Genomic DNA, 127,093 nt, shown 5'->3' on the forward strand with positions numbered 1-127,093 from the left:
TTACTCCAATTACTTACATGTATTGATAGGATTAGTGGATCTGCAGGTGTAAAACAGTTTACGTTAGTAGACGGTCTAGGTCGCCGATGGCTGTTTGGGTCTTTATGGGTTAAAAATCAGACAGTTTCAATGAATCCTAATCTTTCTCTGTTTAATAAAAATACCCTCAAAATCCACTTGTGCAATAACCTTCAAGTGCTGTATTAATCCAATCTCTATCTATCTATCTATCTATCTATCTATCTATCTATCTATCTATCTATCTATCTATCTATCTATCTATCTATCTGTTGTAAGTTGTAAATCCAGAAAATTGATCAAACAATCAATCAGGCAATTAATTAATTAATTAATTAATTGCCTGATTGATCAATCAAAAACTTTCATTAAATGTGTAATTTTTCTTCATTCTGGGGATTTTTTTTTTTTTTTTTTTGGTTATTTTTGTTATTTCTGCAAATATTTTCTTCATGTAAAGTTCCCAGACTTTTTTAGTTTGAGGCCCAAAAAATAAATCTGGAATTCCCAAAATTCAAACATAGAAATAATACAGCTCACTATTCAATATTTCATTTTAAAAGGCCATCACAACAGTAAATATACTCAGAGTGTGATAATGATTTTCTTTTCAGCTCATGGTGAACTTTTTGACTCACCAGTCAAATGGGTCGACAGATACTAAGAAAACTCACTGGGGACATTTTCACTGGCCAAAAAGTGAGACTATTGAGTATAAGATGAGGATAAATCCTAAGCTTCTCTTGTGTCTGTTGTGTTTTAAGATGGACAGTGAAGTGTTGACATGGAGTTGGAGGACGGTAAGTTGTCCTAGTTTTAGCTGTGACGCAGATGATGTGTTAGAGAAATACGTAGTGTAACCCAAAAATAAACCGCATGGACTGTTAGAGTGATAATTGACACATTGATTATCTTAGTCCTGCTTCTTTGAGGGTATTGTAATAAGGTCTGTCTGCACTTGTAACACAACAATACTTTCTCCACTCTATCTCCGTCCTGTCTACAATTCTTCACTACTGGGAGACATTTTCATGGAAATTTGCAAAAGCAAGTATTGCTCAGAAAAAAGAAGAGAAAAATTACACACATGCTTCATAACAACATCTATCAACACAAATCAATTTCTTGCTGATCCATAACTGAGAGCGTTTTCATTTTCTTTTAGAAATCTGTCATATTATATGGGTATTGCTGATGTCACTGTTCACCATAGTAACTGAAGACTTGTTTTTCTACATGTATCATTTCTTTATTTTTCATATTAGACTTGTTCATACCCAACAGAGGTGTCAAGTAACCTTGTTAGCTTTTGTCCTACTGGCATTTTTTTCTCCTTACATTTAGTTTTTTTACCTTAAAGGAGTGATATTTTGCTCTTTTAAATGGAATCATGCATTTCCAAACATTTCCCTGTGGTCTCCATAAACTGTAAATGCTCTGCTTGGCTCTGAATTCTTCATTCATTCAACTCCACAGGTTCATCTTCAAACCTATTTCTGACTAATGACACCAGAAAAGTAGTTTTGAGCGCTGGCCCTTTAAATGCAAATGAACCACTTCAGGCCCTGCCCCCTCCACGCTGTTGGCCGTGTGCTCTGTCCTGTTCAGCCACTTGTGTTCATTAATACAACCAACACTGTAGTTAATCGGCTTGAAGTTTGGACATATTTTCAGTTTTTACTCCAACCGCTGCTGCTGACAAACAATTATGTCGTACTCAGAGAAATGTTCGTCTGAAGTCTGGACCTGATATGTGCAAATGTCGTGATGTAACTACTTATAAAACATAACAAATTAAGAAGGAATTGAAACGGGTTGTAGAAATCCACTCAATTTTTGCCAGAATGATTATAAAGATAGCTTTGCAGCAGCTGGAGGGTTCAAATTCAAACTGTATTATCTATTAAGGTCCAAATACACAAAGAAATGAAGCACAGACTAAGAAAAGTGGGATTAGCAAAATATGACCCCTTTAAGTAGTTTTGAAACCAGTACTTTTACACTTTTACTGGAGTAAAAAGCATGAGTTGATATGTCAACTTCTCCAAAAGTCTTTTTAAACCCTCGTATCTATGCTTCTACCTGAGTAATGAATGTGAACACTTTTGACACCTCTGATACTCAGTCTAATATTATAAGACAGACGATACTGATACTTGAATGGCATCCACTCCACCAAAAATAATGTAAAATATCTGATGATAGAAACATGAATCCACATCTCTAGAGAATATTTTAAAGGTCTCTCAGTGTGTTCAGTTTAGTGGTTATTCAGTGTGTTTTTTCAGCTAAGGAGTCTAGGATCTGTCTCGTTTCTGAACCTCCTCTTTTCATTACTGGCCTCACCTCACAAGTCTTCATTATTAATCTACATTCATTATTAACTCAGCTTTTCAGCACAATTACCAAGGCCACCATCAGCCTCCACTGTCATCACCTTCATCATCATCATGTTCTGTAGAACCACTGACATTCATGCAAGTGTTTCTCTCTCTCTTTAGTACCCTTTCTTTTGTACCTCTCAAAAACCACATATGAGCTAACTGTGCAGACAGTGTCATATAATACATTCCCTCTCTGTAAACTGGTGTTCATTAACATCCATAAAACATGCATTTCTTTTTAAAGCTGCTGTAGTATTTCTACTTTCAAATATTTTTTAAAAAATTACCAAAATTTTCAGTAGTGAAACCTAACCGAACCAAACCTAACCTAACCTAACCTAACCCTATCGAATCGAAACAAATCGAATCGAATTTAACCTAATATAATTTAATCTAATCTAATCTAATATAATCTGATCTAACCTAACCTAATCTGATCTAACCTAACCTAACCTTACCTAATCCTATCCAATCCAATCCATTCCATTCCAATCTAATCTAATCTAATCTAATCTAATCTAATCTAATCTAATCTAATCTAATCTAATCTAATCTAATCTAATCTAATTTAACCTCATCTAATCTAATTTAATTTAATCAAATTGAATTTAACCTAATATAATATAATTTAACCTAATCTAATCTAACCTAATCTAATCTAATCTAATCTAAACTTTCATGTGATTATACTTATCATGTTCTTTGGGCGACAGTAGGTCTTCTGAAAGCATTGCTAAACTATATGTTTCTCCAGAACCTCTTCCATGACCCTTTGGCATTGACTCCTAAAGTCTGTGAACTCTACTAGAAGGTTCAACTCTATTCTAACTAAGGATATTCCTACGTCTGATTTGATGCTGGTGTTGGTGCTAAATCTCCCAGTAGGGTTTAGATCTGGAGCCTGAGGAGGTGAAGCCATATGGTTCCCATTATTTCCATCCTTTTAAAGCTTTCATTAACCCCTGGTGCCCTGTGGACGGCTGCATTGTCATCCTGGAACAGACCACTTCTGTAAGGCATATACCTTCTGTATTTCTTCACCTTCGATTTAATTATTACTATGATTCCCTTTCCTGTTGTATTCATCATTATTATAAAAGCTACTATATCATTATTTTCACCTTCTCAGTTTACTTCATCTTTTATGTCACCTTTGTTACTTTCATCATCCCTTTCTTCCCATCATCACCTCACATAATGATAACATTCATTGTTTCCATCTTCTTTGTCTCCAGAATCATCATTATCATCAGTGCTAAATGTAACCCATCCAACCTATCAGCTCAGTAAACTGCTGTTAAAATGCTGCTAAAATTGGATCAAACATCAGAGAGGACAGTGTTGTAAAGTACCAGTTATTGCAGAATGCTTCACATGGCACACTGTTGTTGCTTATTAACACTTTACCGTTACAACTCCGAAAACAAACTTCACTTTATAGTCTGGGAATTCTCTCCTGGGGTAATTATTGCAGCAGACTAATAAAAGGGCATTTATTAATGTGTAAGAGACCTGAAGAATGTGTTGAGGTAGGTGTCTGTCAAAGAGCCAGTCGGTGTTAGTCACCGCTTTTCTACAACAACGGCAGAGCCAGGCTAACGAGGTTTACTAGGACCAGGGCCAAGTCGACATGTTTAGGACACAGGGTTGAAAGCTCTATTTGTTTATATGAAACTGGAACCCAACAGAGGAGTCATCTCAGTTGGCAACGGTATGTAGAAGGAATCACCTAGGTTTTGATTTAGTGGAAATGGAGTCGTATAAATATTTAGTAAGTACTGGCAGGACACTTTTTGGCCCCGTGGTGAAAGCCAAGCCTCTCCATTTCCCCTCATATAGCAATGCATGCATACTTTAGGTTAGAATAATAGTCTGTACTATACACAAATGAGCAACTAATTAAAACTAAAACTGATGGGAGGGGTTTCTCCTCAGTGACAGTATCTGGTAACTGGTATGTATGAAAGTAATGTGAATAAAACCTGCACAATATGAGGGAAATCTGTAATAACATCATAAGTTTCAATGTTGTTGTCATGGCTTTACCTTTAGCTACTGCTCTGGTGTGGAGGGGTGCATGTGCATGTGCATGTGCATGTGCATGAATGAATGTCCGGCTGGTTGTCTTTGTCTTTGGATATGCCAATCCATTTATTCACTGATATGAAGTCCAAGTATTCATTATAGGTCACAGTCCTTGTTCCATACTTTCTATAAATAAACAAAATAGGCTCCTTAACATAAAAATCGGACCAATGGTCCTGTATCTTAGCGGCCAAATTCAAAGCTTTGGGAAATGTATCCAGATCCATTTATTCTGCCCCAGTTCTGTGTATTTATTCTATTACAGAAATAGTCCATGTTTTGCTCATATTCAATCAGATCTGTAAAAAATTCAAATTCACACTTGATATCATTGATACTGATTTATTGGATCAATCCACTTCCTGTTATAATGGGAACATTTTTCAAAGTGGCACCAAATCCAGAATCAGATCCAGATCCAAATAATTTCACTAACTTTTGTTGACATCATCATAAAGAAGCTGTAGACCAAGTGTGAAGTCAATCGGAATTGTAGTTTCGGAGAAGAAGACGATTGAAAGTTTTGTAAAGGACGACAGACAACAATGCCGGATGCCACATGATGACAACATTAGTTTACAGCCTGTCGCCCGGTAAGCTAAAAAACACTGAAAACGCCGACCAACTTAATGTACACTGTGGCTCACAGTCAGAAAATGGTTCTGGGCTGTCCTCACACACCCTGCCCACCTCACACAGCAGGTATATGGAACCTTCAACACCCATGATGAATTGAAATGTGGTGATCATCACAGCCACACCCACTAAACAATTATTAAATTAATATCAAAACAAAAAAGAGGAATAAACAAACAAAAATGTATTTTGGCTCCAACAGTTGTGATGATAACATGAGGTATGGACAATAACCAAACTAATGCCACTATTTTGACACCATGTAATCCAGTGGTTTCCAACCTTTTGGGGCTGTGACCCCACTTTAACATCACAAACTTTTGGCAACCCCAGACTTTTTTTTTTTTTTTTTTTTTTGCTTAAATTAATTTGTTTTTTGATCATGTAATAGTTTGCTCTACGATGTTTCAAATAAACATGAATGTTAGAGGACATTTAGTCTGTATAATGTCTATTATTGTGGACATTTAGTCTATATAATGTCTATTATTGTGGACATTTAGTCTGTATAATGTCTATTATTGTGGACATTTAGTCTGTATAATGTCTATTATTGTGGACATTTAGTCTGTATAATGTGTATTATTGTGGACATTTAGTCTATATAATGTCTATTATTGTGGACATTTAGTCTATATAATGTCTATTATTGTGGACATTTAGTCTGTATAATGTGTATTATTGTGGACATTTAGTCTGTATAATGTGTATTATTGTGGACATTTAGTCTGTATAATGTCTATTATTGTGGACATTTAGTCTGTATAATGTCTATTATTGTGGACATTTAGTCTGTATAATGTGTATTATTGTGGACATTTAGTCTGTATAATGTCTATTATTGTGGACATTTAGTCTATATAATGTCTATTATTGTGGACATTTAGTCTGTATAATGTCTATTATTGTGGACATTTAGTCTGTATAATGTCTATTATTGTGGACATTTAGTCTGTATAATGTCTATTATTGTGGACATTTAGTCTGTATAATGTCTATTATTGTGGACATTTAGTCTATATAATGTCTATTATTGTGGACATTTAGTCTGTATAATGTCTATTATTGTGGACATTTAGTCTGTATAATGTCTGTTATTGTGGACATTTAGTCTATATAATGTCTATTATTGTGGACATTTAGTCTGTATAATGTCTGTTATTGTGGACATTTAGTCTATATAATGTCTATTATTGTGGACATTTAGTCTGTATAATGTCTATTATTGTGGACAGAGGCAGTAAATCCAGGTGTAGATTACTGCACAAAGGTTCAGGATCTGTCCAGTCAGTCCAGCTGGGATTTACAAGGAGGACAATTAATACTGAACAAACAAGAACTGAAACTATGAATGATGAAAGAGCTGCAGCATCTGAAACTGACCACAGTGAACATGTGACACAAACAGAACCACAGTGCCGCAGTTTCACACTCAGTTTGTCTGTTATGGATTGTCTTTGTCAACTCACCATATATTTTTTATTAGTAAGTTTTTGTTTTGTTTTGTTTTTTAATCAGTTACTAGAAATTTCAGGTGACCCCATCTGAATTCCAGGCGACCCCGAGGTTGAAAAACACTGATGTAATCTGATGGCATGTGTTTGACCAAATGATGTGAACTCTGTCTAATAGGTCAAATACTCTCACCCTCAACATGCAGACACAATTATTTTTCTCATCCATTTTGATTCAGTTACAGTTTTGCCAAGAATTTCTGCTGATGTTCATTTTGTGATGATGATGAAAATGCTGTTTATCGTCCAGAACTAATGTGACTCATATGCTGGCTGACTAGATCTCACTTTTGGACCAACACTCTTCACCACTATTGTCAAAAATGACTTTACACATTACTTTGTTTATTTAATGGGACAACACACTTTGCTGTTTTGCTGGAGTAAATATAGAACAGATACAGTAAATGTAGTACAAATACAGTAAATATAGAACAAATACAGTAAATGTAGTACAAATACAGTAAATGTAGTACAAATACAGTAAATATAGAACAAATACAGTAAATGTAGTACAAATACAGTAAATGTAGTACAAATACAGTAAATATAGAACAAATACAGTAAATGTAGTACAAATACAGTAAATATAGAACAAATACAGTAAATGTAGTACAAATACAGTAAATGTAGTACAAATACAGTAAATATAGAATAAATACAGTAAATGTAGTACAAATACAGTAAATATAGAACAAATACAGTAAATGTAGAACAAATACAGTAAATGTAGTACAAATACAGTAAATGTAGTACAAATACAGTAAATATAGAACAAATACAGTAAATGTAGTACAAATACAGTAAATATAGAACAAATACAGTAAATGTAGTACAAATACAGTAAATATAGAACAAATACAGTAAATGTAGTACAAATACAGTAAATATAGAACAAATACAGTAAATGTAGTACAAATACAGTAAATATAGAACAAATACAGTAAATGTAGTACAAATACAGTAAATATAGAACAAATACAGTAAATATAGAACAAATACAGTAAATGTAGTACAAATACAGTAAATATAGAACAAATACAGTAAATGTAGTACAAATACAGTAAATATAGAACAAATACAGTAAATGTAGTACAAATACAGTAAATGTAGTACAAATACAGTAAATATAGAACAAATACAGTAAATGTAGTACAAATACAGTAAATGTAGTACAAATACAGTAAATATAGAACAAATACAGTAAATGTAGTACAAATACAGTAAATATAGAACAAATACAGTAAATGTAGTACAAATACAGTAAATATAGAACAAATACAGTAAATATAGAACAAATACAGTAAATGTAGTACAAATACAGTAAATATAGAACAAATACAGTAAATGTAGTACAAATACAGTAAATGTAGTACAAATACAGTAAATATAGAACAAATACAGTAAATATAGAACAAATACAGTAAATATAGAACAAATACAGTAAATGTAGTACAAATACAGTAAATGTAGTACAAATACAGTAAATATAGAACAAATACAGTAAATGTAGTACAAATACAGTAAATGTAGTACAAATACAGTAAATATAGAACAAATACAGTAAATATAGAACAAATACAGTAAATGTAGTACAAATACAGTAAATGTAGTACAAATACAGTAAATATAGAACAAATACAGTAAATGTAGTACAAATACAGTAAATATAGAACAAATACAGTAAATGTAGTACAAATACAGTAAATGTAGTACAAATACAGTAAATATAGAACAAATACAGTAAATGTAGTACAAATACAGTAAATATAGAACAAATACAGTAAATGTAGTACAAATACAGTAAATATAGAACAAATACAGTAAATGTAGTACAAATACAGTAAATGTAGTACAAATACAGTAAATATAGAACAAATACAGTAAATGTAGTACAAATACAGTAAATATAGAACAAATACAGTAAATATAGAATAAATACAGTAAATGTAGTACAAATACAGTAAATATAGAACAAATACAGTAAATGTAGAACAAATACAGTAAATGTAGTACAAATACAGTAAATGTAGTACAAATACAGTAAATATAGAACAAATACAGTAAATGTAGTACAAATACAGTAAATGTAGTACAAATACAGTAAATATAGAACAAATACAGTAAATGTAGTACAAATACAGTAAATATAGAACAAATACAGTAAATGTAGTACAAATACAGTAAATATAGAACAAATACAGTAAATGTAGTACAAATACAGTAAATATAGAACAAATACAGTAAATATAGAACAATACAGTAAATGTAGTACAAATACAGTAAATATAGAACAAATACAGTAAATGTAGTACAATACAGTAAATATAGAACAAATACAGTAAATGTAGTACAAATACAGTAAATGTAGTACAAATACAGTAAATATAGAACAATACAGTAAATGTAGTACAAATACAGTAAATATAGAACAAATACAGTAAATGTAGTACAAATACAGTAAATGTAGTACAAATACAGTAAATATAGAACAAATACAGTAAATGTAGTACAAATACAGTAAATGTAGTACAAATACAGTAAATATAGAACAAATACAGTAAATGTAGTACAAATACAGTAAATATAGAACAAATACAGTAAATATAGAACAAATACAGTAAATGTAGTACAAATACAGTAAATATAGAACAAATACAGTAAATGTAGTACAAATACAGTAAATATAGAACAAATACAGTAAATGTAGTACAAATACAGTAAATGTAGTACAAATACAGTAAATATAGAACAAATACAGTAAATGTAGTACAAATACAGTAAATGTAGTACAAATACAGTAAATATAGAACAAATACAGTAAATATAGAACAAATACAGTAAATGTCGTACAAATACAGTAAATATAGAACAAATACAGTAAATGTAGTACAAATACAGTAAATGTAGTACAAATACAGTAAATATAGAACAAATACAGTAAATGTAGTACAAATACAGTAAATGTAGTACAAATACAGTAAATATAGAACAAATACAGTAAATATAGAACAAATACAGTAAATGTAGTACAAATACAGTAAATGTAGTACAAATACAGTAAATATAGAACAAATACAGTAAATGTAGTACAAATACAGTAAATATAGAACAAATACAGTAAATGTAGTACAAATACAGTAAATGTAGTACAAATACAGTAAATATAGAACAAATACAGTAAATGTAGTACAAATACAGTAAATGTAGTACAAATACAGTAAATATAGAACAAATACAGTAAATGTAGTACAAATACAGTAAATATAGAACAAATACAGTAAATGTAGTACAAATACAGTAAATATAGAACAAATACAGTAAATGTAGTACAAATACAGTAAATATAGAACAAATACAGTAAATGTAGTACAAATACAGTAAATATAGAACAAATACAGTAAATGTAGTACAAATACAGTAAATGTAGTACAAATACAGTAAATATAGAACAAATACAGTAAATGTAGTACAAATACAGTAAATGTAGTACAAATACAGTAAATGTAGTACAAATACAGTAAATATAGAACAAATACAGTAAATGTAGTACAAATACAGTAAATGTAGTACAAATACAGTAAATATAGAACAAATACAGTAAATGTAGTACAAATACAGTAAATGTAGTACAAATACAGTAAATATAGAACAAATACAGTAAATGTAGTACAAATACAGTAAATGTAGTACAAATACAGTAAATATAGAACAAATACAGTAAATGTAGTACAAATACAGTAAATGTAGTACAAATACAGTAAATATAGAACAAATACAGTAAATGTAGTACAAATACAGTAAATGTAGTACAAATACAGTAAATATAGAACAAATACAGTAAATGTAGTACAATACAGTAAATGTAGTACAAATACAGTAAATATAGAACAAATACAGTAAATGTAGTACAAATACAGTAAATGTAGTACAAATACAGTAAATATAGAACAAATACAGTAAATGTAGTACAAATACAGTAAATGTAGTAAGCTTACATCTTATCATATACAGTGTACAGTGTCTTTTATGCCATGCAACTATAATACAATGTCACATTAAATCAGGCATGTCCAAAGTCCGGCCCGGGGGCCAATCACGGCCCGCAGTCAGATTTTATACGGCCCACAGCTTGGGTTTTATATTCTATTATTTATGGCCCGCTTGGACCGTTGATCCGAGTACATGAATCATAAAAGGTTCCAAATGCAGTTTCTCCTTTCACCTCATGGTGGCAGCACCACTCTAACTCTATCTGACTGTGACCTTACCGTGAACCCTTTTCGCTAATTTCTAACCATGGCGCCTGTAAATAAAAAAACAAAAGTTGACAGTGAGGGCCGCCGCTTCCAGGAGAGATGGGAATTACAATTTTTTTTTCACTGAAAATCGAGGCGATTGTGTTTGCCTAATTTGTCAAGAGACTGTTGCCTTGTTTAAGGAATTCAATGTAAAGAGACACGAGCAGACAAAACATGCTAACGCATACAACACGCTAGCAGGGAGTGAGAGTGGGGAGGGAGTGAGCGAAAAAGTGAAGCAAATTCCAGCTGCTTTAAACTCACAACAGTGACTCTTCATGTGAACCTGAGTTCAGTGAACTCACCACCAGGGCAGGATACCAAGTTGCCAGGTTAGTTGCCTCTAACTGCTGGTGTTGTGTACTTGTAGATGTGACACAAATATTACTTTCTGAATGATTTTGTGAAAGACAAGAGTAAGAGTCATATGTTTTCATCTTAAACGTTAACAGACTTTACATTACTGAGTAATATATGAGTAATGATTACTCATATAAGTCATGTTTAAAATGAATGTGGGGTTAAGATTTTTATCAGCTTGGAAGTTTAAGATACTCCATACAGTTTGTTCTATGTTATCTGACTCCAGATGTGAAAGGAAGGCAGAATTTTTTTATTTTTTTATTATTATTTTTTTTTTAATTTGTTCACACCTGAGTGGCTTAGATTTGGTTACATTGCCATTTAAAAAAATGATATTGTGACAATGAAAATAAAATTGTTGTAGAACAGCGTATTTATATGTAATTTTTACTGTTTAAAAAATGTCTGAAGGGACCACTGGCCCCTGGCAATGTCCACATTATCAGATCTGGCCCTCTTGAAAAAAAGTTTGGACACCCCTGCATTAAATTGTTCTAACATTTATTTCCGTCTATAGCTGCATTAGTTTTTCACCTAAATCTTGTAATGATGGGAACATCTGAGCAATGCATTATTTTTTTTTTCCATCTCATCCCAAAGATTCTTTGTGGAGTTTAGGTCTGGACTCTGGTGTGTCAAATCCATGTGTGAAAATGAGGTGTCATAATCCGATCCTGATGAATCCTGGTATTGTCATTTTGGAATATGTCTGAAGAACAAATCCTGGTCAGTCCTGGTCATGTAGTGTATTCAGGTTCTGACCTCATTTATTTGGACTCATCATGTTGAACCTGGACCTCAGCAACTGACTCAAGCCCAGACCATAACACTGCCCCCATATGCTTGTACTGTTGGCACTAGGCATGATGGGTAATCGCTTCATCCACCTCTCTTCTCCTCCTGATGTGCCCATCACTCTGGAACAGAGTCAGACTGGACTCATCAGACCACATGATCTATTTCCATTGAAACGCAGTTCAACACGTGGTTCCAGGCCCAACAAACCCCGCCCCTCACATGTGTTGTAGCTTATTTTAGCATCGATCCACTCTTTCATCCATATTCAATATTTGTTAAATATAAAAAGTATATATGTGCCAAGTTTCAAGTAAACTGAAATAAAAACTGGTGTTTTTATAGATGTTTGAAATTTTGCCCATTATAAGTGAATGGGAAAAGAAATAAAATTTAATAAAAAAATTCAAAAACAAGCTATCACTTAGATGTTTTGCAGAGTGATGTCTAAAATTAATCTCTATATCTCAGCAACATTTGAAGTAAATTGAGTTAAAATTGATGTTTTTACAGCAATTTGAAATTTGGCCCATTACACTGGTCTACAAGGAAAATGCTTCCAGAATAAAAGTAATGAAATTTTACTACATGAGAGTCACTGATAAAGAAAAATCCAGTCAAAAATGCTGGTTGGCTGAACTTTCCAAGATACAGCCTTGGGTCAAAATGTGAAATTCAAGAATTAACGAGAGAATGGGTTTGACTCCAAAGGAATATTTGTCTCAGAGCTACAAGATCTACTTCAAAACACTGTCTGCACATTAGAATATATTCACTTTACAGCTTCTATTTAGTGGAAGATTTATAAAACTATTACATAAATGTACATAAACCAATATATATGTGGAATAACACTTAATCATATACCTTGAAAACATCAGCAAACCGGCACTTTTGTCATTTATTTTCCAATTAATCTTATTAAAATACGTAACATTTAGCACATTTAATGTCTGAAGCAAATCATTTCTAAAAAACTGTAGACCAGTGGTATAAGTAAATGGGGGAAAAATATTTTTAAAATTCATTAAAAATTTGAACTTTGACCTACCTTTCCCAAAATATAAAGACATCTATTCTGGGTCACTACCAATCTATAAACTCAGTTTGGTATGAACTGAACAAATAGTTTTGCTGCTAAAGTGTTAACAATCAAACAAACCGACTGAACCAAAAACAATACCCCTTTCCTTCCTCTTTGGGGGCGGGGCTATAATTAGGCTCTCTGTCAAACTGATGGGTGTTTAAAACATGAGAAATGAGACGCTACTCACTGCATCAGTTATCGCAGTAATTATCCAGTGGAAGAATCTGAACTATTTGCTGAGTTAAATCCAGGTGGGGCCTTTTATTTTTTATTTTGACAGTGTGTAAAATGCAAACCTGTAGATTTTTACACATTCAGAGACAGTATACAGATGCCAATAAATGATAAACAAGTAGGAGCTGCAAATATACAGTGTATAAGTAGAGAAGCACAAAATACACTGTGGAACACACCAGGGTAAAGGTGGTTCAGATCTGGTTCACTTTAGGGAAGGTATTTGGGTGAACGATGTTCATTACACCAACCATGTTAGTGTTTCCTTTCATTTGTGTCTGTGTCTATTTGCTCATTAAAAGTTATTGTCCTGCTAAGATCGTTTTATTAGATGACCTTTCAAATAAACATGTTTTGTTTTTTTTGTGGTTTAAAATAAAAGCTTCTTGAATTTCCCCACCGTGGATGAATAAAGTCTTATCTTATCTTATCTTATCTTATCTTAATAAATAAGTTTAGGTCAGTGTCTCATTTTAAGAAATTTCTACAAATGCACATATAGACTCACATTTACATAATTACTATATCATGTTTTTTACTGTAGTTCTTCTCTTTGTTCCGTCTTTGTTCTTCTGATGCATTTGATGTTGTTTTAAATGCTTCTGCTTTGCTGTTTTTATATTATGTAGTTTTTTTTTTACTTCATATAGCAGCTCACCTTGTACCTGTTTTTTAAAGGTGCTATATACGTAAAATGTATTATTATTCTCATTTCACACGTGGAAAATAGGTGTTTCCTTTTAAATAACTTGCAAGTAACCAAATCTAGTTTGTATTTTGGGGCTTTTAGGGGGGGCATCGAGAGCCCAAGGCTGGGATTAGACAGGACTTGACTGTAATACAACTTAATAAAAGCTACAAGATAAAATATTGTAGACGGAAGTAGAAGCTGAATAAGTGATCAGCCTTGAAGCCAGGCTGTGTGTATCCATCATCATGTTCACTTTTAGTCTGAGTGTTTGCCCGTGCATAGCTGACCTCAGACGACCTTGGCTGTTCTTAAATCAAAAAGCATAAAATTGATTTGAACACATGCCCGCTCTCTTTAACCCGACACACATATGCGCACACACAGTAGTGGCCCATTATCGAAACGACTGAAAGAATATTTTCAGATTTTCATAAAACACCCTGCTCAGGTTTCTGAGTAAACCATTAGCGGAGTAAAGACCCTCCCCAACACGTACTCAAACATCACTCACCCAGACATGTGTGTGCACTCACCTAGGCGTACCAGAAGCACTGACTGTCCGTCCAAATCTGCCTGTTGATCGAAGCCAAATGTGTGTGAATGGCCTGGACAGAGAGAGACAGGGGACACAGAGACAGGCAGAGGCACACAGATGTTTGGCTGAACAAATGGGCCAGAATTTGGAGCTCTTAAGCTGCGTCAGTCAGTAGAAATCAGGCACGATCTGAGTGAATCACACAATCTCTTGAGGAATACTTCAGTCCTAAAATGTTATTAGAATCAAAGCTGCTACAACAAAACTCCCATGACAAACTCTGACAGTTTTCAGCCTCATTTTTATTGCGTTCTGAGGCCAGACCTCAAACATCCATTCGCTTATCAGGCTTTTTTCAGCCGTTATAATAGAATAATGAAGTAAAAACAACATTGCAATTCACTTTATCGGCCTCAATCTTCTGGTGAGGCGAGACGTGTTTGAATGAGTGTGTGTGTGGGCAGCGGTTTTACTGTCTGGTCTGATTCACCAAGAATGACATAAGGACAGATTTCAATTTGTGTAATGACTGTTTTTCTTTCATGTTCAGAGCAAAGATTGAGTTTCATGAAGTTGGTTCACAACAAGAAGCCCTCTGATGATGTAATGTTATGAAGCGGTCTGTTGGAGATCTGACATCTGCACCTTCATCCCAACTTACAGCAGTTTTATCACAACTAAAGCCTGCAGAATGAGCCACGTCTATGATGTGCAAAACAGAGAAGCCGTTTTATGTTTTAAATGTGATCGTTATGGATTTAACATGTCACTGATCTAATCCAAACTGTGTCATCTGTTCAATCCCAGTGGGTTTGGACTGTTTAGGCCACAGTCCCTATCTGTTATCGTCATTCTTGTCCAAGATTATTGAAGTGGTCTGACATGATTTCCTACAGCTGGAACAACTCACAGCTCATCTGTAAGTCGTAATGTCTGTCACCTCCAAAGCCTTCAACAGCAGTGTTTCTCCAGGCTTGATTCGAGGACCAGGAGGTGGCGTTTGACATTCATGTATGGCACCAGTAAAACCTGCCTGAATGGAGCTGTAGTGTCACTATGTGGAAAATACAAGGAAGTGCAATTTCAGTATTTCCCTTTTGTACTGCAGAGATGAACAGAAGTGGTGGAAGAAGAATTCAGTCAATCAGTCAATCAATCAAATCCGATTCATACAGCACCAGATCATAACAAAAGCTGTCTCGTTACATTACTTCACATATATATCAGTGTTTTTCAACCTTGGGGTCAGGACTCCATGTGGGGTCGCCTGAAATTTCTAGTAATTGAAAAAAAAAAAAAAAAAAAAAAAAAGAAAAACCTTACTAATAAAAAATATGTGTTGAGTTGACAGAGACAATCACAATCCATGAAACACAAACTGAGTGTGAAACTGCAGCACTGTGGTTCTGTTTGTGTCAAATGTTCATTGTGGTCAGTTTCAGATGCTGCAGCTTCTTCATAATTCCTAGTTTCAGTTCTTGTTTGTTCAGTATTAATTGTCCTCCTTGTAAATCCCAGCTGGACTGACTGGACAGATCCTGAGCCTTTGTGCAGTAATCTACACCTGGATTTACTGCCTCTGTCCACAATAATAGACATTATATAGACTAAATGTCCACAATAATAGACATTATATAGACTAAATGTCCACAATAATAGACATTATATAGACTAAATGTCCACAATAATAGACATTATATAGACTAAATGTCCACAATAATAGACATTATATAGACTAAATGTCCACAATAATAGACATTATATAGACTAAATGTCCTCTAACATTAATGTTTATTTGAAACATAGTATAGCAAATTATTACATGATCAAAAAACAAATTAATTGAAGCAAAAAAAAAAAAAAGTCTCCATTTTGAATGTCTGGGGTCGCCAGAAATTTATGATGTTAAAATGGGCTCAGGAGACAAAAAAGGCTGGAAACCACTGATATAGAGCCAATCCAAACCAGACTCTAACCCAGTTTACAGAAACCAACAGAATCCTCCAGAACAAACACTAGTGACTGGTGACAGTGGAAGGAAAAAGTACCTGGAACGGCAGAAACCTGGAGCAGAACCAGACTGAGGAGGATGGACGTCTGACAGGACCAGCTGGGGTTCAGAGCCTTTATTTGAGGAGACTGATTTCATGAAATCGTGTTGTATGTCATGCCACTTCTTATAGCATTTGGTGTGGTATACGTACACATTTTCATCCTTTCACGTGTTTGATCATGCATCAGTTCACACCAAGATCTGCGGTTCACATAACCCTAACCCTAACCCTAACCCCCACGCTTGTTTTCTTCAGTTTCTTGTTCATTTTAATGCCTGGTCCAACTAAAGGTCCATTTGTTTGGACAAATATAATAATAACAACAAAAGTAGCTCATGAGAGTTGTTTTAGGAGCTGATATCTGGTCATTTTACATGTTTTTTTTTTTTTGATAATAACCAAAATCCCTTAAACTCTTACATCAGTATCTGTGTCATTGTACTGACAAAAACAGTGCTTTTATTCATTCCATGTTTTCTTTTCTGTCTGTTTTAGTCACATGACACTCACAGGAGGTAGGACTGGATTGCAGAACCATTGTTTTTGATGACTTTTGATGGTTTAATAATTTTTTCCATGACTGTAAATACAGATCATCAGGCTTTTGTTTCAGTATAACAGTATAAAACAGCTGTTAATGTTGCTGTTAATGTTGGGAGATTTTCCCGATGATTTGACGGTGAATGACAGGTACCTCCTGAAGATTTTTGGAGCTGCAGCAAAAAAAGCAATCACCCCAAGATGGCCTCAGCCTGAGCACCGGTACTGGAGGAATGAACATAGTGGATGAAATACAAGCAGAGCTCTACAGGACAAGGTGGAATAAATGGACCGGTTTTTTTGGGGGGACAGTTGATGTGGGATTTATCAAGAGGAGAAAGTTGTTGCTCAGATTAGATTTGTATAGTTTGGGTGATGCTGCATGCCAGTGCCAACTTCTGGTCTTGTTTTAGAACAGTAACAAGTGTTTATTGCCAATTGTTGTTTGTTTTGTTCTGTTTTGTTTGTGTTTGGTGGGGAAAAAAAAGGGATAAAACGACTAATAAAAAACAAGTGTCAAAAAAACCCAGCTGTTAAATCTGTAGTGAGTCAGGCTCAGTATTTTTCTATTTGATTGTTACTCTTGTACAGTTGAACTGTAATTGTTATGGAAAAATAATCCTGTACTAATTCATCTTCAAAAAAGAAGGGTCAGTTCAAGCATTCAGTGTCAAAGAAATCACTTTATTTGGAGCTCCATAGAAAGAGATATCACTCAGACTAAAGACTGAGACGCTCTGACCCCAAAAATACAAATCACACTGTAGTCTTCTGTCTCCCATGAGAAAATTATAATATGTGGAAAGTGTTTGGGTTAGTGTCAGGAACTGAGAGATAAGACCACTGTGAGAAATGTGGGTTTGGCCTTCTACTGTGGACACAACACAAAAGAGGTCCAAACTGCTCTGGAATACACAGTGACATGAATATATCTGAAATAGAGTTAGAGGCCTGTATGATATATGAAATATATGAAAATATATATGAATATGGATATAAGGAATTTTGCCATTATAGTAATAAATGTGTCATCATGCTTTAAACCAAAGTTCAGTCTTAGTGTGAGCTTTTTCTGTCCCACGCTGGACTTTGGTCCCACTGTTTGTCTGTTTTGTCTGCACATTTCAAGTCAAGGTGATCTGCCACAGCTCCACACTCCAGCCCCTCTGGCCTCGGAGGGCCTCCTCCCACATGAAGAACAGTTACAGCATCTCATTTGGTTTCTTTTCTTTTTTTTTTTTTGTCAGTCTTAGTTTAAAGGTTGGAAGGCTGTGGTTGTCTTCTACCGAGGAGTCAGTGAAACCAGTGGAAGAGAACCCTTTTACTGGGGCTTCTTTGACCTCCTACTGTTAGCAGTATTCCTCCAGTGCAGGTGGTGGCAGTAATGTACGAACAACAATAATATCTGACGTAGAAGAAGAAGAAGAACCGGAAGAGCGCATGTTTTGGTGTCGGCACCAGAGGAGTCCTCAATTTTAGGTACTGTTTAGTTATTCTTCCATTTACACTTAGTCTCAATTTATGACATCCAGTTTATGTTGTAGAGGAGAATTTCAAGATAATACATTTATTTTCGTGATTAGCAAACAGACGATCAAATGTAGCTTAAATTTAGCCTTTGTTTGTACATATTTGTGACGAAAAACGTTGGATATTTTTGAACTAATGCATCTGAACAGTCGGTTGTTGATTTCTACAAAATGTCTGAGGTATTTATAAGTGTGTCATTACACAGGAGACCCCTCACACACAGGAGAGTTTTGGATTGAACAGCAGGAGCTAACCTAGCTACATCTGTAAGTAGATTAAAATTATGCTAACTCTGGTTGTACCTGGGCATGATGAAGAATACAATTTTTTTTTAAGTAATTTTCAATTCCTATTAGGGCCACATAAGAAAAAAACCGCTTGTCACTACGAGAATAAAGTCGTAGTTTTAAAAAAACTCATTATTTAACGAGAATAAAGTCGTACTTTTATGAGATTAAACTCGTAATATTTTGAAAATTCAACAGTTTCTGGTTTTACAGTGAAGGACACAACTGAAGCAGATCCTTTCCTTCTGTTGGACTGATAAACTCACAGTAGAATCCACAGTTTGTTCAGAAACTCAAACCCTGTGTGTTTAGTTCTGCTGTTTCCACTGATAGTCCTACAGATGAACACTGCAGCAGTTTGTCTGAAACAGAAGAGGGAATCTGCTACTAATCAGTTCAGTTCTGACAACAAACCCAAATGTGTGTGAACTGTCTTCAAAGTCCTTAAACTAATGTGTGGATGGAGGACAGACTCAGTATTTGGCCTTTGTGTCTAAACCACAAATGAAAGAAGAACTGCATCAAATGTTCACAGTTCTACATCGATGAGTAGGTACAACTGCTCATTGTTATATTCTGACTTTATTCTCATAGTGACAAGCTGGTTTTTTTTCTTATGTGGACCTAATACGCCGTCGTACAATCCTGTACTGCACTGTGCAAATGTTTTAGACTACCAGTAGGTTTTTTGTTTTAACAAGAGCATAACAACGGTAATATAGAGCAGCATTCAAATAAAAATTTCAGGAAAAAACAGACTGAAGTATCCAGTTTTTAGTATGAGCTTCCATTGCTCTTAACATGCCTCTGAACTCTTTTCTTTTCTGAACTAATCCTCCAGTGTTTTACAGCAGGTTTTACTGAACACGTGTCAGATGTTTCTTATTGTTTTGGTTAACTTTTGTCATGGGAACAGAGATCACACTGATTGTGTCCTGTAGAAGCCACATATTTTAGAGTTTTTAATGCTGTACATAATATTTCCCTAAATTTTTTCTTTGTTGTTTTTTAATAGAGATTAAAAAATAGCTATTATGCTCATTACAACTGTAAATATAATATTAGCTAAAGCTGGCCTAAGACTTCTGCACAGTACCTTATGTTCTGAGTTCTTCAGTAAGGAACTACTGGCAGATATCTGCAGAACCAACCAGTAATCAGCATGGTGGTGGTGTTGTTCAGACTGATTATTCCCTTAGGTCATTCATTAACCAAACCTGCTTTTCTAAATTACCTTCACAGGAAAATGTCTAAAAAGTCAAAAAAGAAGAGGCGCAAGAAGTCCGATTCATCTTCAAGTGATGAAGATGAGAAGGTGAAGGTGAGTTAGAGGCATTTGTGTGTACCTGGCACTGTTATTGTCAGTCCAGGTTCAACTGTGCGTTCAGCTGTTCAAAAAAAGATTTAATACTTATTTCACATGTTTTTAGACATCCAAACATCATCACAAGAGCAAGACGAAAAAAGATGCTGCCAGTGAGGCGAGGTGAGAAATGTCCCCAATAAGAGCACTTTACAAAGATATTAAGAAGAATGAAAAATAAGGCACTATTATGTTTTACTTTGAACATCATTTGCTAACACAGGGCTTCAGATTAACATTTGCACTAGTATTACCAGTGTGTCTTCTTGATAATATTAGAAGCAACAGCACAAAATGCAGATGTACAACTTAATTTGATATGCAAGTTATCCCATGCCTGTGTTTTCCATTTTAACTGGTACAGATAACTACTCTGATAATAAAATCCACTGTGTTCATACTCATACTATGTACAGTATTGTTCGTGTGTAACCTGATTTAGCGTATTTGTCTGTGCTGTTGAGCTCTACTGTTCTTCATCTTTGCAAAACAGAGATGAACACTAGTTTTTAGTAACTCCAAAATGTAATAACTGTCACTTCAGGCTTATAAAGTTGATTTACCAGGAGGGCGTATTTGCAAGTGACATTTGTGGACCTAGTTATGAAAATTTCTGTTTGTGGTTGAAAAATATGACATGATGGCTGCAGTTTGGAACCATCGTAAATTTTCTTAGATTATTCCTTGATGTGTTATTTCCTTTGTTTTTACACATGTAGACATAGGGACCACCGTGCTTCTGTTAGTGTTAGAGATGACAGCAAAAGCACCCGCCACATCAAAAAGCCTGTCTACAGACTGAATAAAACAGAAGCAACAGGCCACAGATCTGTTCATAAGGACGAGGAACGTACTAAAACAAAACATTTCACCGCACCATTACAAGAAGATAATTCCTGTCGTAAAGGAAAGACTGCTACTGTCAGCGGGAGCAACAGTGTGAAAAAGGGACCTTCACAACCTTTGAAAAATGCTGCAGGTGTGCTTCCTGGGTCTAAAAAGACGACTTCGGAAAGGAGTTTCGATGAAAGGTCTTCCCAGAGGAGCACCATTAGGTTAAAAACACAACTAATGAGGCCCAGTTTGGTTTCTGGTGAGCAGAGGGAACAGAAGCAGAAAGAAAGGAAGAGGAAGCACCAACATGATGAAGCACCAAAGACTGCAGAATACCTCAACCCTATCAAAACCAGGGAGCCGAGTAAGTCCTCGGCAGTCTCCAAAGATTCTTTGAGTGATAAGAGAAAGGAGCTGGTAAAGCAGAAGGAGCAGCAAAGACATCTAGAGAAGGATATGAAGGACAAAAAAATACCTCCCTGCACAGAAAAGTCTGCGATGACAAAGTGTACTACCTCAAAAAGTAGCTCAGTTGTGTCAAACACTTTCACTTCAGTCCCAGGGAACATCACAGTACTGTCACACCAGGCGGCTGAACCGTCATCTACACGACAAAAGATTTCTTTCAGCATCTCGTCCCTGAAATCACACTTTAAGATCCCAAAAATTGCTAAAGTGAGACCTGCAGATATCACAGCAAAGGGCAGTGGGGATGGAGAGAAACATGGGACTGAGCCTTCATATGCTGGGACGTCACAGAAGAGCTTCAAACACGATGCAGTCCAACCTTCTCCCTACCACGTGGATGTGCCGCCTCATTTAAATCCCCCAAATCAAGATAAGACGTCATCTTCAGCAGGCCAGCCCCCTGTCGTGTGTGACCCTGGCCCTTCACCGCAGCACCACCAGGTAATTAATTCAGAAACATTCATCAAATTCTATCAACCAGTGGGGGATTCTATCTTTTCCTTGTACTCTGCAGAACGAAAGTTAAGTTTTAATGGTTCCAGGCAGCCAATAGAATGAGTTTTTGCTTTTAGTTTTTGTTTTTAGTTTTGTAATGCATACAAAGAAAAATAATATATAATTTATCCAAGGATATGGTTACAAAGTTTCTGCGGGTCATTAAAAAGCATTTAAAGTCATTAAATAGATTTTGTGCAAATTAAGGCCTTAGATGGCATTAAAAAGCATTAATTCTATGTCCAGAGGCATTAAAACATTAAATACACTTAATGGAAAAAAGCATTGTTATTCATGATGTATTTTGATTATATAAACATTTAATAATTTTGATCGGAAGTATAGTGTGATGATAGACAGGTGGAACCCTTTAATTGGCTATTATTTATGGCCGATACACAACGTCACAACATCAGATGCTTGGAATGCACCGTGCTGTGAGCGTGCTCATGCTGAGGCAAAAGAGCGGAGGGAATATTAGCAAATGTTGGAAAAATGGGAAATTGCAAGTTTCAGCAGAAGTGATTGGAGGAGAAACTATTGAGAACCTGGTTAAAGCCTGTGGATGGTAAATCATCATAAAACTATATAAATACTCTATCTGCAGTTGAACATGGGCATTAAATTTGTTTAAAATGACATTAAAAAGGGCATTAAAAGCATTAGATTAGATTTGCTGATACCTGCAGAAACCTTGGGTTAACTACATAGTATGGAAGTGTGTTAAAGAAAAGAACTGCTACTGCTTTCGGCTGCTCCCTTTAGGGGTCGACCAGCAAATCATCTGCATCCATCTGACCCTGTCTAATGCTGTTGCCACTGCTCTTTCACACCAACTATCTGCATGTCCTTCAACACATCCATAAGAAAAGCAAAACAGTAATTAACCTTTGTTTCCCCATAGGTATTAAGACATAAATGTTTTTTTCATGTGCACCTTTAAAGTGTCAGAGGAGGCACAGGTTGTACTAACAGTGGTGGAAAAAAAACGTTTTTGGACACCCAATGCATTTGTGATGTACTGCATTAATGCTGCATTCCAGAGTGCTGGGAGACTGGAAGTTTCCGTCGTCCAACTCGGTAAAATGCATTGGAATGTCTGTCCAAGCCGGAGGTCCTTGTTGCAAAGTGGGGCCAGATAGAAGTACCCTGACCTCACCACAAACTACAACGTGACATCAACACAACAATGGCGGCGCACAGGTGCGCAAGTTCACAATGAAAAAAACCCAAAACATCACAATGTATAATTAGCTCATCCGTCATTTCGCCTCTTCCATCTGGTTTGCATATATGAGAACACTGTACTGTCCACAGTCCAAATGCCTCTTCAGTATCAAAGCAAATAGGAGCTTAGATCTGTGCTCTCCATGTTTGTTGTTTAAGTTCAGCATGGATCACCTGGAATACTTTGAGGTGGGATGTAGTTAACTTCAAGTGAGATATGTTCTACCTCCCAGCACTCTGGAATGCAGCAGTAGAACCACATGTGAGTCACTGAACTCTGTATGTATCGTTCCATTCTCCAAACCCACATGCTCCGTTCTGCATGTGCTCTGTTCCATCAAGGTCAAAACCAGATGTTTCAGCAGATAATGAAACACATCCAGGACACGTCATGTTAAAACTGTCAAGAATTCAGCTTTGTTATTTTTTCTTGTTAACAGTAAAGATTTTTCTGCAAACCTTTTATGATAATATTTGAGATTGTGCAAAAAACTTTTTGTGTGGCTGAAAACTTTTTCCACTACTGTGTAAGCGAGAAATTAGATGTAGGGATTCTGACGTTAGTGCAGAAATTAAAGCAAAAACCCTCTTACCCAGATTCATCCACCTTTTGCGTTGAATCTTTGTCCTTGAATGCTTTGAAGTTTGTCTTATTTTTAAGTATATTTGTAATTTCCTCCAAATATAAGCACACAGACATGTCTTTAAGCCACCGTCCTATACTTGGTCCACCCATACATTTCCATGTTAAGGAAATGACTCTTTTGGATTTAACAGACATGTGTCCATAAAGATCTGTCCTCTACATCTTATCCTTTGTCGCTCGGGATAGATACCCAGGACAAATAATTTATGTTACGTCAGCACTAACAGAATTTCCTGCTCTACTAACCCAATTCCCAGCTAAAAGTCTGCAGTTCTTGAACATCTCCAAATACAGTGAATGAATGTCCCTTTCCTCTTCAGATCTGCCACTTATCTGGAATTTTGGGGTTAAATTTACTGGATGTGAGAGAAGCCCTCAACAACTATTTGTACCAGGGGTCACCAATCCTGGTCCTCAAGGGCTGTATCCTGCATGTTTTAGGTGTTTCCCTCATCCAACACACCTGACGGTTGTTATCAGGCTTCTGCAGAGTTTGATGAAAGGCTTATCATTTAAATCAGGTGTGTTGGAAGAGGGATACATCTAAAACCTGCAGGATAGCGACCCTCGAGGACCAGGATTGGTGACCCCCGATTTATATTATCAAAAGCTTTAAATGCATGAGCTATTTTCCCTAGTTTTTGCTTTTTATTTTGTTTTAATTTCAGAAGCAGGTGGTTGAAGAGCTTCACCTGGCCCGCTCTGAGAAAAGGCTGGAGGTGGATGTAATGCAGAGCTATGGGGAGCTCACCAGCATGGACATAGATCCCCCAGAAGAGGGAGCCACAGACACACAATGTGAGTTTTACTGTACCTGTAGAGACTGTAAATTTATGACTCAACATTTTTACTGATATAAATGTCTTTTCTATAAATACAGCCTCAGGTGATACTGCAGTTCTATCACACAATTAAATTATAATAAAACACTGATACTGTATGACTGACTTTTACTAAAGGTCTTACTTGTCACTGTGCATATGGGTGCTTGAGTGAAACTGGTCCTAAAACAGGACAGAGGGGCTAAAATTCCAACCAGATGTAGACTAATGTTATGAAGCAAGTTTGGAAGCACTTTGAGTCTATTTTAAAAATAAATATCTACTGAGATAAAAGAAACTATTTTTCAGATAAAACACATTTTTATATATTTTTTATATTATATTTTTATACAAAAATCCACATGTAACACAATGAAAAGGACATGAAAATTACACACTATCTTTTTTAATATCAGTTTATTCTCTCACAGGTACATTTTGGGAATCAAACTAATTATGCAAGGCAGAGTGTTTCACAAGAATGACTGCTGTTGCAAAATCACTCATGATTTATTTGTGTTTAAATGGGCATGTAACATAAGTGGGTTACACACAAAACCTGGTATGAGACTGACGATTTATGAAAAATCTGCATAGGATCGTTGAATGTAACACAGTGTCTTTATTTATAGTCTTTATAAGACCATTTCAAGCCATGTTTTCCAGATCTAATGCACTGACACCTAGGTAGCTTTTCATGTCCCAATTTTGGTCCTATATTTGGCCCCAATGTTTTATTAAACATTCATTAATTTTGCGATGGCTCAGAGCAAGAGTATAATTTTTTAGCATTTATCTGAGGTCATCATTAGGTCCATCCTGGGGGGAAGTATGTCTAAATTTCTCTTTTATTGTTAGGTCTAAAAAAGCTGGTAAAGTGCCAGATATCAAAATAAACCCAGTTTCATAGAAGCACCCATATACAATTTACTCTGGAACTCATTCAGAAATAACACTATGCAGTCTTGATTGAGGCATTAAGAGCCATTTTAAAAAAACAGTAAATGTTGACAATTTCCTGGAGTCCCACACATTAATAAGCTGTAGATCGGTAGTATCAGGGACCACATACAGCACAATATGATCTCAAGTGGGCCTGACCAGTAAAATAATAAGATAATAGCTTAGAAATAATGATAAATCCATTTTTTTGGTGCAAAATATAAAAATTAAACAATGAATGTGTTTACATTTAAGCACCCAGTTCATGTTTGTCTTTTGTTTTGTTTTTGTTTTACACTTTTGTATGTACAAAATAGGAAATACAAAAAGGGCTCTAATAGATAACACCTGTATGAATGGTAATGTTGGAGATATTTAGTCACCTTTTTCAATGAAAATAAAATGAAAAAAAAAAACAAAAAAGAAAACAAAAACAAAAAAAAAGTGTTTACATTTATAAACTATGCTTTCACAAAAAGTGAATAGCCTGAAATACCTGAACTCTTTAAAGAAAAATAAAGAAAAATGGTACAATTTTAACAATATTATGCCTTAGCTTATCATTTATACATTTGAATTGCAGATCACAATGGATCGACAAAGGCACAAAACATTTAGGCATAACGTTATGACAGTTTTCAAGTTTGGAACTAAAATGAGTTGAACACCTTGTTAATATCTTCAGTGTAATTTTTGCACTTTGCAAATTCATCCCATGTGTGTTTGACATCTGTGCTGGAGAGTAACCTCACATGTCTTCTGATCATTTCCACTAGAGTACAGGTCAGTTTTATTACCTAAAAGGTGGATAGTGTGTACACTGAAATTCACAAGCTCCAAAAATGGAAGATTGAAAATACACATATTCTCACTGTTGTCTTTTTTTTTTCTAACTTTTTTTCTAAGCTCACTGTTTTCTTTTTTTTTCTAATTTTTTTTCTAAGCTCACTGTTTTCATTAAAGTGCTAACCTTTAATTTTCTCTTGAACTGGTTACTGATAAGTACTAAAAACTGTTCACCAACCATAAGCTTTCCTTTTCAGGGAAACAACAACCTCAACAAAACCTCATCCTCGTTTTGGACACTAACATCCTCCTCAGTCACTTGAATTATGTGAAGCAGATCATTTCTCATGGTTGTGGAGGTACTGATGATTGTTTTAATGTGACGTTTTACACAAATGAACTGTGGATGTTTATACAGTGAGGATTCTTACCATTGAAAACAAGTTGTAAATTAAATGCTGAAACGTCACATTATACCGTACCTTTAAGGCATGCTAATGTCTTGTGCTAAGTATAATTTATTGTGTCCTGATTCTATATCCACAGTGAAACCCACATTAACAACAAAATATGAATCTGTCTTTGAACGAACTGTGATAAACTGTGTGTGTGTGTGTGTGTGTGTGTGTGATGGAATGTGGATTATCTGAGTTATCATTTCCTCCTACTTCCTGTACTCGCAGCCCTGGGCTTCCCTGTGGTCCTGATTCCCTGGGTGGTGCTTCAGGAGCTGGATGCCCTGAAAAAGGACAGAGGTCTGTCGGGCTCTGTGGCCCACCTCGCTACCCCTGCCATCGCCTACATTTATAACTCTGTGAGGAACCGAGAGCCACACCTCTGGGGCCAGTCCATGCAGCAGGCAGCACAGAGTAACAGTGAGTGCTGGTTCTCAAAGCTTTTAAAGTAATAGTAGTAGTGTATTCACACCATGAATAAGATAGAGAATGTTTATAAGCCTGTAAGAAGCTTATATGAGATTTATATACAGTAGTGGTCTGCTCAGTTATGTTTTAGTATGTAGAGTATAAACATGTGTGCATTAATATGTAAATGTTAACATGGTTGAAATTGTAGGTCTAGCAATAAAAAATTAAAATGGACTGACTGAAAATTATTATTATTATTATTATTATTATTATTATAAACATCATCATCATCATCATCATTATTATTATTATTATTATTATTATTATTATTATTATTATTGGTCAGTATTGGACGTGTTGACAGACAGTGTGAAGTTGTGTCATAAGTGTGTGTCACTGAATTTGTGCTCATTGAACGACAATGTGATAAATGAGTCAAAGTTTGCGCAGGGGTGCCCAATCCTGGTCTTTGAAAGCTATTATCCTGCATGTTTTTGATGTTTCCCTCTTCCAGCATAACTGACAGTGGTTATCAGGCTTCTGCAGAGCTTGATGACGGGCTTATCATTTGAATCAGGTGTGTTGGAAGAGGGATCCATCTAAAACATGCAGGGTAGTAGTTCTTGAGGACCAGGGTTGGACACTCCTGCTGTAAAGTAATTTCTTTGCCTTCTTGCCACAAATGCAGGAAAAAAAATCACAAAATCAAACTAAAAAACACAGAAAATTATCTTGACTTCCTCATGAGCTATTCTCCAAACTAATATTTTAAATTGTGACATTGGCATTTTCCCAGAATTTCAGAATCCCCTGCACTACGATTTATTTGTGTCCGCTTTCCTACTTTTACTTTTTTATTTGTCAGACCAGTTGTAGAAATTCACATTAACACATCTCAGTCCACATTGAAAAGTAATCACAGTCCTGTTCCTGGTAAATGGATCCTAGATTACTATATCAATATTTAATGGTGCATTTTTTTAGTAATACCCAAAGTTTTGCCAAGCAAACATTGAGTATGATATTTCTAACTTAAAGAATTTTGCTTGACCCTTTGGAGATTCCAGCCTGATGTACCTTTAGTAGGTAAATGTTTGGCTGCTAATCATACAAGCACTAGGGGGCAGTGCCACTAAGCAGGTGGTCCAGACTGTATGTTCATTATCACAGCACACATTCCATGCATCTCAAGGGCAGGGAGCTCATAGCCTGCATAGATTAACCCATTTATGTCACTGGAGGGGTATACGAAATCAATCACACAACATTTTTTCTGTAAGGTTTTTTAATAAAACAGACACTTCAAAGATATTGCTTATTATTTTGAAGCATTTAGGAGCTTTTACAGTTTTTGTGCACTTATGATCAACCTTAAAGCTCTATCTCGTGCTCTTCGTCTACACGTCTTCGCCCTAGTCTTAAAAACAAAAAAAGACAGTGTTCTTTAATGCACTGTGCTACGGCGCTCACAAATTACTTTCAGATTCATAAATTAAACATTTCTCCTCTGCCCTGTCTCGCCGTGTCTCCTTTGTCTCCCTCTCTGATCCCCTTCTTTCTTTGTACCTACTTGTCCTCAGATGGTCTGAGCGCTGAGAATAATGATGACCGAGTGCTGCAGTGTTGCCTGCAATACCGGAGTCTATACCCAGAGTGTGCTCTCATCCTGTGCACGTGAGTTCCCCCTCCCCCTCCGATATTCTGCTGCTGCTGCAGAGTGTGTGTCCTCTGCAAATAATGCACATGCATGTGACTGTGAGTGGGTCCAGCCAGATAGTTCCAGTTGGGATGAGAGAAAGAGAAGGCCAGACTGACTAATTGGGAAAGAATAGATATGCTGAGCAAGGAGTTTTGACTTTGGGGTTTTTTATCTCACAATAGGAGTGGGTTTTGTAACGCTGTCTTCTTCCTTTTGACCTATTTTGTGACTGAAGCTATCTCCAGACACTGATATTGATCATGTAACTAAATTAAAGGAGAAATTGATCAGTAGACATTGGATTTGTCGCGTACAAAGTGTCACAGATTTCTGTTTTGCCTCCAAACCTCTGATTGTTTTTTTGTTTTGGTTTTTTTTTTACTGACAAGCTTGCATGGCCTTAATTTTGTTTGTCTGTGTTATTAATACATTCTGGATTAAAAAAACATTATCTCCCTCTTTCCTGTCTAGTGACGATAAGAACCTGTGCAGTAAGGCTCTCCTGAGTGGGGTCAAGGCCCTCAGGAAGAATGATTTGGAAGCAGAGGTCATGAGATCCAGTCACGGCTTTCCCTCCCTGCAGATCATTCAGATACCCATGATTCCTCACACCAGTGCCATACCCCCCACACCAGCACTGGGCAGGAGTTGTACAACAGTCGAGCCCCTCAGTCAAGAAAAAGCAGGCCTTTCTGCGGGGAAAGGTGAGCCAGGGATTAATGTGTTCTTCATGCAAAACAGGAAATTACTTGGCTTACTCTGTCATGGTGCAGTGCTTAGTAGCGAATACCATTTCAGCACATGTTCCCCCACCTTTTCCTATTTTTTTTCCTTTGCTACGTTCAAGTCCATTAGTATTAAGTGGTAATGGTGACCTTCAATTGATAGAAACATTGGAGTGAGAAAAGCGATAAAATGTTAACCCTTTACTGTCATATAGCTAGTAAGGCAGGTGCCCATACATACATACATGTTCTGTGAACCAAACTCTATACAGTGTTTCTAGAGGGCTGTATGGGCTGTGGTTACAGTTACAGTTGGGAAATGTGATGTTATTTGACAATAAATTGTGTATAATTTTAGCTTGTGGAAAATTAGGCACAAAAGTGGATGATTTGGGGGTCTTGCCAGAAGAATATTTAGCATTTTTATTAAGAAAAAAAAGTTCACGTCACATCATTATTACACCAAAATTTGCCGTCTTGATGGTTGTTGATATATATGTATTTACTCCTGTTTGCACCCGTGCCTTTGTATGTTCTTTAATACGGATGTCAGTTTGTTAATATTTGTATACTGTCATAAAAGAAACAACAAACAAACAAAAAACAACATTATTACTGTATCTGGACGCAAAATATAAAAAAGAAAAAAAAAAAAACTAGAGCTGACAATAAATAAACACTGTAAAAATTTAAGAATATTCCACTGGTGGCCAACTATAACCATTAAAACTGGGAAAAGTCATGTCGTTATGACTGCCACTATATTAGTTTTCCTTTATTTTGTCTTCAGCGGGTCCAAAAGTGTCTTGGATGGTGCACCTAAACCGTGTAATGACCGGGAAAACCCTGGTATTGCTGTCGTTCTCATAGACACACATATACATTGGCTGCTGACATGCACGTGTGTTTTCTTTCTACTTACTTTTACTGTCTTTATGTATTTGTCTGATTGCAGATAACACGCCACTAAGTAGAGTGGAAAATGAAGATGTGAGAAACTGCGACCTCAGCTGTTGTTTTTCTGAACTAGAAAACTGCCTGAAGGCGGCGCTGTCTGATGTGCTGGAGCTGGAGATGAAGGCGGCCTTCGACAACCTCTGGCTAGATGTAAAATCATGTTTCAGTATTTCTTGATACATTTAGAGTAAAATAATGACCTCTTATTACCTCCGCCAAGGTGGAGGTTATGTTTTCATCGGGGTTTGTCTGTTTGTTTGTTTGTTTGTGTGTTTGTCTGTTTGTTTGTCTGTGCGCAAGATATCTCAAAAAAACTTATGGATGGATTTGGATGAAATTTTCAGGAAATGTTGATACTGGCACAAGGAACAAATGATTAAATTTTGGTGGTGAATGGGGGGACGTCTGTTCTGCCTTGATGGAGGTCTGCGCTCTCTGAGTGCTTTTCTAGTTTACTTATTTTATTTGTTTGTTTATTTGATGAGGACAGTGCATATTAATGAACACTCAGAACAAATAAAACCATTAGTTTATGTAAACATGCTGAATTTAGCTGGGAGCTGTTTTCCATCCATAGTCCTCAACTTTTAAAAACAGACTAAACATACAAACAAGATAATATTATATTTGTCACACACATATAATAGGGCTGCACAATATATCGAAAAAATATTGTTATTGCGATAACGGAGTGTGTGATATTCATATTGCAAAGATGTGCAATCATGTCTTTTTTTTCCATTAACTTTCTGTTTTACACACCGTGGGGTACCAGAGTGGTTTACCCTGTCACTCTAACATGCCTTTTTAGTTTTTCTGGCAAAAAAACTGAAGGAATGCTACTGCTGCTGGTTGAATGCAAGTTTACATGTTATTAATGTTGAAAAAATGTGAATATTTTCAGAGCACAGCTTTGGGCATGGCCTGAACACTTATATTTAAAGATTTTATTTTTATATGCAGTATCTACCAAACCAGGCAAGCAATGGAATATTGTTTTGTTAAAGCACTTACATGGAGGCACTCTGGCACTTTCGTTATTATGAAATACATTCATGTCATTTACACATTGTTAAATGGGAATAAAATGACAAAATATTTGGCTGTATTTGTGTCTGAAGGTCTATGGTAGCAGCATCACCAGGTTTTTTGACAGAATTGTGTAATTGATTGTAGTAGTAGAGTATTTTGTCTTAAATTATAAATTGAGTCAGCATACAAACAATTGGCTCATTTTAACATTGTAAAGGAACATTTTTCTTAGTACATAGTAGTAGATTGGTATGTCTTTAGGTGAACGAGAAGTATCGCAATATTATTGTTATCGCAATGTTGTACACCCATATCGCAAGTTTTGCTAATATCGTGCAACCCCAGCGTATAAGTAATTTCACTCCTTTGGTGTTTTCTGTCTTGACAGGTCGTTCACAGAAAACCACCCTGGTCTCTTCTAGACGTCCTGAGGTGTATGAAGAAGCACTGGATCGCTGTTTTTGGACAGATTGTACCACGGAAAAAGGAAAAAACTGTTGAGCATCTCATTGACTTCTTTGACTCAGGTATAGTTGTCAGGTTCACCAGTGTTGCTTTAAGAGGGAAAACAGGAATTTGAAGTGTTGAAGTATTTTTTTCATCTCTACCTCATTCTCAGACATTTCCAAAAGACCGTTTTTTTGTTTGTTTGTTTGTTTTTAATTATTTATACTTCTGAGTAAATTGGACTTTCCTATTATTTTATTTATTTTTTTCATGTTTTCTTTTTATCCCTCCCACAATCCCACCCTACCTGAAAGAAGACAATTCTTGATGTTAATCCAACATTGTCATGTGAACAGTACAGAATACATACTACAAAAATAAGAAGAATATTGAAAATAATAAGTAAATAAAATAACAGAATTTAAAAAATGGGAAAAGAAAAAAAAGATTTTGACTTTCTTATTATTTTTACATGAAACGGTGAGGTCAGAAACCCTTTAGGAACCTTGACCGACCTGGTATTCTGGAACAATACCCCGTCTTCCCTTTTACTTCTGTTACCGGGCAGCGGTGTCGAGTTTCTGAGTCATCCCCCACGTACAGGCCGGAGTCCTCTGGGGTATGACGCCGTCTGCTGTAGTCTGCGCTAGAACCCTACAGAACTACATCCAGAATCAGGTCATCAGCTAAAACGGGCCACTCCAATGTGTGTCAGAAAGATGCTGAGTTTTCCACTGTAGCTCTTCTCACTCAGGATCCTATCAGTGGCTTTAATTACATTATGCTTACAGGGCTAAGCGTGTCTATGTGTCAGTCAGGAGGGGGGGTGGGGGGGTTGCTGCACCAGCGTTAACAATGGTTTTTAATCCATTCAGGAATGTTAATAAACTAAAACAATAGAATTTGTCCTTTGTCTGTGCGTTCTTGGTTTACTGGCATGACTCTGGACTTTTCGGTCCCACACAGTCTGGATCTGTGCCAGGACTGTGAGACTAAGGCGAGGAGGAGGAGGAGGAGGAGGAAAGGAAGGAGGGATAAACTGTATGAGAGCCTAAGAACAAATCGAGGAGTGGAAAAGTACTGCACGCAATTTTCTGGTCGGTCCCAAACAGACTGTGTGTATTCTGTTGTAGCTACACTTGTGAGGACTCGCCGGCCTGTAGAAAACAGTCAGGATTAGAATGTGTTGAAGGTAAACGTGAAGCCTGTTGACTATGGGGCTGTCATAGTAAGACCTGAGGTATTTAGTGTTAGTGCCGTACACCTGTGTGGATGAGTGTGCTTCATGCTTGGGTGTGCATGTGCAGGTTTAATCAGAGTCCTAACGTTGGCAGGATAAGCACTCAGTGACTTTGAGCCGGAGCTTATTTCATCTTCATATTCACAACATTCCCCTCAAGGTTACACAAACAAAGCATGCTCTCTTGAAATAGGCGTTCGCTGTTCAATTACCTCCTCTTCCCTCTTCCTCCAGCCTCACTCACTGATGTGTGTATGTTCCGGTTTATCTACAGTCCCAGATAACGGATGACGTTAACAGTATGGACGATGAAGTATTCAAATTTTTACTTTAGTTGGTATTTTATTACAGACACTATGAGCGGATTTCATGTCTCGCTTGCCTGAATGTCAGGAATAAATGTGTTTTCACCTGACAGCACATGAAATATGATGTTTTTTAGCACATTTCATTTGACAGGAACAACACGTATGGGCATTGTTACATATAAAACAGAATGTACTGTACTGAATATAGGAGCTGAAGCAGTAGTAGATGTAGTTTATTGTCTTGGGCAGTAGTGCAGCATGGTGAATGCAAATTATACAGTTATGACACAATGCTGTAATGTAATGCCAACATAAACAGGCAGTAAAAACTTATCACAGTGTAAAATCATATAAATATACATAATTACCTAAGCCCACACAGTACTGATTGAATGTATACAGTATACAATCACATAAATACCCATAAATATGCATATTATGAACATCATAAAGTGAAAAAAATTGATGAAACACAAATAGGAAGATAAAGTGGAGTAAAAAGTACAATATATATATTATAATATAATACAAAAATGTATAACGATAGCTGTTCAATAGTAATTTTCTTTGTTGAATTTACATACATTGTATGTGAAAAAAATCAAGGAACAATAACAAAAGCAGCACTTGCGAAGGTACTAATGCGCATTATTGTTTTATGACATAAAATACAACGCTGCTGGTGGGCTGTGGCTGGAGAGGCATATTCACTATGAATATGTTACAGCAAATAAACAAATTGTGTGTGGATTATTCTTGTGTTAGAAAAGTGTTTGAGGAAGCACAATTTTTTTATACACTTTTCATGATTATCACAACTCAGTAATTCAATTAATTAAATCAACCTGATTTATTGTCCAGCTTTTGTAGAAGTAAAGTTGTGTAAAATGGAAATAGTACAAGTAATGAGGAATGCAGAGCAGTACTTACTTCTGTTCCACCTTTGTGTTCACTGAACCTTTATGTGTGTGCTGTTATTGGTGTAGTCATCTAATGTCCTCATTTACATATTCTCCAGGTAGAAAACTGGACCGTGACGCTACTGTAAATGCTCTCCAAGAATCCAAGGACCTTCTGAAGGCGTTTGTTAAGAGTTCCAGCCATGTTCCCAGTGCCATCTCTGTAGTGGAAAACCTTTTCCATAAACTACAAACTCAGGTCAGTTCATGCTCTTCATATGTTCTACAGTGGTACCTTGACTTACCAGTTTAATTAGTTTTGTGGCCCAGCTTGTAACTCATTTTGCTCTTATGTCAAATCAATTTTCCCGATTGAAATTAATTGAAAGGCCATTAATCTGGTTCAGCCCCCAAAAAAACCAGCCCACCACCTAACTTATACCAACAAAGCTCAGTGTATTGTCCGTGTTGTAGCTAATAAAAAGACAAATGTTGGAGGACAGCTAGTAAGTATTGTGCTGGTGGATCCTCCATGTGTCTGCTTACCACGGCGTCTTGAGGAGCACTGGGGGGTTCCTCCTGTCAGCCCCTTTTCTAATCCAACAGCCACAGGGTGTCGTTTGTCTGTAAACAATTTTTCAAGAACCTTCTTCTCTGAAACCGTCAGTCAGAATGAGTTGATATTTGTTGTGGAACATCTTTGGGGTAAGGTCTACCAAGTTTATTGAAAGAATTGAGAAATATTGATTTTTGAATTTTTTATGAATTTTCCCAAGTTTTAAAATCCTCATTTGTTTATAATGGGACACATTTCCAAGGGCTATAACTCCATAACAGTTGAAGATGTTGCTATAATTACTATTGGCAATAGATAGGAAGTCACATATGGGCTTTCATTTGGTGCCATGACCTTTGACCTTGAGTGATCTTGAAAGGTCAAACGAATATCTATTCATGTCTTTAAATATGCCGTTGGACAACAGGGCCATTGGTCCTATTTTTATGTATGCTACCAGGCAGGTCTAGAGCCACATGTGGCTCTGTCATCCCTCTGCTGAGGCTCCCTGTGGTTTTGGAAAATTAATGAGTATTTAATTTAAATGCATTTTATTTTAGTTGGTTAGTTTTTTAGATACAATTGTAAATTTGAAGATTATGGCTAGATTAGGTATTACAGGTTTTATCTTCTGCTGCACAACACAGTCCGGTCGCTGTCCAGAGGGGAGGTACTGAAACGCTTTACCACTTTTCTGGAAGAGGTGAAAAGAGGTCGGACCCATGGTTAGGAAAAAGAAATTTGGCAAAATAATGGCACAAAAAGCACAAAACATGAGCACAACACAGCAGAGATGCTTCCATGGTAAAGTAACCACCTGAAGTGAACGAGTGAACGAACCAGGAAGCTGGGCAGATGTTGTGCTGACTAGCGGCGGCATATCTGAAGCTCACTTGTAACTCGGATTTTGACTCGCAACTCAAAGCAAAGAATCGACCTAGCTCGTAACTTGGAAGACTCGTAAGTTGATGCACTTGTAAGTCAAAGTACCACAGTGCATGTGTTGTAGACCAGGTTTATCCTACGCTGTGCATGTGTGTTGTTTGTTGTCTTTGCTGTGTTAAAATTAATTGACCATTTAGAGGGAAAACACTGAGAGTGAGCACCAGAACAACAGTTATCCAGACGGCAGGGTATGTTTCTGTGTTGGACTCAGTCGAGGATTTTACTGAATGTGGTTCAGCCTGTGTAATTGCTGCATCTGTCTGTGTAGGGGGAATCTCCAGCCTCTGATGTTGTCATGAATGATGATGATGAAGACAAACAACCCACGTGCACTCAGGTCTCTCCCCAGGAAGTGTGGGCTCTGTTTGAGACCATCTGGTCTAATGTGTGTCAAATAAGGTGAGTGCTGTGGAGATTTTGATGGATTCCATTGCAAGTATCTACTGCCGAAAACAAGTGAAGATGATTTGTGTTTCACAGATTTCACTGGAGATTACCTAGTTTTTTAAAACACAACAATACACTTTATTTGCCTTATAAGGGGTCTTCCTCGAAGGGCTTCAGAAAATGCTTCTGGCTATAAAAAGGAGAAAAGAAATGGAATAAAAACACAACACAGGCTTAAAAAGTAGTTCAAACAATGATGGATTTTTATATTCTAGCATATCTATCAACGAAAACAAGACTCTGGAGGCTGTCGTTTACTTTGACATTAGATCTCTCAATTCCACTGACCCTAAAGGTCGTTTTTTTCTGTCACGCTCCAGCCTGGAAGTGTTCAAAGCGCTGGGCTTTGACCCTCACAACATGCTGAGCGTCCAGCCCGTCGGAGGTCCTCCCCCGCCGCAGGACGCCATGGCCTGTTTGCAAAAACTGTGTTGCGTGGTCTCGCAGCTGCTTCAAGCCTTCAGCAGGTATCCAAGCCAACGTTTGTTACTGCCTTCAGTCCAAACAGCAGCAGACGTTTGGTTTCACTTCTGTCTGCCTTTTGTCTCTATGGCCTCTTTGTTAGTTTTATCTGCATTTGGTCATTTATATTTTATTATACGCACTTACACTTGTAAGGGCCTCATGCATAGCTACTTGTCTGGGTTATAACCGTAATTCTTCACTAAAACTGTTTGAAATAGTGTCGTATGATGCTATTGGGCTACGTTTATACTGCTGGTCTTAATGCTCAATTCTTTTTTTGCTGAAATCGGATTTTTTTTGCTTGGTTGTTCACATTATAATATAAATGCGATGCAATAAGACTCATGTGTGAACAGTTTATGATCCTGAAGTGACTCACATGCGCAGAAGACGATGCAACGTCGCATGCAACGCACTTTGTTTATGGAAGTAAAGGTGGATCTTGCCGCGTCCCCCCTCCTCCACTGCAGAATTATGACGTCTGTTGCATTTCATTGACATACAAGTCAGACAAATTGCAACATGTCCATTCAGACTGAAGTCACATTGACAAACATCAGATATGTATTGATTTATGACCACATATGAAAGGGATCTGGGTCTGATTTGGAAAAAAATCTGATTTGGGCTTTTCAGACTGTCATAAAAATTCAGATGTGATTCACAAATGGATAAAAACGCCACTTTTAACTGCATTGTGAACATAACATTATTAATACCTGCAGTAGATCTCAGCCTGTACGACACTACTGCAGTACTAGCACATAACATAAGCAATATACTGGAGTGAAACGTGCCTGCAGCAAAAAATGATGCCGTCTAATAAAAGAAATATAAGTTTAACACTTATATTTGGAATTTTGAGAATCAAAAATTAACTTGTACTAGCAATACAGAGGGATTGGGCTCAGCATTTTACCTGAGAGATGTGGTGTCTGTTCCCAAACCTCCAAGCTGCATGATTTATACAGCTCCATCTGACAGGGAACTGCAGGCATCTCTTCCTTAAATACAGTATTTTTGTGCTGCTTCGTCTTCGTCGTGTGTTAAAGGGAGTCTTTTATAGTCAGATCTCTCTCTACACTTTGGTGCCAGTGGTCAGAGGTATGAGTTAGGCCTCCCTCCATCATCACAGAATAGAGGTAAAAGTTTTGAAGCTTCTTTGGCTAGTTCTTTAAAGGCTCATATTTTGCTAATCCCACTTTTCTTAGTCTGTGCTTCATTTCTTTGTGTATTTGGACCCTAATAGTTCATACAGTTTGAATTTAAACCCGCCAGCTGCTGCAGAGTTATCTTTATATTCATTCTGGCAAAAATCGAGTGGATTTCTACAATCTGTTTTAATTCCTGCTTAATTTGTTATGTTTGTAACTACCGTAATCATGACATTTGCACATATCAGGTCCAGACTTCCAACAAACATTTCTCTGAGTTCGACATAATTGTTTACCAGCAGCAGCAGTTGTAGTCCATGCTGAAAATATGTCCAAACTTCGAGCCGATTACCTAAAATGTTCAGTTGTTGGCTGAACAGGACAGAGCAGCACAGCCAATAACCTGGAGGGGGCGGGGCATGAAGTGGCTCATGTGCATTTAAAGGGCCAGCGCTCAAAACCACCTTTCTGGTGTCATTAGTCAGAAACAGGGTTGAAGATGAACCTGTGGAGTTGAATGAATGAAGAATTCAGAGCCAAGCAGAGCATTTACAGTTTATGGAGACCACAGGCAAATGTTTGAAAATGCAGAATTCCATTTAAAAAAGCAAAATATCACTCCTCTAAGTGAATCACACATTTTGGGCTGCACTTTGGACAGGAAACAGTGACAGTGCTTTTGCAAAATAGTGTTTTGGTTTACACATGAGGAATCACGTCCTGGTATTAAAATGACTAGAACCCCTTTGGAGTACAGACGTTATAAAGAGCTCCTTTAAGTGCACACAGACCTATTTAGAATTCATTTACGTTGCTGCCAGATGACTTCCCAATGTGGAACTGAAGCCCAGAAGCCATTAGACTCCCTTGAAGAAACAGTAATTTTACCGTAAAGGACACAGGAGGCGTTGGTCTGCCGCTGTCTCCATCATTTAGTTTGTGTTATTGTCTGACATAAGTGATTAGTTCGGGTCCAAACCAACAAACAGGCAAAGTGAACTAACACATGAACTTTCCTAGAGCTTTCACAGGTGTATTTCACCTTTTACTGACCTTGTCCTTATCTACCCAACTCCTTCTGTGTCCTCATTATATATGTGACTTGGATGTTGTCATGGTGCTGGTGCCCTGTTTGGCATGCGGCGCTGGTCAGGCTTTAATCTGTTTGACCTTCTTGCGTCGCCTTATCACCTTTGGCATGACGTAACAGACAGAGCAACACTGTAGCGCCGTTAAGGTCATCACTGCATCTTCAAGAGTAAAACCAATGCTTCTCTGGGAGGTCTTCAGCTCATCTAGACTTATCTTGTCCCTGTAGTGACATGTGAGAGCGTCTAGACTTATTTACACATCAAAGTGAAATTCACACCCTTATCAGTCGGTGACCAGTTTTGTTTTGTTTTGTTTTGTTTTATTCTTTTTATTGAAAGAATTCAGATTTTTTTCATGCATTGAAAAATCAAACAAATACACAAAATATACACATCCAGAGAGTGGGTGTAAAAAAAACAAACAAACCTAAACTAAAACATTTACAGCAGCTCTGCATGGTCCTGGCATACAGGATCTCAAAGTAAAGAATCAATGTAGAAATAAAGAGAAATAAAAACACATTTGCGTTCATATTCATGCATTCATCTCAGCAAAATCCGATCTCAAAGGCTTCACAGATCTCACCCATCCCTCCCAGTGTTGCACAAAACAATCCATCTTCAAATATACAGTAAAGGTTATTCTTTCCATCCTATAAATTCCCATGGTTATGTCTAGAGGTGTAAGAAAATATCAGTTCTGCAATATATCGTGATATTTCATTTCACAATACTGTATGGATATTTTTAGGTATTTATTCAAATGCAGATATTGTGGAGGTTCATTTTTTGTTTTTCTTTTTTGTTTATATCTTATTTATTATTCTTTAACACTCTTTTATTCAATAATGTCCGTTCCTTTGTTGGGATTAAACTCAAATCCTGTTCTGATGTTAGCTGTGAACTAATAGAATCTGAACATTTGAACAGGATCTGAAACTGATGTCTGTAAAACAGAATTTCAGTTTGAACACAGGAACATTTTATGATAGAACATTAGATCCTGTTGGGATCAAATAAAAATGTGTTTAGTACTTGTGCAGATTTCTGGTGTATTCAATTCTTCAAGGAAATAATCATTTAAAAAGAGAAAGAAACAAAAAATTGCCTTTTTAACAGTATCATGATATATTGTGATATATTGCATCGTGATCCTAGTATTGTGATTTGTATCGTATCACCAGATTCTTGCCGATACACAGCCCTAGTTATGTCTATCCAGTTATTTGTTGTCGGTTCTTCTTGTGTCATCCATCGTTTAGTTCTTGCCTTTTTTCCTGCAGCTGGTAATATGCTGAATAAGTATCTGTTTATATTTTTGACCTCTGGGGGGATGTATCCCAAATACATGGTTTTGAAAGTCTGTGACCAGTTAAAAATGGAAACAAGGAAGCACAAAGTGAGGTTCATCTTTGTTTGAAGGCATTACATAATTTCTTCTGTAAGAATACATGAATACATTTCTTTTTTTTTTTCATTTTAACTTATGTTTTATTGTTTCATTTTTGAAGTTTTACAACACAAACCTATAGAACATAGTGTCAGTTGTCGTCCTGTATATTGTCAATTTTTTCCATCGATCCTCGCACGTCGCTTGCTGTAGTCTTATGATATAAGTAAGTCTGTCCATGTTGTAAATTTCTTCCAATTATTTAAGGTGGGGGGGGGGGTCCTCTTTGCACCATTTTTCATGTGATAGCTTTTTTAGATGCTACCAAGAGGATTTTAATCAAATATTTATCCTAACTTGGTGTGTCTTTTCCTGTTAAATGACCCAGAACATGTCTTTGGTAGTTCGTATCCCAATGTTTTTCCAAATTCTTCACTGATATTAGAATACAGTCTTTATTTTGTCAGTTGTAGTTTTACACACGTAAACATGCACCACACACACTTTAACCCATCACTAGATCATGCATCTCACACACACTGCATGCTAGGAGCAGTGGGCTTGCCATGTCAGGCGCCCAGGGAGCAAATGGGGGGTTAAGGGGTTGCTCAGGGGCACATCAGCCAACAACTCTCTGCCAGTCCAGGGAATTGAACTGGCGACCCTTGAGTCACAAGCCAGTTCTCCAGCCGACCCTCCAGCCATGTAGGCCCCCATATTATTCCAATACTGGGAGTAAGGGTACATCTCTGACCCTGCCGCCTCTCCTTCACACAAATGAAACACCCCCAGCTGCACAGAAACCACAAAAAGATTAAATACACCTTGATGGGAGTCACTCTGACATTTTGCTCCCTTTGAGGGTGACTTAACAGTAAACTCCTGTCATCCTAAAGGGTAAAGTGTCTCACGATGTCCCTGTGTTTTGGGCCGTGCGATACTGAATGGTACTTCTATTTCCAGCTCTGCAGAACCATTGTAGAAAAGACTCCAACAAATGAAAAAGCACATCTCACATTTCTAGGTCATCAAAGGGATGTGAGGCAGAGAAATAAGTGAAATGTGAGTATATTGTCCTCCTTGACTGGAACATTTGAGATGCGCTACCTTTTTTTTTGTCAGGTTTAGCAGTATCAGACGCTCTCCTGAGGATTTCATTGTTGAAGTACATTTCTGACTGTGCTATGAGTGCAGCTTCAGTGGGAAAAAATCCACTTTTTTGGATTAATTGGTCAGTTTTGTCAGGGCAAGTTCTTTTTTTATATACTTTATTTTTATATACAAATTTTACAGTATACAGAACAAACAAATAAACAAAGAACAGACCACAACAGTTAGAGAATCTAGGTTCAACCTTTACACAAATGAAATATAGACAGGTTCAGGACAAATTAAGCAAAAAAGTCAGAATAAGCGCATTTTTCCCAATATTTTTTTTTTTTTACATTTGTCAGTAGTGAGTCTTAATGAGAAGGTCAGCCTTTCCATGTCATACATTTTCCTCCCAACAGTTGTCCAGTCCAGAAGTGTTGCAGTCTTTGCACATCGTCAGGGCAGGTTCAGTTCTAGAAACATTTGTCTTGGCTTTTACTTGCACTTCTCACCTTTCCCACACTGCAGTTGAGTAAGTGAACTGCTCACCGCCTCAGGAATCACAGCTTCCTCCGCGTTGTGGTTTTGCGACTAATCAAAAAAGTACTTGCACTTGTATGTTTCTGGTATTGCTTCATTTCCGGTGCTGTGTGTCTGTTGTGCTCTGGGGAAACTGGATGAACATGTTGCTTCATACCGGAAGTGTTGTAGTTTGGAGAACGTGTGCAGAAGAAAATGCTTAGAAAATAGTGATTACTACAGCCACAAGACAGACAAGGTTTTATGTTTCTTGTTTTTTTTAAGATATTTATGTCTGTAGTGATGAACAGGGCTTTGCTTTTTCATGGTTCATGGAATTTAACCCTTTAAGCTCCAAAGTCGCAATATTGCAACAAACAACGTAACTGAATGAAACAGACCGTAGCTCCAGATAGAGTTGCCAAATCTTGTTAGCACCTCCCACCAATAAATAGTGGATGTGTGCCCATGTTTCTGTTCAAAGTGATGAAAAAGGGAAGTTTGAAAGGTGTGGTCCCAAGCTGGTTTAGTAAGTAAAGTTTATTACCTCCACCAAAGAGGTTCTGTTTTTGCCGGCGTTGGTTTGTCTGTCTGTCTGTGTGCAAGATAACTCAAAAAGTTATGGACGGATTTGGATGAAAATTTCAGGAAATGTTGATTCTGGCACAAGGAACAGATGATTCAATTTTGGTGGTGATCGGGGGGGGGGGGGGGGGGGGGGGGGGGGCACTGATCTGCCTTGGCGGAGGTCTGTGCTCTCCGCTCTGAGTGCTTCTAGTTTAGTTTTAGTTTGGATAGATACTAAAGGATAGATACTTTGGATAGCTACTAAAACCTACTGCATTTTACTTTCTACTAATGTATAAGTTAATTTATTTTAAGGCTAAGATGACAAAAAACCAAAAACACAAAGAAAACTTCCATGTAAATATGTTAAAAGTTCAATTTTACCAAGTTATGCAATCCAATATGGCCGCCACCTTGTGACATCACAATATGCAAATTAGATGAGTAAATTTACTCTCATAAACTTTGGATCATACCCAGTATTTTTCTTATTTACTGCATATCTTTATCTCTAACCACTTCCAAGCTACAGGTTTTTTGTTTTATTTTTTGGATCAATTTTTTAAAATTTATTTTCACTGTGCATCTCTGAAAGTACAATACAAAGAAAAGAAAGAAACTCACATCTTATGATACAAGATTTTGTGACACACAAAGTATACCCCCCCCCCCCCCAAGCTACAGCTTTTTGAATTCTTGATATCAAAACTGAATATTTTTGGAAAAAAACCTCTGGCGCCTAGTATATTTATCGTCCCATTGATCTTCTTAATAGTCTGTTCATCTCCTTTTTTATTGTTTTCACTACTCAGTGTGACTTTATTGATATGTTTTGGATCAATGGACATCACCCATTCAGGCGACATTTACCTGTAAAACTCTGTTCATCCTCCCATGTACAGTGCACCTGTAGCAGCTGTGATGGGCCCCTCTGTGATGCAAATCAACCTGAAAAGCAGGCGTTGTACTCAAAATGTCCCTCGTTTGTCTGTTATAATATGTGAGTCGACTTTCAACCTTTGAGTAAACAGTCGTCGTTAGAGCTGAAACAGTCGATTAACCATTATATAACAGAAAATGAACCAGTTACTGTTCAGTCAGTTATTGTGTGTTCTAATTATTTCCCACCCAATAGCGTAGAGAAGATACTGAATCTGATGCATGACTGGGGTGCAAGAAGACTTTATGGGCATGTTCTGTCCGCTCTCTGCTGTTTTGTTGCCCAAATGCGCTTTCCCATAGTGAAAGTAGCCCCTTTCTTCCACACCTTATATGTGTTCTCTTTGTAAACTGCAGTTTTCAGTACTGGCTTTTTCTCTCAAGCTTTTCGTTGATATGCGTGTGTTGCTTTTTCGGTTGTGTGGGTTTGCTTCTGACTGTGGCTGTAGGGGGTCATGAATGCTTGATCACAGGTTTGTGTGCATTTGTATGTGTGGATGCGTCTCTGCTGTTTTTATGCCTCGGAGGCTTTATATTTTAAGGCTGTCTGTCCACTCCGCTGTCTGTCTCATGAACGCAGCGTTTCGGAACAGCTTAAAACTTGTTCGCTTAGACTTGGGATGAACCGATTGGATTTTCAAGTCACATAACATCATTACAAATAAAGCACTTTCCTGACATTTACTCAACATCGCAGTCTGTGATATTGTTTGTCACTGGAAATTATTCGCTTCAATAGGACTGAGTGATGCTGGCAAAAAATATAGACATACAGTTGTGGAAAAAATTATTAGACCACCTTTGGTTTCTTTAATTTCTTGTTCATTTTAATGCCTGGTCCAACTAAAGGTCCATTTGTTTGGACAAATATAATGAGAACAACAAAAATAACTCATAGTAGTTTAATTTCAGAGCTCATATCTATCCATTTAACATGTTTTCTTGATAAAAACCAAAATCACTTCAGTTCTTACAGCAATATCTATGTCATTGTACTGACAAAAACAGTGCTTTTATGCACTCCATGTTTTCTTTTCTGTCTGTTTTAGTCACATGATACTAAGTAAGTAAGTAAATTTTATTTATAGAGCACTTTTCACAGACAGGGTCACAAAATGCTTTACAGTGCAAAGTACAAATAAACATCACAAATAAAATACAATTACAATACCATTAAAACACTAGGGCTACACAATATTGGAAAAAACTGACACTGCAATTTTTTTTAACCCTGCAATATATGTTCTGATATAAAAAATACTACTCAGGAGGATATAACAGCTGTGTGGTGCTGACGTAAATGGTCAAACAAATGAGTTGTGTTTCCTTACGTTGTGGCGACAGGTGCCAGACACTGTCCACACAGAGCACGTGTGTCAGTATCATCTTTACGGAGCTGAAATAATTCCAGATAACTGACGTTGCTTTTCTTTTTGGTACCAAGTCTTCGTTTTCGGTGATTTTCTCATTTGTTGCTAATTTTTCAATGTCATTACCAGCGACTCACTCCGTGTCCAGGGGTGTGGTCTGCGTCGGCAAACTGATTAAAAATGGTTGAGATTGGTGGATGTGCGTGCAGTGTGTGTCAGGTACCCAGGTTGAACTTAGATGAGAATACGCTGAGTTCATTTGCCTCCTACACTGCAGGACCTGTGATGTGACTATTGCGCACACATACATCGTGTTGACGATGCTCGACGATATATTGTGCAGCTGTACATGATACACACCGGAGGTAGTACTTGATTGTACAACCGGTGTTTTTGTGGACTTTTGATGGTCTAATAATTGTTTCCATGACTGTAATAATTTTCTGTCAGTATCAATAATTAGCTAAGTAAAAAATCTAATATTGTTATTTCTTACAAGATGAAGGATTGATTTAGTACAATCTTTCTCTGTTTATGGTCAGAACAAGCATTTCATAGCATTAAAAAATCTAATGATAAAGTCTGCCTCAACATTAGAAAAAGAACAAATTGCTGTGTTTTCCAGTGTTTATGAAGATCGAGTACTACAGATTGAATATTTTTTACTTCATTGCGATGATCATAGCTGCTCATCCCCAGTGGAAATTATCACAGTGTATTCTAAAAATACATTGATCAGCCATAACACTCTGACCACTGATTCTGAAATAATCCAAATGAATACCACTCCACCTGTCAGTGGTCATAAGTTTATATCTAATCAGTTTATATTATAATTAGGCCTGAGCAATATATCAAATTTCTTCAAAAATAATCGAAGCAAGTTATGAAAAATGACTCAAAATCTGAGGTTACTCCTCTTGTTTAGCAAAAAGTTAAAAATGCAGCCTGTTTGCTTCTTTGTAAATGCATTTCTTCAGTCATTTATGGCATGTACGTAGTTGAATTCAAGAAATTGTATTTTTAAACCATGCTGTATCTTTAGTTCATGTAGCCAGATAGACCATCAATCGACCTGATCCAAAGTCCATTACACTGAAAATAAATCAATATTTACCTCCACCAGGAGGTATTGTGATCACTTTGCTTTATGTGTTTGGTACAAGGAAGAAATGGTTAAATTTTGGTGGTGATCGGGGGGGGGGGCAGCAGATCTGTGTTGGCAGAGGTCTGCGCTCTTCGAGTGCTTTTCTTGTTAATTTTTACGCTTTATTGCCCAGCTGCAGTACGATATAAAATTCTATCACAGTAAGAATCATTATTGTTTTACTTCCCAACCCTACACCATCAGTACGTCATTATATACAGAGCTTCCATTTCTCCAACAGATTCATTTAATAACCTGCATAAAACTCCTTCAAAGTCTTCACTATATAATTGTACGCTTTCAGGAGACACAAAAAAAGCCCAGAACTATGGGGGTGGTAATTCTACTTAATACATTTCCTGCTAAAATAAGCTAATAATTCCATATTCTCAGGGGCTTGTGCGTGTGTTTGTACTTGAATAACAGAATATAAATAAACTCTGAATGCACAGAAAACAGCTTCAGATGCTTCACAGCTGTTAGAATAGGCTTTAAAAGAAACTACATCTTGCTCTACCTGCAGGAATTTTGACGTGCAGGGCATCTTTGCACTCTTGTACTTTTCTGTGCACGTGACGGCGTGTGTCGGAGCAGCTCACGCCAGGTTTCCATGGCGACGGATAGACTCATTTTCATGTGTTAGAGCAGAGCTATGACTCATCCAGACTCTCGCCCCTCTCTGCTCTGTAGACTCTCAACACTGGCTGTGGATCATTCTATTCTCTGCTTATGTTTCCTACGTTTTTTGTACCGTATTTTTCTTTCCTTTATTGTAGCTACTTTCCATTTTTTCCTGATTACTCTGTTTTTCCTGGGCCTGTAATTCAGCCAACTGTTTTCTCACTCTTGACAGTAATGTTCGTGTTTATGTTTCAGTCGGGCGCTTAGTGATGGTAGACACACAAAGAATTTGGGAAATGTGTGCTCATGCTCAGTGTTCACACTAAAAATCAGAGCTAATAATCCACATTAACTCCTGCTTTATAACTCTGTCTGCTCTGTAATGATTATTTAGGGGGTATTTTTGAGCTCTTGAGAAACCATTTATTTTAGAGAAAGGGGTGATAATGGGGCAATTAGCAAAATTCCTATTTAATTTTGTTCTGAAATGGCTCAGCGTTGAGAAAAAGTACAGCTGACATGATGATTATAATGTTGTATTTCAGTAACCCCTGAAAAAAGGAAATCTGTGGAATAAATGGAGACAATAAAGCAATAATTCTCACTGTTATCATATATAGTTGTAATAGAGCCCGACGTCGATTATAGAATATCACCAATTAATCAACATCGTCCAATATGTAACCGATGTATTAGCTTTTTTACTGCTCGGAGGTTCTGCTCCTGTGTGTCTGTGCTGCCCCAAAGCGTGTCACTAGTCACTTTTCCATTGAACATCTGCACAAAACTTCACCGATATTTACTAAATGTCGAAAAACAGAAGTGCGTAATGTCATTTTTCCAATAAATCACAAATGCGATGATTTGTTTATTTATTATCTTGAGATGACACAAGAAGTCATTCCATAAACATGGTGATGAAGGTAAATATGGTGTTGATTTACAGATAGATTCATTATTATTATATATGACCCCTCTATCTTGTATTAAATTAAAACATGATGTGGTTTCCTGGTGTGTCCACACATACCACAACATGTTTCTTCTTCTTCGCTGTTGTAATGTCTGTCAAGATTGTTTTTTTTTTTATTCACCTGACTCTTGTTGCGAAAAAAGGTCTTTCCATTGCAATTTTGTGTGATTTACCATTTGCGCTACGCCTGAAAAACCACCTTCTGCCAGCGCAAAAACTTTTAATTGAAAATTGAGACTTTTGGTGAAATTGTCATTTTTCCATTAGGTAAATTTTTATGCGTAAGTCATATTTACGCAGTTTGAGGGTCAATGGAAAAGCGACTAGTTTCACTTTCATTTCCGCTCTGACAATCACGCTACCGCCCCCCCACCATATCACGGACCGCTTTCCTCCCATGCTCTGAAAATCACGGAGCGCTATCCACCCCCCATCTTTAGAACTATGTACCCCCCACACCCGTCCGTGTACTTCCTGTGTACCTCAAAATTTCATTCTGCAGGTGCCTGGGTATTAATACTGTATATTAATTGTCGCTTACATTTTAAAGAATTATTTACCAAACAATTTTTATGTCACTGCTTATAAAATATTGACTCACATCTTTTCCCAAACGTCTGCTCTCCACAGCATAAAAACTACCACATCTGCAACCCGTGGTTCCCCACAGGTCACACACTAGTCTAATATCAGACTGTTATACAGGGGTTTAAAGCTGTGTAAATTATCTTTGTGAGATAAACAAAGATCCAACTATTAATTCACATGTCCACCATTATCTAATATGGGGCTATTATATCCTGTGTATATCAATGTTTTTATTTCATATATTGGCCAATATATCAGTTATCAGCCAATATATCAGATATCGGCTTTTTTATGTTCCCAATATTGGCATCGGCCCCGAAAATCCCATATCGGTCGGTATAATTCCATTTAAAGTTATATACATTTTTCTTTGTCTTTATGGTTTGTTTTGTCTACATTGTTGTGTAATATACGTATAAGTGTGACTGTGTTGTTGTTTTACTTAATTTTACTCATACATGACAAACAGAGCTTGGTTTGGTTTGACATTTATAATGATACTTAGATCTGTCATCATAACATTTCTGGTTGTTTCCTTTCTGACTCTGAAATGTCTTTTTATTTCCCCAGTATATTGTCATCTGCCCCTGGTTTAGTGGAAGTCCAGACCCTCCTCAGTGTCATCCAGGCCAGTGAGGTTGGTTAATTTTACGTTTTTTTTTACATGAAAATAGAAGGATATTCTAATAAATTAATATGTCCTTTACCCCACCTTCGCCCATAGGTAGCTGGGATAGGCTCCAGCACCCCCACGACCCTCTTGAAAATAAAGTGGTTCAGGAGATGGATGGAATGTGTAGTTTACCTTCTCCTCAGCTCATATATGTTTTGTTTCAGATTGTTGACGTGGACAAACTAACAGCCGAAGACCTTCTTGAATGTTTCTCACAACAAGAGTACAGGTAGGACATAAGTGCTCATGGTCACATACATGTACATGCAGTTCAGTTTACATTAAACTGTACCAAGGGGCTTCAGAAAGTTCATGGAAAAAGGACAGTTGAAAAAAACGGTTTAAGTTTGGATGTTTACATTTCAACATGTGCTCCATCTAAGTCAGTACACATCTGTGAGCGTTGGTACCAGCCTTTAAGTCCATGTGTGTAAAACTGAGGGCCATGCAATTTAAATAAAAACCTTAAATGTGGTAAATTATGAGTTTTACGCTCAACTGTCATTCAGTTTTTACTCAAAGTAAAAATACTTAGCAACTACAGACCCATTTCAAAACTACCTTTCATGTCAAAAGTATTAGAAAAAAATTGTCTATTTGCAATTACAATTCCATCTGGAGGGAAACAGCATTTTAGAAACATTTCGGTCTGGTTGTAAGTCACTTCACCGCACTGACACTGCACTTTTAAGAGTTTTTAATAATCTTCTTTTAACTACTGATGCTGGTTGCTCCACAGCCTTTGTTCCTCATGTCTGCAGTGGCACTTTTAATATGGCTGTAAAGCACGTTGGCCATGGTTAGTTGTTGTAAATGTGCTGTACAAATAAATTTGACCTTGACCATATTCCAGAACAACACAAGACATTTTTTTCCTGTTTAGAATAAGATCAGTAGTTTAAATGTACCTGTGAAATGTGAAAAATATAACTGTTTTGATGTACAGGTCTCCAAATTTGTCTCCAAGAGGATTTATTGATATATTAAATTAGTAAAATATACCATTTCACCTGGAAATACAGAATGTAGCTGTTATCCACAGGGTCGCCAAGGTCTATATGTGTGAATTTACTGAAATAAAATTCATATAATGATCTAATATTTATTTGTTATTTTATGAAAAAAAAAAACATTAATTATGAGTATATCCAATCACTGTAATAGTATTTTTTATATTATAGTACTAGTTTCCACCAAAAAAAAAGTGGCTTTAATTAAAATTTAATTGACTGTTGACTGAATGGTCACCGTGCAGAACAGGGTTAAACAAGTTTGACTAATTCTCTCTTGAGGCGAAGTATTTCGCAGCCAGGGTTAGTTAAATAAACCATGGATTTGTCAGGAGCACAGATTGATATATTTAGCATCAGCCGACCTGTGACTTGTAGTTCTCAGATGTCTGGCGCTCTTTTGTTGTAACGTGCCCGGGCAGGTATTCGTATTGTCTTCCCAGCGTCATAGCTGGCGTTGGATCATAACAGCCGTCCTCTTAGATTACGCCAGCAGAGCTCACAATGCCAGTGACCATGCCAACAATTCTCAACAATCTCTAATGTATCCCTTTAAAGCTCAGCTCAATAGATCATTGTGTGTTTATACTCCATTAGGCATACCATCGTAACCACCAGACAAGTTGCTCCTGTCAGCTGTTGAAACACAAGCACACATTGTCCTGCAGCCTCAGGATTGATCTGTCGACATGAAGGAATGCATGTTCTGTTCTTTTTCAAGTGGCAGCGCAAACTCAATAAATATTCAGCAATCAGCTGACTTTATTTGACGCTTTGAGATTAAACAGTACACGGCCGGCTCTCATAAGGAGTTTTATAAACCCTCATAAAATAAAGGTGGTGTTGAAAGGAGCTGCTTTTATGAGTCTGTTGTCATTGTCGTCATGTTATATTTACGGTATAACCCTAAAGTGTGCACAAGTAAACCTGGGGTCCATTTTTAAGGGATAAATGATGTGAGAATATTATCAGAATCAGAATACTTTATTCATCTCAGGGGAAATTGTTGTGTGTTACGGTCACTCTGTGCAAACATAATAAAAAGTTGCAGGAAAGTTCAATACTACAAAAATATACCTATAGATATACAGCTCTAAATATACACATACGTACAGGGTGTACCAGGAAAAAGTAGACTCTCAGAAAAAAGTACATAAAACCAAATTTCAGAGACATTTTGAAAATCTGGTCATATGTGTTTATTGACCAAGTCATTCTACTTGGATTGACACCAGTGTCCTGGGTCAGTTTTCATGCTGCAGTGAACAAGGCTCATTTGAATTGCACTAAATAAAAGTCTTTTGCGCATATAAGTGTAAGGGTTAATATGAGATCTGTCACCATGCATGACATTGGTCTTTTACTTACATGCATAAAACAGGAAATACTAGAAGCACGCGGAGAGCGCAGACCACCACCAAGGCCAAACTGTGCCCCCCCCCCCCCCATCACCACCAAAATGTAATAATTGGTTCTGTGTGTCAGTATCAACATTTCCTGCAATTTTCATACAAATCTGTCCAGAACTTTTTGAGTTATCTTGCACACAGACAGACAGACAGACAGACAGACAGACAGACAGACAGACAGACAGACAGACAGACAGACAGACAGACAGACAGATAGACAGACAGACAGACAGACAGATAGACAGACAGACAAACAGACAGACAGACAGACAGATAAACAGACAGACAGATAAACAGACAGACAAACAGACAGACAGACAAACAGACAGACAGATAAACAGACAGATAAACAGACAGACAGACAAACAGACAGACAGATAAACAGACAGATAAACAGACAGACAGATAAACAGACAGACAAACAGACAGACAGATAAACAGACAGACAGATAAACAGACAGATAAACAGACAGACAGATAAACAGACAGACAAACAGACAGACAGATAGACAGACAGACAAACAGACAGACAGACAGACAGACAGACAAACAGACAAACCAACGCCGGCAAAAACAGAACCTCCTTGGCGGAGGTAAAAATAAGGCAGTGACTACTGTCACAGTACTGTGGCACAAAATATGGGTTTGTCTGTGGCTAGAGACCAATCAAATGTTTGCATTTGTACTAGAGCCAATCAGGGATACTGTTCCATGAACTCATTCCCCCCCTTGTTTTTTTTTTTTTTTTTTTTTTTTTTTACTCATTCTCCTCTTGTTGCCTCAGTACTGTGGTGATATGTGGCGTATACTTCAGTTCATTCTTTTGTTCATTTTTCTACCACAGTACTGTGGCAATTGATGGAAGAAATGACAAATTGGCAATTGTATATAGTGTAGAATAGGAATTATTGTTGTAAATACTCTATATGTTGTTTTATGGTGTTCTTTGCGCTGGAGGCTGGAGAAGGTGGGCGGAGCTACATGTTAGAGGCAGCAGTGTGCCATGTGACATCAGTTCTGTGTCAGTTCGGTGTCAGTTCTGTGTACTGAGTGCTGTGCTCCTGTGGAGTTCTGCTCTCTGAATGTTGTCCCTGATTTATATCAGTGTTGGATTTGACTGTTTGACCCAGAGTCTACTGTTTTGTGATAAACTCTGTATAGCTCTATATATCTGTATACTAAGTATACATATTAAAGCACACAATTAGAACAGCAGTTTGTCTAATATGTACTAGACAAATACTATCAATATGATTATTAAAAGAAATATGCAAAAATAGGTGTGAAAAAATATTGTTGCGTGTAATTAAAATTATGTGGTTATACGGTAGAATTAGACGGTCTGGTGGCCACAGACAGGAAGGACTTCCTGTGTCGTTAAGTGGTGCATGTGGGCGGCATCAGTGTCTCACTGAACGTAGTAGAGCAGGGGCTCCTAAAGTGGGGTACGTGTACCCCCAGGGGTACTTAGAAGAAGCCCAGGGGTACTTGAAATTTTTGGGGGAAAAATACATTAAATAAGTCATCAAGTACTGAATACAAAATAGGTAATGAGAATTAATGGTGAAATATAAAACACAATAAATACATTCATATAACAGTTCTATTGTCAATCATCTTGTTTAAGCTTTGGTAACATTTTAAGAACATTTCTATTTTATATTATTCAAAATGAGTTTATTTGAGTGACTAAGTAATTATTTTTTGTTGATGAAAGGTTCATTTATTTATTAATGACCAATTTGTTTATTTTTCTTATCAATGAAACAGGGCACTTTTCAGTTTATATTTTGCACACAAAATGTACTTTAAAAAATGTGTTATTTTTTATATATTACAGTTGAATATATGTTGTTTAAACAGAAACCTTTGGCACAGGAACACATTTTGCCTAATTTTCTTTTTTTTTTCAATCAAAAATGCTGAAGCGAGAGTTGGGGGTACTTGGCTAAAAAAGTATATTTCAGGGAGTACTCCACTGTAAAAAGTTTGAGAACCACTGTAGTAGAAAATGTGGGTTTATTCACGTCCTGAATTTCGATATTTTGAAATGACCTTTGCCCTTTCTCCTACTCTCTTATGTAAAACAGGCTTTACATTTACACCTGCGAGATTATCTTTCCCTGACTTAAGAATAAAGTCTAAGACATACAGGTACACAGTTATCCTACTTATCCTGCCTATTTTTAGCTTCTTTTGGACGTGCTGTAACTTACCGTCAAATATTAGCGGGTGGATTTGTCCGATGTGTCACAGGAAGCGTCAGTCCATCGTTGTTCTGATGCTAAATTGCCGCTGTGCTTCAGTCTGCAGGTCGAACTCAGCAGCTGCCATGGGAACAAGCCTCAGTTCACAGAATTCAACACATGATTTGTTTCTGTGGCCGTTATCTACCCTCAGTACTGCTGCCTGTCTGCAGTTCATAAGCCGAGCCTAGAGCATCCAGGTTGACTCAACAGCTCTTCAGTTCAAATGAGTTCCTCTGAATGGCCGTAATAAGGGCGACGGGGAGATTTTGGATTATCAGAGCTGATGAATAAAATCTGTTCTTCAGAGCAATATTAGATGACTCAAGCATTACTTCATTACTGTCTGAGGAATCGCGTGCGAAGCATAATGATATGAGGCCATAATAAAAACACTGAAAGGTTTACTCAGAATTAAAGCCAACATCTGCTGTGTCACTTCACAGAAGAGATTTGCGGGCACTTTACCCGTCACGACATTCCCAGCTTTTATTCCAGCAGGTCGCCGCTGAAAGATAAAGTGGAGCTGGCTGTGTTTTGATTGTAAATATTTTATTTGTTACATTCACTGCGAAGTGATCCAGGCCTTTACTTAGCAAATGCATTATCGGCGGTGTTAAATATTTGATTTCTGTGTTCGCCGCTCTGCTCTGATGTCACGGGTTATGTAAGGCCTCAGGGAGCGAGTCCAGGAGTGCCTATATACGGTCATTACAGCACAGCTTTCATTACAATTAGACTGAAACTGCAGATAAGTTTAATCAGCGTTGAAATGTTACGTATTCTGAATAAAATGGGGTTCTTTCTTATTGATAATAGAGTTCTGTTGGCTTTATTAGAAACAGGAAGTTAATAAATGAATGTCATTTTGTTATGAAATAGAGTTTATTTTTGTTTTGATATGGACACCATTACTGTTACAGAAAGGACAGAATTTATGTTCATGTGAAATGCTGCTGCAAAATGGACAGTCTGTCCTTGAAATGTGCAGCAATTTTGTCTTTTATGTGTAGTCAGAGTTTAGTCTGATAAGTGAGGATTTTTGACTTATTTATTTGTTTTTTTAGGGGGAGGTGAAGGATGGAGTAAGGGGGGGGGGGGGGGGGGGGGGGGGGGGGGGTTATAAGTGAAACTTCATCCTGCTCCTTTTCCAATGGTTTACTTTCTTTTTTATATAATTTTTTTTTGTTGTTTGATTTTATTGCAAATATTTGAAATAAATAAATGAACAAACAAACACTTGGGAGAGTATCTGGGCTTTAATGGTTCAGTCACTTTATGGCTGATGTTTCTGCAGTTCAAGGTGTGTACGTATAGTGTGTGTATGTAAGGATATATGGTGTCACTACACAGGTTTTCAGCATGGATTTGTCTGCAGATGCAGTGTTGGCATGTAATGTAGGGGATATACAGTACTGTGCAAAACTCACAGTCCACCTTCAGCTTAGTTTTTTTTAGTTTTTCATGTACGTAGACAGAAGGAACCACACAGACACAATACAAAAAAAACACAACAAACCTACAAACCCGCTAAACACAAACACATCTGTGTTGTTTTTTATTGTTGGAATGAGCATACATATTTATTTCTCATTCTCTTGTCTTTGCATACAAGAAAATACCGGAAATGTGTCTACAACCTTAAAAAATGGACCTAAATGTGTCACTTTTTATATGTAACATGACAAGAAGCAGCACAATTAGACATGTGTTAAATGAAAGCTGGTCTAAAACTTCAGAAATGTAATGTTATAAATCTCATATAGTCTGAACAAAAGGGTTAAAGACATGTTAGGAGCAAAGGAGGTCACACTAACGCAGACGTCACATAGAACCAGAGAGGATCTGAGTACAGAGACTGACAAATGTATATGTGCTCATTTCAACTTTACTAAACCAACAGACCTGATGTGCTGGAACACTAGGGCTGCACGATTAATCGCTAAAAGATTGTGATCTCGATTCACACATGTATGTGATCTCATTTCTAAACCCAGACGATTCTTAAGCATTTTATTTCATGGGCTGCCTTACAAACAAACCAATGGTAAAGCGTCTTTACAACACATGAGCTGCTGCTGTCGGCTGCAGTTTAGAGAGGAAAGAGTCTGCGGTAAAGACAGCGAAACAGATGAAGACCCCAGTGGGAGGGGCCAGAGTCACCCACCTGAGCTCGTGTCTGATAAAGGTTCACATCCGGCGGTGTTCATCTCATGTCGGTCTTTTCTGTCGGTCTTTTCTTGTGTATCTATTCTATGTACGTGTTGGCTGATTCAAGGTGCTGTTTAGTTATTTTCCTGGATTCCTCTGCTGTCGGTGAAACCAAGCTAACGTCACAAACACACACCACTTTGATTTTGCGGGGGCCGTTGGGATGTGCCATCCTCTGATCGCTCTGGTCTAAATGTCAGTGCAGTTTGACTGTCTTCCCTGAGAGTGGGAAGGAAAGGTCCAACACCAAACACCTTTTCACACCAGTTCACTTCTAAGCCAGATTTGATAGCTATATTTAAACCTGTCTGTACTGTTTGTTCAGTAAATCCTAGACTTTCCTGGTGTGGTTTGGAAACATCTTGACCTGTGTCTGTTTATATGAAAGTGGTGTTATCTGAAATGTCAGTGTTAACATCTGATGGTTATTGACACAGTTCAGCGGCTGGTTATTACAGCAGCAACACCCGCTGACATACCAGCGCACTCTGTCACGCTGAATGTGTGAGTGTTCTGTCACATGATAATGTCAGTGTTTAACTTTCTTATCAGTTCCTACATACTTTATTGAGTCAGGCAAATAACTGTCTGTAATGACATAATACGCAGTAGCCTTATGTAACTCAGTAAAAAAAAAAAAGGTAATAATACATCATCTTTAAAAGCCTTTTAAATCACATAGCTAATGTGTAATATACCTAATATTACCTAATATATATGTGTGTGTGTATGTGTATTTATATATGTATATATATATATATATATATATATATATATATATGTATATATATATATATATATAAATGTTGTATTTAATGTAAGATTTTGACATAAAATGTCCTAGTACAGTGTTTTTCAACCTTGGGGTCGGGACCCCACATGGGGTCACCAGGAATTCAAATGGGGTTGCCTGAAATTTCTAGTAATTGATAAAAAAAACAAAACTAAAACTTCCTAATAAAAAATCTATGGTGAGTTGACAGAGACAGTCCAAAACCATAGCAGACAAACTGTGGTTGTGAAACTGCAGCACTGTGGTTGTGTTTGTGTGTCACATGTTCACTGTGGTCAGTTTCAGATGCTGCAGCTCTTTCATAATTCCTAGTTTCAGTTCTTGTTTGTTCAGTATTAATTGTCCTCCTTGTAAATCCCAGCTGGACTGACTGGACAGATCCTGAGCCTTTGTGCAGTAATCTACACCTGGATTTACTGCCTCTGTCCACAATAACAGACATTATATAGACTAAGTGTCCTCTAAAATTAACATTTATTTGCAACATAGTATAGCAAACTATTACATGATCAAAAACAAATTAATTTTAGAAAAAAAAAAGTCTTTGTTTTGAATGTCTGGGGTCGCCAGAAATGTGTGATGTTAAAATGGGGTCAGGAGCCAAAAAAGGATGGAACCACTGCCCTAATATAAATATCAACAACAAAATCACACTTGCTAAAACCCATTCAAAGATTATTATTATTATTAATATTATTATTAATAATAATAATAATAATAATATTCAGTTTGATGATAATGAAATGAAAATCACATAGAGAAAAGCATCTTCTCCATAACAGACTCTTCCTGTGTATTTTCACTTCCTATTAATACAGATTTCCTTCATTAAACTGATCTCGTTCTGAGGAAACATGAGACTTAACGTTGGTTGCTATGGTGATGATCTCCTGCCCACAGCAGCCTCGTGGCTCGGTGGAGAACTGAACGAAGACGTCCATGTTAAATGAAAGCGTATGATTGGATGTCAAATGAACACGGCTCAGGTACGTCATTTCAGCAGAGTGTGTGTTCTCCATCCAACTGAGTCCAAAGCATTCCTGTCTCTGGGGGACATCCAATAATTACCTGTCAGTTCCACAGTGTAGGTCGTTGGTTACATAACACACGGACATCCCAGCTCTTCCTCTTTGTATATACATTGGCGATCTGGGTCAGTGACTTTGTACAATTCATGTGCGTCACTGAACTTTGTGCGAGTGCGATCAGGGTTCGATGCCTCAAATGAGAATGTGGTCAATAGAAGCACATCGGCACACAGCGTTTCGCACGGCGCCCTTTGTCCAGGAAACACTGGAATGCAAAACCACATCAGCTGTGACAGACCAACACATGAGGAACAGCATTAGCATGAGAACACTGACCGCAGAGCACAACCTGCTCTTTCCAGAACTTTTCCAAACGCCCTGCGCCACACTTCTCGCAGCAGAAATGGGACGGATGGAACACGTGGTTCGAGCGGCCCCAGAATCCTGCTCTTTCTCTGTGTTCCGTCCTTCCTGAAGTTATGTAACCGTCCAATGGAAACAAAGCAGAGGAGGAAACAAACAAGCAACAAGCGCTCTGTGTCTGTGCAGCGAAGCAGCCGCTGCCAAGACTGTTGCAGCCTCTTCGTATTTGTGTGTATGTGCATGTGTGTGTGTGTGTGTGTGTGTTAGTGAGATAATGGTGAAGATGTGCACTGTTGTGACCAAAAAAATGTAATTCAGCTGGAAGAGTGTTGATAAAGAGCTGCCATTGAAACACAAGGCTGCAGGACAAACAGAGGCTCTTTGTTTCCTGTGGACATTCTGTACTGGGCAGTGAAGTTGTCTGCAGAGTCACCGCACATCAGCCAAACAAGAGAAAGAAGCTTTTACACCAGACTGCAGAGCATTTAGTCAGAAGAAGAATTATAATAATAATAATAATAATAATCACATAGCATTTAGTCAGAATAATAATAATAATAATCACATAGCATTTAGTCAGAATAATAATAATAATAATAATAATAATAATAATAATAATAATAATAATCACATAGCATTTAGTCAGAATAATAATAATAATAATAATAATAATCACATAGCATTTAGTCAGAATAATAATAATAATAATCACATAGCATTTAGTCATAATAATAATAATAATAATAATAATAATAATGATAATAATAATCACATAGCATTTAGTCAGAATAATAATAATAATAATCACATAGCATTTAGTCAGAATAATAATAATAATAATAATAATCACATAGCATTTAGTCAGAATAATAATAATAATAATAATAATCACATAGCATCTAGTCATCATCATAATAATAATAATAATCACATAGCATTTAGTCAGAATAATAATAATAATAATAATAATAATCACATAGCATTTAGTCATCATCATAATAATAATAATCACATAGCATTTAGTCATAATAATAATAATAATAATAATAATAATAATGATAATAATAATCACATAGCATTTAGTCAGAATAATAATAATAATAATCACATAGCATTTAGTCAGAATAATAATAATAATAGTAATAATAATCACATAGCATTTAGTCAGAATAATAATAATAATAATAATCACATAGCATCTAGTCATCATCATAATAATAATAATAATCACATAGCATTTAGTCAGAATAATAATAATAATAATAATAATAATAATAATAATCACATAGCATTTAGTCATCATCATAATAATAATAATCACATAGCATTTAGTCATAATAATAATAATAAGAAGAAGAATCACATATCATTTAGTCATACAGGGTGGGGAAGCAAATGTACACTATTTTGAGGCAGGGATTGAAAGACAGTGTATGACCAATTAGTTTATTGAAAGTCATGAGAATTTATTTGCCACAAGAAAATGTCCATAATAGAAAATGTTTTTATTCTATGTGTCCTCCTTCTTTCTCAATAACTGCCTTCACACGCTTCCTGAAACTTGCGCAAGTGTTCCTCAAATATTGGGGTGACAACTTCTCCCATTCTTCTTTAATAGTATCTTTAAGACAGTCCACATTGCTGTGTGATGTTCTATTAGTCGCATGTTCTAAAACGTTCCAAACAGCAGAATCCAGAGGGTTTAGATCTGGGCTAGAAGGCGGACATAAACGTGATTCCCAAAAATTGCTGAAGTTGGATTTGTTGCTGTTGTCAACAAGTGTTTTGGTGTTCTTGTGTAAGATTTGAACTTCAAATCCTATTTTACTGCATTTCTAACACTCTTGTTGTCTACCTCCAGTTCAATTGTCATTTTTCTCATGGATTTGGTTGGACTCTTTAGGATTCTGGATTTGAGAGCTTTAATAAAAGCTTTGGTACGTTTTTTGTTGCTTCCTCCACTTCCAGACTTTCTGGTAATAGTTTTGCTCATAGTCATTCTCTTCTTTCCATTCTAAACAGTCTTTATGGACACTCCAACTATTTTTGAAATCTCCTTTGGTGTGACGAGTGCATTCAGCAAATCACACACTCTTTGACGTTTGCTTTCCTGATTACTCATATGGGCAAAAGTTTGTGAAAAGGTATGGATAATAGTGTTAGGTATGATTATGACATCAGTATATGTTTGGGTTCAAAACAACTGACGTAGTGTCTGCTGAGAAAAAACAACTAAATGTTCAGTGTACATTTGGCTTCCCCACCCTGTAATAATAAAATAATAATAATTATCAGTGTTTGTTTTAATAGATTTTATAGGTGCAACATGAGTGAACTAAAGGGGAAAACCAATAGAAACTGAAAACCTGAAAATCTTTTATTGTATTTTATTATTATTATTATTATTATTATTATTATTATTTTAATAATTTTATTTTTCCAGAAGGTTTTGTACAGAAAAAAAAACAAGAACATTTAAAGAGGGGTGTACATAATCAAAGAAATCACAATAACAATATACAGGGAAATACAGTTTCCTAAAGAAAAGAGAATATAGAAATTAACTAGAAAAGCGCTCGGAGAGCGCAGACCTCCACCAAGGCAGACCACCACCACCACCCCATCACCACCAGAATTTCATCATTTGTTCCTTGTGCCAGTATCATTTCCTGAAAATTTCATCCAAATCCATCCATAACTTTTTGACTTCTCTTGCTAACAGACTAACAGACAGACAGACAGACAGACCCAGATGATGACATAACCTCTGCCGTTCCTTTGCGGAGGTAAAAATAGAAAAAAAAAAAAAAAAAAAAGTCCTGTCATCTGAATTAGATTTATGTCCTCCATTTCTCCCATATTTGATCAAATCTGTCATTTTGTAACATAAACTGACCTTTGTGAGGAGGGCTACAGGTTGTGGCTGAAACATGCCAAAGTAAAAAAATCCACTTTCTTCCATCTGTCTGACAAAAAAGAAAAAGAAATGTTTAATTTGAAGGTAAGATCACAAACACTTTAAACATCTCATTATCTGCAGGACATATGATGATAACATGATGTAAAGATTCCAAGAACATGAAGAAATGTCTGCGCTCAACAAACAAGGCTGGAAGTCAGTACTGGATTCCCATGATGTCCAGGTCCTCAGGCAGCACTGCATTAAAACCAGGCATGACGCTGAGATGGAAATCACATGGACATGGCTTCTGGAACACCTCCACAATGAAAACCAATAACTCCCACAAATGCAGATTAACCCTTAAACACCAACAACTATTTTTGTGGTGACTTCGAAATGGATTTATCTCTATATCTGACTTTTCTTAAGTGATTTATCGACATTTATGATATTATAATCTGCATTTTTGCATATTTTAGTCAAAATCAGGTACAGTATTGTCCTATATTTAATAGATGTTCATAAAGTCTACAGAGTAAATCCAAAGGTTGTTCTATTAAAACAGAGAAACGTGTTGAATTGTGGCCTTTTCAGTAAAATATATTGAACGTAAAAACAAGTGTCTACCACCGCTGTCATTTAGTGAACGCCACAGGTTTTACCGATGAATCTGTTGTAGAAGATGACAGTGTTTCTGTGTTCACTCTCAACGTCCGCATGGATCATGTATGATGACAATGAAAAGCTGACAAACTGCAGTGGATCTCAGTTTTTCACATGTTCAGGTTGGACCAGTGGTTCTAGGTACTGGTGTATTCATACCTGTGGTTGTCTGTGGCTGTTGAACCTCCTGAGGCCCAGGGAAGTTCAGGCTGTTTTTCACTCAATAATGGCCAATATTGGAAACTTCATGATGCAACATTTTTTTCAGATGCATTTTTACCTTCGCCAAAGAGGTTCTGTTTTTATCTGGGTCTGTGTGTGTGTGTGTGTGTGTGTGTGTGTGTGTGTGTGTGTGTGTGTGTGTGTGTGTGTGTGTGCAAGATAACTCAAAAGTTCTGGACGGATTTGGATGAAATTTTCAGGAAATGTTGATACTGGCACAAGGAACAAATGTTTAAATTTTGGAGGTGATCGGGGGGGGGGGGGGGGGGGACTGATCTGCCGTGGCGTCGGTCTGTGCTCTCAGAGTGCTTTTCTAGTTTGGTTTTTGTTTTTTTTGTGGAATGTCCTTTGCAGTGAACAGTTTTTTGTTTTTTTCTTTTACAACTTCATCATTTTTAGGTGTTTGGGTTATTGTATTATTTACATTACTTGTATTATATACATATATATATATATCTTTTATTCTGTTTACTTCTTTGTTCCATTGTTGGTTGTTTGTGGGATGTTTATTGTGATGGGTCAGTGTGTTTTTCTTGTACTGCTGCTGTAGTAACCAAACAATTTCCTGCAAAGGATCAATAAAGTATCTATCTGTCTGTCTGTCTGTCTGTCTGTCTGTTTTTCCATACAGATTAATATTGACATCATTAAAGCATTTCTTAAAGCAGTTGTGAACCTGCCCCCCCCCCCCCCCATCCAGGTGGCATCCCCACAAACACATCCATATAAACACTCATGTATCAAACGGGCAAACAGAACACCAAAAGAACAAAACAAATATACACAAGTACAAAAAACAGACCAAAAAACCCACTCACACCAGTCTGTGTTGATCATTCTGGTCCGAACACCGACATCCTGGACCTCTGGCAGAAAAAATCGTCCCAGTGGTCCGAATATGGGCATTGAGACGACGAGGATGGCAGTCAAAGAAAGAGAGAGAGAGAAAAATACATGAATAAGTAAAAACAAGGAGTCAGGCAAAAGGCAGGCTTTTGTTCGGAGTTCTAAAGTGTGACCAGGTTCTGTCAGATTTACCCTCCAGCCCCTGTGCTGTAAACCTGAGTGCAGTCGACAGGTTTTTAGCGTACCGGCCGACAGGCTGGAAGCTACTGTCGTCATGTGTCTGTTGTCTGTCATCTGTTACAAAACTTTCAATCGTCTTCTTCTCCGAAACTACAATTCCGATTGACTTCAAACTTGGTCTACAGCTTCTGTATGATGATGTCAACAAAAGTTAGAGAAATTATTTGGATCCGGATCTGATCCTGGATTTGGTGCCACCCTGAAAAATGTTCCCATTCTAACAGATAGGAAGTGGATTGATCCAATAAATCAGTATCAATGATATCAAGTGTGAATTTGAATTTTTTACAGATCTGATTGAATATGAGCAAAACATGGACTGTTTCTGTAATAGAATAAATCCACAGAACTGGGGCAGAATAAATGGATCTGGATACATTTACCTAAGCTTTGAATTTGGCCGCTAAGATACAGGGACAGTGGTCCGATTTTTGTTGTTTTTTATAAAGCTGTGGAAGTCTTGGTGAAAGTCTTGTGCACAGACGTGGACAGAAGTAGCTGGTCTTAGGAGGTTAGAGGTGATAAAAGGTTAAAGGTCTGTCGTGCATAGAAGAGGCCACGTGTTAACACGATCCAGACACGCAGTCGTAAAGCTCATTTAATGGACTGAGACCAACTGGAAACGTGTGCTTAAACCAGTATCTGTGATGGTATGGGGGTGCAGTAGTGAATATGGAATGGACACTTTCTAATAAGAACTCTGTTGTCTGTTTTTCCAGAGAGAAGTTGAGTTTGGGAGGGTCCCAGTTAATGCAGATGAAGGACGCTCTGGACCGCTGCGTGGCCTTTACTGGTCAACACTTGGCCTTCACCTCACAGCTCTGACTGGACCGCTGCGTGGCCTTTGCATGTAAGACCATCACAAAGTCCGTTCATTAATGGTCCTGTTTCAGTGACAGGGAAGCTTCTTCTCATGTGCCTTCTGTGACCGGACCTACTCACGTTTTGTTGTTGCTTTGTATTTAAAAAGCGTTTTCGTGTTGGGAAAATGTTTTCCTGAATATTTGCTGAGGTTTTATTTTCACTACAGGCTGTTTTTTTAGAGCTCTAGTTCCAGTTTTTTATGAGCTGTTCTACACTGGGCTGTCATTTCCTCTGGTAAATGACCACTGCAGTTACTTTTAAAGTTGATTTGGTTCAGTTGCTTTGGAGACGTATCTAATATATTTATACTGTAATATTTATTTAGCGACATGCAGCGTGTGGTGACAGCCTAAGTTTGTATTCAATAAATGCAGTTGACTGTTTCATCAGCTCTTTTACAGCGGCTTCACTGCACTGAACGCTTCTGTTTGATAAAACTCACTGCACCTTTTCATCCAGTTTACAGACAGAAAGCCCACTGTTAGCCCCCGCATCATAATAACACATCATTTAGGACGTTAAACACTGAAAATACTCCACACTTCAGACCAGTGTTTTTCAACCTTGGGGTCGGGTTCCCATGTGAGGTCACCTGGAATTCAAATGGGGTCGCCTGAAAATTTCTAGTATTTGATAAAAAAACAACAAAAAAAACTTACTAATAAAAAATCTATGGTGAGTTGACAGAGACAATCCCAATCCATAAAAGACAAACTGTGGTTGTGAAACTGCAGCACTGTGCTTCTGTTTGTGTCACATGTTCACTGTGGTCAGTTTCAGATGCTGCAGCTCTTTCATAATTCATAGTTTCAGTTCTTGTTTGTTCAGTATTAATTGTCCTCCTTATAAATCCCAGCTGGACTGACTGGACAGATCCTGACCTTTAACCTACACCTGGATTTACTGCCTCTGTCCACAATAATAGACATTATATAGACTAAATGTCCACAGTAATAGACATTATATAGACTAAATGTCCACAATAATAGACATTATACAGACTAAATGTCCACAATAATAGACATTATATAGACTAAATGTCCTCTGACATTAACCTGTATTTGAAACATAATATAGCAAACTATTACATGATCAAAAACAAGTTAATTTTGGTAAAAAAAAAAAAAAGTCTCTGTTTTGAATGTCTGGGGTCACCACAAATGTGTGCTGTTAAAATGGGGTCAGGAGCCAAAAAGGTTGAAACCACTGCTTTAAACTTTTACCAAACTGTAAACACAGCCGACAAAAACGCCTGATTAATGAATGATGCAGCTCACTTTCTACGGCTTCATTAAGAGGTTTGTCTCAAATAAAAACAGAAAAACAAAGCCTGGGTTTCAGAAACACCAGTTCATTATCTCCTGCTTCTGCCTCTGGTGTCATCGGAATTTTAATATCCACTCAAACTGGTTTAGGATCAAATAATTCCATAACTCAGTGCAAATTTCCTGAGTTGAAATCAGATACGTTGGTTTCATATTAATGTGCAAATATTAGCATGTTAGCTCAACTACTGTCGTGTAGTTCAGTACAGCTGCAGATTCCTCTGTTTGGTAACCAACGCTCTAAGGGAAGTTTTTTTGTTTTTTTTTAAGTACATCTTTGGAAAAACATTGAGACAACTTTGGGATCCAGATCTGAACCCTCTGAAAAGACGGACGATCACAAACTGTCGACAAACCCAGGCTGTTTGGATGTTTGCACTAGGAGTTGGATAATGAACCAAAAGCAACAAGAAAGTGGTGACGAGCTTTGGTTTTTACACTAAACGTTTGAAGTCTTTCTCATTTAAAACGCGCTGTATTGTTCAGTGTGAACCCAACTTTTTATCATTTAAGGTCTGAGAACATTTTTTACAGTATTGTAATCGTTTTGTCGTCTGTCCATTCAACGACGTAATCGCATTATCTGAAGAATGCACTGACATCTGCACCACATTTATACTGTGGATGCATCTGGGCATGGAGCAGAAGAATATTGAAAACATCACCTGGACCTACTTTTTCAAGGTCAAATGGTGTCAGATGGAGACACGACCCCTTTGTTGGGGTGAGATGTTTACTTGAAACAGGCTCATGCAGTTCTAATATCTGAGTACTTTCAAATATAAATATGTATGGAAGAAGTTTTACACAAAGACAGTCTAATGTAAATTATAGGGCAGTAACTTTCAGCAGAATTTTACTCTATATTTTTACAAATTCTTTTGCAAACATGCTCTAAATCATGGCTGGATAATCCTGGTCCTGGGGGGCCGGTATCCTGCATGTTTTAGATGTTTCCCTGTTCAACACAGCTGCTTCACATGATCAGCCTGTCATCAGCTGTGCAGAAGAATGACCATGACCTTCAGGTGAGCTGGAAGAGGGAACGTCTAAAACATGCAGGACACTCAGGACTGCCCAGCCCTGCCGTGAATGATCAGCTGTGTTCCATTAGAATTAACAGTCTGTCTTTATCAGTGTATTTCACCTGCAGCGCTCACTGAAACACACCCTGTTCATCCCATCACCAGCTGAAACATGCAGGACGCCCATCTGCACATGCACGACGCTAACTACTGAAACAAACTGCCTGAAATGTGTTGTCAAAGACTTCTGGAGTCATTCTGCCCTGCAGATGGGTTAATTGTGTTCACATTTTTAATCAGATTAATCATGATGATGGGTTAATTCGCACTGACAGCCCTAAAAAATAATACAATTATGTGAGAATTTATGCTGAAGAAATAATAGATTTTTGGAAGAAATTTTTATTTACTGTTTGTAGGGTTTCTGAGGACCTGCCTACATAAGACCCCCCCCATCCCAGATCCATCATCTTCGTTAGTATATACTCGTTAGACCTCAGTGACGTTATGTTTAAGGGGTGTTTTTTCCTGCAGCGCTCGTATCGTGGTCCACGTTTATCGTGTGCACTGTGCTGCTAATGGACGGTGTGAGTGAGCGCATGTGAGGACATGTGTGTGGAAGGTGACTAAGGGGATTAGAGGCAGGTGACGCTCACAGGCTGAGATTACATCTGCTGCCGCTGTGACACACATAGGCTAAAGCGTCAGACGTCACAGGAAGCGGAGGTGGAGGGGAACAAGGGCAAGGAGACGGACGAGGGCAAGCCATTAGAAAATACTCGCTCATCACAAAGGTTTAATATCAGGGAACTGAGTGTTTTCTGTAGCTTTTGTTTACATTTATGATGGTTCCGTTACATAATTTGAAATGTCAGGTATAAATGTAGGTTAGCTCATCTCATCCCAAACAGACGTTTTCTCTGCCCGTACACAGCAGAAGTGTGTGACTGAAGTAATAGTTTCTATTTTCATCTCATCCCTCATCTATTTTATTTTTTATTTTTTAGGCAAGACAAGTTTATATGTATAGCACATTTCATGTACAGGACAATTCAAAGTGCATTACATAAAATATAAAAGCATCACAGGAGAGGCTAAAAAATACATTTAAGATGAGAGAAAATTAAAATATAAAAACATTAAAGTTAAAATAGACAAAATCATTAGTAATAAAATGTGATTTTAAAGTTCATTTAAAAGACATTTAAGAGTTTAAGGTTTAATGTTCTGTTTGTGAGAAATAAAATAAATATAATTAAAATTAAAATAATGTTTTGCCTAAATCCTCAGTTTCTGGTCAAATATTTTATGTTTCCTGAAAAAATGACTGGTAATTATTTTTGGAAGTTGACGATCTCTGTCTTTCTTAACTTTTGCATCAGTTTATGGTCTGCGTTTGTTTCATCTAAAAGCAGCCCAGAGGAAAACTGGTCCAGTAGCTCTGTGTAAATAAGGCTTGGCTTTGGTCAAATGGAAAAGATGAACATAGAAGTGGCAGCGAATCGTCAGCTTGTCCCTGCTTCCTGTGTCGACCCAGTAAGTGTCTTTTTGCTCCGACTGTCAGGTGTGTCAGATGAGATTATCAGAGACGAGCCGGTGAATGAGTTGAATGTGACTAAGCATCTAGGAAGGGATTTAACCGACTGACGGGTGGCCATTGAAGTCCGAGGTCGCGCAGATGCAGCGAGCTCAGCTGGTCTTGGGTTTAACGCCGCAGTGGCCCAGAGTGACTGTCGCTGTCCCTTCCTTCTGAGGTCTGTTAGCCAGCTTAGTATAATCTCTCCTAAAAGACACTTAGAGGAGCAGAAAAAAAAAAAAAAAAAAAAACTGGCTTAGTGAGGTAGTCCCAGAGGAAAATGGCAGCAGTGAAAGCTTAGACAGCAGCGATGGGGATGCTGTAATTATATGAGACTAAGAGCAGGACCGGCTCGAGCCCCCGCATCCATTTCTTAAAACCACAGCCAGCAGTTAAATCCTGTTCGCCTCTTGAGCTGAACCCTAAAAACCACCATTTTAGACCAATACGAGGACGAGAAACTGAACTGACTTCATCTTGAAGAAAAAGAGCTGAAGACAAAACTGATTTAAATGGTTTATTAATTAAGAAATGTTACAAATGTGATATTTTCTCGTTCTAACATTCCTTCCAGAAGAGTTTGCCAATGCCTGACACTTTAAAACACAAGAGAAAAAAAAAAAAGGATTTTCAGTAAACTGCATCTCTACATACATCAGTTGTTAAATCACAATAACAAAAGTTTGGTTAGCAGAAGCATTGTGCGTGTGTGGTGTGTGCACAACAAATGAACTAAAAAAACTGGCACTGGTTAGATTGACTCAAGCAGTCTGCTACTACTTCTTATTGGTAAATTAGCAGTGTATAAAAAATATAAAAAAGGCCATTTAAGATTCAGAAAAAGCAATTCAGCTGTAGTTTAAAATGACACAAAAAGCCATGACAGGTGTTTCTCCACTCGCACGCTGAGTAAGGCTTCAAACTGCTGACCTTTAAATGTGAGTAAAATTACTTTTCCACAACAGAAATATTCTTAAATAAACTTAACTTTCACAAATCAAATCACTTCAGACTGCCACCGTTCGAGTGACCGAGTAGCTTGTTCATCTAAAAACCCTCAAAGAAAGTGACAAAACCTTTCGACTCTAAGAGAAGAAAAAGCACTAAATGTGTATTTTCATGTTGGCATATGACAAAAAATAAGGAAGAAATAAAATATGTACAGCACAAAAACATTGTATGCAATATGCAAAGGCGTCATGTTGCTTTGGGCAACAACCCAATCCCTCCCCACCCTCCCCATCAAATATAAGCCAGTCTTCACTGAAGACCCCTCTCCCCCCCTCCCCCCTTCGTCCCCACATAACTCCGCTCATACACACAGAACATCACGAAACACGATTACGTCACTAAGCCTGTTAGTTTGGAAAAAGGTGAAGCACTGTGAAACTCCCAACCCCCCTCCCCCGCCTCTTCCTCCCTCCCACCCACCTCCTCGTCTCCCCCCTCTTCAGTCAGAGAGGGGAGACGAGGCCTTGGCGCAGTCGTTCCACTCGTCCATCTCCGGACTGTACACCTCGATCGTGTTGAGGAACTCGTTTCCGTCAAAGCCGCCCACAGCGTAGAGGACGTCGCCCAACATGGCCACTCCTGCGTTGCTGCGTGAAGACGTCATGCTACCCAGCATCCTCCACTCATTGCGGGCGGGGTCATACACCTCCACGCAGCGGAGCGCGTGGGAGCCGTCGAATCCGCCGACAACAAACAGTTTTCCTGGAAAGAGAGGAGGAAGCATTAGAAAACAGCTCAGTAAAATGGTTTTCCAGTAGTGATGAAGTGATTCTTTAAGTGGTCTGGTGATTTACAGACTGTGTGTAGGTTATTTTGTCAGTAGAGCACAGAAGAAAGTTACTTAAGCAAAGAGAGAGAGTGCAGATAAGTGTTCTTGAAGTTCAGCAGGTTTGTATCATTTCTTAAAGGAGTGATTTTTAGCTCTTTTAAATGGAATTCTGCATTCTAACCCTAACTCCCTGTGGTCTCCATAAACTGTAAATGCTCTGCTTGGCTCTGAATTCTTCATTCATGCAGCTCCACAGGTCCATCTGCAACACTGTTTCTGACTAATGACACCACAAAGGTGGTTTGGAGCGCTGGCCCTTTAAATGCACAGGAGACCCTTCAGGCCCTGCCCCCTCCAGGTTGTTGGCTGTGCTTTCTGTCCTGTTCAGCCACTTGTGTTCAGTAATACAACCAACAACTGAACATTTGAGGTAATGGGCTCCAAGTTTGGACATATTTTCAGTTTTTACTCCAACCGCTGCTGCTGACAAACGATTATGTCGAACTGGAGAAATGTTTGTCTGAAGTCTGGACCTTATATGTGCAAATGTCATGACGTAACTAGTTATAAAACTTAACAAATTAAGCAGAAATTCAAACAGGTTGTAGAAATCCACTCAATTTTTACCCAAATGAATATAAAGATAGCTTTGCAGCAGCTGGAGAGTTCAAATTCAAACTGTATTATCTATTAGGGTCCAAATACACAAAGAAATGAATCAAAAACTAATACAAGTGGGTTTAGTAAAATATGACCCCTTTAAAATTTGTCAAATAAAAATTAAAAAAAAGAAGATGACACCAACATTACGTAGAAAATTAACCATGAACTGCTTTTACTCTTCAATGAAACCACATTTCCATTAACCGCTATTTTCCACATTAACGATTGGGTGACGTCTGGGAGGGTCGATCTTTGTGACCGTGGTGGACCCACCTGCATGGACAGCGACGCCAGCCCCCCTCCGAGCCACGTTCATGGGGGCTATGAGGGTCCAGGTGTTGTTCTCCGGGTTGTAGCGTTCCACAGTGTTCAGGCAATTCCACGACTCCGCCCCTCCGATCACGTACATGAAACCCTCCAGCTCACACACCGCTGCCTGGTGCCTCCCTGAAAACCAGGTTTTAATGAGTACAACCATTTTTACGGCGTCAGGTTGCGTTACACAGCTCCCCTTCAGTAAAAACAAACTGAAAAGGTCTATTACATAACGCTGCTGCGACAACCTAATTTGAACCTTTACGTAATAAACGACATTTGTTTATCCAGAAAAATAAGACCTTCGAGCCCCTTTGTCAATGTCGGTGGATGCTCTGAGTGTGACATAGGACTGAGCGGACACCTACTGATGTTAAGAGGAGCACAGTTGGACCAGGTTTTGGTCACGGGGTCAAAAGCGTCACAGTTCTTCAGGCCCTTCTGCCCGCAGGGGTCCGACCCTCCCACAACGTAGAGTTTGTTGTTCAAGGAGCAGACGCCTTAAAAAGAAGAGACGGGATTGAGCATGAACAGAAAATGAGTCATAACTAGAAAAGGGACCGACGTCCTGTGGCAGGATGGACCCACCTGCATTGCAGCGGTTTGTCCTGAGCTCTGGCACCTGGACCCACTCATCAGCATGTGGATCGTACGTCTCCCCGCAGCTCAGCTCATCAGAATGTCCATTTGAACCTCCAATCACGTAGAGTTGACCCTGAGAGGAAGGTACAGAGCCATTAGACCGGGATTCATCACCACTTGCACTTAAATGCAATCGATTCGCTTTACGTATGAGGACCTAAAGGACGTATTCATCAAGTTAACAAATTAGAAACTGAATTATCTGGCCTGTGGATTTAGAGACCAGTGAAACTTGTATGAACAGTTGGTGGGGACCATTAGGCCAAAACTCAACAAATCACTTATTGTCGTGATAATAAAACAGATAAAGGTTTACCATCAGCACAGCCATCTGGAAGCGAGCCCTTGGAGTCCGCATGGGAGCGATGAAGGTCCAGCGGTCCTCTTTGGGGTCGTAACACTCCACAGTCCTCAGACACTCCTCTCTGTTGTAACCTCCTGCAGGACGATCACAAAGCAGGTTATCTTTAGTACACTGGTCCCAGAATAAATATCCAATTTATCCCAACCCAACAATTACATAAGATTTAATTGAATAATTTATTGCAGCTACTTGAGAAACAGGATCTGTAGACGTTCTATTTGTTGTCTTTTAGTGCATGTTTCTGTGCAAACCTGCTGCGATGAGTCTTCCGTTCAGGCCTGCGGTGCCCAGGCCAGAGCGAGCGTAGTGCATTGGGGAGAGCGGGTGCTCTTCCAGCTCCTCCGGCTGGGCCTCGAAACTGAGGCTTTTCATCAGGCAGGGGGTGGCAGAGGGGGAGGTCTGGGGGCTGCTTCGGCCATGCAAGAAGATCACACACAGCACTCCATCCAGCACAGCAAGACACAAGTAGGTGTTGTCTGGAGGGGGGATTAACATAAGGATTATTCACACATTTTTCTTACGCAACAGACGACCTTTGCTCATGGGACCGTGCGATGCGTTTACATGCACATAGTGCCTTACTTGTGGTCTTCTCAGAGGCGATGTACTTCCACTCTCTCCTGGCGGTCTGTTTGGTGGCATTCGCTGCTTGGTTCGAGGGCGACAGGCTTCCTGAGGAGCTGCAGCTCATCTGTCTCTGGGTGCTTTCCCGCACAGGTTTCTTCTGCAAGAGCACAATGCAGCTACAGAAGCCGAGCTTTCGCCACAGGCCCACGGTGGCCGACACGCCACGTCATTATACCCCAACCTACCCTCCATCCTGCCGAGCTACAGGTCACATAATCTATACTAACCCTATCTGAGAATGTTTGGATACCACTGGAAGCCAACAACACAACACTGCAAACTCCAGACCCAGGCTTCGATCAGGTCTAACGGCACACAGTTCAGTCACAACTCAAAACAACAACACAACTCTGAGGCTGAGGTCACACCCACATTCCCTTAAAAAACGCCAAAATGGTTTGATATGTGCTCAACAGCATAGCCAGGCAGGAATTAAAGTTCTTTTCTAACCCACTGACTTTAATCTTAACATTGTGGTGACATTAAATGAGGCACATCTACTCTAGCCAGGCACAGGCTGTGTGGTGGTTTTACGCATGGCCAGGCAAACGTTGCACAATACAACTGAACACTGCCAAGCAAAATGTGAGACTTCACTCCAGTGAAGCCAGGCACAAGCTGTTGAGTACCTGCACAAACTGAAGGTGGTCCTCCTCTCCACCAAACACCTCACTGTGCCCCTCAATCACCAGCCCTCCATCCACCAGCTTATGGTCAGGTGAGTAGTACAGCGTTTGCACCTGCAAGACAGACAGGAACAACACACCCATGTGGCTGTCTCCATGGCAACACACTAAGAGCCCCAACACACTGGGGTGAATGGAACGAGGAGGAGGAGGAAGGGGGCAGTGCTGTTTAGAGGAAGAGGGGGGGAAGGGATGAAGCCGTGGCTCTTCAGCTGCTTGGGTGGAAACCTTCCCTTAAAAAAACACACACTGTTGCCACTGCACAGTGGATTAAGCGTTCAAGTTCAAGAAGTTATGCCATGAATCTGACAGTGGATCTCCTTAATTTGCATCTAAAAAAGAAGGAAGAATAAAAAAAAAAAAAGGAAGCATCTGGAAAGATCTTCTGTGAAGTCTGTAGAGGAGGAAGGGGAGGGGCTGCTTGTGGCCCCTTTTCCTCCTCTGCTGCTTGGAAACCGGTCCTCTAGCTGAAGTTGGTCATTGTGACGGCAGCACAATAGGCAGTCAAATCCAGATGACAAGTCAGTAGCAGCTACTGATGAATAGTTTAGCAGTTTGCAAAGATAAACTGAGATCAGGCATTGTGCCTCTTGGTGGAAAATTCCACGTTTTTGTTTTTTTTTTTATTAATTTTTTGTTAAGGCAGTAAAAGACTGTCTTTTCCATCTGTGTTCGGTTTTTCACGTATGCAACATTTTTTTCAAAATGCCACTTGTGCAATTTAAAGCATTTTTTTCCACTTTAATTATGTTTTTATTTTTAACTTAATTTCTCCAAATCTTTCAAAGCACATTGTTGCTGTTGGTCTGTACTATTTAATTATAATTTGAGGGAAACAAATATGAAGTTGCTGGAAACTGAAGTTCCACCTCAGGTTTAGAATTCATCTGTATTCAATTCATTCTGTATTCCTCAGCACTACTGCGTTTGTGCTGAGGAAGTCGATATGCCTGTGTAAAGCTGTTCTGTATCTTCAAATGGCCTCTGGATGGGAAAGCTGTGTGAGCATGTGCAGGTACTGAAGTGGCCTTTGATTAAGTGCGTTTATTGCTAAAATGTCTGGGTGCAATGTGTTCTGGTAAATGTAAAAGAGGATGCATCTGTATATGTGGCATGGACAGATGGGAGCGCAGTGTTGCTTGGCTGCAAAGAGAGGCTGCTGAGAGGTAGAGTGCTCCTCTCCTCCCTCTCTTTTTCTCTGACTCATTACCCTGGTGGCTCAGTCCTGGATCCTCAGTCTGGTCTCCTGCTGCTGCTAATAAACCTACAGGAGAGATAAATCAACGGGGAGGAGGGCCCGTTAGTGCTGGAGTGACAAACAAACATGCACTTGCTCAGATAGTAAAGTGAAACAACACAATCAAGGGTCAGACCTTTGAGAACCTGTTTTTGCGTTTCGGACGACAGAACCACTTTTACCTCAGGATGGGGTTGTGTGTAAACCAGCCGCACACCCAAAAGAAAAGAGTGGAAATAAAAAAAAAAAAAAAAAACACAAGAGCAAACAGACAGCTCTTTTTGGCTCACCTCTAATTTGTAGTATGGTTCAGGGGGTACAGAGTTTCTTACTGCAAAAACCTCAACAAATCAGAGGAAAACAAAGAACAGTCCTGACATGGCAGCATGACAGTCGCATGCTACTTCTACTTCAGCCCCCTGAATGACTTCTTAATGTCAAAAACAGGAGGGGTCAGAGGGAGGGGAAGGGGCAGGGTGGGAGTGGACATCGGCCTGAGAGTGCAGGCTACAAGGCCCGATACTGACCTCTTCCATCAGCCGTTCCAGTTGGTCTCCGTTCTCCCAGAGGCTACGCTGCACCCAGCTGAGCACCTTCGAGTACAGCTTCCCATTGCTCGGCAGAGTCAGGTTGTCTTCTAGCATTACTTCTAACTGTAAACAGAGCGGGTGACGCAAGAGTTAGATTCACACATTGTAGGAGAGAAGCGTCTAAGGAAATTAATACGATGACCTTTATGAAGTGAAACATGAAGCCACCGGCTGATCTTATTTGTTCTGTAGAAATGCTTATTAAATTGCCTCAGGGATGTGATAGTATCAGCAGAGATGCTCAGGAACACGTGTAGCTCTACCCTAGTGTTTGCCAGTTACAAACCTTTTTTAATACCATTATCATTCAATTTAAGATATTATATCCCATTACAGTCTCAGTGTGAATCCATTTATGAGGAGATGGCAGGCGTTCGCTGGTGGCTTCCTAATATGAGATGTGTCTTGGAGTGGGCTTTAAATTCTTCATTTTTAACCACACACTAAATAACATTTTAAGGCCTGTCACAATGGTATTTGGAAGAAGGCCTAAATTCCAGGTAATTTCAGTTTTAACATTCAAGGCACAGCAGAAACCCAATATTTAATGTCAGTGTGTTTAAAAAAAAAAAAAAAAGAAAACATCACTGATGATAACCATTTGCATTGGAGGCCCCGTAGAATAGCTGTTTGAAGTTGTACTGAGTGTTTATTCTTTAGTCCCATACTCTAACCCACCTACGCTGGACCTGTTGCATATATTTAAAGCTCTCTGACCTAAATACATTGTCAGCTGGTTCTACAAAGGTGTCTTCATAAGAGTTGGTAATCTTTTGTCAGGTAAAAATACAAGCTTAATCCAGTACACGTTATTCAACCTGAGACCTCCACTGGTGTCTATTTTTAGTCCAAGAGGATACGGGGACAAAGACGACCACTAAGAGTGGCTGCTAGAGATTATAATTAATTGGCTGGAACAAGCTGTCACTTCTAATTTTTTAAACACTACCAATCTATGCTTAAAAGACATGTCACGCTCCATAGTCTGGTGTGTGTAAGGGTTTACCTTGAGACGGGGAAGTTTGAGGAAGTCCTCCTGTTCAGACACCTCCAGCAGATGGTCCTGGATGTAGGCGTCCACCTTGGCCAAAACACGGCCGTCTCCCATAGAGCTGGCAAAGTTTCGGAAGGAGATGGCGTTCTGAGAATCCATTTTAGACAGCAGGTAGTCGCCACAAATCTGAGGAATTTTAGAGATCATAAGTAACAATACTCAACAAATTGTAAAAAAAATAATCACAGAATAGTACAAGAAAAGTCATACCTGTTTGACTCGTTCCATCTTGAACCTTTTGGCTGCAGAGTAAACTTCCTTAACCAGCTCCTTATCTGCTTTTAGCCTGAGCACAAACAAAAAAAATAGGATTAATTGTTTTAAATATGAAGACTTCCAAGTAATATCTCAAGTGCAGTTTATGCCAGATGTTTACTAACTGAGCAGTGTAGGCGTAGTTGAGCAAGATCTCCACAGCGTCTGGGTGCAAGTCCTCAAAAGTGACATGAGACACTCCGTGAGGCTCAAGGTCACTATTAAAGATCTCAAACAGGTAGGGGCTGCAGCACGCCAAAACAGCACGGTGAGCCATCAACTCGTGACCGCACACCTGAATAAACACAACAGAACAGATCGATCATGTGATGAGACTGACCTGGCTCACAGGGAGAAACACATGACATAATGTTTATTAAAAAGAGAAAGAAAGCTGTACACAACAGGAGGGCGTTAGGTTATTTGGAGTCTGAGGAAACTAGAAATAAACAAACTATACAGATTTCATCAGAAGTACTTGTTATATTAGCTCTTACATGGTGGGAACAGGTTGTGACTGTTTCCTGTTATGTTTCCTTTTCTCCTCCATCTTAAGTTTTGTTTAAATCTAGTAGAACTCGCATAGATTTTACAACAAAACCAATTAATCTGTGCTGTAAATCTGAGCTGCTAAGAGATTACGTTGAACCCTCCAGGTTGTTCTGACATGTCATGCGTTTCCAACTGCTTCAGATCCTCCAACGTGTTTGTAATTTTTGCCCCCCCGCTGAACCTCCTCACTGCTCTGCTCTTAGGTTTCACAGAATGACTCAGTGACTTCTCAGAACAAGTGGCTCATGTGAGATATGTGCAGGAAGGAATTAAACTGTACCTGCAGTCTAACGTCGCAGAACTGACCACTCTTCCTCAAAGCGTTCATTTTGGCCACGGTGGAATCCAGGAAACTTTCATCCTCAAAGATTAAATAACCGTTTGGAATCATCTTGATAAATTTTAAATGGTATGCCTGAGGAAAAACAGGAGAGAAATATTTCATCAAGTATGTAGATGGGAAACGATACCCAGCATGCTTGTCTGCTGTCCATCATGCATTCAAGCAGTGCAACACAGCTTCATTAATTGATGACAAGAGAGGGGATTAGGATTAGGTGCCTACAAATGTGCATTGTGTATCATCTGTTCTATGCATTAGTAATGGTCTTACCTAATAGAAAGCAATTCAGATCCAGGGAAGCAACGCTGCAAGTCGAACAGGAACCAGAACCAGGCAAAGCAGACAGAAGTCACGTCTTCTTCACCCGAGGACAGGGATGGGGAAGTTGTCAGAAGAAATGCCAGCTGACCACACGGGAGTGAGCAGAAGGGAGAGGGGGAGCAGTCGCACCGACAAACTATCAGGCTTGAAGCGACTGTAATCAAGTCCTCGGAAACCCGTTGGCTATAGATCTGTACTTCTACTGTGGTGGTCATACATTATAACCTGGAGAAAAAAAGGAGAGAAAAAAGAAAAAGCTCAGCCATTTTGGATTTTTAAGTGAGGAAAAGGCAAATACCTTATTGAGAAATTCATGCTGCCCATTTCTTGGCATCCGTACAACACAAGCATGAGTCAGATCCACATGGTATACTAATGTAACAGTGCGCATGGGGCGGCGTTTGAAGATCATGCCCTCCCTCTTCCAGTCTTTCACTGTCCCGTCTAACATTCATTTTCCAACTATGCAGCCCACAATGTTGAAAAACAAAACAAAACTGCAACTACAGATCATCTGATTTATGATTAATTTGTGGCGTCATCTGTTCACAATATCATATAAAGCATATGCCTCTGATATTCCTACCTTACAACCCCCTGTATTCAACAGATTGAGATGTCCACACCTGCTGCCATGTCCCAGAGCAAGCAAGACCGTTTAATCCATCTCATGCCTTCAGCTCTGTCTCCACTCCATCTGAGGCAAAGCCCACACCAACTCAATCTTATGACAAACCCCTTCCCTTAGCTCCACCCTATAGGAACCCTTTCATTCAATTGCTGACCTGTAAGGAGAATGCAGGAGGGAACAAGTGGTGACGACCAACTGGTGAAAACACCTGGTGTCTTTTATACTTTATTCATTCAAAACATCATGAATCCTGGTTGGTCATAAGTACCTCCTCTACTGTGTAATCCTGGATCAAATATCCCACCTACACTCATTTTACATCAAGGAATAATTAAGATTTTATTCTTTAAAGTATGGATTACACCAACAGGCACACCCAGGACAGTCCAAACAAAGACACACACACACACACACACACACACAAACAAAAATCTTGCAGCAGAATTTCAGAAAACCAACAGAGTTTTAATGCCAAACCATCAAAACTGTGCCATCTGCAGTTTTAGTCTTGGTGAATAAATTAAACCACAATTGCCAGAGTTTTATCACTATCCCACATGCACAAAAATGGACAAGACTGACCACAGCAGCTGCCACTTAGATTGAAACTGTACCCACATGCCATGTGACAAGACTGATCTGAGTAGACAAGGTTTATGTGTGTATCAACTTCACATGCATCTCAAACTCTTCATGGAACAGTGACTTATTCAAATGCCACGCATGTAGTTAATGCATTTGTCGCTGCATCTGTATCAGAGACATAATTTGGCTATCAGCCTGTAAGTCAATATACAAGTATTTAATGAAAAAACATCCTTAACAGGGTAACAAATGATTACAGAGGGCATTTTAAAATCACTACATGAATATTTCTTTATTTAAGGATCCCCATTAGTCTCTATCAAAGTAGGTACTATTCTTTCTGGGGTCCATTCTCAATATTAAAGTATTACAATTTATACATTGACAAAGCACTAATATTTTAACCAATATAAAATTATTAATGAAAGCATGTGTGTAGATCTTTCCAGACCATGTGCACCAGCTACAGATAGGATTCAATCCAGAGTTATCAGTGGGAATGACAGAGAATGTAAGAGACAGCCTGACAGACATAGGAGGAACAGTATGTCCTTTGTGTACTTCTGGAAATAACCAGTCTTCCCCACAGTCAAACAGACTCAAGGAAACTATATTGAAAAACATTTTTGCCAGCCCAAGGCCATGAAAGATACTTTTGGCTGAAATTCTATTTTCCTGTGTATCAATGAATATGGTTCTTGCAACACGGTATATGCAACAACTTTAAACTTGTCTTCTGTTAAAGTAAGTCTATTCTGAACTATGCCTTTTTCTGTGGCACTTGTTAACATATTGGAAACAAAAAGCCTGTTAGGTGCAGAATGCGTCAGCCTTTAAAAATTAACCATGGGCCCCTATTCCTGTCTAACAGTGAAGATGCATTTTTATTTTACTAGAATAAAAATATCCAAATCAAGCAACCTACTACAGGGTATGCAGGTTTGAAAAAGCCAAATTTAAGATATTTTGAAACATGTCTGGTTAAATTTAAGACCTTATACTCACATAAATAACAGTCCAAAGGGCCTCATAGTTACTGTGTTGAACCAGTCTTAACCATGTTTTGATCTAATGTTACATTTCCATTTGTCCATGACTAATGTTTCTGCTACTGACACTCAGTCTGCTAAAGCTCATACCTGAACCCCTCCACCCATGAATGACTATGGGGGGCTCCACATTTCAGGGTTCCTACAGGTTTCTAAAAGTTAAATTTAAGACTTTTTAAGACTACATAGAACAAAATTTTATGCCCATTTCACAGCCAAACTGGCAAAAATTCATGACACCTAGAATTTAGGAAAATGCCTTTATTTATTCCAATGCCTTGATTCTCATCATTCCGAGTCATTTCTCACTGGGGGCTGCAAAGTTAGTGATAAGTGGCTCATAATTTCAATATAAACTATCAGGCTGGAATGGGTAGATCTGAGTAGACTAACATTACTTTATTTGCAACATGGACATTTCCCTGACACATTTAAACACAAAACAGCAATCAAGTTTATGGCAACATAACGCAAGACCTACCATATCAGATAGGCTACATTTTAAAGAACAAAATCAGATTTGTAAATTCAAGACTTTTGACTTTTTAAGACCCCACGGGAACTCTGGATTCCCATCTCCGCTAGGATAAAATGATCAACACCAATTACACATCAAATGAATTCTTAGAAATTTACAAAGCAAATATAGCAGTATGATTTTTGTGTCTTGGAATTTTAAGGCTTTTGAGTGTCAGATTTAAGGATTTACTATCCATTTTAAGGAGAATTAAGGCCTTCTTCAGGACAATCACATTTAAGACTGAAAAGATCCACAGACTAAATTCACATTGCAGATCCTTTTTTTTTAGCAGCAAATTGTTATTATTATTATTATTATTTATTTTTATTTTTTGTTTTACAGCTGGCTGAAAAGTAATTTGTACATTTTACCAGCAGTCAGTTGAAGTTGCCCTCAAAGCCAGATGTTTCTTCCATCCAAAAAGATGCCAATTAAAATTAAGGGAAAAAAATGTACATGAATCTGGTTAATCAATGGAAAAGGCAGATGTGTTAACCTAGCAGACAGAGTGGAGTGCTGGAAGGCAGACTTTTATGGGCTTATACTCAAGAACAAGGGCAGGGCGCTCAAATACAATCCATTACTATAGCGCTGAACAGCATTTACAGTGTGGCTGGCATGGAAAGCTATAATTCATCTCGTCTGTGTGTGGATGGAAGGAACACTGACCCAGTTTTGAGGAGTTATGCAACATCTGGCCAAAGATGCCTTTGTGACTGCTCAAAACCTCAACTCCTCCACATGGTTTGGTCCAATGCTGCTCTCAACGTCCTACCATCTTACACTTAACTCAGTGTTCTGCCAGGCAAACCACACCTTCAGTTCTTCAGAATTTATTTATCAGAGTGTATGCCTTAATAACAAGTGTAATTTAATAATAATTCACCATAAACTGATAAGACAGTCTTATGTAATGTAACATTTATTCTAGAGACTATCAAATGCTATTTCAAGGATAAAAGGCCACAAAACCTGCTGTGATAAGCAAGTCACATAGTCTGCACACTATATCTCTCAGGAAGTGGTTGCCCTTTTTTTTCTGGAGTTTTCCACATTGTTTGTGAGGACATAAGTAGCTAGATGAGATCAGCGAGTAAACAGAGCAACACAAAACGGCATAGAAAACACAGTGAGGTGTACAGGAGGATTTCTGGTCACACACATAGGAGAACCAAGAGACAAAAGCAACAAAGAGAAAAAGTGACACTGCTCGACAACTTTTAGCTCTGAATGCACTCTCTCCATTTTTCCATCCAATTAGTCAGGACAAGGTCTGACTGAACAGTCAATGCTTGTTAGACACCCCTCCGGTGGTGAAGATAGGCATTGCTGGGGATTTCACAGTGAGTGTGTGGAAATTTACAGCTCGAATGAAGCACATGGTGACAACAATTTAGACACAGGCTGACAATAGCAGAACAGAGTAGTAAAACAGACACTGAGTGGCTCAAACAGAACAGCCATGGGAACAGTAAAAATGAATGAAAAATGATAAAACAAAAAAAACAAACAAAAAAAAAAAAAGATTTTCATTAAAATATAAAAATTAAAAGTGCGACTATACGATATGTTTTATTGCCTAAAGGTGATGCAGACAGACTTTTGTTTAATACAATTTCTCTGGCTCAATTTGGGAATTTCCACGTGGGGATTAGCCTGAGGAACAGGATTTTCCACCTGATACAAATATGACCAGTCAACTGACAGACTGGGGGCACTTTCGACAATATCAATCGTTAAAAATCGGCCGAACCATTTCCCTTTAGTAGACAATCGATACAGCACATTCACAAGCAACAAACAGGTCATCAATATGATTTCACACACTGGTCACAGATCATAAAACGGAGGACACAAGGCACCACATGGAGAATGAGTAAAGGACAGGATGTACTCCTGCTGGGTCTCCCACCCTGGCATCCCCCAGTGGGCACGTCTTATGATTGGATGTTTGTCTATTCGCTGCAGAGTAATGCCATTCACCAGCCTCCTCCTCCTCATCTTCCTCCTCCTCCTCCTCCTCCTCCTCCTCATCATCATCATCATCATCATCATCATCATCATCATCATCATCATCATCATCTTCTTCCTCCTCCTCCTCTGGTTGGAGTAGTGAACCAGGGCCATGATGTCTGGCTGTGGGCCAGGAGTCATATAGGGTGTATACATACATCCTGCCACCAGAAACTGGGTCAGGTCCGACAGCCCCCTCCAGAGTGTGATTAACCCGACTTTTACACGGATTACACATGCAGTCAATATGAATATGTTAGTTTTAGAGCCATGAGGGTGCAGATGGAGTCATGCAGCTAGTAACTTGACGGCAGAATCAGACAGAGATGTAAGCTAGTGCGTGTTAGCATTAGCATGTCAACCTGCTGCTTCGCTAAGATGGACTGAAGATAAGGACACTGGACGGGAACGACCACATAACAACGATTTAACCTTTAAAAAAAAAAAACATCCCCATGGGCCAACCGGATACCTGAAAATCACGTACGAGTCAACTGAAAGTCCGCGCAGTTCCACCTGAATGCCGCGGTTTGTGCGCGACACTGCGCGCGCCACTTCACATTTAACGTTCCATCGCTCGCGGCGTTTCAAGCCCAGTCTGAGCACGAGCCGCCGCTGTCTCCGGTTTGACTGTGAGCACGCACTCCATCTGAGTGGATCTACCATGGACACAACACCGGCTACCCGGTCCCCGGTGACAGACTTAACGGTACTCCACATGTGAACAGCTAGCGTTAGCACGACAAAGGCACCACACACACACACACACACAAGGCTTACCTGAGGCGATGGACAACAGACGATATTAGACATATTTAATGTAAATTCAGAGTTGTTTGTTTCGGGTTGGAGTAAAGACGCGACGCGGCTACAGGCACGGCTTGTGGCGCTGCTGTGTGTCCGGTGGTCGTCGGTAGAAGTACGTCCTTTCTCCGTGTGGACAGGACCGGCTCTGACACAACGGGCGGCTGGCTGGGGGACGGGGAGGCGCGCTCCCGACAAAAAGCGCTGCGCACGCCACGCCGCCTGTGACGCACGAGTGGGCGGGGCCACTCCGCCCTCAAGGGGCTGTGAGAGTGATGAAACCCAGACAGCAACACACAACACAACACACAACACAACACACCAAACCTGCAAAATACACACAGTTTAAGTCACACACCACATGATAACTGAATGTAAGCCTGTTTTACATATTTTATTCACCAAGAGAGCAGCAGTGAGCGCATTGTTAACAGGGCAACTGTGGCTACAGATGTAGTTTACCACCACCAGAGGGGAAATGTGAGAGCAAATGAAGAATGGGTCAATAATGTAAAGCGCTTTGGGTGTCTAGAAAGGCACTAAATAAACCCAATCCATTATTATTATTGTTATTATTATTATTATGAATATTGTTTGGTAAATACCATATCCATAAATATAGTGTTGAACATAACCCCCAGTTTACACAGACTCCTGGCTGAATTTGAACAGTAAATATTTATTTATTTATTTATTTATTTATTTGACAGGGAAAATGCAGTCAAACATAATTGCAGCTGATGTGACACATAGAGATTTTATAGCTCAGCATTTTTCAACCTTGGGGTCGGGACCCCACGTGGGGTCGCCTGGAATTCAAATGGGGTCACCTGAAATTTGTAGTAATTGATTAAAAAAAACAAAACAAAAAAAACCCTTACTAATAAAAAAATAAATGGTGAGTTGACAGAGACAATCCCAATCCATAAAAGACAAACTCTGAGTCTGAAACTGCAGCACTGTGGTTCTGTTTCTGTGTCAAATGTTCACTGTGGTCAGTTTCAGATGCTGCAGCTCTTTCATAATTCATAGTTTCATTTCTTGATTATTCAGTGTTAATCGTCAGCCTTGTAAATACAAGCTGGACTGACTGTACAGATCCTGACCAAGGAAAATAAAATTCTCACTTTGTGCAGTAATCTACACCTGGATTTACTGCCTCTGTCCATAATAATATACATTATATAGACTAAATGTCCTCTAAAATGAACATTAACACATCCGCTTTGAATGTCTGGGGTCACCAGAAATGTATGATGTTAAAATGGGGTCATGAGCCAAAAAAGGTTGAAAAACACTGGTATAGCTAGTGCTAATTCTCAACTCCAGTCCCCGGTTGGACTTTTCCACAACATTGCACTACAATATAAAATATACATCATTTTAAACAATCATACCATACAATTCAATAATCCAGTGTTGTGTTTATATGATATGAGGCTTTCATTCATTCACTCACTCACTGTTCCACACAATATTTACAGATGAGAACAGTTGTATTTTGTCTTTGACCAGGTTTTGGTTCTGGTGGTGAACATCTTAAACTCTGAGATGGATTTTATTTCTCATGGCAGTGAGTTCCAGAGTTTAATACTCTTACATTATTATTAAGCTTATAGACTCCCCCAAATGTGATAAAACTGTCAAACTATATGAATAACTTTTTAAAGAGAACTAATGTTTAAGAATCTCTGTATGTACTTGCTTGTTTTTGTTTGTATGTTCAGATTGTTGTAAGTTCTTGTGGCCTTGCCAATTCTACATTTGATCTTTTTTATTTTTAACTATAATCTTTGAAATACAGGTTTAAAAAAAAAAAAAAAAAAAGACAGGCAGGGGTATCTAACGTACGGCCCAGGAGCCAAACCTGGCCAACTAAAGGGTCCAACTCGGATCATGGGATGAATTTGTGAAATGCAAAAAGTATCCTGAGATATTAACAGTCAAGGGTGTCAACGTCATTTTAGTTCAGGGGCCACAAACAGACTATTATGATTTCAAGTGGGTCAGAACAGTAAAATACTATCAAAATAGCCTGTAAATAATGACAACTTCAAAAAATTCTATTTGTTTTAGTGTAAATACATAAAATGACATGAAAAAACATGAACATTTACAAACCATTCTTTCACAAAAAATGTGAATAACCTCAACAAATGAACAACCTGAAATGTCTTAAGAGAGCTGAATGCAATTTTAATGATATTATGCCTGGTACTAAATATTCTGTGTATTTGTATACCCACTGTGATCCGTAAGTTGTGAACTGAGGCATAATATTGTTCTAAAATTGTACTTATTTTTCTCAAGAATTTTTGAGTTGTTCATGTTATTCACATTTTTTAAAAGGTAATTTGTAGATGTGAACATTTTCACACTGTAATTTTACTTTTTTTACTCTAAAACATTGTTGAGGTGTTTATAGGTAATTATACTATTATTTTACTGGTTTCAAATGTATGTGGCCCCTGGACTAAAAGGACTTGGACATCCCTGATGTAAAGTGATGGAAGTTAATAATCTGAGAACTAAAGTCACTGCTCTCCGGGCCAAAAAACCCTTTGATTAAATATAAAGAAACAGGGATGTGTGGAGTCCAGATACCAGAAAAGAAAATGTGTGGAAAAGTGGATAATGTGGACTATGGAAGCATGTGTTTATTATTTTATACACAAAAATAAACTGCCTTCTTGTATTTTTATCATTGCTTTTTTGGTGTTTTGAATCTATTTTTTTTCAACATTCTTTGTTCTCGTTTCTTTCCTGATTTTGAGAATAACTAAACCACAAGAAACACCAAAAACGCATGAATAAGGAAGTTTATTGCTTGTGTATGTCACGTGCCCATAGTGCACCAGCAATACTTTGAATTAAGTAGAAGTGAAATGTGATTTTGAAGTTTTTGGCTAATGATCATTAGTCTGTTATCACTGTTATACTGGTTAAAACATGAATTTAATGTTATTTTTTTCATCAAAGATCGGCTGGAGGTAAGGGAAGAAAATAGAAGGACACAAGGAGATAAATAAGATGTTCCTAAAAGAGAGAGAAACACTAGGAAGATTTTACAAATGTACAGAATCCTACGTGAATAGCTGGTTTCTCCAGTGAAGTCAGCTCTAAACAGCTGATAAATTAAAGGTAAAACTCCCACAAAGTGTCTTAGTCAGGTGTTGGCGTCTCCACATGTCACCAGAACAGCTTCAGCGGTCCCTGGCATCGATTCCACATGTCTGTGAACTCCACAGATGGCACCAACACCATTCTTCAAAACACATTCCCTCATTTTGCGTTTTAATGAAGGCGGTGGAGAGCGCTGTCTAAAACACCAGCTCAGAATCTCCTGTACGGTTTAACCTGGGTTGAGCTCCGGTGACTAAAATAGCATATTATTCACGTCAGGTTCGTAGTTAGTGAGGCCTCATGGCTGCCTTGTCATCCAGGAGGAGACAAGCCCCATCAGGTTTTTCTTTTAATTAGTCACCTGTCTGTAAAAGGCCAGGATGTCTGCACCTGCCCACATCGTCTACAGGACACTTAGCTGTGCTTGACTCTATTTGGAGCCCGCTGTTGTCTCTGACTGCACTATCTATCTATATCTATATACATATATTCTCTGACTCCTCAGTGGCGTCCCATTTATTCTCCTCTACATGTCACTGTGAGTCATGACAGCAGCCCAGGAGGTGCTGCAGTGCAAAAGTCATTCAGTGTCTATTAAGTGGGAACATCCGGCTCAGCCCTCTCTGCTACTTGACAGACGTCATGAAAGAGGAAGAAGAACCTATCCACCTGACAGGACTGAATGGAGCTCACTACTACCTCAGTGCGTCAGTAATAAGATTAGAGGATAAGAATCACTTCAGTACTAATGTGTCAGCCAGCTTTTGTGTCTGCATGGTTCATGTCCACTGTCTGCGTACAATATGAAGTCCTGGCAGTAAATGAACCAAGGTTAAAACTACACTCTTTTAATCCTAACATTTCTGACATTTGTACTAAGTATAATAAGAAAATAGGCACTTTGTTTCATTGTATGTGGGTCTGAGAGAAACTTCGGAATATTTGGAAAGAGGTTTCATTAATTTATAGATTTACAGAATGTGTTATCCCTGTGGATTCAAAATGTTGTATTTTGCAGATCTTCCCTGAGCAGTTTCAAGTAATTGGAAGAAAAAGGAAACTTTAAATTTTTGTTTATTACAAACCAAACGAGTTATTTCTTTGAAATGGACAGATATTCAAGGACCCACAGTGAACCAGTGGATTAAAGAAATGTCTTCTAAGCTGGCACTGGAAAAGCTGACGTACCTGCATAAAGGAAAGACCACAGACTTTTAGAAGATCTGGACCTTTTTTACAATTTTTAAAGGACTTGTCTGTATAGTCAGTTCAGTTGTGTCTGTCCAGTATGTTTTGTTGCACTGGGAGTGGGTGCTGTTGTGTGGGTGGGGGGTGGGAGGGAGGGACTGTTTTGATGTGTTGTGGTTTTTTTTGCTCGTTCTTATAAAACTATGAAAATGACAATAAATATATTTATGAGAAAAAAAAAGTCTGTCAGAAAATGAACCAAGGTTAAAGTAGTTTTGATTTTTCATAACAGTTTAGTTTTATTTAGTTTTGACTTTTTTTTCTAATTCAGTTTGTTTTAATTAGTTTTTAGAGCAGGTTTGCTAGTTTTTAATAGTTTTTGTTTTTTTTTCTAAATGCTTAGTTTTAGTTTAGTTTTAGTTTTTTCATGTCCTTTCTCTTCTTCGCCGTCCTATTCACATAAATCCCAGACAGGACGCCGCTGCTTTAGTCTCCATGTTTCCAGGTGGGGACCAGAAGACAACAGGAAACCAAGTGACGGACCGTGAAGTACCATACGGTGCCAACAGCTAAAACTGATGGAGTGAAATAAATCAATTTTGTATCAATCCAACATTGACAAAAACATAAATAAAGGGAATTTTATCCATAATTTTTGTATGTTTTAGTTAGTTTTATAAGTACACAGTACAGTTTCAGTTAGTTATCGTTTTTTTCTTTTAATTATTGTTTTTATTTATTTCACTTAACGAAAATGTTCTTTCAGTTCTAGTTTTCATCATTTCATTAGTTTTCGTTAACGATAATAACCCTGAAATGAACTAAACGAAACTTCTAAAAACAGGTTAAAATGTACCTTTTGTTGAGTGTTCTGTTGAGGTGTGTGCATGTGTGGGTATGTGCGAGTTTAAGTGTGTGTACATATGATTGTTTACTTGCACTTGCATTGTCTTTTTTATGATTGTTTTTTTATGTTATATACCTGTTGTGAAGCACATTGAGTCTGCCTTGTGCATGAAATGTGCTCTATAAATTAAGTTGAATTGAGTTAAACAGACAGTGGTACAGGAGAATTTTTAGCACCATACACTGGAAAAAAATCAAAATTTTACCAAGAGTATTTTTCTCATTTCTCATCCAAATGTCTCATCACACTTAAAATAAGACAGAATCAGCTGAAGAGTAACTCTTCAGTGAGATATAAGAACTGATTTTTAGATAATAGATCTTGAAAATATTATTTCAAGAAATCTTGCCAAGATAATTTTCACTTGTTCCATTGGCAAAATTTTTTTTTTTTTTTTGCTGAATTCAAGATTTTTTTTTGCTTAACTCAAGGAACAAATGAAAATTATCTGAATAGATTTCTTTAAGTAAGATTTTCCAGATCTAATGTCTAAAAATAAGTTCTTATATCTCACTGAAAAGTTCCTCTTTAGGTGATTCTGACTTATTTTAAGTGTGATGACATATTTGGACTAGAAATGAGAAAAATACACTCGGTAAGATTTAGATTTTTCCAGTGTGTTACAAACCTAAGTGAAGTTGGTCTACACTAGTCAAAACTGATTACATTTATCAACACAAAGTATACATCTTCATACAGCTCATATGTATGTATGTGTTTTACAGTACGAGCATGACACGTTTTGCTTCCATCCATGTGGCTGGTGACTTTCCAGACAAGGTGAAAGCAGTTATCGACTCACAGTCAAGAAACCTAATGGCTGCTTGCCAATGGATGAACACCTGCATCATATTTCACCTCTATTTCTTTTTTTGTTGGTATGTCAAAGCGTGCCTGGACTGTAGAGGAAGCACAAAGACAGGACAGAAGAACCATTAGCTTTAAGGTCATTTCACCAAGGATGTTTCCAACAAAGCAAAACGAAGCCGGTGACGCACACATTTTGGAGAAACAACTGTAAAACCTCATGAAATACAAGTGCAAAACACAAACTGCCGATGCTGTCTTTATGTCTTTACAGTGAGTCATGTCTGTGCAACAGCCCTACTGGGCCTTCACATTTCCTTGACTGCCTGCAAAGGTGATCGAAGATCCCGTGGCAGGTAGTCTGTCCATCTCCTCAGCACGGCGTCTGGAGCTTTCGACGGAGACGTAGCGATTATAGCTGATGGAGCGCAGCCAGCCAAAGCAGCATGACTCATTAGTTTCTTAACAAGGTGTTTTCAGGAGCTGGCTGGGGACCAATAACAGGCAAGAAAAAGAGGAAAATAAAGGAATGTATTCAGTATCACAGAGCCAGGCTCATTTATTTGTATTAATTGTAAAGACAGGTGAATAAAGAGGAGAGAATAGATGACAATATATCAAAAAGACAACCCCCAAAGACCCAAACAGCCGCTGGAAACCAAAACTGTTTACTGATATAAAATGTTTAATACTGGTTGAACCAATAATCTTATCAATACATGTACATGATTGAGGTAAAAGGCCGTTTTTCTTCTTCCTGTGTGGACGATCAGACGCTCAGTAGTGAACATGGAAACATCTTCTGCAGCACTGACTCACCAGTAAAACCCATGGAGTTTAACAAATGACAGCGGATGGAGACACTTGTTCATTTGTTCAGTTACTGATATATTTACAGAAAAAGTCATTATTTGTTCAGTTTTCTCTCTTTTGGTTTAATGACCCTCAACTTTACACTTCAAACACTCCACAGGAGTTCTTGTTTGTTTAACCCATACAGACCCAGTGCTACTTTTTCTGGCAGTTCCCAAATAAAATTTTCCTCTATTAAACCTTTCTTAAGTAATTTATCACCCTTTATTACAATATTACACTCTGTATTCTCCATTTTTCACTGAAAATGATGTATTTTTTTCTATTTAATTTCCTATATTCAACCCATAAAGACCCAAACAGCCGCTGGAAACCAAAATTGTCTACTGATATAAAATGTTTAATACCCATTAAACCAATAATCCTATCCATATATATAAATAATTAGTGTGAAAGGCAGTTTTTCTTCTTTTCATGGTCATCAGATATGACCTATGTGGACGATCAGAGGCTCTGTAGTGAACATGGAAACATCTTCTGCAGCACTGATTCACCCTATGTTCAGTTATTGATATATTTTACAAAAAAAGTCACTCTTCAGTCTTTTCTATTTTGGTCTAATAACCCTCAACTTTACTCTGAGCTTTTATGAAGATCTACATGATCAGAAAATGAAATTCAGGAAAAAAAAACAACCTGATTTTCACAGAAAAATCCTAAAGAGAGACATCATAAATGATCACTAAAGAAAGATTAAATAGAGGGAAAACTGTATTTCAAATGTGCCACAGAAGTAGCTCTGGGTCCTGATGGGTTAAGGTGACATTTGGAGTCCGCTTGTTTCAAACTTCCGTCCATAGAATTCAATGGATTCAATAAAACTCACTTATGCATTATAATGAATGCAAGTAGATCTGCACATGTATATTTTTCAGCTGCACTTACAAATCTGTTTTAACCTGAGGGTCCACTGTTAGCTTAACCCAGAAGGACCCAGAGTGACTTTTGTGTCAGTTCCCAAATGAATTTTTCTCTCTAATTAACCTTTCCTAAGTGGTTTATCACCATTTATTATGATATTATCCTCTAAATTTTGCATTTTTTTCCAGTGAAAATCATCTGTTTTCTTATGTTTAATTGACAGATCATGTAGATGTTCATAAAAGCTCAGAGTTAATTCAAAGGTTATTATATCAAAACAGAAAAAAATGAAGAAAAAGTGACTTTTTCAGCATATCTCTCATTAACTGAACATAAACCCAGTGTGTCCATCCACTGTCATTGATCTAATTCCATGGGTTTTACTGGTGAATCAATGTTGTAGAAGATGACGGTGTTTCCACGGTAACTACGGAACCTCTGAACGTCCAATAATGAACATGAAAAGTTGACAAACTGCATTTTACACCAATTATTGACATGTATTGATAGGATTAGTGGATGAACAGTTTAGATCAGTAGATGCTTCTGGTCGATGTTTGGGTCTTTGTGTGTTAAAAATGTAAAATCGCGCATGAATATTTAGAGGACCGTCGACTCCATCACTGGTTAAAAAGCATCAGAGAGCCTGGCGTCCTGACAGCAGCATTATCAGCTCCATTTAAGTGACATTTTAATTACTACGTAAGCAGCGGAGTGAAAAGCACAAGGCATTCGGTAAGAGTGTGTGTTGAGTAAATTGAAATTCACCATCTGTCCTAGAAGGTACATTTATAAGTGCTGCGTCAGTGCTGCCAAGGCTTCAGAAGAAAAGCTCTCTTCCTGTTTTTAGACACTGAACAAAAGCAGGAGCAAACATGAGAAGTATGCAAATGTATTTCTGTGAGCCGGTCTGAAAGTTGAAGTAGACAAAATGATCTGGTGAGTCTCTGTAAATATTTGTCAGATCACTCACACTGCTACTACGAACTTCCTTGTCTGTGATAGAAACGTAGAAAAACCAATATTTATACAGTGAGCCCCCTCTGATCTCAGCTGGGCACATCCACAACACGTGGCTTACATGTTCTCTGTGAAAGTATCATAGCTTATTAATATCTGGTTTCTATTAAATATCAAATAAAGTATGAAAATATCCAGGGGTGTGAGCGCTGCCTTCATGGAACTCCAACACAAAAGACCCAGGCTTCATTTTTGCTGAGTCATCCTTCAGACTTTGGCGCCCCCTTCATACCTCCAGTCTCCACAGATCTGCTCAATGAGGCAGCATAAATGTGTTCTGACAAGGACACTATAAATATTTTAGGTATCTGAGCCCAGCAGTAACACGTGGACAGTGCTGCTGTGTGGACAGGCTCGAAGGCAAGATGCAGCTTTAAAACGTCCAAAGATTTTAGTGACGTTACACAAACCAGAGTCTGAAACCTCTTATATTAGGTATGTACGACATAATAAAGAAAAGAAAAGAAATCAACTAAATACTCAACACAAAAGGCAGGGATTTACTAGACAGAAAAGAAAAGAAAAGAAAAAAAAAAAAGAAAAAAAAGAAAGAAAAGAAAAGAAGAAATCTCTACAATATGGATTGCATGAGTCTATTCATTGACATTTCTTAGGATTAGTCTGGTATCACCTCCTCAATTTACATCCAACATTAATGATAATCAGGACTAATTACACCTCAATAACAAACCAAAATAATCCAAAAAATTTGACAAAAATTTGCAAAAATTACAAAAAAAGAAAACCAACAACAAAACAACATAATTTAAAAATAACCAACAATAAGCTAAACTTAAAAGTAACCTAAACTTCCCTCACTTTGACCTGTCAGGACCGGTGCTGAGTGTGAGCACCAGAATGAAGTATTCAGGTCACTTTATTACGGATCAAATGACCGATGATGATGATATGTACAGGCAATGTCGGATGTTCTATGCCCAGGCTAATGTGCTGGCAAGAAAATTCTTAATGTGTACAGAAAATGTTAAGAAGAATGTGTTCAGAGCAGATTGTCCTCCTCTTTCTACTGCCCCCTTGTTGTCCAGGTTTATAAAGGCTGGTGTACAGAAGCTCACAGATGCATAGAATGATTCCATGAGAATCCTGTTGAAAAAACCTGGATGGACCAGTGCAAGTGAATTATTCTGCAATACAGGAGTGAACACTTTTCAGGCTCCTATGAGAAACTTAATGTACAAATTTATCTGTCGACTGAACAGTTGTCAGAATTCCATCATTCAGCTTTTGACTAATCCCAGTCCTAGTTGGGTGTGATCCCAGTCATCCCTGTGGAGACACTGGTCCAGCTGTCTTTATAATACTGATGATGTTCTGTTTGTATTTTTAAATGTATTCTGTTTGTTGATTGCTTGTTTGTTTGTTTTTAAATGGACTCCCAAGTCTGCAAATAAAGATGATGATGATGATGATGATGATGACTATAATGATGATGATGATGAATAAGGACAATAGAGGGCATGCACATACGTCACTTCCTCCCCAGGCCACGCCCCACTCAGTCAGACTGAGCGGCAAAAACAAACCGGCTCAACATGGCGGAGTATAGCAGTAACTGCAGCCAGAGCAGAAAACTGTGGAATAGAAGATGGAATTAAAGACAACTGGACTGGACATGGATCCATCCAAGCTACCAAACAACCAGTGTTCTACCAACACTGATCTGGGACAGAAATCACCTCTCCTGACATTTACATGAACCTGAGTTCAACGCAGGAAAATCCCCAATGCAAAGGCTGAAAGCATCCAACAGACCCAGAGTTGTGTCCATCCTGGTCCTGGTTCATTAGAGGATTCCAGCTGGTGAGTGCTTTCATTCAACATACTATTGTTTTGGAGGTTTTGTGTCAGTGCAGACGGAGTTTGTTTTTTGGTGATTTGGGCGGTAAAGGCCCAGCAGTAGTGCTCACAGTTCACTACTGATTTACTGGAGTTGAACCCTTAGTACTGACCCAAGTGAGTGGATGATCTACTGGTACTGTGGAGATTTAAGGAGAGTTCACATCAAATACTGGATCCAACACAGATCCAACAGCTGTGTGCTAGAGGAGCCCCTGATCTGGAAAACTAGGTTAGCCTCAGTTTAAGCTAGTTTACAAATCATGTAGAGCACAAGGTTCACAATCACACAACTGAAGACACAAACGATTCAGTTCTGAAACATAGAACTAAATGACAGATGCTAACATGAAGAGCTTTACTAAGAAGGAACGTTAGCCAAAACCAGATGGAATTGAACCCTTTCATGCATACTGGTCACCACAGTGGACAGCTATTCTACAGCTGTTCTCTTGTATATTCATGGATTTTTTATTTATTTATTTTTTACACATATCTTTATTAAAGTTTTAAGACACTACATATCTTTTCTGACATGAATTGGTAACATTATGTTGATCTCTCCTGAGCATAAACCCCAAAGAATCACAAGCCCTCCCCATAGTTTTCACACAATTTATCTGTAAATACATGTTTCTGTGCGTTAAAAGTTAAACATGTGGTGTCCAGCTGAGTGGACATTTTTGCAACTTTATGAAAAATAAGTTCATAAGATTTTTTTTCATTATTATTATTATTATTATTGTATTTATTTATTTAATTATTTTTTATTATTCTTATTTTTTTTTTAAATTTATTTTTCAGAAGAAAATTTTCAATCACATTGTATTTTTTCATGCCTAAAGAGGAATAAAAACACTCAGGAAAAAATTTTTTGATTAAGGTTCTCATAATTCGTGCATGAAAGGGTTAAGGGATGATTTTACGCAAGAATACAGCATAAATTAATGTTACCTGACACAAAATGGCAACCACAAATCCAGGTTTGGTTGTCTGGATTCCAGTTCTTTCTCTGAATTGCTGCGATCCATCTGCTTCTTCTGTCTTTGGCTTTAGGTCGCCGCTAAAACGATAGCTCCCAGTGCTTTTGAAACCTATTTGTGCGATCAATGGCACAACAGCTCTGCCCCATTTTTTAGATTGCTCTAAAGTTTTCGCAGTATTCAAGACAAAGCTGTCACTCATCTCCCTCTTTCTGACACTCAGTGGGCGGAACCGCAGTGACTTCCGCTAGTGGTGACGTCACGTGCAGACCCTCTATAGTTAAGAAACAGTCAACATAATGACCAGAAATGAGCAGAATAATCAACAATTAGGACAATAATGAACTACAAATGAGCAAAATAACCAACAAAATGACCAAAAACAAAGAAACAATCAACAACATGGACACAAATTGACGAAATAATCAACTAAATATTCAACACAAAAGGCAGGGATGTACTAGATAATAAAGAAAAGGAAAGAAAAGAAAAGAAAAAATCTCTACAATATGGATTGCATGAGTCTATTTACTGACTTATCTTATGATTAGTCTGGTATCAGCTCCTCAATTTACATCCAACATTAATGATAATCAGGACTAATTACACCTCAATAACACAAAAATAAGCGAAACAATCAAGAAAACTGGCAAAAATGAAAACAAAGTCAAAATAACCAACAATAAGGACAGTAGTTAAGACACAATCTATAAAATGACCAGAAATGAGCAGAATAATCAACAATGAGGACAATAATCAACTAAAAATGAGCAAAATAACCAACAAAATAATCAACAAAATAACCAAAAATGATAAAACAATCAACAATTTGGACACAAATTGACTAAATAATCAACTGAAAATTCAGCAGAAAAGGTGGAGATTTACTAGATAATAAAGAAAAGAAAAGAAGAAGAAAAGAATTGCATGAGTCTATTTACTGACATTTCTTATGATTAGTCTGATATAGCCTCTTCAATTTACATCCAACATTAATGATGATCAGGACTATTTACACCTCAATAATAAACAAAAATAAGTGAAACAATCACGAAAATTAGCACAAATGAGCAAAAAAATAATAATTCAAAATAACCAACAACATGGACAATAGTTAAGAAACAATCAACAACATGACCAGAAATTATCAGAATAATCAACAATAATGAACTAAAAATGAGGAAAATAATCAACAAAATGACCAAAAATAAAGACACAATCTACACCATGGACACAAATTCACTACATAATCAACTAAATGTTCAACACGAAAGGCAGAGATTTACTAAATAATAAAGAAAAGAAAACAGAGGGTTTGAAGGGTTAAGGGTTTTAGTTTGTACTGTCTAATGGGAAAAAACAACAAGCAACACAAACAGAAAAAATCAAACTGGATGTACTGTTTTTTCTGGGAGTGACGCCCCCTCAGTCCTCACCTCCAGGCTCTGAAAAATGAGAGCACGGCCACGTGAGTGTGGAGTTACATAGTCCTCTGATAAGGCGCAGATAAACTGTGAAACTCCTCATGTTAACCTTCCCATAACAAGTCAATGACATGGACGAAATCGAGGCGGTGGGATTTTAGTGGGACGAGCTCAAAGGTCAAGAAAAATGGTGATCATTTAGGTTTCAGGGGCAGACGAGCACTGTCCTACTTGTATAAATTAGAACGTTTGCACTGCTGAAATATTATGGCTGTACGTCAGCAGTTCACCCACACTACAAATACAACTACATGTGCATGTGGTTTTTGCTGGAGTTTGGAATATTTCTTCTATCAGCATGTGGCAGCATCTAATAATGTGGTCTGGATCAAACACATCAAACACTACACAGGAATTTGTGTTATTTTTAGATAAAGTATTTCACACTGTTTCCTCACAGGTAAAAATGGGGAAAAAATAGTCGTTAAACCGTGTACAGAAGCATTTGAGAATCAAAACAGTGGGATTTTAGTGGAATGAGCTCAAAGGTAAAAAAAAAAAAAAAGGATATTCTGTCCTACTTGTACAACTACAACTACATATGTGTGGCTTTTGCTGGAGTTTGGAATATTTTTTTATTCTATCAGCATGTGGCCCTATCTGATAACGTGGTCTGGATGATACACTTTAAATGAGTGTTTATCAACCTTGGAGTCGGGTCATCTGGAATTCAAATAGGGTCGCCTGAAATTTCTAGAAATTGATAAAAATACAAAAACAAAGAAAAAACTTACTAATAAAAAAATATATGTGGAATTGACAGAGCCAATCCCAATCCATAACAGACAAACTGTGGCTGTGAAACTGCAGCACTGTGGTTCTGTTTGTGTCACATGTTCACTGTGGTCAGTTTCAGATGCTGCAGCTCTTTCATAATTCATAGTTTCAGTTCTTGTTTGTTCAGTATTAATTGTCCTCCTTGTAAATCCCAACTGGACTGACTGGACAGATCCTGAGCCTTTAATCTACACCTGGATTTACTGCCTCTGTCCACAATAATAGACATTATACAGACTAAATGTCCACAATAATAGACATTATATAGACTAAATGTCCACAATAATAGACATTATACAGACTAAATGTCCACAATAATAGACATTATATAGACTAAATGTCCACAATAATAGACATTATATAGACTAAATGTCCACAATAATAGACATTATATAGACTAAATGTCCACAATAATAGACATTATATAGACTAAATGTCCTCTAACATTAATGTTTATTTGCAGCATAGTATAGCAAAGTATTACATGATCAAAAACAAATTAATTTAGCCAAAAAAAGTCTCTGTTTTGAATGTCTGGGGTCACCAGAAATGTTTGATGTTAAAATGGGGTCAGGAACCAAAAAAGGATGGAAACCACTGGATTAAACAGTACACAGGAACTCCTGTTGTTTTAAGATAAAATATTTGACACTGTGTCCTCACAGGTAAAAACGGGCAAAAAAAAATTCATACTAATAAAGTTGTTAATCTGCGTACAGAAGCATTTGAGAGCCGAGGCAGTGGGATTTTAGTGGGACGAGCTCAAAGGTCCAGAACTATAGTTATCATTTAGGTTCCAGGGCAGACGAGCTCTGTTCTACTGGTACAAATCAGAACGCTTACACTGCTGAAATATTATGGACAACCAAGTCAGCAGTTCACAAACACATGTGTATGTGACTTAATATATAAGTGTTCCTTCTGCTTATTTGACTTATGTATATTTACATATATTTCGGAACCTTTTTTTTCTATTGAACCTTCATTTTTATTTTTGAATTGAACCTTTATTTTTAAATTTTTTTCTATTTAAACTGGATGCAGGTACAAAACACATTTCACTGTGCATTGTACTGTGTATAATTGTGTATGTGACAAAGATTATCTTATCTTATCTTTTACTGGAGTGTAGAGGATTTATTTATTCTGTCAGCATGTGACAGAATCTAATAGTGTCTGTATGAATTGTACACTTCAAACACTCCACAGGAATTCTTGTTAGTTTAACCCATAAATACCCAGTGCTACTTTTTCTGTCAGTTCCCAAATTAATTTTTCTCTCTATTTAACCTTTCTTAAATAATTTATCACCCTTTATTTTAATATTACCCTCTGCATTTTGCATTTTTCACTGTAAATCACATATTTTCCTAGATTTAATTTCCTATATTCAACCCATAAAGACCCAAACAGCCACTGGCGACCAAAACCATCTACTGATCTAAACTGTTCAATACCTGTTGATCCATTAATCCTATCAATACATGTAAATAATTGGTGTAAAATACAGTTTGTCGTCTTTTCATGGTCATCAGATATGACCCATTCATATGACACAAATTATTTACATGTATTGATAGGATTAGTGCACGGTAAAAACAGTGTCAATTTAATTCTTAGAGGGTTGAATTTAATTCTGTTTCAGATAACATTTGGTCCCACTCAAAATTATTATTATTATTATTATTAGAGAAACATTTACTTTATGACTAGTGTCAGATTTTCAGATTTAATTCTACTCAGTTCAGTGTCAAAATTAACAATGAAATGCGTAAAAATATCTAACACTATGGTGCTTTCACACTGTTAAGCATAATATGATTACACTTTATAGAGCTATTTTTACTCCAAATTTAGTTCAAAAATGACCCCATATTGTTTTAATAATTATTTCTTTCCAGCATTATTTTCAACATCAGTTTGCACCCTATGCTAATACTGAAACATTATAGAACTGCAGGAGTCACTACAGTGGGGGTGATGCGGGGTAAAAGTTTACTTTATGGGTCTCATTCACCCAACAAATAGCTTTTCCTGTGATGGAGCAAAGTCCTCCTCACTTCCATTATGAGATTTTTTGATAAAGATAGTCAGGTTTGGTATCGCCCCACCCCCACCCCCCATCCCCCCGGATCACCACCAAAATTTTATCATTTGTTCCTTGTGCCAGTGTCAACATTTCCTGAAATTTTCATCCAAATCCGTCCATAACTTTTTGAGTTATCTTGCACACAGACAAACAAACCCAGATGAAAACTGTACAGAATACACAAAGCTTGGAGCCAAATGCACGAGACAGACCAAAATAAGCTTAGTTTGAGTATTTATTAACTCAAAATATAAAATCAACAAAAAGATCTTCACATACGTGGTATCAAAAACGTACAAAGTGGAAGAAAGCAGCTCAGAGGATCAGGAGAAGGTTCAGGGAGGTCCAGACATGGCATAGCAGGAGATGCACTGACAGCAGACCTGAGGAGAGGAGGGCATGGAAAGGGTAAAGAGGTGATGAGCCCCAGGTGAAGACCATCAGGGAAATGAGGGAGGACACAGACCAATGACACCCCTCACCAAAAGAAAACAGGAAATGAACCGAACCAGCTGACACAGAGCACCGCTGAGGGCGCCGCGTCACAGAAAACAGAACCTCCACTGTTCCTTGGCGGAGGTAAAAATAAATAAACAGGCCAAGAAATGCTGTAAAACAAACATATTAACCTAAATAAACTTTAACACAAACCCCCCTTGAACCCCTGTACGTAAAATAGAACACAATGAGTAAAATGTCCAGTACCCACAATGCAATGCAGCTGACTGGCACTAATCATCACTCTGTAGAGTTGAATTTTACACTGCATGTGTGCAAAACTTTACACTGACTTTGAACTCTACTGTTCCAGCTGGTTTACTCTGCATACAGCTATAAATACTCTATCTGGGTTAAAATAACTTGACTCTGAAATACTGACACTGCATTTTTTTCTGTGTGGATGAACAGGTATTAAGTATTTTAGATCAGTGGATGTGTGGGTCTTCATGGGTTAAGACAGCGATTTTCAACCTTGGGGTCAGGACCCCACGTGGGGTCGCCTGAAATTTCTAGTAATTGATAAAAATTAAAACTTACTAATAAATATTTACATTATATAGCAGTGGTTTCCAACCTTTTTTTTTTTACTACTGACTCTATTTTAACATCAGCAGATTAACAACTTCATTAGTATGAATTTTTTTTTTGCCCATTTTTACCTGTGAGGAAGCAGTGTGAAATATTTTATCTTAAAACAACAGGAGTTCCTGTGTACTGTTTAATCCAGTGGTTTCCATCCTTTTTTGGTTCCTGACCCCATTTTAACATCAAACATTTCAGGCGACCCCAGACATTCAAAATGGAGACTTTTTTTTTTTTTTTTTGCTAAAATTAATTTGTTATTAATCGTGTAATAGTTTGCTATACTATGTTGCAAATAAATGTTAATTTTAGACAACATTTAGATTATATAATGAAAATTTTTATTAGGAATTTTTTTTTTTTTTTAAATAAATTATTCAAAATTTCAGGCGACCCCAGACATTCAAAATGGAGACCTTTTTTTGGGCTAAAATTAATTTGTTTTTGATCGTGTAATAGTTTGCCGTACTATGTTTCAAATAAATGTTAATTTTAGACAACATTCAGGCTATATCATGTAAATTTTTATTAGTAAGTTTAAATTTTTTATCAATTATTAGAAATTTCAGCCGACCCCATTTGAATTCCAGGCCATGTGGGGTCCCAACCCCAAGGTTGAAAAAACTGTTATATAGACTAAATGTTGTCTAAAATTAACGTTTATGTGCAACATATTAGAGCAAACTATTACATGATCAAAAACAAATTAATTTTAGCCCGAAAAAAAGTCTGTGTTTTGAATGTCTGGGGTCGCCTGAAATTTGTGATGTTCAAATGTGGTCAGGAGTAAAAAAAGGTTGGGGACCACTGGGTTCAGATAGAGTATTTGACACTGGTTCCTCACAGGTACAAAAGGGGTAAGAAATAGAGTGGTTAATCCGAGTACAGACGCACTCCAGAATCAAGTGATGAAACACACTGTGAGTTCTGGTTTGCATTAGACTGTGACTGACAGCTAACACCAGCTGCTAAAGCTGAGACGTGAGCTCCTGCGGAGCCTCAGAGCCTCCTGTGCTCCGTCTGCATCCTGTCCCACAGCGCTGTGCCAGGCTCTGCTCCGCTCCCCACAGGACTGAGAGTCACAGGAGAATCACAAGGACCTGCCCCATGGACTGAACACACAAAAGCCCGTCTCACAGTCCCGTGCAGAACCTGGGACTCACTTTTCCCTCCTGTGTTTTGTCCCACACACAGAAAGTGGGTCAGTCTGGAACTCACTGACTTGTTGGATGTGGTTGGAATAAAAGAGCTGATTAGGTGCCCGTTGAGCTGCTATTTGGACCTAGTGTTACATTGATCTCCCCCGAGGCCTCGCTGCCTTTCTTGTAAATGTACTAGGTGTTCTAATTAACTCAAAAACAAGTCTGTGTTGTTACTAAAGTGCTAATTTAACCCCCTGTTGGCTAGTGTTGCAAATTCACTTCAATATTCCACTGTTTGTGTGATGAGGTTCATGTTTCTGGAACAGGGGGATGATGATGAAATTCTGTATTCAGTCATCACTTAATAATACAGCCAGTGTCACCAACAACACTTCAAACATTACAGACATTACCAACAGGTTAATGAGTGAACAGGCCCAGGCAGAAGCAGAATGCTTCTATTAACGCCTGTCCTCCAGAACACATTCAGCTACCCTGCATCCAACAGAGGAAAAAGAAAAAAACAACAATGCATCCAAGCAAACAAACAAGCGAAACATAGAAAGGTGAAAATAAACCAGAGAAATAGAAAACTGAACCACCAAATTAATAGTAATTTAATGTAGAATCAAAAATAAATTACTTACCTCTTACTTATCAGAGCTTAACAATTGTATCCTTCAAAAATTGCCTTACGTACCATTTTTTTAAATATCAAAAATGGACGACACATTCTTAAATCCATGCTGGATTCATTCCATAGTTGAACTCCAATAACACATATACATCTGCTTTTAGTCTGTTTTTTAGCTTTTTGTGAAACAAATTTACAAACATCTGGTAAATCCTATTTAGACTCATGTGTTTAGAAGAACCTTTGTACACAGACGGGGAGTCACTTTAACCCTTTCATGCACAGTGGTCACTCCAGTGGTCACTCCAGTGGACAGTTGTTCTCCAGCTGTTCTCTTGTATATTCATGGGTTTGGTTGTTTTAGTTCCATATCAGCCACAGTGGACACCAATGCACCATCCCAAACACTGACATTCAGACCATTACTGTAACTTTACTGTTCTAGATAAACCTGATCTGCACTGACATGTTTTAGTGTAAATCCATTGCTAATTGTTATGAGACTGTAATTAACAGTTTTCTGGGGAAAAAAAAAAAAAAAAAAATTTGCATATCCTCCTGAAACCCAGCAATGCACTTTGTCCTCTGTAGGGGACAAAAGTTTGACAGTTTTACTTTAAAAATGCTGTGCATTGCAAAGGACATTCTATTCGAAAAATCAATAAATAAATAAAATAATTTTAAAAATGTTTCTGAAAAAACTGTTGCGTTATGGAGTTTCCAATCAAGACAATATTTTAATGTAAAAAAGCTAAAACTGTTGATTTCCTGGGTCTCAGGAGGATATTATCTCCATGAAATGAGTAATAACTAATATTAGAGTATGAGAAAATGTGAGAAAACAGTAGCAATTTAGTAATTAGCGGCATTAAAAATGTTTTTATTCCATAGTTTTCACACAGTTTATCACTTTCTGATGATGATTTTTAAAGAAATGTGTCTTTGCTTCAAAACTTAAATGCATGGTGTCCAGCTGAGTGGACATTTTTGTAACTCCACGAAAAATAGGTTCATAAAAAAAAAAAAAAATCAATTGCATTGTTTTTTTCACGCCTAAAGAGGAATAAAAACACTCAAGAAAAAAATATTGACTAAGGTTCTCATAATTCATGCATGAAAGGGTTAATTTGGCTTTAGACATTATTTGCATTATTTTATAGTAAACCAAATCATTAAATTTCATAATATGGGATTTCATAAACAGTTCATTAGTATGTTCATAGTACCCGTCCTTATTAATAATACGTATGTCTGGTTTTTGTCGGAGGACTCTAGTATTTACAGTAGTTTTATACGTCCAGCCCCACACTAACACACAGTAGGACACAGAAGGAAGTAGAAGTGAACAGTACATTATATGTACTGCCTTATGGATGAGTAGATTTCTGGACTTATACAAGATTGCCAGTGATTTTGCGATCTTTCCTTTTATATATCTAATATGTGGTTTCCATGGTAATTGGTGATCAATAACAACTCCTAAAAATTTTCTATCAAACACTCTTTCAATTTCAGCATCACATATATTTAATGTAACATCCCCATCAATTTCTTTTCGATTCCCAAAAACCATAAATTTAGTTTTTTTAATGTTAAATGACAATCCAAGTTTTAAGAATTTCTAAATGTGTGTTATTAATTTCATGACACTATACAGATTTTGGGATCATTTTTGTTTTGTTTGGATTGTTGACAAGAGGAACTGATCAATGACATAATCCACAAACTTGAGAATGGAAAATTTGTTTAATTGCTATTATGTCAAATATGTCAATCATGTCAAATGTCATTAACACTGGTTTACAGTTTTTTTTTTTTTTTTTTTTTTTTTTTTAGAAATTATCTGCTTCAGAGATTAACCCATAAAGACCCAAATATACACCAGTGACCAAAAGCATCTGCTGATCTAAACTGTTTAATACCTGTTGATCCATTAATCCTATCAATACATGAAAATAATTGGTGTAAAATACAGTTCGTCATCTTTTCATGGTCATCAGATATGACACATCTGGACGTTCTGAGCCTCCGTAGTTACCATGGAAACTCCGTCATCTTCTACAACATTGACTCACCAGTAAAACCCATGGAGTTGGATCAATGACTGTGGATGGACACACTGGGTTTATGTTCAGTTAATGAGAGATTTTGGTGATAAAGTCAGTTTTTCTCCAGTTTTCTCTGTTTTTTGGTATGATATGCCTCAAATGTAATCAAAGCACGATGGGTAAAGTACATGATTAGTAAAATAACTATAGGAAAATACCTGATTTTCACTGAAAAAAATACAAAATGGACAGGATAATATTATGATAAATGGTGATAAATTACTGAAGAAGGATTACATTAATTTGGGAACTAACTGGAAAGTAGCACTGGGTTTTTTATGGGTTAAATGTGCTAAATGTTATGTATTTTAATAAGATTAATTGGAAAACAAATGACAGAAGTGCTGGTTTGCTGATGTTTTCATGGTATATAAAAAGTGTTATTACACATATGTGTTGGTTTATGTACATTTATATAAGATTGATAAATCTTCCACTAGATAGAACCTGTAAAGTCAATATATTGTCATGTGCTGACAATGTTTTCAAGTAGATCTGTAGCTCTGAGACTAATGCTTCTTTTGAATCAAACCCATTCTCTCATTAATTCTCAAGTTTCACATTTTGACCCTAGACTGTATCATGGAAACTTCAGCCAACCAGTACTTTTGACTTGATTTGTCTTTATCAGTGACTCACACTTGATAAAATTTCACTACTTTTATTCTGGAAGCATTTTACTTGTAGACCAGTGTATTTTGCATCATTGGTACTATATGTTCTATATTCAGATTAACAGTCTCCACTTAACCCATGAAGTTCAAGTGCTACTTTTATGTTAGTTCCCGAATAAAATTTTCTCTATATCAAACCTTTCTTAAACGATATATCACCATTTATTTATAATATTATCCTCTGGATTTTGCATTTTGTCCATATAAGTTAGGTATTTTCCCATATTTAATTCACTGATCACGAAGATGTTCATAAAAGCTCAGATTAAAGTTGATTGTTATTATATCAGAAGCAGAGAAAAGTGCAGAAAAAGAGACTTTTTCATTAAAATACACCCTTTACTGAACATAAACCCAGTGTGTCCATCCACTGTCACTGATCCAACTCCATGGGCTTTACTGGTGAATCAATGTTGTAGAAGATGACAGTGTTTCCATGGTAACGACAGAGCCTCTGAACGTCCAAATGGGTCATATCTGACGACCATGAAAAGATGACAAACTGTATTTTACACCAATTATTTTCATGTATTGATAGAATTAGTGGATCAACAGGTATTGAACAGTTTAGATCAGTAGATACTTTTAGTAGGTCATGGATGTTTGGGTCTTTATGGGTTAATTTATTAAAAACACAGGTTATTTTTTATATAATTCTTAATAAATTAGATTAATAATTGTTTCATAAAGTTTCTCACGATTTTTTCCTGTATTCATCAAGTATCCACTATTTAAAGGTCCTCAAATGCATCACCATTTGCACCAAACTTCAGCTCTTATTTTCCTTCTTCCTTCTGTCTTTTTTCTTTTTTTTTCTGGCTCATATTTTAACCGTCCCATCTGGTTGTGCAGCCTTTTGGAGCAGCACAAATCAGCTAAGATTTATGACTGCATAACACCCTGTCAGACTCTCACGTGTGACTGTGGCATGTTAGTGTCCCAGTCTGGTGCTGTAATGACGAGGTCAGATGTGTGTTCGGTTCAATCCCATGTGCATCCTGACCTGACCTCTGACACTGCATTGACTGGTTGATAACCCCGTGAACTGTTGCCTCAGTTTAAGGTGATTAAATAAAGTGTAAAGTGTCACAATAAAACCATCGCTTCGGTCTCCAAGAAAACAATAGTTTGCCTTGTGCAAAAATAAAGCATAAAAAGGACAAAACTAGTGCATATATGAACACTGGTCAGCCCTAACATTCTGACCATTGACAGGAGAAGTGGTAATAACTCTGATTATTTAACGCATAAAGACGCAAACATCCACCTGCGACCAAAACTGTCTAGTCTTGTAAACTGTTTAATACCTGTTGAGCCATTAATCCTATCAATCCATGTAAATAATTGGTGTAAAATACAGTTCTTCATCTGTTCATGGTCATCAGATATGACCCATGTGGACGTTCAGAGGCCCCGTAGTTACCGTGGAAACATCATTATTATCTACAACACTGATTCACCAGTAAAACCCATGGAGTTGGATCGATAACAGTGGATGGAGATGCTTGTTTTATGTTCAGTTAATAATGATAGAACTGGCCAAAATGTCAGTTAATGATAGATTTTACAGAAAAAGACCGCTTTGTCAGTCTCTGATATAATAACCCTCAATTTAATCTAAGCCTTTATGAACATTTATATGATTCGTGGATTAGATATAGGAAAAAAACTGATTTTTATTGAAAAAACAAGAACAAAATACAGAGGATAATATTACAGTAAATGGTGATGAATCGCTTAAGAAAGGATAAATGAAGAGAAAAAATCATTTGGAAATGGCCACAAAAGTAGCACTGGATCTTTATGGGTTAATTCCAGTGGTACCTTTCACTGGGTCGGATATATGATAATAAAGTTAATAATAAAGTTTATTTATATAGCACTTTTTGCAGAAAGATTTCACAATCTTCATTTTTGTGGATTTTTGTTTTTCAGATTTTTTTTCTTTTCTATTTGCTTTTACATATTTGATTTAACATTTTATCTTGTTTTCATGCTGCAAATACCAAGACCTGGGTAATTATATTGTGTTTTATCATGTCTGTTGGTTGAATGACAATGAGTCTGAGTGGGATATTAGGCATTAGGTGAACATTTAGACGTCAAAGCTGATGTGTTTGAAGCAGCAAAATGAGCAACTGAGTGACTTTGACCAGGTCCAGATTGTACTGGTGATAACTGGGTCAGGTCAAGGTCAAGTTTGTTTATATAGCACATTTACAACTATGCAAAGTGCCCAAAGTGTTGTGCAAAGATATAGGTTAAAAAAAAAAAAGATGTAGTAAAACTAATAAAAATATATGGATATAGAAGATAAGACATAGTCAAACTGATAAAACAGATACACAGTAATAGGATAAGTAGTATCTAAAAACACAACCAGAAGATAAACCTAATAAAAGTCACACATTTGTATTAAAAGCCAGTGCAAATAGGTGCATCTTTAAAAGAGTTTTAAAGTGCGGAATGTGCACATGTGACATGATAGGGCATAGTGTTCCGGGGGGGGGCGGGGGGGGGGGGACGCATCAATGTGTTGATGATTTAGTTAGTTTTGTTGACTATCATGTTATTTATTTAATTTATTTATTTATTTATTTTTGCTAAAAAAATTTTTTGTTTTTTGTTCATTTTGTTAAATGTGTTGATTTTTTTGTTCATTTTGTTGTATATTTTAGTCAGTTTTGGTTTATTTTTCTTCATTTTTGTCCATTTTGTTCATAGTGTTGACTACTGAGTTCATTTTACTGACTGACTGATTTTATTCTTTTGTATTAATTTTTAATAATTAGATTGATTAATTTGGTTAGTATTTGTTAATTTATGCTGTTTTTTGTGATTTTTTTTTGATAATTGATCATCTGTGGGAGGTGTTGGACAAATAAATCTAATCCATTACATTATATTTAATACAAAAATCTGCATGTAACAGGGTCAAAAGGACACAAACATTGTGCACTACTATTTTTTTGAATATCTCTTTATTCTCTCACAGGTACATTTTGGGAATTGAACTAATTATGCAAGGAAGAGTGTTTCACAAAAATGGCCGCTTTTGCAAAATCATTTGCGATTTATATGGGTTTAAATGGGCAGGTTCTGCATGTAACGCAAGTGGACACGATGAGTTACATACAAAACCTGGAATGAGACTGAGATTCATGAAAAACCCACATGTCTGGATTAGAAAAACCACTAGGATCAACAAATTTAACACACTGTCTTTATTTATAGTCTATATAAGACCATTTACAGTCATGTGGTCCAGATCTAATGCACTGACACCTAGGTAGCTTTTCATGTCCCAGTTTTGGTCCTATTTTTGGCCCCAGTATTTGATTAAAAATTCAATAATTTTGCGATGGCTCAGAACAAGAGTATATATTTTTTTGCATTTATCAGAAGTCATCATTAGGTCCATCCTGGGGGGAAATATGTTTAAATTTCTCTTTTATTATTGGGTCTAAAAAGCTGGAAAAGTGCCAGATACCAAAATGAACCCAGTTTCATAGAAGCACTCATATATATTGTTGTTCATAAAGTTGAAATCATTTTATTTTCAGACACATTCCTATTTTTAATCCTTTTTCTACGCATCAATAATCACCTTTGACCAGGTGTAATGATTGCATAGTGAGACTTTATCTATCCAGAATAAATCACATTTTCACAATCATTTCATGAGAGGAGATAAAAAATACCTTTTATTTCAACTTGATGGACAACAGTGTTTGTATATATGACTATCAAACAACAGAGACTGAGGTTAATCAGTTACAGTAGAAATCTGTGCTGATGTGAGTGTGTCAATTTGCGAATGTGCAAATGATTAGATGTTACGTAAGTGATTAGAATGACACATGAGCTCTCGTTGCTTATTCCGATGACCTTTGAAGGCACCACTGCAAAACATGCAAATCTGTGTACTTGCATGTGACGGCGTCTTTACCCTCAGATAGTCCAGTCAATGGCTGCTCTTCTCTGACTGTCTTTTTCTTCCTAATTCATGCTTTTTTCTTTCTTTCTTTTTTTTTTTTTAAGTCTTTTAGTAAATAAGTCTGATGCAATCAAGCGCTGCAGATCTCCTAGATGTTCGTGTTGTGGGCGTTCTTTGAAAGCCATAAATCACATAATCCATTACATTTTGAACATTTCCACCCTCTTCTTTTCTGCCTATACTACATCACAAGCTAATATTTTAATCAAGTCGTGTGTTCTCATCGCCACAACTGTTAAAACTGGATTATCTTCACTCAAGTCATAAAACCCTCGTACACGGTACACAGAGCGAGAAGCAAGAGTCTGCTGTGATCTGAGGAATTCAACAATAAAACAAACCCAGGAAAAAAAGGCTCAACAGCAGGATCAGTCGCTTTACAGTGAAGCCTTGGATGAATCACAATAATATCATTTAAAAAACATGTTTGCAACAAGAAATTAATCTGTGAATGTAAATTATTCATTAAAATATCAAGATCATAGGACCACAATTATTTCTATTCCCATGAGTGCAGCTTATGGGATGTTTACTCCAGGACGAGCAGCTGCATGATGTGATGAGGCGACTGGAAAAGAAGACACAAGCACATCAGCCCTCTGCAGCTTCAATACAAAATGTGGCTTTAATGTAACGTAAAAGCTCTTATCGATCCATTTAGTACTGACATATACTGTATACTACACACACACACACACACACACACACACACACACACACACACACACATATGTATAATCACTTCCAATAATGTGCAATAACGCTGTAAAATTGTGAATAATGTGCAATAAATTTTTCATGCAATAATCCTTCAATATTTATTCAAATAAAAATGAACTATTTCTATAGACTTTCATAGATATAACCACTGTTCATAATTCTAATATTCACAGATATACACACTGTTAATACTGTTAACGCATAAAGACCCAGAGCTACTTTTGTGTCAGTTCCCAAATAAATTTTTCTCTCTATTTAACCTTTCTTAAGCAATATATCACCATTTATCATAACATAATACTCTCCATTTTGCAATTTTTCAATAAGAATCAGGTATTTTCCTATATTCATTTTACTGGTCATGTACTTTAATCATCATGCTGAGATTCCATTTGAGGGTTATCATCCCAAAACTGGAGAAAAAATGACTTTTTCAGTGAAATCTCTCATTAACTGAACATAACCCCAGTGTGTCCATCCACTGTCACTGATCCAACTCCATGGGTTTGACTGGAGAATCAATGTTGTAGAAGATGACGGTGTTTCCATGGTAACTATGGAGCCTCTGAACGTCCAAATGGGTCATATCTGATGACCATGAAAAGATGAAGAACTGTATTTTACACCAATTATTTACACGGATTGATAGGATTAATGGCTCTAAAGTTATTCAACATTTTAGATGATTGGATCTTTATGGGTTAATATTGTACATATTGTGTCTATTCATATTTTATATATATTTTATTTTAACCTACTTTTAATTACCTCCACCAAGGAGGTTCTGTTTCTGCCAGTGTTGGTTTGTCTATTTGTCTGTCTGTTTGTCTGTCTGTCCATGTGCAAGATAACTAAAAAATTTCAGTAAATGTTAATACTGGCAAAAGGAACAAATGATTAAATTTTGGTGGTGATCGGGGGGGGGGGCACAATGATCTGCCTTGGAGTACTGTGCTCTCTGAGTGCTTTTCTAGTTCTATTCTTATTTTACTTTTGTTAAATTTTATATTTTATGTTCTATTTTCTTAATTTGCTTTTTAGTTTCTTTTTTTGGGTAATTTTATGTTTGTTCTATTCTTATTTTCTGATGTATTGTTTTTTTTTTTTTTTTTTTAAATCTGTATTGTTTGCACTGACTGGAGTAGTACTCCTAATTTCACTGAACACACAGTGACAATAAAGGCTATTCTGTGTCCACCAGACGTAAATATCGAACTATTCCTCAGATTCTTATTTCATCTTATTGATAGAATCTGAAATAAACAGGTTTAATTTTTTTTACTTTGTGGACTTTTCAGGCTTATTCATGTTGAAATATGCTTTATACCCTATGTCTGTGATTCCTGTGTGCTTTTCCTCATATCTCCCAGCCTTCCTCCTTGCGCTCTTTTGCCCGTAGTGATACTGGTGCTGCGAAGAGCTGCCAGCGCTGCCTAATTAGTTGTGTACAAAGGGCCAGCTCATCACACTGTGCTTTCAGTAATGAGCTAGTTAGCATCACATCTCCTTTGAGGAATAGTACAATGATGCACACTGGCGATCCTGGCAGTGATAGCATGTTTTTCTGACTATGATCAACAACACTCTAGTCTGTTGTCATATTACTGCCCGTTAGCATCATCAGCACTGATTATAAGGGGTTTTACTCGACCAGACCTCCCTGTTTTAATCACCTAAAAGCTCAAACCTGCATATGGTAAGTTGGGATGGGAGCTGATAAGAATTTAGTGATTCCAGTTCCATTATCGATATCACTTTGGCCCAATCCCAGTTCACCCCTTGGCCCCTCCCCCTGCATTTTGTGCATTTACGTGAAGGGATAGGGGTGTCCCAATTCTCCATGAGTCGGAGGGTAAGGGCTAAAGGGGAGGACTGTTTGGCCCTTGAAACAGATTTTTCAGGACCACACTACAAACGGAGGGGTATGAGGAATCTCCCATAATTCTGTTCCAATCATCTGCAAGATGGAGGTAAACACAGCAGAAAAGTGCAGCAGTGTGCTGAAACAACAACTTAATCATTTGATTCACCGTTTAATGCCATTTCAGTGTGTTATAGATTGCATTTCTGTGGTTTGTGGTTGATAGCCGCAAAAAGATGCCCAAAGCCCATGGAACAGACGGTTACAGCTGCTGACGGCCTGGGGAATTCTATCGGAAACAAACTTATTGCATCTGTTCGTAGTGGCATCGATGACTGCTGATGACGTAACACAGTGGTTCCCAACCTTTTTTGGCTCATGACCCTATTTAAATATCACATATTTCTGGCGACCCCAAACATACAAAACAGAGATTTTTTATTTTGTTACAAAATTTAATTTGTTTTTGACCATTTAATAGTTTGCTATTCTATGTTGCTATTAAATGTTAATTTTAGGTGACATTTATTCTGTATAATGGATATTATTATGGATGATGGCAGAAAAGCCAGGTGTAGATTACTGCACAAAGTGAGAATTTGATTTTCCTTGGTCAGGATATTTCTTCATTCATTTATTCATTTGTTTGTTTTGAGCAGTAGAAAAAATAAAACTTTTTTTTTGTATACAAGGAACTAATATCCGAGCAAATACAATAATGAATAAAGATGATCAAGACAAAAATAGCAATTGCCATGTACACTAGTAATATCAAAATAAATTCAGTATATACTGCTCAAAAAGGAGTGGGAAGAAGAAGGGATATGTACAGTCAGTCCAGCTTATATTTAAATAAAAATTAATACTGAACAAAGAAGAACTGAAACTATGAATTATGAACGAGCTGCAGCATCTGAAACTTGACCACAGTGAACATTTGACACAGAAACAGAACCACACAGAAACAGAACCACAGTGCTGCAGTTTCAGAGTTTGTCATTTCTTTTATGTTTGTGATTGGCTCTCAACTCACCATATATTTTTTATTAGTAAGGTTTTATTTTTATCAATTACTACAAATTTCAGGCGACCCCATTTGAATTCCAGGCGACCCCACATGGGGTCCCGACCCCAAGGTTGAAAAACACTGATATAACAGGTCTTGAAGAGTTGTTTCATTTCACAGGGAAGTGTTTCACCCCTGCCCTTTGCAACTCCATTTGAAGGGCAGTAAGGGGGAGGGCCAAGGGTGAATTGGGATTGGGCCTTAATGATTCCATTCCCTAAAGAACTGACCTACTGGGAACTTAGGGATTCCCATCTGTAAAGGTGAGCTGTGACGCCTCAGCCCACTTCCTGTATTAGCATACATACAATAACACTGGGAAAAAAACAAAGCTGTAAGAGAATGTTGTGTTGAACACAGTTAATCATTATTCTGTTCACACTCAGAGGGAATTTTCCATTGTTTAGTTGGATATCTTCCCCCACAGAGCCAATAACCGGGGCTTAAACTAGAGCTGCAGATGTTGCAATGAGAGTTCTGTGTATTAGCCCTGAAACAGGTGGACAGAAAACATGACCCAGATAGTATCACAGGTCAAACTTTAATAAGTGGATACAGTCACACAATTCCAGGTCATGTGCATGTGAATGGGATCAAACACTCCGAGCACACAGTGGATGTGGGGTATCAGTTACTATATATCTTTTAAAATGGTTTAACTTTTAACTTGTGTGCTTCCAGAGAAGAAACCCTTACATCACTTTGACCTCAGTCACATGTGTCCAGTTATGGCTGGATTCACACTGCCACTGACACAGTTCCAGGTTATCAGCCTGGGTAAAGAGTTTGTTTATTCTGAAAACATTACCTGATTAATGCGTTAATGCTTACACACACTGATTATAATCCACATAGACTGTAAATGATCATCATATGGGTGTAGTAAAGTCCTGTACACAAGATCCAGTCTTATCAGATAAACTGTCTGGGTCAAAAAGGTTAACTCGGAATTAATTAACCCATAAAGACCCAGCGCTACTTTTATATCAGTTCTTAAATGAACTTTTCCTCTATATTTAACCTTTTCTTAAGTGATTTATCAGCATTTAATAGAATATTATTCTCTATGTTTTGCATTTTTTTAGTGAAAATCAGGTATTTTCCTATTTTTAATTCACTGATTATGTAGATGTCCATTAAAGCTCAGATTAAAGTTGAGGGTTATTATATCAAAAATAGAGAAAACTGAAGAAAACATGACTTTTTTGGCAAAATTAATCATTAACTGAACATAAACCCAGTGTGTCCATCCACTGTCATTGATCCAACTCCATGGGTTTGACTGGTGAATCAATGTTGTAGAAGATGACAGTGTTTCCATGATAGCTACAGAGCCTCTGAATATCCAAATGGGTCATATCTGATGACCATGAAAAGATGACAAACTGCATTTAACACCAATTATTCATACATGTATTGATAGGATTAGTGGATCAACAGGAATTAAACAGTTTACGTCAGTAGATAATTTTGTTCAGTGGTGGATGTTTGGGTTTTTATGAGTTAAATGCACTGCAGTAAACTGGACTGTTTTACATTTTTTTTCTAATGAATGTTTCTCATTCATCAGTGAACACAGTTTCAGCTTCATTTAGGCTGAAGATACGTTCAGTGACAGAATGAGGTTCTCCATCAGGCATTTGACCTGGTTATTTTCCATAACCACTGTTCTTGTGTAAATAACGTCAGATTTTAATCTTTGGTTTAAAATAATGCGATATAAATAAATCTATATAATCGATCTTATTCATTTAAGTTTTGGACAGTTTGCTTTTTAAAAGTTTAACAACTTAAAATGGCAGGAGCTACACCTTCCCTCGGCAGCTCTGTCCTCTCCACCCTATTCATTCATTCATTCATTCAAACCCTAGAAAAACAACTTAAGTTAAACCCTCATTTTCAATGGTGCCAAGGTACTACATAAAAGGGGATAAAATAACATAATCAAGTGGTTTGGATGAATGAACGAATTAATGAAAACAAAGTTATAATACACTGTTGCCCATCAAATTGGAATAAAATGTTTTACCTTTTCTCATGACATGATTGTTACTATGAGATTTATTCTTGAGAGAGAAGTTTAACTGGGACTAAAAAGAGTAATGTGTCTAAAATCAAAATTATTCAACAGTGTAGTAAACATTAAAAGTAAAAAAAAAAAAAAAACAGTTAAAAACAAGAACAAGAGAATTTTAAATCCATAAAATTACCAATTAAACCTTGAAAATGTCTTGATGATGGTAATTTAAAGGATAGCTGAAGCTGATTCCAGGTGTGTGGGACATAGTAACGCAAAGCTTCACATTAATCTAATCTAAAGACTAAAGGGGGCTTAAACTAGAGCTGCTGATGTTGCAATAAGATTCCTCTGTCGTATCTTATCTGACACCTTTTTTCCAAATGTCTGCATACAAATTGTATTGTGACAGAATTCTTGATTCCTCTCAGACGTCTTGAATTAAAGTATATGAGAAGGTCAATGATGCCTGCAGCTTTAAGTCTTTATCACCTCCAGTATCTGTATGTGTTATTAACAGGGTGGTTTTATGGTCATATGATCAGTGCTGTAACAAAGATCCATTTTCAGCGCAGGATAGAAAGGGTGAATTGTCTCTGAGTGCTTCTATGAAACTGGGTTCATTTTGGTATCTGGCACTTTTCCAGCTTTTTAGACCCAATAATAAAAGAGAAATTTAGACATATTTCCCCCCAGGATGGACCTAATGATGACCTCAGATAAATGCAAAAAAATTATACTCTTGCTCTGAGCCATTGCAAAATTAATGAATTTTTAATAAAATATTGTGGCCAAAAATAGGACCAAAATTGGGACAGGAAAAACTACCGAGGTGTCAGCGCATTTGATCTGAAAACATGGCTGGAAATGGTCTTATATAGACTATAAATAAAGACACTGTGTTAAATTTGAGGATCCTAGTGGTTTTTCTAATCCAGACATGTGGGTTTTCATGAATCTCAGTCTCATTCCAGGTTTTGTATGTAACCCATCGTGTCCACTTGCATTACATGCAGAACCTGCCCATTTAAACACAAATAAATCACGAAAGATTTTGCAACAGCGGCCATTTTTGTGACACACTCTGCCTTGCATAATTAGTTCAATTCCAAAATGTACCAGTGAGAGAATAAGATATTCAAAAAAATAGTAGCACGTAATTTTCGTGTTCTTTTGACGGCGTTACATGTAGATTTTTGTATTAAATATAATGTAAAATAATATAAAAATATGCTTTATCTGGAAAAATAGTTTCTCTTTTATCTCAGTAAGAATTTATTTTTTAAAACAAACCCAAAGTGCTTCCGAACTTGCTTCATACCATTAGTCTATATCTGGTTTGAATTTTTAGCCCCATGTCCTGTTTTTAGGACCAGTTTCATAGAAGCACCCATACAGAGTGGCACAGCTGTGTGTATATATTTACATATATATAGTAGAATATCAGTGGATAAATGGAGCCTTTATCTGTCACACACTGTGTTGCATGAGCGTGCTTTGAGTTGTCAGAACCCTTTGCAGTTGTAGTTTAAGGATCTATCTCTCTGCTGGAGACGTTTACCTAATAAACCTCCGAGGCAAAAGCTGACCTTGATGTTTCCTGTTTAGATTCAGTTTAGACCAAATAAAAATAGACACACTTTCCTTGATCATGAGTCAGTGTTGGCTCTTTATTCACATCTCTAATGACAAGATGTGCTTATCTTGTGGAAAATATACACATTACCTTCAGTTCTTTTCTATTATTCAAGCCGTGAATATCACTGTTGTCCAGGATGTGTTTTGTTATGGCATCAACTGCAAATGTCAGCTGGCATATTGTGCCATGGCAGACCATAATATTTACTTTGCAGGATGAATCAAAATATATCCCTGTCTGCTTCATTCCATATCACATAGAATTTTAAAGATGATAACGTAATGCGTGCTGAAAACTCGTATATTAATGAACAGTTATACAACAGCATGTTTTTATATGATGAATTATTCCTCTACTTTATAATGCATGTGATATAACTCATCTTCAGGCTATGAATCAGGCTGCATTTTTAATAGCTCATGATGTTTTTATTGGTGTTTTCTTAAAAACAGAGCAATATAAAACCCTATGTTCCGCCTTTTAAACTATTCATATAAATCATCATGTCTGGCAAGTATTTACTCAGAAATTCTAAATTGTTTTATGAGTAAATAAAATGTAGCTCTGATTTGCAATGGGAGGATTTTACAGCCGTTTTGTAGAGATATTAATAGTGCAACAACTTCAGGTGCAGCTGTTTCTTTAAGTTGTATACTATGACTTTCACATGTATTTTGCCTTTTTTTTCAGTGTAATACTAATTGTGCAACAGCTTCTGGTAAATCAACATGTTTGATTCCTACATTATGACTTCCACATGTGTTTTGACATAATAGTAATGGTCCAAAAAATTAGTTAAATTATGTTTTTTTTTTGTGACACTTACTTTTTATTAGTTATTTATGATTTTGTCATACAGATCATAACAGCAATCAGCAACAGATAATAGTCACAATCTAATAGTAATGGTAATTTAGGTTACAGTTATGAAATAACAATCAAGTTACCTAATTAATTACATTTTTAGAGCAGTACTTTATATAACATTTCACAGGACTATGAGACAAACCACCCATTAATTGTATTTAAGGAAACTAATCCATTTACCCCACCTTATTCTGTAAAGTTCATCTTGCAGCCTCAGCATGAATGTAAATCTCTCCATTTTGTGAATTTCATCAACAATTTTCAACCTGTCCTCCAGCACCGGTGGATCAAGTTGAAGCCATTTACCAGTGTTTGTTTCCTTTTTTGTTGCAGCACCAAAGATTTTTAGAAGATATTTATCATTTATTGCCAAATCATCAGGAAGATCTCCTAACAAAAGTGGTACAGTGGGTTATTTCTTTTTTTCCAACATTTTTCCAAAAAGTTGTAATTTTCATACGGGACCAAAAAAATGTGTGGTTTAAATCATGTATTTTTTAGAGAGAAATGTTAAGTTTTCCAGCTGTATAAGTGCTATGAAACTAGATTTTTCTATCCCGGCCCCCACACTTTATTTCCTTTTTTTTTTTTTTTTTAAATTATGGCAGTATGTTATGTAAACACATGCACTTTCCTCAATTTAGAGAATTCTAAGCAAATGCACTTCATAAAGAGAGAAAAAGGGTCATTTTCAATTTAATGGCAGCAACACATCTCCAAACATTTGGGACAGGCTCATGTTTACCACTGTATTCAAATGTTTTATGAGTAAATGAAATGCAGCAGTGATTTGCAACATGAGGAATGTACAACCTTTTCACAGCGATATTAATAGTGCAGCAGCTTCAGGTGCAACAAGTTCTTCATCTCCTATACCACAACTTCCACTTGTATTTTGCTGTTTTTTTCCCCCAGTGTCACATTCCTGCAGTGTTGAATGTTTTGACCATCATCTTGTGTTTGGCGATAAACAATGACTCACTTTCTAGAATCCTGTCTTTTGGACTCACCAAGGTGTTTTAACGTTAAACACATCAAATACAGACCAGCATGTCCTCCCGTGTCACTAAGGACAAGTTAATGAGTTTAGATCAGTCTGAACTATAACATTTTCTAGGTCACATGACGACAACTTCCTCATTTAGCCTCGGTGAGAACAGAGCAATGAAGTTCTGTTTATTTTTCCATGAGTTCCAGGTTGATGAACACGTTCTGTTGCAAACAGAAAAAAAAGAAAATCACTTCTACCTCAGGCTTAGTTAAAATGGAACTTTTTAACCTCCGACTACACAACAGATGCTGCATAAATGGCTTTGGGCTTTGCAGTAAACAACCCAGCTGTGCAGCCATTTTGGAGAGGTTTTCACATAAGCAATGCTCAGTTTGTTCATGAACAGATGGATTTATGATATGTGGAACACGCATCTCATTGAGTTCCATCCAAAACCATCCAGTTCCCACAGCTACGAGATGGACACAAACACACAGGCTTTTAGAGTTCTACTAGGAAAGAAAATGCTTTTTATGTGGGTTTCACTGTGCACATATTGTCTTGCTTTGTGCTATTTCAGTAATGACTTGATTTTGTGACAATTTCTGCATTTATACAAGGGTCAAAAAAACTACAGATACTATCAATCACCTGTTTTGGTTGGATGTGGATTATTCATTCAGCCCCGCACACATTCAGGTAAACACACACACATACACTCATCACCCGTCTGATTAGGAAGCCTGGCACTGACCTTGACGATACATGACTCCCCAAAGCATAAATCTGCCCTCTGGCCGTCATCACATGTTGCCATGGTGACGAATATTAGCAACCTGAACCTGTACACGTGACATTCTGGCATACAAGGCTACACATGTGTCAAGTATACACTGTATTTGACTTTGCAGTATACTGAATGTCACCCACTTTTTATTGACAGTGTGTTTGTATGTTGTTTGACTAACTTCTATTACCTGAACATCTACGGAGGAAGACACTGCTGCTGTGTTTTTACAGTTCTCATAACGTCATACAAATTTTCTTTTAGTTGTCATCACTGGTGTTATCCAAAAAGATTAACAACTATATTAAATTATGTAATTTCATGGCTGGTAACATGTGGTTTGATTAACTATAGGGACCATTGTGTAAAATAAGTTTCCATTAAAATTGTTTTGTTACCTCTTGGTTAAAATAGAGTGTAAACATTTTTTTTTTTCTATTTTTTTGTAACCGTTGAGCTTTATTTTTTTATTTTATGTATGTCATTTTATGCAACTAATGAATCATATGATTTGGTGGTCTACTTTTTCCTACAAGAATTATATATTTTCAAACATTTTTCACCCAAAGTGGATGTTTCTGTAGATTCAGAACAGACATTTATTAAAACCAAACATATAACATATATATTAACTTTATGAAAGCACAGGTTAAAACAGTCCAAGCATCAAGGAAACTAAACTGAATACAAATGAGAAGCTCACATAAAATAAAACATCATTGTTACTTCTCATGTCATTAAGCTAAGTATTTAAAAGCTAAGTTGACAATAGCTAACACTAATTTAGCATAACATGCTAACAGAGGTGCAATGCTAGCTAGCGTTTTTGTTTGTGTATCTCTCTCTCTCTCTCTCTCTCTCTCTCTCTCTCTCTCTCTCTCTCTCTATCTATCTCTCTATCTCTCTATCTATCTATCTATCTATCTATCTATCTATCTATCTATCTATATATATATATATATATATATATATATATATATATATATATGTAAGGGTAGAGACTGTGATCTGGTAGGATCGGCGATTCTACCAGTAGAGACTCCGATCGTAGTCTCTACCGGTAGAAACTCCGATCAGTCTCTACTGGTAGAAACTCCGATCCTGCCAGTAGAAGGGTTAGGGTTAGGGTTCAGATTGGAGTTTCTACCAGTAGAGACTCTGATCGGAGTTTCTACTGGTAGAGACTACGATCGGAGTCTCTACTGGTATCGTCGATCCTACCAGATCGCAGTCTCTACCCTGACATATACATATAAAACACAGATTTATTTATTATGACATTTTTTCTACCCAGAACTGGGTGCTGATGTGGTTAATTTCAGAGCAGATCCTGTTAATATTGTTTAAGGCCAAACTTCCTTTTCTATAAAGTGCATGGATTTTCCTAGAGCAAATGTTTAAAACAGTCCAAGCCACAATTTTTAACCAGAGTTAATGGTTTCTGAGAATCAGGTTAGTACATTTTGACACACTCTCTTTTTATTGTTTTCATTCCATTAATTGTTTTTGAGCTAACCCTAACATGCTAACACTAGCTAATGGAACACTATAGGCCAGTAGATGTGTAGCTAACTTTTTTTTGTCACTATAGACTTTATGTTTTGTCTATGTGCACATTGGCACTTGTTTATTATGATTTCACTGAACTGTGAAAAAGGGTTTTCGTCATGCAGACCTGGCATTTTCGTCCATGTTGTTATGTAACATAAACATCCACGAGTCACGTCAGTTTCCTCAAGGACATGGGAAGTGAGACTAGCACATGAAACTAGTTTATTTTTTTGACTGAACAGCTTGAAGACACAGTGTTCCTCTAAACACACACACACACACACACACACACACACACACACACACACACACACACACACACAGTAATGCCAGATGCAGAGATGCCCAGGTTTTGTTGTGAAAGATTTTTATTTTCAGAAAGTCAGATGTGATTGTGACAAAGGAATCAGGTTCCTGCTTTGGAGAACAACTTTGTTTGCCGAGTGATAAATTGTTTTTCCCATACTATTCTCGTGCTCATCCAGTGCTTGTGTTGAACATGTGCAGGGTCTGACTGAGAACAGCAATAGACTTAGATAAACATAGTATTTATTGCATAACACATTCATGTACGGTACACATCCGCCTACTCTTTTCCTTTTTCTCAGAGCTATTATGTTATTCCCTTCAATCTAAATTCCCTTTCGTTCTCCATCATCTATCCATCCCACCATCCCTGCCTGTATTAATTATTTATGACATTTGTTCCTTGATTACTAAAATAAACTCTGTTATAGATAAATTAGGATGAAAGAGAAATGAACAACAGCATAGGAGGGAAATGTGCATGACAGGAAGGAAGAACAGAGGGACATCAGCATCAAAAAGGATTCAAGGATGTGAAATGGAAAGTAAGAAGCGATAGAGGCGGCATCAGCAAAGTATACCGTCTTTTTATTGTGTGATTGGCAGACAAACAATAGACAGTATCCACAGTTGGCTTAGTCCATTAAGAAGCGTTGTAACGACAGGAAGCTAGAGACAGCAGTTCATATGGCTGACCTACATTCCGTCACAGATATGTAAATGTTTTGTCCATAACAGAAGCTACTGTACATGTATCATATCCTTTAATGGCTTTGCAATCACCATTTCTCCAAAGGGATTAAACTTAGTGGATTTATGCATATTTTTTCCGATAAATCCATTTTCCAGAGAACAACAGTGACTGAGCAGCCGGATTTAGTTAGCTTTACTTAATGTGAAACATTTTCTCCAGCTTTAAGTATCAATTTTATTCGACTTAAATGTAGATTCACATGTTAGTTTCTCCAGTCACCACTGAATACCTTCTAACATTTTATAAACATAATCGTATCATAATAAAAAAATGCATCTTAACCCATGAGATATCATAACATAACATGAGACTGTGTTAATCCCACCATGGGGAAATTGCACAACTGAAATACAAAAAATAATAAAAAGTGCAGGGAACATAGAAAAAGAGAAATATACACATGTGAAACATAAAACACAAAGAGAAGAAATCATCACTCACTTATCCATATAGTTACAATAGTGTTTATTATATAGTTCCATAGATGGTAGAGGTTTCTATTATTTGTACTAACTTGTAATACTGTTAGTACTTGTATTTGTGGTAGTAGTATCAACTGTCATGGACCTTTGTTCTGGTTTCTAGTAATTATACTAACACCAGCTGATCTACTTTTGACAGTTATAGTTCAGTTTTCTGTGCATCAACTGCATCCATGTGTCTCCCCCTACCTTCCCCCTTCTCCCCCTCTCCCCCAGTCTCTCTCTATCTCTATCTCTTTTTCTCCTCCTTTACCCTCTATCTCTAACCCCAACTGCTCCTGTCACTCATCCATCCTCCTCAGTCTGGTTCTGCTCCAGGTTCCTGCTGTTAAAGGTAGTTTTTCCTTCCACTGTCTCCACTCACTAGTGTTTGCTCCTGTTGGATTCTGTTGGTTTCTGTAAATTGTCTTAGAGTCTGGTTTGGACCAAATTGATATGTAAAGTGTCATGAGATAACTTTTGTTATTATTTGGGGCTATATAAATTAAATTTGATTGATTGATTGATTGATTGAATTTGAAGAAAGAAAAGCTCTGCTATTTATGTAAGTATTTCTATAAATTTAGATTAAAATTTCAATATTATACATATTTACATTGAGGTTGCACATACGCATGGTGTGATATGGATGGGTGACTGGGGGGTTTGATGGCTGTGGGGAGGAATGACCTGTGGTATGGCTCCTTCTTGCACTGGGGGTGTAAAAGTCTGGTGCTAAAGGAGCTGCTCAGGGCCTGTACAGTGTGGTGCAGGGGGTGGGAGGGGTGGTCCATAAGTTTGGCCAACATCCTTCTGTCCACCACCTCCTCAGTGCAGTCCAGCAGGCAGCCTCTGACAGAGCCAGCTCTCCTCAAACCAGTTTGTTCAGTCTCCTTCTGTCTATGTCTGTACTGCTCCCCAGATGGATGGCTCCCCACTCACACAATGGCAAAGAGGCAAGGAAAGGGAAGGAAAGGAAAGGGAAGGAAAGGAAAGGAAAGGCAAGGCAAAGCAAGGAAAGGAAAGGCAAATTTATTAGTATTGCACAATTCATACTCAGGGCAATTCACAGTGCTTTACAAAAATGGAAAAGAGACAGGTTAAAAACACACAATTACAATTAAAACATCATCAGTCATAATCAATCAAGTGTACTACAGAGACCACCACAGTGTCATAAAATGTCCCAAACATGCACCACCCACCAAAAGCATCACCTGATCTAAAATGGCTGATAACTTTCTAACCACTAGGCCTGTCAATACATGTAAATAAGTCAGGTGAAATGCAGTTTTCAACTTCCTCCTTTCAACTTCATCTTCACATATGACCCATTTGGACATTCAGTGGCTCTGTAATGAATGTGGAAACACTGTCATCTTCTGTAACTCACAACTCACTTGGGAAAGACAAAAAAAATAAATCCCTTGGAAGGTGTGACAAAAATAGCTGTGAGTCTTAAAGGGTTAAAGGAAAGGCTGGAACTAAAATAGATGCTTGTTCTAGCTGATTAGGATGTACATTACTGTCTCCAAAGATGCATTAGGTGTTTGGGCTACAATAGTCAAAGGCTGCATTGACGTAAACAGGCTGATCTCATGAAATTGTGTTGTATGTCACGCCAGTTCTAATGGCATTTGGTGTGATATACGTAGTTTCATCTTTTTGTGTGTTATTCATCGCCATTTGATCACGTGTCAATTTACGGCAAGACCTCCGGTTTACATATCCGTTACTGCTAACCCAAACCTTAAACCTAACCCTAACCGCTAATTGCGTGGTATTTGACACGGTGTGAACATGCATACGGAAAGCTTATAATGAGTACAGATAACACACCAATTAAAAGTGGTTTGTATATTTACGCAATTCATGATATCACGTTGGATTTTTCGGGGTATGTTACAACCCAGCTCCACTAGGAGTTAAAGCGGGTAGAGGAAGGAACAAAAGAAACTGGGAGGTAGCAGATGTAAAGTGCAATTTCTTGTATTTTGTAGCACTCAACTGAATAAGAAAAAACTAAACACTGAACAGAAAGAGGGCTGAACAAGTACTGCCAAATTAAATCAAAACGAAGCTATCGTAACTGGGGCTAGTGGTGAGTCCAAAAGAAATATTCAAAAACAAAAAGGGAACCACTTCTAACTAACAAAATAATGAACAACAAAGAGGGGGCAGTACCTGGTGGCAAAGCTGTATTAAACTAGACAAAAGGAAAACTTCCACTTAAACAGCTGATTCTTCTATAGAAGGAACCTCTTTAATGTTACGAATGTATAAATGTTTACTAGTAATATAACCTAAACCAGTGGTTTCCAACCTTTTTTGGCTCATGACTCCATTTTAACATTACAAATTTCTGGCGACCCCAGACATTCAAAACAGAGACATTTTTTTGTGATAAAATTAATTTGTTCTGGATCATGTAATAGTTTGCAATACTATGTTGCAAATAAATGTTAATTTTAGACACATTCAGTCTATATAATGTCTATTATTGTGGACAGAGGCAGTAAATCCAGGTGTAGATTACTGCACAAAGGCTCAGGATCTGTCCAGTCAGTCCAGCTGGGATTTACAAGGAGGACAATTAATACTGAACAAACAAGAACTGGAACTATGAATGATGAAAGAGCTGCAGCATCTGAAACTGACCACAGTGAACATTTGACACAGAAACAGAACCACAGTGCTGCAGTTTCACAACCACAGTTTGTCATGTCTGTTATGGATTGTGATTCTCTCTCTGAACTCACCATATATTTTATATTAGTAACTTTTTTTGTTTGTTTGTTTTTGTTTTTTTTTATCAATTACTTGAAATTTCAGGCAACCCCATTTAAATTCCTGGCGACCCCACGTGGGGTCTCGACCCGAAGGTTGAAAAACACTGACGTAAACCAAAAGGGCAAAACAAAACTCTGTGCTCAATCTGGATAACAGTGGACAGAACCTACAAACAAAAAGAAAGCTAATTAACAAAAACTCACAGCAGCTGGTGAAACACACAGGAGCTGGAACCAAACAAATGACCCACAATAGACAAATACAGAACTGGTCTTAACCATACTTCAACAAAATCGAGCAATCGGCGTTCACAACCGGACACAAGCAGAACGCATACACGAAGGCAGAGGAAGGAGGGAGGAAGTTTGAAGAAGCAGACTCAACCTTTCACAGTATAAGCAGAGGTTTAGACAAACTAACCAGAGATGAGGCAGAACAGCCCACTGACCGTAACAAGGTATTTATCAAGTAAAGCAAAAATATGTAAATTAAATACTCCACAGACAGTATGTTCAAAGCATTCTTTTCATTTGTTCCTGGTGATTCAGTCTGTAGTGGTAGAATATTTTTTATTTACAGTATAGAAGTGCACTGACTCTTAAGTTGCAGAAACATTGATGGGTTTTTCCTGCTTAAAGAAAAACTATCTTTTTCCACTCTTAAGGTTAACTTTCTACAATGATTAAAATGCCCTTTGCAGTAGTTACTTAATAGTGTCCAAGGTCTTGGCAGAAGCAGTGGATTGGGATGAAAAGGTGCACGTTAAAATGTAAAGGAGTTATTCCCCTCAGGTTACTACCTCAGGTTTTTGTCCTTGCTTCGCTACAGTTCATGCAACCTGCTCTTAATGTTATTCTGTGTCGCAGTCTCATTTTCTGACAAGCCTACTGACTGGCATGTACACACACACACACACACACACACACACACTCAGACTGTTCTCGCAAACTCCACGTTCCTGCCTGTGACAAACAAAGCATGAATGAGGGCTTAATTATGTGATCTGCTTTAACAGTAGCGCTGAAGGGAAAGAATGTGCCGACTAAATAGCACCAGAGGCCAGAGGAAGAGAGGAACCCAAACAGGTCCAAGAAACAATGAGGTAACAAAGACACAAACGCATGGAGCAGCACAGACACATTTACACCAGTTAAAAATGACAGGCTGAGAGTGACTGGAGCAGCGGTTTCAAACAGAAGGCCCGCCAAAAGGCCTAATTCAACCCCCAGGAAGAGTTAGTGAAGTGCAAAAGTTACAGTGAAGATATTAACAATCAAGAGTGTTAGAATCATTTTAGTTCAGGGGTCACATATAGAACTATTCGACCTGAAGTGAGTCACACCAGTAAAATAAGAGCAAAATGACCAATAAATGATGACAACTCCATATTGTTTTCTCTTTTTTTTTTGTTTTATAGAGTTTCTTACACTTTTTCTAATTTTTTTCAAAATTACATCTTGTATTTATCAATAAATCAATCAATCAAATGTTATTTATATAGCACCACATCATAATAAAAGTTATCTCATGACACTTTACATTGAGAGCTGGTTTAACCCATAAACACCCAAACATCCACCGTCGACCAAAAACATCTACTGATCTAAACTGTTGATCCATTAATCCTATCAATATAAGTAAATAATTGGTGTAAAATACAGTTCTTCATCTTTTCATGGTCATCAGATATGACCCATTTGGACGTTCAGAGGTTGTGTAGTTACCGTGGAAACACTGTCATCTTCTACAACATTGATTCATTAGTTGGATCAATGACAGTGGGTGGACACACTTGTTTTTACATTTAGTTTTTGATGTAATTGCTGAAAAAGTAAATTTTTCATCAGTTTTCTCTGTTTTTGGTATAATAACCCTCAACTTGATTCTGAGCATTTATGAACATCTACATGATCAGTGTTGGATCAATGACAGTGGATGGAGACACTTGGTTTATGTGCAGTTAATGCTATATTTTACTTAAAAAGTCACCTTTTCTTCAGTTTTTTCAGTTTTTATATAATAACCTTTGATTTTACTCTGAGCTTTTATGAACATCTTTATGATCAGTCTGTTGAACATAGGAAAATAGATTATTTTCACTGGAAAAATGCTAAATTCAGAGGATAATATTATAATAAATGGTGATAAATAACTTAGGAAAGATTAAATTGGGAGATAAATTCACTTGGAAACTGCCACAAAAGTCACACTAGGTCCTTATGGGTTAAACCAGACACTTTAGAATTTGCTAGAGACAACATCTACTTTCACAAAAAATGTGAATGACCTGAACAAATATGAACAACCTGACACAAAATAAGTGGAATTTTAACAATTATATTCCTGTTACTAAATGTTTTATGCCTTTGTAGATCCACTGTGATGTGTAAGTTATAATGCACATGCTGTTGCATATTATTGTTAAAATTGCACTTTTCCTTTTTTGCACTAAAACATACAGCTGGAGATATTATTTCACCTGTTGACCCTGCAGTGCATTTTCGTCTGTAGGGGACGAGAGTTTCACACATGTAGAAGTCTGCAGGCATGTATTTTTACAAGTTATAAAATTACAA

The 127,093-nt window shown here is 37.4% G+C and overlaps 2 protein-coding genes across 5 annotated transcripts; one reads left to right on the forward strand and one right to left on the reverse strand.

Annotated features, from left to right (window-relative positions):
- The first annotated feature begins 18,639 nt into the window (after window positions 1–18,639).
- swt1 (SWT1 RNA endoribonuclease homolog) lies at window positions 18,640–64,529 on the forward strand. Of its 4 annotated transcripts, none has more exons than XM_030133229.1 (17): window positions 18,640–18,716; window positions 20,297–20,375; window positions 20,485–20,540; window positions 21,137–22,160; window positions 24,756–24,885; window positions 26,894–26,995; window positions 27,320–27,511; window positions 29,083–29,176; window positions 29,673–29,905; window positions 30,882–31,033; window positions 32,304–32,442; window positions 34,929–35,068; window positions 36,579–36,709; window positions 37,078–37,224; window positions 49,244–49,310; window positions 49,511–49,575; window positions 63,999–64,529. In XM_030133229.1, the coding sequence occupies exons 2-17, from the start codon at window positions 20,301–20,303 to the stop codon at window positions 64,102–64,104; spliced, it is 2,853 nt and encodes a 950-aa protein (XP_029989089.1). In that variant the 5' UTR covers window positions 18,640–18,716; window positions 20,297–20,300; the 3' UTR covers window positions 64,105–64,529. The 4 variants fall into 4 exon arrangements, with proteins under 4 accessions (XP_029989089.1, XP_029989088.1, XP_029989087.1 ...); XM_030133228.1 differs by lacking the exon at window positions 18,640–18,716 and adding an exon at window positions 18,796–18,946 and having other exon boundaries at window positions 24,759–24,885; XM_030133227.1 differs by lacking the exon at window positions 18,640–18,716 and adding an exon at window positions 18,800–18,946.
- A 4,043-nt stretch (window positions 64,530–68,572) lies between these two features.
- ivns1abpa (influenza virus NS1A binding protein a) lies at window positions 68,573–83,276 on the reverse strand. The gene is made up of 15 exons (XM_030133231.1): window positions 83,077–83,276; window positions 77,448–77,723; window positions 77,115–77,249; window positions 76,408–76,577; window positions 76,238–76,313; window positions 75,980–76,153; window positions 74,911–75,036; window positions 73,090–73,200; window positions 72,416–72,557; window positions 72,085–72,309; window positions 71,786–71,907; window positions 71,416–71,542; window positions 71,196–71,327; window positions 70,786–70,959; window positions 68,573–69,782 (listed from the first exon to the last, which is right to left on the reverse strand). The coding sequence occupies exons 3-15, from the start codon at window positions 77,223–77,225 to the stop codon at window positions 69,520–69,522; spliced, it is 1,953 nt and encodes a 650-aa protein (XP_029989091.1). The 5' UTR covers window positions 77,226–77,249; window positions 77,448–77,723; window positions 83,077–83,276; the 3' UTR covers window positions 68,573–69,519.
- Between the last annotated feature and the right edge of the window lie 43,817 nt (window positions 83,277–127,093).

This window comes from Sphaeramia orbicularis, chromosome 4, assembly GCF_902148855.1.
Source record: "Sphaeramia orbicularis chromosome 4, fSphaOr1.1, whole genome shotgun sequence".
NCBI classification, from domain to species: domain Eukaryota; kingdom Metazoa; phylum Chordata; class Actinopteri; order Kurtiformes; family Apogonidae; genus Sphaeramia; species Sphaeramia orbicularis.

Bases quoted from the DNA above. Each gene is read 5' to 3' on its own strand.
- swt1 (XM_030133227.1), top strand. From the start codon at position 18,903: ATGCATCTGAACAGTCGGTTGTTGATTTCTACAAAATGTCTGAG. The intron at 29,906-30,881 runs GTGAGCCAGGGA...GTCTGATTGCAG, and splicing joins AGGCCTTTCTGCGGGGAAAG to ATAACACGCCACTAAGTAGA. The intron at 35,069-36,578 runs GTCAGTTCATGC...CTGTCTGTGTAG, and splicing joins TCCATAAACTACAAACTCAG to GGGGAATCTCCAGCCTCTGA.
- ivns1abpa (XM_030133231.1), bottom strand. From the start codon at position 77,225: ATGATTCCAAACGGTTATTTAATCTTTGAGGATGAAAGTTTCCTGGAT. The intron at 71,908-72,084 runs GTTTGCACAGAA...ATCGTCCTGCAG, and splicing joins CGGAAGACTCATCGCAGCAG to GAGGTTACAACAGAGAGGAG. The intron at 71,328-71,415 runs GTGGGTCCATCC...CTTCTTTTTAAG, and splicing joins GACAAACCGCTGCAATGCAG to GCGTCTGCTCCTTGAACAAC.